We start from the raw sequence: 144179 nt of genomic DNA, 5'->3' as shown, positions 1-144179 counted from the left end.
GAAGTATATGTCCTGTCTTTTAATTGCAGAGCACCCTGTCCTATGGGCTACATAGGGTCTACCTTAGGGTTGACATATATATAATGAAATGAGAGCTTAAAGCTTGGCAAGGGGTTTTAAATCCCAAGTTGACATGGCAGTGGAAAATTATATTCAGGCTGCAATGGCAGGCCTGCCATATGTTTTAAAGTGCTACTTAAGTGGTTGGCACAAGCAGTGTTGCAGGCCCACTAGTAGCATTTGATTTACAGGTTCTAGCACATGTAGTGCACTTTACTAAGGACTTATGAATAAATTAAATATGCCAGTTAGGTATATAACAATTAGACCATGTTTTAGGAAGAGAGCACATGCACTTTAACACTGGTTGCCAGTCCTAAAGCCAATACAACCAAATTCAGCAAAAAGTGGAGGAAAAAGTCAAAACGTTTGGGAGTGACCCTATAGAGTGGGCTACTTCCAACTATATCTATATATTTTTTGACAAAGAAGTCACACCACACACGTGAACGTAACATTTCCTTTATTCTACTGAATGTGCAAAATAACCAATGCGTTTCGACCAGAGCTGTCTTTGTCATGGTGAGCCCTTTTGCTCTGTGGCCCTTTATACTAAAAAGTCACAACATCCATTAAAAGGGGTTATGGGACATGTAGTATGTTCAAAGGCAATATGAATTAAAAGACAAAATATATGAAAAGAATATATATAATCCAAATATCTTTTTAGATTGGTTAAAGACATCATTATGTCAACTAAATACAACTCAAGATCGTGTATTTCTACCATCCTATCAATCCAATACCTTCTATAATAGTCAATATTTCTTAGTTTATCTATTCTAAGTAAATCATCATTTTCTAGGCTTAGTGTCCATCATAAATATCCTAATAAAGGTATAGTACCCATATTTATAACAACTCCCTCCTATCTCCTGAATTAACAAATCCATTATAGCACGACCATGAATTGAATATTATACATTATTTCAGAAAAAAAGGCTAAATTTAAATTTAAATCCAATTTATAAATATACATAAAGCTCCTCGTCATTATTCAAACATAGGGGGGCCTTAGTTCTTAAATGAATAATATATCCAGACTCTGTCGCAATTTTTTAATTCTATCCCCAACTCTCTCATGCTCTGGAATATGATCTATCCCATAATATCTCAATATTCTCCAACTATTCATCTCATGTGTTCTCAGATGTTTAGCCACTGCATAAGTCAAATCATTGTGCCTTATTGCTCTTATATGCTCCAAATTTCTCTTTTTAAGCATGCAAATAGTACTACCAATGTATTTTAAACCACATTGGCATTCAATCACATATACTGTGTACTTGGTATCACACGTTACCCTATGCTTAATGTGCATTTCAGTATTATTAAGCGTAAAAAATGTATTATGGGATAGATCATATTCCAGAGCATGAGAGAGGTGGGGATTGTTATGTTCACGGAGTGCGGTGCGACTTCTTTGTCGAAAATTGTTAACTCAAGGGATCAGTCTACTCTCCAGCACATGCACCAGCTGATGAGCGCATCATCTTGAACGACAGCATTGGAATTTATTTATATATATATATATATATATATATATATATATATAAACACACACACACACATGGGGTTCTGTAACCCCTGAATAAAAGCAGTTCCCAAATTTCTTTACAATAGGTGACTTGTGACGCACCCAGCCGCCTATTATTTAGGGGATAAAGTACCCCCGCTATACATTAGAAGGATATTGCAAGTCACAGAGGAGTTCCATAACCATGTATACCTTTGTAAAGTAATGTTACTCCAAGGTGACTTGAAATATCCCTAGCATGTACACAAGGAAGTACTTTATCCCATATTATACAAGGTCACAACTTTCCCACAAACCGCCCAAAACATTGTTGCATAGCTCTTTCAGATGAAACAGCAAGCATGTTTGGAAACATGAAGAATCAAAATAACGCCACTAGTGCAAAATTAAAAACATCAAAAACCTGTTAGATATTTGTTGCACACTAATATTAAAGACAGTTCAATGCAAGTCAGTTTTTTTAAAACAATAAAAAGCTATAGTAGCTCGAAATGTGTATAAACATGCAGACAGATTCTAGCTTTTCTCTAAGATGTGCAAAAAATAATTGTAAGTCATAGCAGCTAGAAAAATAGGGCAGAAGAAAGAAAAGCAACATTCGATTTGTGTTGCTTTAAACAGCTGCTTCAACTATGCTCCATGACCTGATCTGCCTTTCTCCTCAGCTGCTGGATCCGGCATTATCCTGTGTGCTACAACATCTTCTGTTACTTCACGTGCCACTGGTAATGGCCACACACACTCAAGGACGGGCTTCTGCGCTAGTTAATGGGAATATGATAAAGTCTCTTAATTTTATTTTTTTAAAAGTGTATTTCTTTAACAAAATATCTTTGACCCTAATAGGTACAGTATATCACTGCATTCTTAAAAAGTAGTCTGACAATAGTAGGAGCTTCCATTAACTTTTGCTTCAAGTTTACCAAAAACCGCAGTCATAATACTGCACCAAAACTCACAACTGGAAAGAAGGCCAATCAAGGCTCATGCCACTGATCTAGTTAACAACAGTTAGTTTTAAAGGTCTAGTAACTCACAGGGGTATAGGGTCACAAAGCGGCATGTGCGTGTGCAAGGTTATAGTGATGTACTTAACTCTATATATGTATGTTTATATCTAATGCTGCATGTGCAACGAGTATGGTGGGCCTTTCGTAGGACATCAGGGCAAGGAACACAAATATTTTCTTTTAACTCGCCCCCCCCCCAAAAAAAGTAGAGCCTGGAGAAAAGATAGCCTAAACTTTGTTATGAACATCATGAGCTCCTAAGGCCGTAGTGGCGGAATTACTTTGTTGAAGCAGAATCCTGGCAACTTTGGTGTATAAACAGAAAGCAGTTTTAAACAGATTCTAGACCTGGAATAATGATCCATGAATAATAGATAAAATAAATAACGACAGTAAAGTAATATTGCAAATGAATGAAGACGATTTTCTTTGCAGTCCTATTAAGTATGGGTCATGGAACCAGTAGAGTCCAGAACTATTCAGCACTGCTGGACTGCCCCATACGAAGTAAAGGAGCTTAAGAGGGAGGCCACTTATTTAGTGGATCTCCAGACCCCCTAGAAACCATCTAAGGGTGCTCCATGTAAACAGACTAAAGGTTCATTTTGAGAGGTCTGAAGTCAGCATGATCCTTGAAGATGAGGGTGTGGAGGACAGTGAGTCAGTGTGGGATGTCAACCTCTTGGACTCCCTGACCCTAGACCAGTGAGGTGACTTACCAGTTATGGGGACAGTTTTTCTCCCATTTTTGCCTCACTCCTGAACTCCCACATCTGTGTGTCCATGACGTTGATACAGGAGACAGTCCAGCTGTAAAGAATTTTTTTTTACAGGTTGTCAGACAGGGTGAAGACCAGCATCAAGGAGGAAGTTGCCAAGATGCTAGCTTCAGGGGTGATTGAAACCTCTAACAGTCCCTGGTCCAGCCCAGTGGTATAGGTACTGAAGGCACTGTCAAATCTATCAGTACCTTTGATTTGACATCTGGGTAATGGCAGATCGCCTTGACTTAGGGGGGAAAAGAGAAGTCAGCATTCTCAACCCCTGAGGGACTTTACTTGACCCTAGGTTGGTGGATCAGTGGCAGGGTAGAGCCCCTGAAATGATCGGAAATGGAGTGGAGACAGGTTGCTTTGCACCAGGCTACCGCCCCCCACTCATTATGGTTTCAGAGACCAGAGGCTCCTAGATGGCCTGGGGCCTGGTTCTGGCCATTGGCAGCTAGAAAATCCCCGTGGGTTGGTCTAGGCTGCCTGGGACGCATTGACAGAGAGATCCCAGTGGAGTCAGGAAGGCGTAGAACTGGAACATGCCCCTGCTGTTGTGGGCCTGGGTCCTTGTTCTATCGCCCCAATCAGGGAAGTACATCAAGGTATTGATTGTTCTCCCCTGGCTTTTGGCTGGTAGGGGGTTGTGTTGGACTTTTGGCCATACGCATGGTCATCCCTAGTCTTTTTGCCTCCTTCCTCCTGGTTTTTCTGACCTCTCGCTGTTGGCTCTAGGACTCTGAGCACTTTATCACTGCTGACCAGTGCTAAAGTGCAGGTGCTCTCCCATCTAAAGTTGGTATGATTGGCTTATACCTAATCGGCATATTTAATTTACCTATAAGTCCCTTGTACAGTGGTATCTCTATACCCAGGGCCTGTAAATTAAATACTACTAGTGGGCCTGCAGCGCTGCTTGCGCCACCCACTGAAGTAGACTTTCAAACCTGTCTCAGGCCTGCTAGCGCAGGGGCTGTGTGCGCAGTTTTCTGCCACAGGGACCTGGCATCTAAATTTACTTGCCAGGCCCAGAACTCCCCTTTTACTACATGTAAGTCACCCCTAAAGTACGCCCTAGCTAGCCCTATGGGCAGGGTGCCATGTATGTAGAAAGGCAGGACATGTGCCATATTGCATGGCCTGTCCTGGTAGTGACAAACAGCCTAACTTGGTGTCTCACTGCTGTGAGTGCTGCCTTCTCATAGGATTGCATTAGAAATGCCCTGCCTTATGTGTAAGGGGTATTGTCTGATTTATGAGGGGTAGCGTAGGCGTGTTTGGTATGGTTGTGATGGTGATAATAAATACTGCTTACTGGTGTGGGTGTATTTTTTATTACTATCACAGAAATGCCACTTCTAGAAAGTGCGCATTTATCTGTGCTTATGACTCTGGTGTTTTGCAGCTTGACTCCAATCCACGTCTGGGCAGAGTGACAGTTAGGGCTTTGTGCATACTTTTCAGACAGCCTGTACACAGGGAGGGTGGAGGTGTCACCGAGATGCATCTACATACTGAATAGTCTTCCTGGGCTGAGAGAAGGGAGAGGCGGGGCACACCTACATTTGTAAAGGCTGTGCCCTGGCCTCACACAATAGGGTCGTTAACCCCCCACTGATGTTTGGAGCCTGTGCTGAAAGGAGAGAGGGGGCACTCCCAGAACCAGTTGTAACTGGCTGGAACCTCCTCTCCCTATCACTGTAAAACACTGTAAAAACAGGACTATAAGTACAGGGGAATTTTCCCCACAATTTGAACATTCTTGGAACTTGAAACTGGACACAGAACGCTGATGAATGGACTCACCAGGAAACCGCCATGGACTGCTGCTGCTGTGCTGACCTGTGACCTGCCTGGTCACTAGGAGGAACTGCCCCCATCTGCACCCCTTGTGCTGGCCTGTAGTTGGGCCCACCAGCCCTGTGCTACTTCTTGTGTAGTTGTTCCCAGGGGCAGGGTGCTGTGGCCCCTGACCCCTGCAACGATCTTTTAGATCTTTGCCCAGGATGCTTGAAGAGAAAAAGGCATTCTTTTAATGGTTGAAGCTGCTGAAGGGCTAGCGCGCTTTGAAAGTGCTTTTCTTGGACTGAAGGAAATCACCGCCACAGCCCGGGCTTTAAATTGTGCCCTCGCGCTTCCTGGAGCGAGTCTCTGCTGAAAGGAAATCACCGCCGCAGCCCGGGTTCTAAATTGTGCCCTCGCGCTTCCTGGTGCGCGTCTCTACTAAAAAGAAATCACCGCCGCAACCCTGGCAGAGCATTCATCTGAGCGCGAGGTTCGCGCTCAGCACTGTGCCCCCAGGGCACGAAGGAAAACTCTTTTTGGATCTTAAGGAGCAAGCGTGCTCCTGTGGGTGCCCCCGGGGCGAGGTCTGCTCTTGTGAGTCCCCCCGGGGCACCGGAAGGCCCTGCCTGGAGCCAGAACGAAGTTCGAGGACGGCCAGGAAAGGAGGAAGCCTTTCCCTGCCCGGCTGAGCCCAGAGGGGCTCCCTGTGAGCCACGGGCGGACCGAGACCTCGCCGGAGGCTCGCCCGCACCGCCGGTCTCTAGTTTGGACCGTGTGTGGCCCAACACTGATTTCTCTGGGCTCCCCCCCTATCGAGGAGAGCCCGACAAGGCCCGGGCGGGGCCCATAAAGGTTGCAGGTCCCAGGAGGGGCCCGCACTGGAATCGGAGGGGGTGCGTGGCGCCCCCCTTCTTCCCTCAAGTCTTGGGTGACCTTGGCCCCCCACAGGAGGGCCGGTGGAGGCCTGGGGGGGCCCCCAGTGATCACGGGTCCCAGAAGGGGCCCGTCAAGGAGTCAGAGAGGGTGCGTGCCGCCCCTCTCTATCTGCCATGTTTGGGGAGGCCCCCGTTTTTGCGCAAAGGAGCGCCGGGGGGCCCATTATTCGTTTTAGGCACTGGAAGTGCCTCCTCATCAACCAGGTACTTTTAAATGGACCAATAGGGTTATAATTGGAGTTCTTTCTACAGACTTTACTAATTATAATATATTGCCTACCTGTTCTATGATGCTTTTACATATGTGTGCACATGTTCCTTTTATGGGCATGACTTGCTAACATGGTTCCCTAACTTGCCATAGGTTTTCTAATGTTCCTACTATGGGCGTTTTATGATATGCTTATGACAAGTGTTCTAATGTGATAACGTGTTTTCCTGACTACTGCTTATGTTGCAGAATACTGAGTAACCTGTGTGTTATGTGTGACTACTGCTAGTTTGCAGAGTAACTAATGTGTAAAGTTCTGAAAACTGCTAAGGTAGCAGGATAGTACTGTTATGTGATGTTGGTCTGATAATTACGTTGTGTACAATACAGTATATTTTCATATAATCTGGTGTTGGGTTTCCTTTGTGGTGGGGATATTGTGTCACATGTGTGTGTGTGTGTGTGTTGTGCAAACGCTTTACACACTGCCTCCGGGTTAAGCCTGACTGCTCGTGCCAAGCTACCTGAGCAGGGGTTATCTTGGACTTGTAACCACCCTTGCCCTGACTAGAGTGGGTAAGTTCTGCCTGGCTGAGGTGCATACCCTAGCCAACCAGAAACCCCATTTCTAACACCGGGGAAGTAGGTTTTTGTGAGTTGCCTTGGTTACGCTCATTGTTTCTGATTATATCCTCGACTGAACAGATATGGGGAAACGTAAGGCTGTGGATGTACCCGCACACCCCAGTGGAACAAAAAAAAAAACTAAAAAACGGTCTAATAGTAAAACGAGCTGCCTGTCTAACAAAGGAAGTAACCCTTTAAAAGACATTGATATATTATTTGAAGAGGTGGAAGCCATTTTGAGAAGTAATTACAAAATACCATCCACAAAACATAATACTTTTGATACTACTGCTAAAAAGATTCCTGATATATTTAAGAAAAAGCCACAACTGTCCAAATCCCCCCATAGAGGATGAACTAAACATGGCACCTCAAGCTTTGAGACCTAATTCTCCACCCGTGTCAAGCATTCCCTCGTGCAGTGATCTGACCACCATGGGTGGCTCTCCTATGGGGGAAAAGGCTCCCCGCCCTCCATTAAGTCCTGAGGTCTTGGTGACTTCCAATATCCCATGTTTCAATCATTATGGGCCTCTGTTAGAGATTGGCGGGTCTTATGACTGTGACCTACACTTACATTCTGGAGCTTGTACTGATGACAGCACTGTAACTAGTTTTCCTTTGGACCTGGACAGAATGTCACGGCCTTGTGGGAAACCTGATCTGGCCTCCATCCTTCAGAAATTAGACGAACTAAAGAGCTTGGTGGTGTTGATGATGGATAAATTTACAGAACCGGCACAGAGGTGTGCGTGCAAATGTTTGAGGGTAAACGGGGGTTGGATCTTGGCTGCTCCAGGGGGCTTTCCCACTGCTCCCTTTGTGTCTGAATCCAGCACTCGATTGGACAAGCTTCCCCTTGGGACGGCTATTATCTCCCCTCCTAAAAGTTTGCCTGCACCCCGTATAGAGGGTCTCCCGGTTGTGCCAGCAACTGTAAGCCGGAAGTATAATTCTGGTTTTAAGGACAGGAACATATGTGGGCCAGAGAGGTTGTATAAAGCCCAGTCTGCCGATTATGTTAAGGGCCTTTGGGGGGCTACTGGCACCCAGGTGCAGGCTGGAACAACTATCTCCTCTACTGATTTTGTTAATCTATCTGGTGATGCTTTATATGGGTTGGAACGAGTCGACCTGTTGTTAAGAACCAGAGTCGAAGTTTGTGGAGCAAAGGAGGCACTATTTATATGATTGGGGTACCAAAGCTGCCCATTGGCTCTCTTGAAACCCAGGATTCCCTCATAAATAAGGTCATCTATTGGTTACGAGTCCAGCAAAACTGCCTCTCTGTTATCAGTGCAGATATTCTTGAGGTGGGTAGACACAGTCAGCTTGGTTCAAACTTTGATTTCATCTCTATTCATTTTGTAGACAGGCTGCTAGTGGATAGCCTCATTGATTTTGAACTGGGCACCTGTTATCTCAGGAATCCCAGAGGGGTTGGTATTAGATTTAAACTCTACTCGTCCTCTAGTAGGTCACCAATTTTATGTGATTGCCCAGTAGGCGGGAAATTTGATCCTGGTCAAAAGTGTGCTTTGATCCTGCTAGCATACACTATCAGAAGTAGACTGACTACTTACTGATCCTCACCTAATGTCCCCAACTGTGATTCCTGGGACTAGTTTTGGAGAGGGGTCTGGAAATCATAGGGAAGCACAGTGGTCTAGGCCTTGCGCTTTGATAATCAGTTCAGAACTTTCTATCATGTCTTGGAATCTGGCTCTGTTAGGCAGAAAGTTGGGAGACCCTGAGTGGGTCAATTATTTAAATAAGCAGGACATATGCTTATTCCAGGAAACCTGGGCCGAGGACCCTGTTTACCTGGATGGATTTCTGTCATATTTTTCTGCGGCCCAGCCAGCAGCGGGGGGCTTTGGCCGTGCTAAGGGGGGTCTCATGATACTGTTAAATAAGAAATTACAGTGTGTTAATTTTGCATTAAATATAGACTCCCCCGACTTATTGGGTGTCCAGCTTGTATTTGACCACAATTTCAAGATGACTATAATTAATGTATATGCCAGGTCTATCTACCGGGGATTAGAGTCTCAGACACTGGCTCAGCTGTCCGAATATATGGACACCCTGCATTCTTCAACCAAATTAGTGGTCATAGGGAATATGAATTGTACTTTTGAACCTCTCGGTTTAAATAGTGATCTGACGGCCGAAGAGGATGAATTCGGGGGCATTGCACAATTGATGAACAAGCCACAGTGTACTCGCTCACATGCTGCCTTACAATTGACTTCCATATGCTTTAAATATGGACTTAGGGCCTGTAATGGACGCACCTGTTCTGATTTGAATATTGCACCTACTTTTAAGCGAGGTTTGTTCTCCAGCGTTATTTTTTTAGTGGATGTTAGGCTTTGGTCATTATTGATAGACATGAAGGTGGATTTTCGTCACAAGAGTGACCATAATCCCCTGCCTCTTACCCTACATAGTAACATATTTAGGAAATCGCAGAACATCCATCTCACTGTGGTTCCAGGGCCTCTTTTGAACAATCGTCATACTTGTGTCAGCTGGCCAAAAGTAATGTCTAATCGTTATTTGACCAAGAAAATGTATCAATTGTTTATTGATGTCATGGCGGATTATGAGGAGCGTGAGGTCAGTGACATTCCAATCCTCAGCATTCATGAAGAAATGATGAGGAATCTAAACAATATTTTCTACAGGAATACTACTATTAAGCAATCTCCTGATAATTACAAAACTAGGGAGTGGTTTAATAAGGATTGTTCTAATGCCAAATCAGCTTTAAAATCAGCCATTTTGATTCGCTCACACGGGGCGATTAGAATAGCTATATTTGCCAATAATAAAACCCTAATACAGGCAAAGAAAAGCTGGGAAGACATAACTTGGCAGAAATTACTTGATGCAATTAAATACAAGGATGACATTCTGGAAGCTACTGTTCAATAGACATAGAGAGGGCAAAGGAATAATCCGCACTTATATCCAACCCGAAGGCTGGGTGGAATATTTTTCCAAACTTTATGACCCCACCTAGTACTTTTGTGGTGCAGGAATCTCCACCCCCACCCCCCAAAACCAGCTAAAACCTGCTATCTGCCCGACGATCAAGGAATGGACATTTCTACTTATGGCTTCATTGTTTTTACTCTGGCGGAAACCACAGCTGCTATTAGCTCTTTAAAATCTGCCAAATCACCAGGCCCTGACAAGATACCGGGAGATCTTTTTAAATCTGAACCAGTAATTTGGTCTTGGTACATAAACATGATCTCAAATGCCATAGCTTCAGGAGGCCCAATTCCTAACACCTGGAAAGGGGCTGAAATAATCCCCATTTACAAAAAGGGCGATGAGAGCTCCCCTTGCCAACTACAGAATAATCAGCCTTATTGACAACATTCAGAAAATCTTTGCCAAACAGCTTTTGGAAAGGCAATTGGACTGGGCACAAGACCATCAGGTGCTATCCCCACTTCAGACGGGCTTTCGCCCGAAAACCAGGTCGGTGGACCAGGTTTTTAGGCTGACCCTCCTATATTGGAAATATGTAGTCCTGGCGAAGCAAAATTATGTTGTTTTTGTGGATCTTCGGTCTGCCTTCGACATGGTCCCCAGAGAAAAGCTATGGGATGTTCTGCACAAAATAGGGTACCCCTGCCAACATAATTTATTTACTACAATGGTTGCATGAGCACACATATGCCCAGGTGAGATGGGGTAGTCTGGGAGAATTAACCGATCATATAGCCATTCAGCAGGGGGTTCATCAAGGATGTGTTCTTTCACTATCTCTATTTACTTTATTTATAAATGAGGTGGTGCATTCAGTGTCCTCTTGTCAAAATGACACCCCTCCCTTAATGCACAGAAAATTCACATATTACTTTTTGCAGATGACTCTCTCCTCATCTCTAAAACCCCTATGGGTCTTAAGATTCTTGTAGACAGGTTCAATGCTTTATGTGTAGACTATGGCCTGGAACTCAATGCTAGTAAAGCCAAATTGATGGTACTTAGTTCAGGACCAGTTAGGAGATGTACCATTCCTTTTGATGGGGACCCCTTAAGTAAGGTTTGCTCAATAGATTATTTGGTAGTAAGAATTACAAACAACTTACATTGGGAGGATCAGATCAGTAAAAATGTACCACTTCTTCAGCATAGGTCAGGCGCCATTCTGCGCTTTTATTAAACCACTGCCACGGAAGCTGTTTCTCCAGCTATCAAGAGCTACCTGGCAAAAGCGCAGAGTGCTTCGGCCTATGGTGCTGAGGCATGGGGCTTCTCTAATACTAACAAATTGCGGGCGAAAACAACTTCGCCAGAGCTCTACTTGCGTGTCCACGTAGTACACCCTTGAGTCCGGTCTTTCTGGATCTTGGGCTTAATAGCATCTCTGATGCGATAGCTCTGAGACCCTTACTCCTCTAGGTGTGGATCTGGACCACACCAGAGCTCACCGTTTACAGGGACTCCATCCTTGACATTCTAAATAGACCTAATGCAGCTTTCATCCCATGGCCAAGGCATGTGTCAAAATGGTTTCGCACCTTGGTACTTGGGAACTATTGTGAGAACCCTCAGAATCGAGGAAAGGCCCAGAAACAACTTCTGAAATCTGCCTATTGGTCCTTTGTCAATAACTATCTTCTTTGTACATCATATGGACGACTGACTACTCAATTCCTTGATTTTAAGTGGTATCCCCAGTTTGAATCCTATTTAGATTTTATGTATGGCCCCAAGTTCCTTGTGGCCACATGGCACACACATACTTGTCTTTTAAAAATATAGTAATCTGTAAATATGTATACTGCAGGATATGGAATGAGAGTTGTATCTAATTATAACTGTTGATTGATGTTTTTTAACTTTCTTATAAAAAAAAATTATCAAGTATGTAATTTTTGGATTGCTGTGGTTTTATGCTTTGATGGTTATTTATGACCGAATAAAGCTTGTGTTGATGATTGTGTCACCCACATAAGTAGCCCCTTAACCATGTCTCACGCCTTCCTTTGGACAGCCTGTGTGTACAGTTTTACTGCCACTTCGACTTGGCATTTAAAAATAAAACTTAAAACTTTTACACATTAAATTCCCCTTTTTTTTTTTTTTTTAAACATATAAGTCACCCCTAAGGTAGGATATAGGTAACCCATAGGGCAGGGTGCTATCTAGGTAAAAGACAGGACAGGGACGTATGTATTTTACATGTCCTGGTAGTAAAAAACTCATAAATTCATTTTCCACTACAGTGAGTCCTGCTCTTCTCAAACTAGCATTAGAGCTACTGTCATATACTTTTAAGGGGTAGATTCTGATCTGGGAGAAGTAGCCCTGTCACTTTTAGTATGACCAGAAAGGTAATAGAAAATCCTGCTTACTGGTGAAATTGGATTTAATATTACTATTTTATTAATATTCATCTGCATACTGAATCAGCCTCCCTGGGCAGGAAGGGTGGAGGGGCACTGTCTTGCACTTCAAAGACCAGTGGCCTGCCCTCACACTAAGGATTGATAACCCCCACAGGGATCATGTCAGACAGGACTGGGTTGAAAGGGGAACTTGTGCACTTCAAATCCACTCTTTGAAGTTTCTCCCACTTCAAATGCTTTCTTTGGGTACCTAAGCTGGGTCTCTGACCCCACCAAATCAGACACTTCTGAATATACACCTGAACTCTGTCAGAGGAACTGCCTGGCTGCCCAAAGAACTCATCTGGACTGCTTTGTTGAGAAGGACTGCTGTCTTTCTTGTTGCCCTTCTGCCTGCTGGCCTCTGACTTTGCTGGAAGGACACTGCCTTCCCCAAAATTGCTCTCCAAGGGATTGGATTGAGCTTGCCTCCTGTTCTGAAGTCTCAGGGCCAACAAAGACTTCACCTACTAGCTTCTAGCTAGTTCACAGACTTCAGTGACAGCAGTACCAACTTCAGCAACTCCAGCACCGCTGCGGCTGCCTAACGCCACACCGCTGCATGCAACGACAATGTCTGCAGTGCAAGTCTGACGTTGCTGCGATGCCGCTGACGTCCTGCAGTGTGATCAAGACACTCTGAAGTCAATGTCACATCTTGACCGACTGGATCCATCAATCCTGCAGTTTCACAAGCAACCGACGCATCGCCACCGATGCTGCACCAGCTCCCCCTGCAATCGGACAGAACTGACGCCTCGCCTCCGCTGCCTCGTAGTGTGGAACCGATGCCTTACTTCCCCGGATGACGCAAGGGACTGACGTGCACCGGCTACAGCGACGCATCACCTCCACCACTCTATGCAACATCTTTGTTTCTTCGCTTTCAAGGGTATTATGCCTGGGGGTCCGTGCGCCTCCGTGACCAGTGCCTGAGTTGTCAGATTATTGGGAACAACTTCGTTAATGACACCATGATAGCCCCGGTTGGAGCTATTGTGTTTCTAAGTGCTTTAGTGGAATTTCATTTTTTTTAATTCAAAACTTTGTGTACATTGGATTTTCGTTGTTTTTACCTTATTTTATTAAGATCCATTTTTCAAAACCTGTGTGGTGTATTGTTGTGGTGTCTTCACTGTGTTATTGTATGCTTTATTGCAAAAATACTTTACACAATGCCTTCTAACCTAAGCCTGCCTGCTCTGTGCCAAACTACTAGAGGGTGAGGATAGGATAATTTGGGTTGTGTTGTGACTTACCATGACTAGGATTGTGGTCCCTGCTTGGACAAGGGTGAATACCTCTCCCAAATAGAGAACCAATTTCCAACAGACACCTACCCACATTTACTAAGCACTTGTTAACAAATTACTTTGGCCTATTGCCTGGAATACAGATTTAGGATCTACCTCCTTTACCACAACAGGTCTCGAAAAACCCACTGGACCACTCGCATTACTGAGTCTTATTTGATCAGGTCCAGCTATTTTTAATACGTATTCTTCTGGCGAGTTGACACTGAACAGATGTTCGGTTCAGTTCAAAAGTGGATGGCCAATAATAGATGCCTTTGAATCCAGTGCTTATGTCCCATTTGCTCTGTGTTCAAAGACAGGTCAAAAGTCATTTTTTCTTACAATTAATTTTCCTTCTGAGTACAGAGTTCCAGAACTTTGTAAGGTGAACTGTGTGACCTACTGCTTAGAGTGTAAAATAAAAGGATACAGGGTGTGAGGTCTTTCCTAACACACAACATTCAACTGCACAAACATTTCAAAATATATTTCAGTAGTTGTGAAAGCCCTTTTTAAAAAAAAAATATTTCTGTGTGATGAAAAAATATTTTATTAGGATGAAAACAAATCAGAATAGTTTGCATGTTGATGTGCAAAAGATATGTTTTCTGAAACCCAATTTTCAAAGATTGTTAATAAACTATATAGTTTTATCAGTAAAGCTGCAAGTTAGTGGAGAGGTTTTTGGGAATTTCTTGGAAAGTTACTGTGTGTAGATGACAATATATTACCACCTCATGGTTTAGACATATATTTCTTAAAATTGAGTGTTTAAACAAACTGAGAAACACTCTTGTCCTGATGGCAATGTTGTTAGTAAACTGAAAGAAGTTCTAGGTTATGTGGGCTAGACCTCATGGGTATGTGGGCTAGATTCTTGTAATGCATGCAGCAAACTTTAGTCTACTTAATCAAACAAAAGAGGTTTTTTTGTACTGCAGAAATGCTGAGTTCACATATCTGAAAGTGCAATCATATGTGAGAATTATGAAAAAGGCGACTAAACTATTTGCCTAGGATCACACAATTTAAGACCCGCTTACAGGCCAAGTACATTACAGTTAGGTCGAGTGGATTATTTAAGTTACTTGACCTGCAGGTCTAGTAACATTTTTATGATTTTTCGAGCCCTGCACAAGTGTGAAGCCAGTTCTCTAGGACCTGTGAGACTCAAAGGGAGTTAACAATCGTTGTAACAAAGGAGCTGGTTCCCTTTATACCCCAATTTACAATTCTTGGTATCGCGGGTGAGGTGGATCTGCCCTGGAGGATCCTCTTCTTTGGCTCTGTGTGGTTTCTACTGGCAAAAACGGATAATGCAAAGAGATGGGGGAGCTCCCTGATGCCCACCTAGCACAAGTGGATTAAAGGTATGGTCCAAAGTATGGAGGCAGAACGTGTAGTGTATGCAGACAGGAAAGTTTCATGCGTTTTGAAGATGTATTTCTTATCTTGGAATTAACGGCCAAGAAGGAGAGGCCACAAGATCCCTCCCGCCACTCCCCATGGGGCACCTCAGAATTCTGATGACTTAGCTAATAGGGGTAGTCAATGCACATTCGCTCAGCCGACGGACCGAGTAGCTTTCCCTTATACTCAACGCTAAGCCACTTTTAAGCACTGGATCATCTGGTTAACCTGCTGTATGTCGGATAGACAACTGTACTGTAAACATTCTGTTCTTGTCGGCAGTGGGCCTGAAGGAATGTTTCAAGTAGAAAATGCAATAAAAATAGTATTAAGAAAAAAGGTTGTAACAAGTATTGTCACTACCAATCAGGACAGGAAACAAGTATGTCTGAAAGTTCACTGAAATGGCAAGAACCAGCTTTTTAAGCCTGGACTTTCAGGTAGTCAAGTCAGGTGATCAAGGCTTACTCCTGCAGGTGGAGTGGTACAGAACGACTAGTTAAGAGTACTTTTGCATCACACTAGCAATAAATGTACCACCCAAGCAATTATTCTTTAATTTAAAGCTGTAAAATGTGATCAGAGAAGACAGCAACACCAATGAGCACACAACAGCATCAGCAGGCAACAAAATCATGCTATAGCAAGCAAAAGCAGCTACAAATAAACAAAGGAGGCTGTAAACAAGACTGTCCAGATTGAAAAAAACTGAAGTCCTGCAAAATAACCAAACAATAACAAGGACATACACATACATGGCATCCACAAGAGTTCAGATAAGCTTAAACATACATTACCCTCAACTTCCATCCTTCTGCCTATCTGTTTTCTCTAAGAAGGCCACTGCAATTCATCCAATACACTTGCCAAGTCGAGTTTACAGTTAAAACTGCACACACAGACACTGCAATGGCAGGTCTAAGACATGATTACAGAGCTACCTATGTGGGTAGTACAACCAGTGCTGCAGGCCCACTAGTAGCATTTGATTTCCAGGCCCTGGCACCTCTAGTGCACTTTACTAGGGATTTACTAGTAAATCAAATATGCCAATCATGGATAAACCAATTACATACAATCTTACACAGAGAGCATATGCACGTTAGCACTGGTTAGCAGTGGTAAAGTGCTCAGAGTTCAAAAGCCAACAGCAACAGGTCAGAACAAAAATAGGAGGCAGGAGGCAAAAAGATTGGGGATGACCCTGCATAAGCAAAAAAGTCCAACACATACAAAGACCCATCACGTCTCAATTCTTGGGTATATTTAACTTGTCATGAAAGATGGGCTAGGCAGGCAAGAGTAGAAAGGAACTAATCAGATGACCTTCAACATTGGTGCTGGTCAGAGGATCAGAAGAGGTCTTTTCTCCTTAAATGCCCCAAGTTCTCCTCTAGAGAAAAGCTTCACATTTCCCAATAGTTTTCTGGTCACAATCACCCTAACAGATTCTCCACTTAATTACCCTAGTTAATGTGCCAAATTTCATGAACTCTCCCCACCACTCACTTTTCTGACCACCTCTCCCCCCTCACATGCACAGGGAAAGCAGTCGACCCTACCCATCACTACAAAAAGGAGTCTCCACAAAGTACTTATAACTTGTGCAGACCTGGAGTGATCTACGGCTTTTGTGAGGAATCATGTGCAGCAGGACACACATAGGGGATAGTAATGGGGACATGATCTGCCAGGAGAGGAAGGAACAAATGGCTAGTGATGATAGGCTATGGATGCTGAAAGGAGATATGCATGATGTTTATTGACAAAAATACAAAAAAAAATCCATCTACCAGCATGTGAACCTCAGGACATTGAGGAGGTAATCACTGTGTAATCACCTGAGCACAGAGCACTTGTTGTGCAATGTACTGCCTATCCGCACAATATTTTATACTGAATGCATGGATCCAGCCTTCTCTTTTACGTTCTCCTGGCATTAATGTATATGACTTGTTCCAGTACTGATCACTTCTAAAAATGTGTTGTTAATTGTTCCGCTTGCAACCCCTGTTTTTGATTGTTTATATGCCCATTATCAGACGGTATATGGCTCCCCCTGTTCTTAATAGCTTCAGAATATATGAGGACCCAACTGTTGCACAGGTGTCGGTTCCGGATACAATGTCCGCATCCTACTAAGGCGTGTGGAAAGGAACTGAAAAATGATCGACAGCAAAACCCATAACCCGTTCACCTAAATTGATATTCCACAAAACATTAAATCTTTTAGGGAGGAGGAAGAAAGGAGAGCAGTGAGGAACCTGCAGTAAGAATATGGATCCGCCAACATTGTTACAGAAGGTTACCAACATTTTCGTCTGATGGATACATTTTTCTGCAAATGACCTTAAAAGCTCCTTGAAAGGACATTCTCAATAAAACCATGGGCCATATTTATACTTTTTGACGCAAAACTGCGCTAACGCAATTTTGCGTCAAAAAAATTTGCGCCGTCTAACGCCATTTGGATGCGCCATGCGGGCGTCAAATTTATACTTTGACGTACGGCGGCGCAACCAACAGGTGGGAGTCATTATTTCGTGACGCAGACAGCGTCCGTCTGTCGTAAAGGAAACCAACGTAAATGCGACGCACATCACTGTGGGTCGATTTACGACAGCGCAATCGTGAAAACGCCGTTTTTTTCACGCAATTGCGTCACATTTTTGCGCGAAAACTGCCCTTTCAGGAGAGGAGACCCAAAATGGATCCTAGATGCCCCAACAGACCCCAGGAGGATGAGAGCAGACCAGGAACCAGCCAGGAGGAAGCATACAGGAACCAGGACATTTTTTTAAAAAAAAGAAAGTGTCGCTTCAGTGCAGAGGAGCAGGAAATCCTGGTGAAAGAGGTGACGGAACACCAGCACCAACTTTTCATCACCTCTAAATTGCCACTCAGTAGGAGAGAGGCCATCTGGAAACAAATTGTGGACAAGATTAACAGTGTGGCTGAAGAACGCCGGACAGTCACCGAGTGTAAGAAACGCTGGCATGACTGCAAACGTAGGACCAAAGAGAAAATGGCCAGGAACAGGAAGGCAGCAATGCAGACTGGAGGGGGGAGTCCAGCACAACAGGAGGCCCTGGACCACATGGAGGAGATGGTCGCAGCCGTCATCCCGGAGGAGATCGTCACAGGGATTCAAGGACTGGACAGCGCAGACTACCACGACACTACGCACATGCAGGGTAAGTCGCATGGGGAATCATAATACAATAATGGGGACTGTAAGCAAGGGGGGGGGATACCTACTACACAATGCATGTAAGTCAGCACATATATGAAGTGGCATGGGGAAAGGGGCACGGCAGGGGGGCATGCCCAGTACTGACCGAAGCTGGGGCACGACAAAATACAGCAACAACAACAGTCCCACGGGGACATCCTGTAATTACAACAAGAGAGCCAAGGGAAAGCAGTGACAGGTGGGAAGGACACTACCTCAAATTCACATCCAGGCACTTGTATTGCAAAATCTATTCCCCATCAACTAGGTCCCTACCTGTAATGCTGTAGCAAATACAACAACTGTAACTTAACTGCCACCACAGTTGACAATAACACCTCTCATCTCTGTGCAGCTATAGCACCAAATGGCAGGAACCCCACCCTGGAACATACATACCTAAATTAGGGGGTGAGGATGACATCTGCAATTACTCCTAGAAATAAGACAAAGGTACCAGTACACTCAAATGCCGAATGTCCATAACTGACACATACATAAGCCTAAGTAAACAGCAATAGGAGCCACACAGCACTAACGATACACAAATGCTGCATACGTCAGGGTCCCTCACGTGCCTGCCTAACAAGGCTACATCACTAATGTCATACTGCTCAGACAACAACACTGAGGAGGGGACACAGGCAAATGGTCACTGAAACACACCTGCAAAGTCGGACAAACAAATAGGACATTCATACGATAAACAGGCCAATCCAATTCAATACACATCACCCAACATCATCTCAAAACATCAAGAATGTTTACATCCATACCACATCCTAACATTGACATGCATAGGTAATGCCACGTGACAAGTACAGATCATGCAATGTGAATAAAAAGTGTATGGGGCAGGGCCTGAGAGGCAAGTGTGCTGCCAGGGCAGTCACAACACCCACAGTCAGTCAAAGTGTAGTGTGGCAAGTGAAACGTATACTTTGCGCAATCGCCTCAGGCTGGTGGCCTTTGTGCATCTTACCCTGATTGTACTTATACTCATTTTCTCACATCTAAGTGCCTCAGAGCAATTTGCACTAAATGATTCTCATTGCCCTTCCTATCAGTTAATGTAGCAAATAGTCAGTCCTAAGGTATTGTCAATTAGCCAAATCACACTGTTTTGCCTACTTCTGCACTGGAGTTTGCCAGAACATATTCACTCTGTGCCCCAGTCAAGGATACCGTCTGGTACGTTGCTGATAGATGTGGTAGGGGTTAAGGTTTGGCATTCCTGCGTAGGGAAACTTTGTCATCACCATGACATATGTCTTTTACATTCACTTCCTTGTCCCAAGACACGCATGGGGGAGTTTCCAAACAGAAAATAATAACTAGATGCTGCCTGCCTTGCTGCTGATGCACAACCAGATCCTAGCCCATTCCTCTGATATGAGGGATGATGTCTCCCCTGTGATTCTGACAGGCAACCTCCAAACTTAACATGCTGTGCTATACATTGAACATGCAGAGGGAGAGTAGAAAATGTTGGGCACCATGAAAGCTGTGTACTAATGTATTACTCTCCTGCGGACTATTTCAATTCTAACAGTGTGTATTGTTTGTGTAATTGGGGCTCACACCTAAATTCCTACAAGTCAGTTGTACAATGAAACTACATATCAAACTAATACTGTCTTTGTCATTTGTGTATGGGAACATACCGGAAAAGATAGAAATGTGTAGGACCTGAGTGACCACCACTTCCCTGAGAAGTTCCAAAGATGTCATGCGCTCGGATGTGTAAACATTCCTTTGATGTGGGAGACCAGAGGCACTGCTAGTTAGTCTTAGCTAAATTGAATATCTGGGTGACAGAGTTATTTACAAGTGGGTCAAACTTAGTCCCCCACACCATTAGCTATCCTGCTGCCTAGAAAGCCAAGAATAACATGTTGGATAATGAGAGCCCACCCTACAAAATGTCCCTCCATGACAATAGTGAAACACCGAGTGAGGAGTAGGAGAAAAAAACGCCTATTCCTAAATAATTACAAAGCAACAGCTAGAGGCGACCTGGCAGACATGTCTGAAAGATCCATATCAAACATGTGACACACAGGTGGGCCATAGGCCTACAACAATGCCCTATGACGGACAGCAGATACCTAGACAAACACAGAGTACAATGTTAAGGCATCTAAAGGCTTGTATCTTACTGCAAAATTGTCACAACACAGACACACTAATTGTACCCTGTTTCATTGCAGAGGAACACGGATCTCCTGCTGATCTGCCTGTCCATGAGTTCCCTGATGACATGGATGACGACACCATCAACCTCCCACAAGAGACCATTGACATGGTCCTTGAAAGCCTCCAAACCCCACCTTCAGTCACAAGGAGGAGCACAGAAGAAGCAGCCACCACAGTAGAACCACCCGCCACCCCAATTGTAAGACCCGCCAGCTCCAACACAGCTGAGGACTCTGACGACACTGGCACCAGCTTCGAAAGAACTGTCGTTGGGGTCCAGCGGGAGCTGGCCAAGGAGGTGCGGGTGGGGATGCAAACTATGGCAGCCAGCCTTGAGGGGGTGCTTTCGTGCATGTTGTCAACTGCTGATCAGGCAGCTGCAATGCAAGCCAGAAATTTGCTCTTGGAGGACATTTCAAAAACACTGAAGGAAATTGGCACAGCTGTCATCCAGTTGACACAACAACTCAAACTGCAAGCCACTCAACGTGTGCACGAATGCAACATAGAACCCCTCAGGGCCGACCTGGCTGCCTACCATCGGGATGTGGCTGCCATTCTGAAAAACCAGCAGGCCCTCCTTGCTGCAGTACTGCCCTTCCTTACTCAACAGGGATCAGCCCCCTGGATGTCTGCCTCCATGTCTTCTAACACTGAGGTGTGTGTTGCCCCTTCACAACCAACAACAACAAGGACACACCAGGCAACACACACATCAGAAGAAGAAGAAGACATGGAACAGATAACATTCACACGCAAGAGTACCCGGAAGCCCTAGTCCCTGCACCATGCCCTACTCTGACCAAGGTCCTACGTTTTGACACATGCCAGTCGCACTACAACTAACCTCAATGACTGTTCGGCAATCCACTGTATGACTTGTCCACCTTGCCAGTGAATGTTTCTCTCCTACCATTTGGCATTTCATGTTCCTCTGCACTGTCTGTGACATCACCCCAGCATGTCAGGAGCATCATCCACACCCCTTCTGTAGGATCACCATGTAATAATGCACCAGAAAGGAGTCAGCAAACATGGTGAATGGACATTTTGCACAACACCACCTATAAATAAATATCACTTGCACACCTATTGTGTCTCTGTGTCATTTCAAAATTCAACTGTGCAGTAGATAACTCCAAAGTGGCTGTGTGGCAACCATGTCGATTCTCTATACTACTGTCCTGATTTCATGTATACTGAAACATCTGTGCAGTGGCCAGGATTGCATCATAGCTTTACTATACTGAGGAAAATAACTGATGAAGGGAATAAGCACACACAATCATGCTGTGTTGGACAGAATGATGCACTATCTATAGCTATTCTACACAACTAATGGTGGCTGAGAAATGCAGGCACCATGCAATACTAAAATTTGAAATTATGCTGTAGAATGAAAGGAATGATAAACAAATTACACAGCATCAATCACCCTTACGGCGTATACTTCCATGAAGGAAATTAATGCTGAATCAGTACACACATGATGTAGATCAGCAATGACAGCAACAAGACAAGAGTGTGAACAAATCATCATCTATAAAGCTCTCCCTGAACTTCACAATGCTGTCCGACCTATCTATTTACCTACAATAACAAGTCTGGAAGCACTCTTTGTGAAGTAGGATACATACCAACCCCAAACCTTGATGATCAATGCACACTACCAATGGTGGCTCTCCAACATGGTGGATACTTACCAAGTTAGCACACGGGTAGCTGGCATGTTAAACCTCATAAGCCTAGGGATAGCGAGCATGGAACACAAATGTCATACTTAAACTTTCTGCTACACTGATGTCAAGGCCATGAAAAGGTAGCACCTAACGCATCAGGTAAAGGGTTAACAAATTTTTTATTTAAGAGTAGTAATAAAAGAGGCAACTAAGGGAAAGGTAAACCTACACTAATCTAACCAGACTACTACTAACCCACAACTGTCCCTAACTAACCTAAGCTAAACTTACTCTACACATGCAACGAAACGATCTAAACATCAACCCCCCACCCACCATTGAGAGACAAGACACATGCAGGACAACACTTACTAACCTACACACATACTATACTATCCTAAACAAACATATTTTTTTGGTTTTGTTTATTTTTATATATATTTTTTTTTTTTTTATTAAACAGGAATCCCAACATTGCCCCCCACCCACCCACCAACACAAAAATATTAGATAGAAAGAATAAGGACCCCCCACCCTCTTACCTAACACTAACTAAGCTAATTACCTATACTTATCCTATAACTAACCCCCCAAACCCAACTAACAGTATGAAAAGAGGAAAGAGGTGAGAGGGGAGGGGTAAAAGTTCAGGAGGGCAAAATGACTAAAGATTTGCCCTCCGAAGTGTGCGCCGGATGGAGTACACCTTCTCCTTAACCTCAGCCATGTCCTCCGTCAGGTTGTCCACCTTGCGAATTAACCTGTCCAGTTTTCTAGACAATGCCTGGAAGGCTGCAGGGTCAATTGGAGGGTCACTGCTGGTCTGCGTGCCGGTGGAGGTGGAGGTTGTTGCTGGAGTGGAGTGGCCACGGGACAGCCCTGCTCCCAACACACGGCTGGGTCCAGGTCTTGAGGAAGATGCCTGGTCCGTCGCTGGGTCCCCTTGGGCAGACCTGGTGGTTGTAGTGGCGGTGGTTGTAGGTGGCACCGTTGGTGGAGCCTGTGGTGTGGCATACCACGCCCCGGAGGCCCGATCGGAATTGTATCTGCGGGCCATCCTCCGATACCCACACTGCACCTGCAGGATGTGCCTGTACCTCATTGCCCTGCGCTCAAAATGGTTGCGCTCTGCAGCACTCAGGTTTGCAGCTGTGAAGAGAAAAGGGAAATATTGAGCATTGAATTTACAGTGGGTTGAATCCCACAATGGCTCATTTGTCCATTACTATAAATATATTGTATGCAGCAATTGTTACAACATAGTTCACGGAAATGCTCAGAGGAAGTACATGTGAATCATGCATACCTAAGGTCATATCACACCTAGCATATCCATGTCTCTACATGATGGATGACATCACCCTAAACTACTCATCCAAATCATACCTAAGGCATTTGACATTATGGCACCAGCTCTTCCGCATACTGACTTCAGCACATATGTCATTCTATGTGATAACAATCACACTCCTCACTCAATAGCATTTTTAATTAGTTGTGCGCTAAGATTGCACCCCTGGCCCAGAATCATATGTCCACACTAGGTGTCAGATGTAGGAATTTAGGAATATCAACTAGCAATTTGCAAAGCAGAACGGTGTCTCTGACACCGTCTGCGAGTTGCTATGGGGTCCCTAAAACCCACCTCATGAACATCACTGATGTGGGTTCCAAGTTGCCCCACCTTAGCAACATGGGCACTCACGGGGATGGAGGCCTGCTGGGACCAGCAGAACTCCATAGACGTGACTGTTTTTAAATTAAGCAAGTTATTTTTCCCCAAGTGTAGGCCGTTTACCGGAAAGGAAAATGATCTGCAATTATTTTTAAATCTCAACAATTGTACTTGGAAAATTTCACAGTAATTATTGGTCCCTTAGACCACTGGCTGTTTTGCGCAGGATTATTTTAGTCCACTCACAAAGGTGAAGCTTTACAATGAGGACCCCTTCCAGTCAGCAAGGTGGTTACCATCCACTTCAAGTGGATGATAACAGCTACTCACTTTGCAACCACGTACTCGGTTGCAAATGGGATTGCCTACCACTGTGATTTGCAAGTAGGTCTGGTAAAACCCTTTATTATATCCATTTTGAAAAGCATTTTCCTCATATGTACATGACCATCAAATACATTTTGGAATAGGAAACAGACGTTTGCAAATCCCACACATATATTTATGCCATTTGCAACGTGTAGACATTTTTCTCACTCTGGCCCAAGGTACTAACTCAAGTCACAAAAGGTGTTAAGTACGTGTAACATACTGGTTGCTACAGTCCTAGGTACCCGGTTTCACAGTAACATCCCAGTCTTTGTGGGTGGTGTGGGAAGAACAACCAACAATCCCATGTTCAATGCACACCCAGGAGTGTACAGAAAGTTCAACAATTATGTGCCTTCACACACAACACCTATGAAGGGTTAGCAACACGTTGGAGTCAGCCCAACCTTGTCACATTCCAGGTCCACACATGTCAAAATGTTATGACTTAGCCCAACATAACATACTATTAGTGAGGCATGTTTAACAACACACACAGGGGAGGTAGTACACCCATTCACATGATTCAACTGAACACCTAGGGCATTGCACTCAAGTCACACACACTTCGAGTTCACCTTGTGGAAGTACATGCCCACGGAAGATCCAACCTACAGTGTACACAGTCCATCCTCAACTAGGAAGAAGCACTTGTCATCAAAGCCATGTGCCTAAGCTATCTGGGAGACTGTCAGTCTGATATGCAGACTCAGTTCATGGCAAGTCCCTGACCAAGTCTAACATTGACCAGTGTATTCCAAATGAGTCATACCATTCCCAATTTCCGCCCTAATTGAATGGGCTACAGCCCCTCAATCTGAGAGATGACTATGTATTGCTTTGCAGAAACATTATTCAAATTTGATATCACACTAAAAGAACAAAGCCAATGAACGGCCAGCACATCAAATCATGAATTCTCTTGAACACACAGTAATCCATCATGCGTCATTACCAAACAATGTAAATAGCACTCAGGCGACACTCACTGTAGGTATCGGGGTCGTCAAAATGGGCCACCTCTCCCACGGTGTACGGGGCTGGTCCACCTGTAAAGCATGAAACAAAGATTATACTCAGACTGTGTGAACGGACAAATGATTTCTGTTACAATGACACTGTGTGAATATGACATGGTAATGATAGACTTTCACACATGCTCATCCTGCATGGATCACTTTGTATTCAACATTATCATTGGATGAGTCTCCTGCTCCAGTGACACACCCTACTACACTCATGCAGTGGTCAGGACAGTCATGTGTCGTCCAAGTTAATCCTCCATTAGTATGCCCCAACAATAATGTTATCCATACATCTCAGCATGTGCATCCCCGAGAGACATTCCAAAACTGGTTCCATGAGGACTACATGACCACTCACAATTAAACAGGCTATTAGGACAGGGTCAACAGACAGCAACCAGACACACATGTGACATATGTGTGAACAACATGACTAACTTCATGTGACGTGACGGCAACACACATGTATAGCATCATCATGTGTTTCCAATTTTCTGTCTAGCTATGGCGTCTGCATATGTAGGTATGTTGTTTCTACATGACGTACTCACTGGCCATTATGACCAGTGGAGTACAAATAGAGCCGTTCACATGTTGCTTTTCTGACACAAATGCAACACTACATTACATGCAGCTACAGGCATCTGGTATGTTTTGCAAAACTGAGCCATCGGACTGGTAGCATAGGTCTTCATACACATTCTGCAACAAATACACATTAGGACACATATGTATACCTTTGTAGCGCAGCATTTGAAACATTTTGTGACGCAGAGAGGGGGCGACTTAGCATAATACAAATAGATGTTGAATTTATAAAGCTGTCATTGCGTGTACATGTGTTGCAAAAATGGTGATTAATGTGTATAACCATGGGCCTAGGTTTCCCTGGCATTACACACAGTCAGCTACTTATTTTGCAGATTGGCTAACAATCATCACATGTTCACACACCGATTTCTGTCATTCCCATTTAATTGTTTTTTACTCACCAACATGGCCACCAATCCGGAGTCCCAGGTGGTCCAGCAGGTCCTGTTCCCTGGTGATCAGATCTGCCCAGCGGTGCTCGAGTTGGTGTACATTCCTGAGACTCCCATAGACCCGGACCAGGTGATGGCGCACCTTCTCCCACCGGATTTTCCTCGCCTCCGTGTGATACCCCTGTATCACACGGCCCCCAGCTTCCAGCATTAGTGGGAGGAAATGGCTTACGAGCCATATGAACCCCCCCCAATTCGTCTTCCCCCATCCTGGACAGGCGAGGCCTACCTGACATATTGAGAGGACTAAGAATGTACCAAAAAAATATGAAATAAAAAGGGGGAAATGGGGAAAGGTAGAGGTGTGAAAGAAAAAGAAGAAGGAGAAAAATAGCCCAACTAACCCCCCAAACTATGCTACCCACAACAGACTCCCACAGACAATACAAACTATCACAGGTATAGACAAAATAACACTAAACAGACTGAGACAATGTTATACAACAATAATAGATTGACACTAAGACAAAATACAAGGCACACAGGACACAAAAGCAGTAAAACACAGGACAACACCTTTCACACAACCACACAGTCTAGATAAATCTGAGACTGCAAAGTGAAAGTGAAAGTTAACTCCCAGTACAGATTTTGTAAACAGGATATCCTATTACATCACTTCCTGCATAAAATGGCCGCCGTTTTTATTTTCCCGTTATGCGTCATATTTTCACGCATACACAGTTGTGCGTCTTTTTTTTTTTTACGCATTACAGTGCACATGATGCGGAGTGAAAAAATAGGATATGAATATTAATAATTAATAATGTACATGAAATGACCAACATATTGTCCATGTAGCGTCAATTTTACCACGCATACATCATGGGCGTCGTTTTTTTTACACGTACAGTGGTGCACATGATGCGGAGTGAAAAAATATGATATGAATATTAATAATTAATAATGTACATGAAATGACCAACATATTGTCCATGTAGCGTCAATTTTACCACGCATACATCATGGGCGTCGTTTTTTTTACACGTACAGTGGTGCACATGATGCGGAGTGAAAAAATATGAAATGAATATTAATAATTAATAATGTACATGAAATGACCAACATATTGTCCATGTAGCGTCAATTTTACCACGCATACATCATGGGCGTCGTTTTTTTTACACGTACAGTGGTGCACATGATGCGGAGTGAAAAAATATGAAATGAATATTAATAATTAATAATGTACATGAAATGACCAACATATTGTCCATGTAGCGTCAATTTTACCACGCATACATCATGGGCGTCGTTTTTTTTACACGTACAGTAGTGCACATGATGCAGAGTCAAAAATATTGTGGATGTTAATTATATTTTGAAGGCAAAATATCAAGACACTTTTGGATACATTTGTATCTGACTCAGCATTGTGTGCACTCATGTACGTGAACAAATTATGACGGCCATGCTGTATGCGTAGAATATGGAGCACATTTATCCTAATGTCTTCATGTGTTTAGCTTTGGAAAGGTGATTTGTCATGGTCAAATGGTGCGATGTGAGACACATTTGTGTTTGTATATGACACATGTCCGTACTTTTATGTATAGACGGCCTTCACACTGTAATGTTTGGGATACTTTAACTAATGTATTGACCATATTTGACAACATATTTGGTGTAATTGCTGATGGCTATTTTGAAATGATGCCTGGGATACCATTATGTATTCCGTCTCCAAAATGTGCCCACCTTTATGATGGGGATGCTTTTATCTGTACTCCTAACAGGGAATGGGAGAGTCACTTTCAGTTTTTATGGGGCTGACCATGTCCCATTATGTTTTGTGTTTCATATTTGTGTAGGACTTGTGACATGGAGGCCACACATGTGCCTTATGCATGTGTTTAGTTCACAAGTACATGATTCTTGTATGTTTTGGGGGCGGTAGAGGTGGACTTAGGCCCCCAGCACCCTAGGATTTGACCATCCAGAATAGCTACTGTATCCATGGAGTATTTTTATTATATCATGGCAAACCTGCAGCAGCGTGCTAATGTAAGGCCATATGGTATGAATGACTGTTGACCATTCATTCATCTCATTAGCCCATTTGACGTTTGCAGTAATGATGATTTGGAGCTAAGTTGCATACCATTTTCATATGACTAAGTTTGCAAGCCTCTCAGCGTTCACGATGTGATAATGCGAAGAATTCTTTGGTTGTCTGTGTCCCTTTCTGCATCAACTGGTTTAGTTTCATGTTAAAATCTTCCTGCTAGGTTCAAACTGGGACACAACTGTGATGGTCTACTTTCAAATATTAGGTTGGTTGTATGACATATGTGTACATGTGTGTGGGAATGTGGATCCACTATGACCTGTCTGTGTGTATGTTGTCACTGTAACTTCAAGGTCTCCTCCTGAGTTAGTGGCAGCTGATGTTGTTGCAATTGTGTATTGCTCACATCATACACTTGAGAGAAGCCATTGATGACATGTTCACGTACACATGGATGGTCCCACCCTGTCTCTGAACACGTGTGATGTGACTTTCAAATGATCTCCAATTTTGGGCTGGATGAGAGACTGTTTCAGTTGTTTGGATCCGGCATGTGTAATTGTCACACTTGTACTCTTGTTGGGCTCTGTGTATGGTAATGTAACACGTCACATCCTACCCTCTGTGCATATAGTTGTGATGTTTATTTTTGGTGTGATGAATTTTAATGGCATTCTTGATCAATGAGACGACATTCATCTTCAACAATTTCAAACTAAAGGTGGTCAGAAATGAATAGGCCAAAGCATGATGTGGTGTTTGTTATCTGTGTTTATTTACAAGTGTGGAATACAAGTGATTATAATAACTTAAGTAAAAAAATTGTTCACAAGCTGTTGGTGCCTACGCACTCCTGCTGCGGTGTTAGGTTGTTCCCCCTCCTGTTGCAGGCCAGCATCCTCCTCATCATCATCCTCAGGCATGTCTGGGTCCGGTTCAAGGAGGGGAATGTTCCTTTTTACACAAATATTGTGTAATATGGCACAAGTGCATATGATCTTGCAGACCATCTCTGGGGAGTATAATAGGCTTCCACCTGTGATATCAAGGCAGCGGAACCTTGACTTTAGGATCCCAAAGGTCCGCTCCACAATGCTGCGTGTCCTCTTGTGGGCGTCATTGTATGCCCGCTCAGCAGCAGTATTTGGGTTCCCATATGGTGTCATTAGCCAAGGCTGGATGCCATACCCCTGATCAGCTGAAAGAGAAACACAGAATGGTATCAATTAGATGTAGGAGGCACTGTTGTACGTATCTTTGATGGAAGTAGTTGTGTTGTGTTGTCTGTGACTATTTTGTGTACTAATGTGACAACCTATGGTTGTTGGTGGAAACTTTGGCATTGTTTTTTTTCCTTGGCTGAGCAGGTGTTTGTTGGCTAACTGTTTGTCAGCAGGATGTATCGGTTTCTCAAGTACAGTGTGCCCTCCCTTGCATTGTGACTTGTGACACAGGTGTCCGTGTGTCCTCACTGGGGGTGTGATGATAGTTCCATGCAGAGTTGAAACATGAAAGGGTATTAGAAACGTTCAATTGAACATACCCAGGCCATCCCATCCCTTAAAAGTTATGCATTGTATTAGTGTACAGGTTATTGTGAGACTTCCAATTTGCAAGGTGACATTTAGGCAACCACAGTCATGAAGTCACACTAAGCTGTGGAGTAAATTCCAAGGTGTGAGAAGTTCAATGGTGACTTGTGAAACATGGCTAGTGATGCGAGTACCTCAGTGTGTTCCTGTCTAGGTGTTGCTATTGTGGTGTATGGGTTGTTTATCCTAGAGGGTTTCTGTGCAGTGAGTATATAAGTAGATTTTTGTCCTTACCAACAAGTAGTCCATTACCATACCGTCCATCCTGGAAGTGTTGGTTGATGGTGCAGTGACGGAAGATGAATGTGTCATGTACACTCCCAGGATATTTAGCCACAATGTTGCTGATCAGTCCTTGGTGATCGACTATGGCCTGCACGTTGATGGAATGTGTGTGCTTCCTGTTGCGGTAGAGGTGTTCACTCGCAGCAGGTGGCACAAGGCGTATGTGTGTGCAGTCGATTGCACCAAGGACGTGCGGAAAGCCACTGATGGCGTAGAACCCATGTTTTGTTTCCTGCTGCTTCTGCAGTGTGTTAGGGAAGCAGATGTGGCGGGGTGTCAGTCCAATGATGGCATCCAGTACTTTAGGCAGGAATGCGGAGAAAGATGGTTGTGAGATACCACCAACCAGGGCACCAGTTGTCTGAAAGGAGCCACTTGCCAGCATGTGAAGTACGGCAAGCAGCTTTGTTTCGGTTGGGATAGTGCGTGGAGTCACTAAAGTGGGGGCCAATTGCTGTTCAATATTTGTCAGCAGCTGCTGAATGGCCTGCCAGTTTTTGACGCACATTCGGCGCAAACGGAGTATAAATATGCCCCCATGTCTCCAATTCACCTAATTAGCATTCATTCTTATGGCATTCTCCCATGGACAGATCATTCTTCAATACACGTTTTGATTCTCTTAGATGGGAATAAACCGCATATCAGCACCTAGAGAGCAGGGTAGTTGTATGCTTGGAAGTGATGTCATTTGGAGGGATTTGTGAGAAGCTTGAAAGACTCCTTGAAAATTGTACAAGTATAGATGCCAGGCAACTTTTTAAGGAAACATGTTTCTTTATTGTCGATTATGAATTACAAGTAAAATCTGTAATTCCAGGATCTGTCTCTGTAAGCTCCTCCACCTGCCAGGCATGTTGCGATTGCCATATTTCAAAAATTGATTAGGGTGTGTGAAATACTCCTGCTAAAGGAAGGAAAAAAAAGCATAATGACTGTTCTAGAATGTCCCTCGCTTTACAAATTCCATGGGTGTTCTGCAGCACAAATCCCCGCAAATTTTTTTTTATTCACTGAGCCATAGGCCCTCCCATAAGGGCATTTCACTAGTGATTTTGCATGCCCAGCCAGCACACTAGGTGGCTTTATTCCATGCCACTAGAGCCACCTGCGTTACCAGTAGCAACTGTTGGGGGGAGAGAGAGTGTGTGTGTGTGTGTGTGTGTGTGGGGGGGGGGGGGGGTGGGGGTGTGTGTGTGTGTGTGTGTGTGTGTGTGTGTGTGTGTGTGTGTGTGTGTGTGTGAGAGAGAGAGACCCAGTAATAAGCATACATATCGAGGAGCGCGATCCCCCTCATTATAGGGGGTTACACTGCAATGTTTTCCTTGAAATACTTGGGTTTTTCCCCATTCCAGACAGGGACCTCATTTCTCCCTTCAGTTTGGTACATACTTCCTGTGGCACAGGGTAGCATGTTTTCTGAAGAAGGTAGAGCAGTTTGAGGAGCGTGATCATTTTGAAAATGGCCGTCCGCCCCAGAAGGATGAGGGGCAGAACTCTCCCCTTCTCAGCATCTTCCTGAAAATTCAGTACCACCAAGCTTCGTAGAGGCAGAGCTCTCTCTGTGACATAATAAAGATCCTTAGGTACTTGAAGCCCTCTGTAGCCACTGCTGCTCTCTGCAGTGGCAGGGACAAGTCCATTTGCCCCCTGGGTTGATATAACACTGACTTATCCCAATTGATCCTGTAACCAGACTGTGCGCCATACTCGTCAACAATCTGAAAAACCACATAAACTGTCATAGCGGGGTCAGTAATATGGAGGAGGATGCCATCCGCATATAGCAAAATCTTTTCTTCCTCTTCAGCATCTAATAGTTTGAACTCCTTCACTTAGGACTGTCTTGCACTATACACACCAGGGACTCTATGGTACGCTCAAATAAAAGGAGGGTCAGGGGGTGTGCCTTCCTGGTACCACATGTGATCAGAAAGCCCGATGGCATCACTCCGTTAACTCTCACCACTCCAATCGGGGCCTGGTGTAACACCGCCCCCTATAGTAATTGCTTGTCATTTAACGAAATCAAGAAGATTTATGATGATATTAAGATAAAGACAGAAGTGTTAAATACTGAAATTTTTGCATATCCAGTCATTGCCCCAATAATAAATTGGGCATCTTTTGAGCCAGTAAAGGAAGAAGATATTTTATCTTTAAGAAAAATCAAACAAGATTCCCTGGGTGATGCCTCTCAAATCTCTTTTTTTTGCAGATGGTGTATTCAGTTTTTGCGCCTCATATAACCAATTTGTTAAACAACGGGTTTACGTTTGAATGACTGCAAGAGAGGAGTTACTGAACCACAAAAGTAACTTGGAAATGAGCAACGTAATTAACTATAGACCCCTTACCCTCCTCTCGACAATGGATAAACTCGTGTTAAGGATTGTGCCAAAAAACTACCTTGATGTTTGTCAGATTGGCTTTCGGCCTAAAAAGGAAGCGAGTCTGCATTCGCCTTGATGTCAGAAAAAGTACACCTGAATATGTGCTAGACTTGTCCACAGTGTTTTAGACAGTTAATCATCACATTTTTGTCAGGTTTCCTGTAGACTTCGAGCTGGTGAACAAAATGCTAGCACGGTTGACTTATTTTCTAACAAACTGGTCACAATGAGTGATCTCCTTACTGTTCGCTCCACCGTGCGGGTGATTCTGTCACTGTTGCTTTTAACATCTTTATGCAGCCTTTAACCCGTTACGGACAGGTGTCTGGCAATTGCAATTGACACCCGCACTCCCTCCCCAGTGCAGGTATTAGCCGACATTCGGGAGGGCTAGCACCGGAGGATTTTTTTTTTCTTTTTTAGGGCAGGTGAGATGCAGAATAGCTTCGGTGTCAGCACCCACCGCCCCCACCCATCTGTAAGGTCAGTTCTCTGAGAGACACGCTAATATCAGATTTCACACCGGAGCAGCTACAAGCAAGAAGCAGTTAAGGGATCTCTACTGCTCCGGTGGGGAAAATGCCTGGATTAAAAATCACACCACATCCACAGCCTGGAAACCATACGAGGCCACTAGGAAGGAAAGGTGGCAGCGAGGGGGAATGGTGGTGTTGGACGGCCCTCATGGTGAATGGACCCCATAGGAGGGTAATATTTTCTTTAAAAAAAAAAATAAAAAAAAATTGTTTTCCCCTCTGAGTGAGACCCCAAGGTAAGTTTAAAAAAAAAAAAAAAAGTGGGGGGGGAGTTTTTTTCAGAATGTGTTTTTCCCTCAGTAATCGTCCCCTCCCCCCCCACCCTCCCTCCCAATCCCCTCCACTCCAGGAAAACACACATTTATTCCCTTCCTCCCCCCCCAAAAAATAAAGAAATGTAGGTGGGGGGTCATCCCTGAAGACATGGGTCGACCCCCTTGCGGGCTAATTTTTGCTTACAAATGTGTTTCCCCCCTCGTGGTGAAATTGCGACACCCACATCAGCCCCTGGTGAAAACACAAACATATAATAAAAAAATAAATAAATAAAAAAAAGTAGTCACACAATATGTGGCAATATTTTAGAACAGGAAGATAGGAGATTAGAAAAATACATACCTAAAATTTGTAAAGATGTGGTGATGCATTTGCACGCAGCGGAAGGCTCTGCACAAAAGTTGACTGGTTATTCTCAGTTGCTTATTCTTGTATTTGATTGCTATATTGCTGATAATGAGGTGAAATCTTTGCAGTATTATTATGAATTAAGATCATAAAATTATTTAATACCATCAGGTGTTGGGTGCTGTCCAGTCACGATTCCAGTGACCCTGGTGATAGCACTGCGTTTTCACAAGGAGCACGCCTGCACACAAAGCTGCATGGACTACTATGTGAATGTGTGCTTCTTGTGATCAAAAGTTGATTTGAGGCTTCCGGAAATTAGTTTTATAGTGGTAAATGTCCAGCAGCTCCCCTAACAAAGTTTTGCATAAGCCATGACAAAAGTGTGTTGTGATATTGGGCATGTGAAAAGGTGAAGTAATACTGTGCCTTTTTGTCTTTTTAGTGCCTTTGGAGAACCTGATGATTGTGTTGATTACTGTTGCACACATCTGACAGACGCACACACCCACCAACTGATTTAGAACAATACTTTGCTACTTTGAAAGAATACACAATAGGGGTAGGTGCTGTATTTGGGGACATGCTTTAGTGCCACCCATGCAAACCTACAAACCACAGGAGCAGCTTAAACCAAGGTCAATGGGAGGACAGGGGACTCCTAGGGATCTTGCTTTGATCCTTTGCTGTCACTTGCCCAGCCACACAAGTGGGACAGCATTTTTTATCAGCACAAGTGTGGTAAAACTGGTTGGTAGGAATTTTGTAGATTCCTGCAAATTTCAGAAGTCTTGATCACAGAAATGGAAGAAAAATGTGCTCTTTCAGGTAAAGTTTGAGGTTGAGCATTGTAGGTAAGCAAACCTTGTGGGATCCACATAAAGCACACCACCCTCTACTCCCTTGCATGTCTAGTTTTCATAAATGTTTGGGTTTGCCAAGGTACTGACCGAGCCATGGTCCAAACTCTACAGCTACTCACATTGAGGAAAAAACGGTTTTGTTTTCAATTGAAAACTTGATGTGCCCATGTTGCACTTTGGGACATTTACTGTTGCGGGCACTAGGTCTATCCACACAGGTGAGGTACCATGTTTATTGGGAGACTTGAGGGGACTGCCGGGTGGAAGGAAGTTTGTGGCTCCCCACAGACTCCAGAGCTTTCCATCACAGAAATGTGAGGAAAATGTGTTATTTTATTCAAAGTTTAAGGCACTAGGCCTACCCACACCAGTGCAATACCATTTTTAAATCGCAAGACTTGTGGAAGCATAGAATAGTAGAACATTTATTATTGCCAATTGAGTTTCACTGCATTTGTGCCTTTCAAGTGTAAGCCAGTGTATAAGAAATAAGACATTTTGAAATCTACCATCTAAACCACAGGCTAGTACAGGTACCCACAAATTCAGAGATGAAACCACTTCTCCTAAACACCATATCTTGTACCCATTTCAGAAATGCAGAGGTTTCCTCAATACCTATTTTTCATTCTACATATTTCACCATAGGAATTGGACTATACTCGGTAGTCAATGAAAACCATTGTATGGTGCAGCTCAGTTGTTGGCAACCAGTATCTTGGGTTCTCAGAGAAACCCTATATTGACCCGCAAGCATAAGAGTCAAGCGGACGTAATGGTCTATTGCACTTATAAATGGGCCATTGTCACAAAAAGTTACAGATGAAAATGCGGTCACAAATGACCATTTTCTCCTACACATTTTCAATATTTCTTTATTTCAACAGTTATTTTCCATGGGAAAACCTTGAGTGATCTACACATATGACCTCTTGCTGAATTAAGAATTTGCCTACTTTTGGGAAATATATAGCTTTCCTGGATCACCCACGAGCTTTACAATGGTTTCCACCACAGGTGATTGGGGGGGATGCAGGTGGAATCCCAGCAGTTAAGGGGTTAATAGCTCAGATTAGATATTTTGGATGCACTGTCCTGTCACACGCTGACAACACACTGTTTATAAGTGGAGCCAGGGGCAGCACAACATTTTACATACTGTTTCAAAGCAGTACAATCTTGGATGTCTTTTAAACTGCTTCAACTTAATGTTGATAATACAGAGTTAAGGATGATGGATAACTATGTGACCATTTGGCCCGACTCTCTAGGTATGACTCTCTCCCCTTTCTCAAAAGTCAAGTCGATGGGGTTCTATCTGGATGAACAGCTCTACGATACACCACATTAAAACAGTTTCTTTACCATTTCTTTTCTTATATTTAAAACTATTAAGTTCTGCTGTTTCTCTCCACACCTCTGCATGCACATGTAATCTCAACAATTGTTTTGTCTAAACTAGGCTATTGTAACCTGTATTAAAGTTTTACACAAACCTCACTAAATAGTTCACAGAGGATTCAGAACTTTGTAGTCAGCATATTACGTGGACTGAAAAAGTATGATCAGGTTTCACAGGCTAGAAACAACCTATCTGACAACTAAGGAGAGCTTGTCTTTAAAGCCCTGTGCATAATGTAGACTACCTTGTATGGTCTGGAGAAATCTCCACTTGCTGCCCAGTGCCAGCACTGTAACTCATCTAGACCCCTGTGCATAATGTAGACTACCTTGTATGGTCTGGAGAAATCTCCACTTGCTGTCCAGTGCCAGCACTGTAACTCATCTAGACATCTTTGTTTTCATTTCCAGTTATTGTTTTCAGTATTAGACGTAAAGATGTCTAGATTAGGAAACGGAATGCCGTTTTTTATCGGACCTATACTATGGAATAAACTTCCTTCAGGAATCCCACCTATCAGCCCTTATCTATATTGTAGACAAAAATAAAACTTCTCTTTTCTGCTAATTGTTTTGCTGGTTATATATTCTTCATGGTCGGATTCATAAGCTTCTTCCGTTTGTCTTTTTAGTGCGAAGATGCCCGTTGGGTGAATATGCACTCTAAATTGCGTCGGGGGGGGGGGGGGGGGAGGGGACGACACAATCAGGAAAAGATGTTTGCATGTCACCACTGCAAATATTAAAAGTCAACTGGAGAGAACATGACTCCAAAGGGGGTGGTGCATAGAGAGTAAGAGCTGGAGGTCTTGGAAGATGCCGTGTGAGTCACCAATAGGAAGTAATACCTTTTTAGATGGGCGAAAGTCAAGCATTGAGCTGGTAATTCTAAACAGCTGCCGCACCATGTTGGGGTGGTCAACAACCTTGAAGCTTGGAGGGCCTTCACAAAAGATCAGGATAAAGCAGATCAGATTATACAGGGCAAAGGTGATGAAATTCAGGTTTTCAAGGGTGCTATTAGTGAAGCAAAGCACGCAAAACGTAGACTGAACCTGGATCTCAAAGCCTTGAAGTTTGAAATCTCTGAACATTATGGCAGACTCGATGGTGACTGACTTCAGGCTGACTCCTTTTACACAAACTCTTACAACAAGCTTTACAGTACATTTAAAATCTTAAGATGAATGACAAATAACACATAAGTATTTGACAAATACTTTATTTTAAGACAGCTCCTGTGCGTAACTGCAGCAGCATATTAACAAACTTTCTGCAATATTAAATATATAAAGTCTATCATATTCTTCAAAACTTATAACATTTCATAAAAATAAGTATTTAAATTTCGAAATTCAGACGTGTTAAAAACATTTGTAAAATAACAGCAACATCTCTTATTCGGTTATAAAAATAGTGTGCGTTTTGCAGAGATAAAAGCAGCAATATACTTTGTGTTTCCCAAAACTGAAAATTAACCAACAACATTTGGTAGGAAAAATAAACCATATAAACCACAAAGCTATTGATAGATGAGAAAACTTCAATGTGTCTCCTATGGGAAATCATGACCCAGGAGACCTGCATATTTTGATTAAGAAACAAAATTCACTAGCACACCGAAAGGGTCCCAATTCCGAAGAATTTGGAGTGATAAATAATATACTCCATTTACTGTTGTCTGTCCAACTTATATGCAAAGTTCTCGTATTGATGCACATGTCCGATTTTAAATTTCTCATGACATTTTGCTGGTGCAGTTGAACATTCCTGTAAGCTGATTTTAGGAAGTATAAGAAAACAAGGCGAAGGGATATATAAAACGTTAACTTGGGAGGAAAATAGGATGCAAAGCTATCAATGTGTTTTTCTACATTAACCACCAAAGCCAAAAAGAGAACAGCTTGCACAGAGCACTAGAACCACAAAATAGTATTATATAGATCAATAATACACAGTCCACAATTGTGTGGGTTTTAGTATTTCAAAGTTTAACAGTCAGTCACAAAAAAATGGATTGCACAACCTGGGAACTATGGACCATGGACCCATTGGTAAACGGGTAGGAACAGAGAGTGATGAACTATGCATATATTAAAACAGGCACATTGTGAATTACAGGCTTAATGTGCCATCAAAGAGTTTTAGTAAATTAATAGTCCAGAGACATAAAGCAAACCGATTTTCTAATATCAAAGTTGTAGATGGCACAAACAGCTTGCACTTTATAGCAACTCAAAATTCATTTTTTATTACAAAGGGAAGGCACAGAAGTATTGGTTTCCTGTATTAAAAAGAACATTTATTCAAATCCTTCATTAGAACACGTGTATGTTTTTGATAATCTGCAGTAAATCTGGGTAAAGAGGAATGAAAAATAGTTATTTCATGTTTAAACTTGTGAACTGGGCCTGTAGGTGGGAAGGTAACTGTTCAGGTTTCTTTCTTTCAGTTTGTATTGAGGGCTAATTATGCTTGAAGAACGTATTTGTGCTAGCAGTTTTAACCTACTAGAAGGTAATCCTGATGTCAGATAATAAGGGTACGTAAATGTCTGCTAAGGAGTGAAGCTGTTAGTCAATTTTTCATTAACGGGCTGTGCTGACATCACCAACGAATCACAGGACAATTAGCTACTGCTCTCTGGTAGATGAAAACCAAACCACACAAAACATAAATATGTTCTTGATGTTACAAAGTTGCTCGAAGGCAGTTTAAGAAATCCCCGCTATTCTAAATCCAATTATGCTTAAACTACTCAGTACAGCTCCGCATTCTTTAAATATAAACTGTTGCAATGCACCTTGGGTGTTCACTGATAAACACTGCAATGACAAATTCTAACACAATCAGGCCTCTTGCTTACAGTGAAGGAAGGTGAAAAATCTGGGATCAAGTTTCTTACAGAGATGGATGGCCAAAAACCTGGATTCGTTTGCAGATTCTGCAAAATCCAATTTATGTTGGCTTATCCATGATTAAATGAACTATGAATGCGCTTAAATCTATCAATAATATTCATATGATTGTTTGAAGGTTCTGTTGGTCTTGAAAAATACACAATGGTTGCCCATGGGAAATACAATTGAATACATAGTCACCTATCTGATTAAAGAAATGCAAAGAACATATTTTCCATAGTTATTGCAGTAAACCATTTTGAAAGCTGAGCCATCCATGAATCGAAATGTTTTGGGGAAAAAAATGAACACCACCAGCTTTTTTGAGAATTGTGAAGATGGGTAATTGCGAAAGGTAAGGCAGTTCATTTATTGTATAAGAGTAATGTGATAGTTCCTGCCTCTAAAACATTTACTCACAAATTTCTCAAACAGTGTGGCTCCACCCAATAGCAAGTGCTTCAAAAATATTGCAGTACAAAATAAACATGGATATACAGTTAAAGGTTAATGAAGAAAATATATCAACCATAACCTTAACTCTAGTGTGGGCTGAAGAGAGGCAGATGTCTTTCGGAGTGTTTTTACAGAGAGGCATCCTAAAAATAACAGAAACAACTTCCCAATACCAATACCGACTGTGAAACTGACAATATTAAAGCTTAGATCATAATATCACAAATCCTTTAAAGTTCAGGAGCATCAAAAGCCTCAAAAAAAGCTCCTATAATACAAAAACATAGAATTCAGACACTCTTGTAAAAAAACTAGTAATTTTAATGGCTCCAATTAAATTGAGCTTAAGTATTAAATCGCTCCCATTTAAAAAAGCATAAACATTCAAATTATTCCTATACAGCCAAAGTAATCCTCTGCATTCAGCATCTACACCCCCTCCCCACACAAACACACTGCCCAAGAGAGGAAACACAAGCACAATATGGAATTGGAAGGTTTGGTGAATACATATAAATGATATGCCAAAGACAAGACGAGAAGGTCAGGTGGCATAACTAGTGTAATGCAGTTTGAGTAATATAACTACTGACAAAATAGTTTTAACTGGTTTGTTGAAATCCTCCTTGTGCCTCATTTAATAAACTATCTGGTGACAGGAAAGAAATGTAAATCTTGAAATACTATAGTTTACAGGAAGTAAGGCAAGCAGTGCCTTAAGCATAACCTGGTACATGAGAAAAATAGAACTAGATGAAGATACATATGCTAAACATAATTCAATTTGAAAAAATGTTCGAAAGTTTATGGCTCTGACCACAAGATGGCAGCAATTTACAGTTAGCTGGGAACGTAGCCAAAAGGGAACAAATATAAAAGTAATTCTAAAGTTTAAGGAAAAGCTCATGGCTCAGGTCAACATTTCGATGGACACTAAAAAGATTCAATTAAAGACTAAAACTAGCACGATAATAAGCCCAGAAATTGTACACAGCCTCTTAGTGATATGTCGAGAAGGTTTAAAAAAAAAAAAAAAAAAATAAGATAAATGCAAGCTATCCCACTACCAGTGTACTAGGCTACTACTAAACTGAAAGTTTAATGTAGGGAAGATAGGACTAAATGTAATTGTCTCAGCAAGTTATTGTATTAATGAATACTACAACTTGAAAACTAAGATACAATAGGAAAGCAGTGTTAGCTGTATGGGCCCCAAATGGCCTGGAACTAGGCCTTCACAAATGCAGGCAAGCTATGTGCTCCTGTGCACCACTCTAACCTCAAGAGGGATTAGTTGAATTCTCCTACACTGGGAAATCACGACTTACAACTCCACTGAAGACAATAAAGAATAGACACTGAGACACTTGCATCCTAAATCTCCATTACAGGTTGACGTCTTGTTTAAATGTTAGCTTAGCTTATCGTGCACGGGCTAAACTGAATTATGTCAATACTTTAGAACTGTGATAAAAACTGCTAGGAAAATTCAACACATACTCCCTGAAGGTGCATGTAAATATGAGAGCATATCTTCTTTCAGTGCTGATATGACAAACAGTGTAGCTATCACTGCAGGTTAAAGACTGAAAAAAACCGGAGATGCACTTAAGACCATCAACATTTTGACAAGGGAAACGTGCTCTGTGATATGAGCCACTGAAAAACATAACAATGAATTCTTACTCAAAGGAAGCGCACATTAGCCACTAAAAGTATGATTCATGTATATGTAAAATCTAGTGTTGGCTGCAGCATATTCACAGTACCAGCAATATAACAACAACTGCGTTTAAAATATACATTTCACATTGACCACTGGCTGATGATGCAAGGCTCCAAAGTGTCTTATCCCTCCAACAAACATGCACAACCTCCATGGCTATAAATTTATGAGGTGCAGATTCTTGAACACAATTATTTTGAAATGACAATAGCACCCTAACTTCCTCAGCTATCCTAACTTAGCAAACATACTGAAGAAGCAGAACGTTCAGTCAATACATTTAATGAAAATTTTGTTTTGCAGTAAGCCCTTCATCCCCACTTCTTAAATAAATTTAATCAAGAAAACCCTATCAGTCATCTGCAAATACTTGTATCTCACTAGCTCTAAAACATCCTTGATCAACAAGAAAAGGTGTCTCGACTACTGTGAAGTAAACACAAAATTAAACAGAAAATGTGGCCAGTACAACATTCACATTACATAGATATGCCTTAACAAAAGGACTCCAAAAGTAAACGAGTTGAATATTTCCTCAAACATAAGAAAGCTTGAAATTCAAGAAATACCAAGCGCACCAAAAGGCTCAAAGGTGGTTTGCTTTAATATTTAGGTAAAGTTCAGGTAGGTGGTCATGGTGGGATGAAGAACCAATTGTCAACAATAATCTTCTTTCATCTGTTAACTCCAAATGTTATTATCTAAAAATCCATGTGGTCAATTAGGTATGTTAAACAGGACCTACAATATGTAACCTTAAAACAGATTACCATTTTTGACATTTCCTTATATGCACTTCATCATAAAACACAGTTTGTACCCCATTTAAAGGACACATCATCTAATCACTTCGAGAACAGGAGTAGCAACTAATGTATTCACAGAAGCAAAACCAAAATCAAACAACAGCTCATATTTCCACACACAGAGTTACATCATCTAACTTGTCTAGCTATGCACTTTGAAACATCTACTGAAAAAAATATTTGCTCAATATACAACTCTTAGAGATGGCACTGCTATCTCCTTTGTAAAAATAAAAATAAAAAAGCATAAGTGAGATTTATAGGCCAGTACATTTCAAAAAGATGCTCTGGTCAGATCAAAAACAAGCGAAACAGTACACAGTGGCCTACTTCACAAAAAAGCTGAAATAACTCCTACAAGTCATTAAGCCATGAAACTTGGGTGCCCGGAAACTGGTTACAAGTATAACATTTTAACTTTCAAAACATCAGAGCAAACCTGTCCCTTAGACACAAAGGCTTAACGTCATTGTTCCAACTCCATCCATCAAGTATTCTATTCTTATATTATGTATTCTACAGCCCTCAATAACTGTACTCCTCTCAATTCCATGTTTTATGCCAAAGCAAAAATGCTAAAACACACTCATGAAATTATATTTTTCAATGCATCTACTCTCTTTACAAACAAAAATCATAGATTACGTCACAGTCATTAACTAGGTGTGCAGCTATACAATATCTCCAGCAAATTTTAAGTGATGACTATGAAATATCTAAAAGCTTCTTCAGAAGTTAGATAAAATGTATACACGTACTGGTTTATCTAGGAATGCCTATTTTCCCTCTGTGTATAGATGTTAGTATGGCACAAAATATAAGCTGTAGTCTCAAGTAGTTATCCCAAAGTTAGAAGCACACAAAACATGCTTTTTGAAAAACGTAGGCAACAACATTCAAGATTAAGATAGTATCTAGCATTAGACCTTGCACAGGGTGGAAAAGTATTATATAGAAAAAAAAAGAAAAAAAAAAAAAGGGAGGTTGCAGTTTAATGGACATTTTAAAAGACTATTTTTAACAAGCTTCCCCACATATCAATGTGTTTTAGGTCATTAAGAACTTTTGTATAAAGCACTTGCTTCTGGCTCATTTATATAAAATTACTAAGTGAGTGTAGAACTGTCAAAAAGTGTTGACAACTGAACAGAATAAAATAATGTTTCTAACTATCAAAATATTGTAACAGAATTATTTTATCCTAATCATCAAATAACAATATTTTGAATCTGAGCTTTGCCGAACTACACAACTTTAATACAGGCAGAACCAAGGTTGTGAGGTAAAATGAAACTGGTAAACATGTATTGACATTCCCATGCTAAACAAGTATTTATGTGCTACCTTCCATGTGATTTGTAAGAGGAACAAATTTATATTTGCATACAATGGAACTCATTTTTTTTCCCACAAAATATATATATATTTTTTTTATAGTGAATAAATTCCCTCTCTCCAACTCCTACCAACTCTCCCCAACATCCCCTGTACTCAATTCTTCATTAGAAATGGGTCTCATTACGACTTTGGTGGCCCGCCAAAGCCGTACAGGCGAGGCCGCCGCCAGGTTGCAGGCCTCTCCTCCCCCCTATTAGGATGTTCCTGCTGTACTGGCACTGGGAACATCCTCAGATGCATTAGTCTCGGCTTCTCATGGAGTCGAGGCCACTGCCGCCATACACGGGGGCTGTGCAGCATCCACAGAATGCAGACTGTCTGTTCACGCAGACAGTGCACATATTGTGGGTCCTGCATGGGGGGCCCCCTACACTGTCCACAACTGTCATGGAAGTGCAGGCCCCCCCTCCCCCTCCAAGTGGCATCTTTTTGCTTTTCCGCCAGCCTTTCCATAGCGGGAAACCAGTCATGGAAAAGCTGGCGGAAAAACAACTTGTAATCAGCACGGCGGTGCTGAATTCAGCATCGCTGCAGCTGACTGGGAAAATAGTCTGCCGCCAGCCTGTCAGGACCTCTGGTCCTGGTGGTGGCAGCAGACCACTGGTGGACAGACTATCAGCATCCTAATCTGACTGTGGGACCGTCAGCCCGTTTGCGGTCCGGCCGTGACTGTACTGCCACGAGTGTAATCAGGCCCTAACTCATTTAACACAGGCATTCCCTTTAAATATTTTTGTCCAGAGTCTTTCACCCACCACATTCCACCAACAGCACAAATAAACTACACAGCAATGTGGATTCTCCTGTCTAAACTTTAAATTCCCCTCCCTTGCTCCTCCAACCAGATCTATCTGAATTACATTCCTCCTCTGCAAGTTCCTCTAGTTAGATTTGCTGCTACCCTGGGACGCCACCAGAGCCTGTGGTAGTCTAGTAACAATATGCTGCTGCAATCAGCAACAAGCAGTAAAGGAAAGCCTACTCTTAATAACAGGAAATTGATTTTAATGGCTTTGAATTACTGGTGTATACCTTAGTACGTATTCCAGAATTATCCTGAGTATTTCATTAAAGTTAAATTTATTCAAAACTCTCGGTCACTTACTTATTTAAGATGTCTACAAAATGCATTTCTAATAATTGTTTTTCACAGTAAATGTTTCACTCCAAACACTACCTGCGTGTTCTTCATTTAGTTGGGCAAGAAGCACAGAAATAGGCTACATCATTTCATCATTCTGAAGATAAGCAAAGGAAAATCCTGAAACAAGGTCTCAACTGAAAGTAAAACAAAAATGTTGTTTGAATTTCTCAGTTTGAGTCCAGTCTGTTCTTATGACTGGACATCCTGCAGTCAACACGGATTATGGGAAGTGAGCAAAGGTTTGTTGGATCATGAAAGCAGATGACTACTAATTGCATATGTTCCTGTAAAGATGCAAGAATCTGTCTGTTACATGGTGTTTGTTGCCAGACTTATGCATGTGAAATGTTTTGAGTAACAGTGCTACTAAAAATAGACTATAGTACTTGACAAAGTATGGCCTCATGTGGACGAGTTTGCACCAAAAGTATTCACAACTCCATGGTTCATGGAATATTAGGGAAGTGATTTCCCGGGCACTAACTGATGTACAAATTTATTGTAATGCAACTTAACCTAATAGCAGGGTGTGATCATCCTAGAAGTTCCACACAAGTCGCAGAGAAGCTACTTAGCCTGAGTTGCGCACAAACCTAAGCTATTTCTTATGCAATCTTAAAGAAGGGTAGAATGTCCAATGCAACTTGATATTCATTTTTGACTGCGGAAGGTACTTGCCAGCTACATTCTGTCAAAAACATGAACTAAAAGTAGAAATGTATAAGAAGGATCGAGCAAGGCACCAGTGTACAGGGAGTCAGGGAAAAGGTGTGCGAGGGGAGAGACCTTGCTTCACAAGTCTCCCCACAGTCAGGGTTCATCTAGAACTATACTATCTCAAACAGTAACCACAATAAAAAATTTAAAAAAAACACTGAGACTTTAAAAAAGACTAGAGGGTGGATTTGTCAGCGAATGAGAAAGGGAATAGAACAATGCTGCTTCAGACAGCTTGGATCTCCGCAAACTGGCTGTACTAGACATCCTCACTTGAACATGCATTGCTCCACAAGGAAGCATAGAAATCGTTGCGCCTGTAGAATGTGTATAAGTAGCCCATTATGCCCCTCATCCTACATTTTGTGACAGACATACCTGTAGATTGTCAATGGTGAAGCATTACACCTGGAGAAATATGCGTGGATAGCAGATGAAGTTTGGGTTCCATGCATGATGCAGCAGAGCATGATCATGGGATCAACTATCATGCAATTGCTCCTTAGCTGTTGTTGAGCTGGCATCACTGCCACCAAAAGTCACAAATAGTTGAACAATGTAACACGCAATTGTGCCAAGATCCGAGCACAGGGCAAACAAAGTCCAAGGTATTCAGTGTCTCCGCAGCTAATAAGGAATGAAGACAAGGGGGGGGGGGGGCGGAAGGGGGGAATGGCAAGACAATTATCGGATTCAGATGGAAATCCTGCAGAAATTTGGCGAGTACTCAAAACCATCTTGTTCTTCAGTATATTCTGAGACATTTAGGGTATGCAACTCACTTGTGCACCTGGATAAAGTTGTAGTCACCCAGAAATAAGTTTTCCAAGTAAGTAGCTGTAAGTCATAAAAGGCTAAGGACTCAAAAGAATTATGCATCATCCACGCCAGGTCAAAGTTCAAGATCCAAGAGACAGTGGAGCACAAGACTTGGCGCATCAGATGTCTTTTGACCACATTCATAATGAAAAGGTCTACACTAGTCTAGGCCTGCTCCAGTAAATTCCATTAGCTGCAAGAAAAGCCTTGCGTGTGTCCAACAATATCAGAGCCAGGTGACACAAGCAAGACAAATTTATATAGCGCCACTGAAAAGGTTGAGGCCCTTTGACAGTGTCCAGAGGCAGAATCCCAGCCATTTGCTCTTCTAGTGAATTTTGGTGGAAGGCTTCCTAGCAGCAGGAATAACTGGATTCATATAATACAGGTTGTCCAGTACTAAAGGAAATGGCCTTGCCTATAGCAACTTTCAAATTCCCTGGGTTTATCACAACACTTGAAAAGGACTGGTGAGAAGACAGGGTTGTGGAGGCAGATCATGCTCCTTTACTGATACAAACGCCATGATATAGCATCCGAAGGCAAAACTTAGAGTCATATACAGATAAAAAGTGCACAAATCCCACTGGAGAGATTTGATTTTCATTATTATCTGCATACAACCGAAGGATTTTCAGAGAGTGCCCTATACCAGTAGCCACACACAGAAGTCAGGCATACAACAGAAAGCTCGCTTAGAACGGCACAGAGGTTATGCAGCATAGCCAGTGCAAATGGTTACAGGTTTATATGGCATGAACCCTTTTTTCTGTGGAATTAGACATCTGATCTAGAGAAAGAAAACGATGGCGGGATTAAAAAAAAATAATGGCTAAAGACGATCAAAAGATCACAGGGGTACTTGGGGCAAGACCTCACATTTGTAATTTGGTGGGCACAAGAGAAGAACATTTAGATCTGCAAAGATATGGAGAAAAAGGCAGAGCGGGCATGCCTGCAGGAAATGGGGCAATCTGCATACAAAGGGTAAACAGTAAATGATGCAGTACAGGTGAACAAAATAAATATGTACCGACAGTAAGAGGCAGTCCCAATCAGGCCAATAGGTGGTAAGGTAACCACATGCTGAGAATGAGAGTCAATTATTAGGGTACATGGGGTTTCCTAAAAATTCAAGCAGACGGATGTTTGAGCTTGGGTTTTGGCAAGAAATCCAGCTTCATAAAGAAAAGCACTTACAAGGATTTGAGTTAAACAATTTCTGGTACAGAGAAACCAGAAGCGAAAGCATATCCTAATGAAGAAAATACTGATCACTTAAAAAAATATGCACATTGGATTCCTCGTGCAGGTTTATGAAACACTATAATGAAGCCTGAAAACAATAACTTCATTTAGAGATTTCAACTCTATCCCTTTCTCACTAGGATCAGTATTTTTCTTGTTTCTCTGTTATGAGTGATTGCTAGCAAAATGAAAAAAAACAGGTTAAAAAATGAATTCAAGTTTGTCATGAATTATCTCAATGTAAGTTAAAAAGTGTCAAACTGAAGTGCCATAAACTAGGGACAACTTCTCCGTTTTTTTTTTTCTTTTTAATCACCAAGGACTTCACCAGATCCGTCAACCAATTAGAGTCCCAAATACACCTTGGAAAGGATCTGTGTTTAATATGCACAAGTAACGGAACACATACAGACCATATCTGTGGAAACCAAGGCCTCTTAGGATTTGTGGCATCTTCGCCAAGAAGCTGAAACTTTGTACCGATGTAAGGGGGTGCAAGCACTCACAGGGCGGCCTCAAAAAATGCCTAGAAAAATGTTTGGGAATGTGTGGCAAATCGTATCACCCATAAGAATATATAGAGAAGAAGAAAGTGAAACTGCACGACTTAACTCCCACCCAGAAAAGAAAGACAATACAATCACTATCACTTGCATTGACTTTGACACACAGAGGAATAAACTATTCAGGAGTCAGGCACGTTTTCTTTTTTATGAGATAAAAAGGACTAGGATGTCTTCGACACAGGAAAACATATTTTAAAGACACATAGTAAGCAAATAGATTTTACTAAAAGACTAAGCTCAAAAAGACAGTCATATTTAATACACACATGTTAAGAACCCATCTTCTCCCCAAACGTACCTCACTCTTCATACACCCCTGTGCAGGATCCGTCCACCCTCACACCAGACTCAACTAAACCATCAGTTTACTATTAAATGGTATTTAACAGGCTAGCGCTCTTTTGATGGGTCAGAAGTCACTGAGAAGCGACTGGTGTGAAACACTCTTCCATTAAGAAGACGCCGGACTACTAGGTTAAAGGTTTCTGATCATTAGCACCATGAGGGGAAACTGGGATAATTTGTTTACCAAATTATTGTACTGATCATATAAGTCAAAATTGTAACTTCCAACAAAAAGAGATAAAGAAAAGGTAGATCAGAGAAAGAGAAATAAAAACACAGGTTATGAATACAATGTTTAAAGACTCCACAATCATATATTAATCTTATCAAGTGCCATGGATTTTTATCCTGTTTTTAATGTAGAGTGAGAGGTCTGAACATATAATTTTTCTAGGGTTTAAAATTAGTTTATTGTCCTATTTATTCCTGTTGTATCAATTTACTTAAAATGTACCAGAAATTAATAGTCTTTTGAAAAGGGGGAGGCCTAAAAAGAATAAATAAATAAATGACTACAATCACTCTAGGATAAAAGCACTTGTCAAAAATAAAAATCCAGAGATGTAACTTTTTGGGTTTTCCCTAAAAATAAACTGGTCCCAAGATTTGTTTTCATAAATATTCATGATTACATCCATTAGGGCACTATCATTACTTGCGTGCATTTCATTACAACAATTCATACCTTTTCTACAGCTTTCATTTTAAGGTACAGCCAAAAATGAACCTCAGTAAAGAAAAAACTACATAAAAATAAAGGATAAATATTATCCATCTATTATTATAATTATCAATATATAAAAAGTAGTATTTTGTTCACTAATTTGCATTTTAAAGGTCTAAATCCAACACTCAATTCCAGCAGATATGCATCTCTCACAGCCTCTAAACAAAGTTCATCAATAACCACAGCCAATGGGAATGTTCAGAGAAGTCTCTTCTTGATCCTTTTGCTATTAGTGAAAAGTTACTTTTAGCAAATGCAGCCAGATGAAACATAGGACAAATATAGCTGCTCCAATTAAAATAGGAATAAGTCATAATTTGTATTCAATGACAAATCAAAACATTGTGGTCCTTGCCCATAGCAGTACAACCTCATAGCTGCAAATGCAGCGTTACAAGCCAGGTTAATGGCAAAAGGACCATACACATGCTGCGCTCTGTATCTCTGTGCATTAGGTCACCTTAACCACTTTGAGGCAGAGTCCTGACTTGCAGGGTAGCGTAGTCGCTGGAATGCAGATGTTAACATGGTCACTGAGGAAGTAAAATTATATGCATAAATCACATCAAAGAAACTTGTGACAAGACCATGACAGGTCTACAGTCAGCCCTTCAATATGAAGCCTTTTTTCTCCAGTTTGTGCTTTGTAAGAAAGTACTTGAAGAACTCATACACAGACCATGCAATAGCAGTCGATGGCATCTGGTAAATAACCCTAGCTTGAAGACCTTTAAAATATCCTGGAATGCCACCAAGAGTGTAAACTGTTCGAAAGGCATTTACCATTCCAGAAAGATGCCCGCTGATGTTCACTGAACTTAAAGCCATATTTTCCTGAGTGTTCAACAGCGTTTTACAGACGTCAAGAGGCGTAGTGGCTGCAGCAGACACAGCCCCAGCTATGGCACCAGACAGGATGTGAGACCGTGGGTTGTACTGCCGATCTGGATTGATTTGCTCCTGCATAAATTCATAAGTAATGAAGTGTATGGCCTGGAAGGGGATATTCATGGTCAGTTGGGTAGTATAACTTCGATAAAAAGCGCCCAATCCTTCTGTCCTGCTTATAGTCCGAATGCAGTTCAAAACATTCTTGTAGGGAGAATTGAACATCTGCATTCTCTGCTTTACAACTGGATTCCGGATTTGCGTATGGAGTGATAATTCCAGGTTGGAGAAGATTGAATCCATCATGTGACAGAAACAGATAAGTAGACAGAGGGAATAAAAAAAATGAATTAGAAAGTTTCTTGCATTAAAAAAATAAATTAAAAAAAATAAAAAAAACACAACTATTAGACCTGTTACTCTTTACTAAACAATTTTACTAGCACAGAGTACCTTTTATTGAATTTATACCATTGAGATTTCCATGCAAACTAATACATTCTAAATGCCGACATTTGTTACTCTTTTTTTGTATTTGTAGTATGGATCATACAGGTTGACCTTTCAAACACAAAAAGATTATCAGGAACGCTGTACTTTGATCAGGTGCAAATGAAACTTTCCTTCAGTTTGTTACTGGTTAAGGTAATCCATTTTTCTCCCATTTTAACATTTCAGATATCAAATTGCATAGGACTTTAAATTCAAGGTCTACCTATCATGTGTATTGGATACAAACACAGGCATGAAGTGGAACGATTCTGTTGCATTAAGGACATCACAAAGTGTATTTTAGAACTTGGAGGAAACTGAAAACCATCCAATTTCTGGAAGAAACCAAGTGCACAGTGGAATCCACTGTCAAATTTCCTCTACTACCTTGTGATGGAGGAAAATCAGCTGGTGGATTCTACGCCATATTTAGAGTTTCCTCCAGAAACTAGAGCATTTTTTGAAAGGAGGATCTAAAGTTTTAAATCTAATGAAAATGTCAGAAAAGCTACATTGCATTTGTAAAGAAATAAACTAGGTCATGCGGTAATTTCATGTGCTGTTTAACATATAACAAAGTAGTTACTTGGCCGACACTATGCAGAACATAAGTAGCAGAGAAAAATCAGACAATAAAATTGGAAATATTAAAAATATCACAAGTTACAACTTATGGCATAAAAAGTTACTATTAGCAAAAATCTATATATGAATCATCTTTTTAGGGGCGAGCGCAAAGCGCTCCGTCCCCGATGTAATCTCTTTGGGCTTCTAACCACACCCATGTCACGTCAGTACCTTACATTGGCTTGTGGGCTTGCCTTTTAAAATCCACTTGCTTTCATCAGTGAAAGGCTTGAATAAGTCATGCCTGTTCCGGTGTTTAGCCCTCTTCGAGTGCACCGGCCAACTAGTGGAAAACTACAAGGCTCCAGGTTTTCTGTACTGCCTCTACATTTCGCACTATTTCCACAATAGGTGCCCCTGTAGTAGCCCCTTGTGGAAGTCGGTTGGACAAGATGGCTTTGGAAAGATGTGACTTCAGGGGACATCATCTTAAAACCTCTGCGATATGCAGAGAGGTGAAAGGATCCTCATGAGGAAGGAGTCTGAAAGGCATCCATGGCTTTGGCCGTATCCATATCTTGTTTGATTTTCTCCAGCATTCCATCAAGCTGAGACCCACATTTTCACCATCAAACAGCAGTTTCTTAAAGCCAGAGACAGACAGGCCTGCGAAGGAGGAGACCAGAGTTAATCTGGGCGCACACCTGATGGTTCTGTTGGAAATCAGTTTGTCTTCTGACCAACTCACGTCCTCTTTCAGAGTGCTCCTCCAAGAGGTGATGGAGGAGCTCTTCCATTTTATCCCAGTGGGCCCGATGATATCTAGAGAGCAAACCCATGGAATTGGAGATAGAGAGGTGATTATCAGATTGAGCCACAACTAATTTACCAGCTGCATCTATCCTTTATTTCTATTTGTCCAATAGTGGAGTGTTCCCGGTGTTCTGAGCAATCACGCTCTTATAAACATTACAAACCACTAGGGAATTTGGTGGGAGTTGGCCTCTAATATAGATATGGTCTGAAGGGAAGGCTTTCTATTTTTTGTCAGCCAATGGGGTAAGAATCCAGGCTTTGAGCGGCTCCTTGAAAATATTACAACCTGGGTTGAGCAAACCCTTCAGCAAAGGCAGATAATGCATGAAGACATGAGGCAAAGAAAGTCTTAAAGAGGTAGCCCTCCACAATGGGCTCTTTACCCTCTCCAAGTTTAGGTAAGCAACAGCGCTACCTATAGCCTCATGGTAAGAGGAGGTGTCTTCTGGCGCGAAAGGTCAGGCAGGGAAGTGATCAGGATCATTATATGCAGGAAGACCTACATCTTATGAATTCCAAGGGTCTCCATGTGGGGGTAGGTCTTAAGTGACCCGCTGATCGTGTCCACAAGGGTCAGAATGTGGCGACAGCTGACGAGTATGAGATCGTGGGGTCAAGTAAAGAGGGTAGGAAAGGTGATGGTGTGGATTTGGGTGGAAGCAGTCCTGTATCAGGAACTGGTCTGGTAGCTTTATCTGCTTCTTTCGCTGCTCTGGATGAGAAGGGGCTCAGGAGCTTCTTCAAGCTGAGCTGTCTGTTAAGAGGCCAAGGATCCGGAGTAGGAGCTTGTGTTACTATGCTGTCCGTTTGGGGGTGTATGGTAATCTGTTTCTTTCAGGCATCAAACTACTCAAACTTCTTGAGAACCAATTCAAATGGGTTTTGGGCTGTTTTTCTGGTTGGAACAGTGTTTCTGCACCAGACCAAGCTAGGAGCGGGCAGCACCGAGGGCCTCACTTTCAGGATTTTCTCTGGTGTTGAGCTAAGCGGGCCATGGCAATTTGGCCTGCAGCTATATGGAGGTTGACTCACTTCGAAAATGTGTGTTTAGGGGTGGGGGTGTCTCTATTTATATAGAACGACAGGAGGTATTTTCTAGTCCTTCTATAGTGTTCATGTTCATTGCTTGTATATGTGGGTTGATGTGCACAGCCACCCTGAGCGTGAAGAACAAGGCTGTTTAGCCGAAAAACGTCACTGGGGCTGGTGACTGTACCACAATTAAAACTTTGTTGAAACATCCCTTGGTCGAAACGTGTCTAGACAGGGCGATAAACTTTTCATTTTTGCTACAGGACACGTTACCTTGCCTTCACAAGCTTTCTCCCTTTCGCAGCTTCCCCACCACCATACGCACCACCCCCAACGGGCTCCACATTAGGAGGAATCTGGGACAATTTGATAGCTATAGAGTAATTGAGATTTTATATATATATATATATATATATATATATATATATATATATATATATATATATATATATATATATATATATATATATATATATATATATGGAAAATGTCACTTACCCAGTGTACATCTGTTCGTGGCATTAGTCGCTGCAGATTCACATGCTGTGCACAGTCCGCCATGTGGTGTTGGGCTCGGAGTGTTACAAGTTGTTTTTCTTCGAAGAAGTCTTTTCGAGTCACGAGACCGAGGGACTCCTCCCATTTCGACTCCATTGCGCATGGGCGTCGACTCCATCTTAGATTGTTTTCCCCGCAGAGGGTGAGGTAGGAGTTGTGTATGCTAGTAATAGTGCCCATGCAATGGAGCGAATACGTATGTACATAATGAAGCTTAAAGTAATATTTACAAATGTACAAATGTTCAAGATCTACTTCGAAACGGCTACAGGCCGCCAGGGAGGCTGGTGGGCGCATGTGAATCTGCAGCGACTAATGCCACGAACAGATGTACACTGGGTAAGTGACATTTTCCGTTCGATGGCATGTGTAGCTGCAGATACACATGCTGTGCATAGACTAGTAAGCAGTTATCTCCCCAAAAGCGGTGGTTCAGCCTGTAGGAGTTGAAGTAGTTTGAAATAATGTTCTTAGTACAGCTTGACCTACTGTGGCCTGTTGTGCAGTTAACACATCCACACAGTAGTGCTTGGTAAATGTATGAGGCGTAGACCATGTTGCTGCCTTACATATTTCGTTCATTGGAATATTTCCTAGAAAGGCCATGGTAGCACCTTTCTTTCTGGTCGAGTGTGCCTTTGGTGTAATAGGCAGCTCTCTCTTTGCTTTAATATAGCAGGTTTGAATGCATTTAACTATCCATCTAGCAATGCCTTGTTTAGAAATTGGATTTTCTGTATGAGGTTTTTGAAAAGCAATAAATAGTTGTTTTGTTTTCCGAATTAGTTTTGTTCTGTCAATGTTGTACATTAGAGCTCTTTTGATGTCTAATGTATGTAGTGCTCTTTCAGCTACAGAATCTGGATGTGGGAAGAACACTGGTAATTCTACCGTTTGATTCAAATGGAACGGTGAAATTACCTTTGGTAAAAAATTTTGATTTGTTCGTAGGACTATTTTATTTTTGGGTATTTGAATAAATGGTTCTTGTATGGTAAAAGCTTGAATTTCACTCACTCTTCTTAGAGATGTGATGGCAATTAAAAACTCAACTTTCCAGGTTAAGTATTGCATTTCAAAAGAATGCATGGGTTCAAATGGTGGACCCATGAGTCGTGTTAAGAGAATGTTGAGGTTCCATGAAGGAACAGGTGGTGTTCTTGGTGGTATAATTCTCTTTAGGCCTTCCATAAAAGCTTTTATGACTGGTATTCTAAATAATGAAGTTGAATGAGTAATTTGCAGGTAAGCTGATATTGCGGTAAGATGTATCTTTAAGGAAGAGAAGGCTAGATTTGACTTTTGTAAATGTAGTAAATATCCTACTATATCTTTTGGAGATGCGTGTAACGGCTGGATTTGATTACTATGGCAGTAATAGACAAATCTTTTCCACTTATTTGCATAGCAGTGTCTAGTGGTAGGTTTCCTAGCTTGTCTTATGACCTCCATACATTCTTGTGTGAGGTCCAAGTGTCCAAATTCTAGGATTTCAGGAGCCAAATTGCTAGATTCAGAGATGCTGGATTTGGATGTCTGATCTGTTGTTTGTGTTGTGTTAACAGATCTGGTCTGTTTGGTAGTTTGACATGAGGTACTACTGAAAGGTCTAGTAGTGTTGTGTACCAGGGTTGCCTCGCCCATGTTGGTGCTATTAGTATGAGTTTGTTTTGACTCAACCTGTTTACTAGATATGGAAGGAGCGGGAGAGGGGGGAAAAGTGTACGCAAATATCCCTGACCAGTTCATCCATAGAGCATTGCCTTGGGATTGATCTTGTGGGTACCTGGATGCGAAGTTTTGGCATTTTGAGTTTTCCTTTGTTGCAAATAGATCTATTTGTGGTGTTCCCCAAAGTTGGAAGTAAGTGTTCAGTATTTGGGGGTGAATCTCCCATTTGTGGATCTGTTGGTGATCCCGAGAGAGATTGTCTGCTAACTGATTCTGAATTCCTGGAATAAATTGTGCTATTAGGCGAATGTGGTTGTGAATCGCCCAATGCCATATTTTCTGTGTCAGGAGACACAACTGTGTCGAGTGCGTCCCTCCCTGTTTGTTTAGGTAATACATTGTTGTCATGTTGTCTGTTTTGACAAGAATGTATTTGTGGGTTATTATGGGTTGAAATGCTTTTAGCGCTAGAAATACCGCTAACAGTTCTAAGTGATTTATGTGAAACTGTCTTTGCTGTATGTCCCATTGTCCTTGGATGCTGTGTTGATTGAGGTGTGCTCCCCACCCTGTCATGGAAGCATCTGTCGTTATCACGTATTGTGGCACTGGGTCTTGGAAAGGCCGCCCTTGGTTTAAATTTATACTGTTCCACCATAGAAGCGAGATGTATGTTTGGCGGTCTATCAACACCAGATCTTGGAGCTGACCCTGTGCTTGTGACCATTGTGATGCTAGGCACTGTTGTAAGGGCTGCATGTGCAACCTTGCGTTTGGGACAATGGCTATGCATGAAGACATCATTCCTAGCAGTTTCATTATCATTTTGACTTGTATCCTTTGTTTTGGATACATGGCCTGTATTACATTGTGAAATGTTTGAACCCTTTGTGGACTTGGAGTGGCAATCTCTTTTGCTGTGTTGATTGTCGCTCCTAAGTATTGCTGTGTTTGACACAGCATAAGGTGTGACTTTGTGTAGTTGATCGAGAAACCTAGTTTGTGGAGGATTTGTATGACATATTTTGTGTGCTGTGAACACTGTCTTAGCGTGTTGGTTTTGATTAACCAGTCGTCTAAGTACGGGAACACATGTATTTGCTGCCTTCTGATATGTGCAGCTACTACTGCCAGGCATTTTGTAAAAACTCTTGGCGCAGTTGTTATTCCGAATGGCAACACTTTGAATTGGTAATGTATTCCTTGGAATACGAACCTTAGGTATTTTCTGTGTGAAGGATGTATTGGTATATGGAAATACGCATCCTTTAGGTCTAGTGTTGTCATGTAGTCCTGTTTGAGCAGTGGGATTACGTCTTGTAATGTAACCATGTGAAAGTGGTCTGATTTGATGTAGGTATTTAGTGTTCTGAGATCTAGTATTGGTCTCAGACTGCCGTCCTTTTTGGGTATTAGAAAGTACAGTGAGTAAACTCCTGTGTTTATTTGTTGTTTTGGTACTAATTCTATTGCTTCTTTTTGTAGCAATGCTTGAACTTCTAGTCCTAGAAGGTCTATATGTTGTTTTGACATACGGTGTGTTTTCGGTGGGATGTTTGGAGGGAATTTGAGGAATTCTATGCAATAACCATGCTGGATAATTGCTAAGACCCAATTGTCTGTTGTTATTTCCTCCCAATGTTTGTAAAATTGGCTTAGTCTCCCCCCCACAGGTGTTATGTGATGGGGCTGTGTGACTTGTAAGTCACTGTTTATTTTGAGGAGTTTTGGGGCTTTGGAACTTTCCCCTATTCTTCTGGAATTGGCCCCCTCTATATTGCCCCCGAAAACCTCCCCACTGATATTGGCTCTGGTAAGTGGGCCTTGCTTGTGATGTTATGGTTTCTGTTGGTTGACCTCGAAACCCTCCCCTAAAAGGTGTTTTGTGAAAAGTGCCTCTGCTCTGCGGGGAGTAGAGCGCGCCCATGGCTTTGGCTGTATCAGTGCCTTTCTTGAGTTTCTCAATAGCAGTGTCGACTTCCGGCCCAAACAACTGCTGTTCATTAAAGGGCATATTTAGCACGGCTTGTTGAATTTCCGGCTTGAACCCCGAAGTACGCAGCCATGCGTGCCTTCTTATTGTAATTGCAGTGTTTACTGTCCTTGCAGCCGTATCTGCTGCATCCATTGAAGAACGTATCTGATTATTTGAGATACTTTGTCCTTCTTCCACCACCTGTTGCGCCCTTTTCTGGAACTCTTTGGGTAAGTGTTCTATGAAATGCTGCATCTTATCCCAATGAGCTCTATCATATCTTGCCAAAAGTGCTTGTGAATTGGCAATGCGCCATTGGTTTGCTGCTTGTGCTGCCACCCTTTTGCCCGCAGCATCAAATTTACGACTCTCCTTGTCTGGAGGTGGCGCGTCCCCTGAGGTATGAGAGTTCGCTCTCTTACGAGCTGCCCCGACAACTACTGAGTCCGGTGTCAATTGCGTTGTAATATAAACGGGATCTGTTGGCGGTGGCTTGTATTTTTTCTCCACCCTTGGGGTTATGGCTCTGCCTTTAACAGGATCTTGAAAGATTTGTTTGGCATGTTTTAGCATTCCTGGGAGCATAGGTAGGCTTTGGTACTGGCTATGGGTGGATGATAGGGTGTTAAACAAAAAGTCATCCTCAATTGGTTCGGAATGCAAGGTGACGTTGTGAAAAGCAGCCGCCCTTGCGACCACCTGTGTGTAAGATGTACTGTCCTCAGGTGGCGACGGCCTTGCAGGGTAAGAGTCTGGGCTGTTGTCTGATACTGGGGCGTCGTAAAGGTCCCATGCATCGGGATCATCTTGACTCGTAGTATGAGCTGGGGAGTGCATCAGTGGTGGAGTTGTTACTGGTGATGCATGTATTGATGGTGGTGGAGACGGTGGTGGAGTTGTTTTCCTTGCCACTTTTGCCTGTGGCTGCTTGTCCTTTTGTTGAAAGGCAAGTTTTCTTTTAATTTTAATTGGGGGAAGAGTGGTTATCTTCCCGGTGTCCTCATGAATGTGGAGCCTTCTTTGTGTGTAATCTGGCTCTACAGTTTCAAGTTCCACTCCAAATCTATGCTTTTGCATTTGGGAGGTTAATCCTTGTTCCTCTGTGTAGGAACTTGTTTTCGGCTCCGAGGCTGGATGTTTCGGAACCGAAACTTTTTCGGATGTCTTTTTAGGCTCCGAAGAAACTTTTTTATTTTCGGCGTGGTTCTCGGTGCGAATGTCTTCGGTGCCGCTGTCTCGGGTCCGAGGTTGCTGTGTGGCGGTATCTCAACCTGAGTCGGATGACTTCGCCACAAGCGTGCCCTTTTTCGGTGCCGATGGTCGGTCACCTATTTTTCGGGTTAAGCCATGGCCTGTTGGTGGTGGCTTCCCCTGGGCTTTTGTTGACTTCTCGTGAGTCTTATGTTTCGACGTCTTACTCACGGTTTTTGGCGTTTCTTCGGCCTCGAGCTCTTCAGAGTCTGACTAGTGGATGGAGAAAGCTTCTTCTTCCTCCTCGAAACGCTCTTGTCCTGTCGGCGTCGACGCCATTTGCAGTCTTCTGGCTCTTCGGTCTCAATGTCTTTCTCGACCGAAACGCTCGACAGGCTTCACAAGTATCTTCCTTGTGCTCGGGAGACGAGCACAAGTTACAGACCAGATGCTGATCTGTATACGGATACTTGTTATGGCGTTTTGGGCAGAAGCGGAATGGGGTCCGTTCCATCAGCCTTGTAGTCACGTGTGGCCGGGCCGACCAGGCCCCGACGGGGGATCGAAAAAACCCCGAAGGGCCACCGGAGCTCTTCTGAATTTGGTGTCGATTTGTTCCAACTAACCAGATACCAAACGCAAACAATACCAACTTTTTTTTTTTCCCCGAGATTCTAACTAACTTTCCGACCCGAAACACGGAGTGAAAAGGAACACGTCCGAACCCGATGGCGGAAAAAAAACCAATCTAAGATGGAGTCGACGCCCATGCGCAATGGAGTCGAAATGGGAGGAGTCCCTCGGTCTCGTGACTCGAAAAGACTTCTTCGAAGAAAAACAACTTGTAACACTCCGAGCCCAACACCAGATGGCGGACTGTGCACAGCATGTGTATCTGCAGCTACACATGCCATCGAATATATATATATATACACACACATACACACACACACACACACACACTTACGGGGGGAATCTATGGTAACATTAACATAGTTAGGTGACTACATGAACATTTTGAACTCAAACAAAAGTCAACCAGGTTTAATTAGCAGAGCTAACTACAACCTATCCCTCGCCATGCACCGCTTATGACCTCAATTATTACATAACTCATGACATGTAATATGACATCACTGATGACATCGCCCAATGAGTTTAGATAATCGCAGGTAACTACCATATTACTTTTTTACCTAATTTTGTACAGCCTGTGTCCAAATAATAGATGTGTTTACAAAATACCTGAGCTCCTAAAGCAGGTGCGTAGAGGTACTGAATACGTTATAAATCTTTATACTGAATGGTAACTATGTGCAGGTGACAGTTGACCATTTGTGTTCAGCATGTTCCACACAAGTTTTTTTGGATCTTCAGAAATTTTTTCCAACAGGGCAACATATTGTACGCAGCCTTGAGTTATTAGAATCATTTCAGCCCAACAATTTCTACATAACAGAAGACTGTGTGCACCAGGTACTAATCTATATACATATGCTTGTTAAGCTTTAAAAAGACAGGCTACCTGTAAAGGTTTCACCAGAGTATGAAAGCTGCTGATTTTATGACCTTTAGCACCTCCAGGCTTTTTTTTTGTTTGTTTTTTTAAACAAATAGTACCTCGTTTTGCATGGAGTGAACACGGTTCATAGAAGATACTTTTTGATAGCTGCATATTTCTCATGAGAGTTCCACTGTCTCACACACGGGAGGGTGGCGTCTGGCCCCCTTCCCGAGGGCTTATTAGGCAAGAAGGATGCCATCTTTCAGGGTCAAATATAAATTTAAGCAAAAAAAATTAAAAAAGAAAAGGGAGTCGACAGAAAGGTAGGGAGATAATGTTTAGAGCTCCAGCCTACTGGGATCAGATTTTGTGTTTGCATCCGTTTGGCAGGAGATTTGAAAATGCTCCTGTTAGACGGGAGCAAACACTGCCTGTACTATTTCAGGCAAGGAAACTACTATGTCCCAGGGGGGTTGGCTCCCAGGGACAAAGCAAATGAGCTTGGCCCCGGTAGGATTGTGTCCCCAGGGCCATTAGAAGTTCATGGAGAGGGGTTGTGTGGCTCTCCTTTCCCTTTAAACTTTTGTTACACCCTGGGTTGATGCCTGCCCAGTGCATTTTCTAAGGCTAGAGGAGGAGGGGCAACAGTATCCCCTACACTTAAACACATTGGCCCTGGAGATCCCATTCTCAGGGGCCAAATATGGCTTGGGGGAGGGGGCCATGTGCCACCCTCCCATAAATAATTAGACTGTGCCCCGAGGGATGGGGTCCCATGGCCAAAAATGGCTCGTGGGTGTGTGTGTGTGTGTTTGGGGGAGGGGACTCTGCAAGATATCTCACTATTTTTGACTTTTCTGAGCCTGTCAAGTCCTTCTTTTGACCCATTTTGCCAAAGGAAAGGAAGTTGCCTAATAATTATGCACACCTGATATAGGGTGTTGATGTCATTAGACCACACCCCTTCTCATTACAGAGATGCACATCACCTAATATGCTTAATTGGTAGTAGGCTTTCGAGCCTATACAGCTTGGAGTAAGACAACATGCATAAAGAGGATGATGTGGTCAAAATACTCATTTGCCTAATAATTCTGCACTCCCTGTATATACACATACACACACATATACGTATTTCTCTATCCAAAAAAAAAATGAGTTGGCCTTAAGCCAGTGCATTTGTATATTGAGCAGAGGGGTACGTGGTGGACCCCACCCCTCAGCAGCGCTCTCTGAGCCCTTGGGGGCCTCATCTGAGCCCCTCAGGACCATGTTCTTAGAGGTTGATTGAAAACTAAGGGGGTGGGGTGCACCCCCCTCCCTCTGGTACAGAAACCTCAAAAGACTAAGTAGCAGTGCCAGCACCCTCACATTTAAAAGGTGTTACTCTAATGAACAATAAATATCCTGAAACACATGTCCAAAGAGGCACAGTAATGGCTGTACCAACAATGGTGAGTACAAAATACTTTGAACCAAAGTGAGTGCTATGCACTGTGTTGGACCTGTAGTCCAACACACTGCATTTAACAAAATGCATATGGGAGAATTGTTTACTAGTATGCCAGTATCTTATTTATTTAAAAATTCTGGCTTCACCATTGAATTGGATTTTAGTACCTACTGAAAATAGCTGTTTAAATATTTTTCTAGCTGGTCCCATTCCCAAGATACAGCATTCACATTTTAATCTGGTTTTCTACATAGGACAGCTAGGAAGGCCACAGTGAAAATAGCTTTTTGGTGCTATCCCTGCAAGGACATGTTACCATTACATTTCTACAAGTCCTACTATTTAAATACCATGCACCCTGCCTTATGGGCTACAGCCCCTACATAGGGATGATTTATTAAAAGTGAGGACTGCGTTAGTAAAAGGGGGTTATTTTGACAGGTTGAACGGTAGTTTGTACACTTCTACAATCAGGTTACAATGGTAGGCCAGAGCCATATTTGTACTGCCACAGTTGTGGGTGGCACAACAGGTGCTGCAGTCCACTGGTGGCATTTAACTTCCAGGCCCTGGGTACATTTTGTACCATATACTACAGCCTACAAGCAAGGCATGTTACCTCTAGTTAGCGGGGTTAAATGGCACAAAGTTCTAAAGCTATCAGAAATACAGGGTCAGGCAAACAAATCCAGAGTAGTCATGCAGAAAAAGCATATCTTATATAGACAGCACGTGTTAGCGGTGGAAAAACATCAGTTAGCAGCAACACTATCCAAGCTGAGGCTATGTAACTTCAAATTGTTATAAACCGTATCACAAATAACATTACAGACATTTCACCTGTTATCAATGAGAGGTGAGTAACGGTTACGTGGCTGCTAACTTTGACCATCAATTTAAAAAGTGCATAAACAAATCAGAACATTATCTGGGAAAGCATAGTAGATATTAGTGCATCACAATGAATGTGGTAACTGTGAAATTTATCAAGTGATTATATACATATACTGAAGAATCATTCATTGCAATTAAACACTTAACAAATGATGACTAACATGAGAGCTACCATCACCTCACCTTCGGCAGGATTCATAACAGCATCATGGAGTAATGTGGCCATACTTCCAGCAACCCCTGAAAGAACAAAACAGTTAGGAAAAAGTTGCTCCAACTAATACCATAATCTGACTCATTCACACAAAATATATATTTCAGTTGCAGACAGTTTCTAAAAGGGTTTGAAAGCGGGATAATAACAAAACTAATATAATATCAAATTCCTGCCTTTTTGTGTATTGCTTAGTGCAAAAACAATTTTAAAATGTAAGATCCGGCTGGACTATGGGGCACGTTTTGCCAAACCTCATTACATGTCCAGCATAGTTAACAGCTTTTGAAATACGGAAATGGAATGGTAACAGAGTTTTTACCCAAATAAAAGTATCTCACAGGTGCCAACAAGTGAAAAAATACGGATGCCCTTTCTTGGACACTAGTAACAGACAGCTGCATACAGAACAGTAAGGTATCAGTAAGCCAATCCATGAAACTGTTACAAAGTTACTAAAGACATGGCAGGAAAAGAACTCGTAGTAGTTTCTTTGCTCTTGGTTTTGGCCTTCGTAGAACGCGGCTACTTCGCTGTGTCAAAAATCTTAGTATTATTCCAGGGGAAACTATTATTATCATAAGAATTGACAAAGTCATGTGCACAATACTTAGCATCCATCCGTCTACTGTGATATTTTTCTACTTTTACAGGTGACAGCTAATGCCCCTGCCCCCTCGCACCAGGGAGATGAAAGTCAGAGGGAGCAAGGCATGAGTCACTGTTTGCCAGAGGGGTTTTTCCATTCAAATCACATATGACTAAGGTATGACATCTGGAAGAGATTTTTACAGAGCACTGTAAAGCTTTTTTTTAAAAAAAAAAACACAGGCTGTATCAAGTTTATTGTGTGAAACAGCATGATGATGAGGTCAGAATTGGCTTTTGGTGTAGATGAAATGGTAAGAAATGTAAGGTATGATAGAAGGAACCATTACTGGAAAGCACCTTCTAGAAGTGTATGCACGCCTTCCTGATAATTGCAAGTAACAGTTTGGTAATCATTGGAGGACCGACCCCTTCTAAAAAGGCAGTCAATGGCTTAAAACGCTAGAGTAAAATCAAGAACCTTAGAGTCAAGCCACCCACGTCTCTAATGCGAGCATGCACATCAAGTAAGCCATCAAATGGAAATGTTCACAGTTGAATTCTTCAATGAGAAAGTACGGTCCTGCTTATAGACTCTACCAGAATTGTTGACCCAGGCAAAATCGGGACTGAAACCTGCGATCAATAGTTTTCACATCTAGACTGGGGGTGTGAAGGCAACACTTAAAGGCATACAGAAATGTTTCTTGGACAGTCCAACCTCAGCACATCCCTTAGAGATTGCCTAAACGTCTGCCAACCATGACGCAAACCTGGGCATTTGAGAACTGTTCTGTGGCAGAAAGGTCTAGCCCAGGTTTCCCCTGGCTTGACAGAGACTACATTTCAAATGTGGAGAGGGTGGGGGGGTGGTTGGCGGCGATGATGCATCAATTGCTCTGAAATAATACCTGCTCAGCAGCACATTTTTCATATTTCGTTATGAATGTTATTTAGACAACTACAGTCAGCATAGCACATTCATTCTCCATTAGACTTTCTATATGAATGTTGTTGTCCCAGTAATTAAGCACTACTGATGAAATACTAAAGTACAACATTCATTAAATGTATGAAGTCAGGACAGATTAAAATCGGTCTCCTTCAATTTATTCAAATAGCACATTACAATAGAGTTGTCTGTGAAGTCCTGATAAAGCTGCCATTTTTTCACTCAAGGCTTTGAAAACAGCCTTAAGTTCCAGATGGTTGCTGTGATACAACTAGTCTAAAATAATATGGTTTCTGTTTATCTTAAATTTAAAAACAGCACATTTCTCAGCCATACTTCAACCAATCTGTCAAATTTGATACTTTAACACACTATAATCTTCTCCACTTTGACATCTGCCTATGCACTGCCTTGCTCACTGGCCTTAAAGGGAGTGCATAGGCAAACGAACTCTGATTAGTCAATCATAAAGGGAGTGGAAAGGCAGAACAGTATGAACAGAAACAGATTGAAGAGCGACTTAGACAAAAATGCTTTGGATCATGGTACAATCCTTATGCACCCAGATTCATCTTCAAAGAAAAGATATCTTCTACACTATAAGGAAAATGTACTCCTACAATAAAAGTAGTGCACAATATGGGGATATACATCATAATAAACTTGCTACCTTGGGTACATGAGACTAAAAACAAAACGTCATCTCAAAGACTGAATCCACCATTCTAAAAATTCTGGCTCTCAAGTATTAACGGACTTTGACCTAGATTCTGAAAACTGTCCATAGAACAGTGACAGAGGGCAGATATTTTTTAATTTTCAATTTGGCCAACAGAACCATATATATATATATATATATATATATATATATATATATATACAGGAGCCCAAGAATGCTATCAAAATCCAGGTTGACATACCATTCCTTTAGTGAAAAGATAGAGTTGAGGGCCAAGGTTCTTTCTGAGGAAGAAAAGGTAGGACTAAGGCACTGTCGTTAGATTACTCTATTAGCTGGATCATTTGACATGGTATTATATTTTGCAACTTGATGGCAATATTGCAGGCTGAAAGCCTTTTGCCCAACAGCTGAAATGTTTTTAATGTTTAAGATCCCACACAGACAAATTAGGTCGGACGTTTCAGAAAATTTAAATAGGGGTTCTGGTGACTAAGATGTACAACCCCAACAGGCATCAAGCACATAAAAGCTGTCAGAAAATAATGTCTGCTGTCTGAAGTAAGCATTTGAATGGAGAGAGCTGGCCTTTTCTTTAAAATCTCAAATGTAACCTGCTTTTCACTGAAGAGCGAGTGGAAGTAAGCATTCTGAGGCAACACAACTGTAAACGCATCCTCAATCCAGCAGGAGCCACCATTTGGCACGATGATTGTTTCAGGTATTATAATGCAAGTATTTGAGATACCAATGTTTTCAATGGAGTGCTAGGATTAAATACCCTCTATTACCAGATCTGTAAACTCATTACAAAAAGTTATTGTGAATCTCTTGTAGGTACTTTTATGAACAGTATGTATGTGAGGGTGTGAGACTGTGGGAAAGTGTGTGATTTCATGAGAGGAAGAAAGAGAGAGAGAGAGAGAGAGAGAGACTGTGAGAAAGTGTTTTTTTTTCCTTTCTCTACAACAGACAAGCAACACAAGAAGTGCACTTTCATTAGTAATGACAACAAGCATTGGCAAAAACAAACCAGTGGCACTTCTGGGGCCTAATGGCCTTGCCAATGCTTTATACCGATCTCTACAGCATCCCCGATGCTATGCAGCACAGATATAGAGGCGAGGAATAAAAGCATATTAAACAAACTGTCCCATCACTATGTAGGTGTAGGTAATACCAAGCATGTGCAGCCTACAAAATGACATTGGTAAATAAAAAGAAGGAAAAAAATCCTAGCTGAATTAGATCGGTAAATGAAAAAAAATAAAGAAGCGCCAAAGCATTTTTCAATGTTATAAAGTGGGTGGGGAAAGCAGGAAGAAGAACACAACACGGGTGATAAAGCAATATGGTGCTCGGGGGTGGCTTGGAGTGGTGGAGAGAAAAACAGAAACCAGGCTATAAAGCCAACGCAATAGATCGTTTTAGCAGTTTGCATTTTCTAGTATACAACACCTAAAAAGAGACCAGCTAGTGAATTATGTGACGGCCGGTTTCACAACCCTTGCAAACATCCAACAAAGGGACATCCAAAGCCCTAATTGCGGATGATTGTTGCTGGTGTTAAGACTGGGTAAAAGGACACGCTTTTTTCTTTTCACTGGTTGGCTTCATTAATGCTTAGTTTTAACACGGTCCCTTGGACAACACAAACCTATATTCTACGAGCATTTACTTGATTTTAGTTTATTTCGTTCTTAATTTGTATTTAAAGTGTCACACATTAAAATTAAACACTGCGTTCAAGATTTCAATAGTCAAAACAAATACAACAAAGTGGTTTTATGATTTTTCCATCACTTCACAGCTAAAAAGCAACAGAACTAAAAAGCAGTACCGTTTGCTATATGGCTGTTTCCACCATGGTGAATGACGTTGCTTAACGTCCGTTTCATATTTTCGTAGCAGGCAAAATACAAGGCGTGGGCAGGGCCTGCACCAAGCATGGTAATGTTGATCCCTCGTAAAGGTCGCCACATGCCTTCAGTGCAGACAATTCTTTTAAGCGCTTCATACACGCCCCTGTATTGAGCTTTGGGATCCGGCTGCAAACTCTGCATACGAGTCTGTATGAAGATGGAAATAGTGAAAAATAAATCCACGTCAATCAAATGTAATGTCCAATAAAATGCACAAAAAACAAAACGTTAGCCCGTGAAGAAGTCAAATCAAATTGTTCAGTGTCTGAGTAGACTAGTAACTAGTCATTAATAGAAGCGGACTTCGCCTCCACAGAAAGGCAATTTCTTGACACGTTAACATACACAGACGAAAGCTTCAGGGTAAGTGATGAAAACACACAGTAGAGACCATAGGCAACTTTTTTTTTTTTTTTTAAACAAAGTGGCTGCTTTATAAATCAACTAGTATGTGCTGTGTGCATTTTTTGGTATAGCCTGACAGATTTTCAGGTCTGCCAGCCTCTTATAATAAAACACGCGTTGGCGAAGTCCTGTGTTTTTTTGTTAAACAAAGAAAAGCAAACAAGACTTAGGCTATCTAAACACTGTATACTGAATTCGATGTTATTAATAATTGCGAATGGCATGGTTTATTTTCAAATACTTTACACTGAATCTGAACATAATTCAAAAAGAAAAAAAGTGTAAAAATTAAGGGGAAATCTTACAAACGCCTAATTTACGCCCCCAGGAGTCGATCATTTTTTGTCCTCTGTAGTAGTAATCATGAGAGAAATTCATAGTCTCAAGACACTGCCTCAGACCCCAGCTAAGTCCAGCAGATGACACACCCAGCACCATAAAAGCCTTTGAGCGACAAAGCTTGTGCTTTCATGCGATATATGGAATGAAGAAAAAAAAAAAAAAAAAAGGAAGAAGGTCTTACGTCCGTTTTTCAGCCACGCACCAGTAAAATATCAAAGAAAAGGTCAGGACACTTCCAGTCAGTTGCAGAAGAATTTTACTTTCACACAGAAAGTTCCTCCTAAGGTGTTTCAGCCGTACACTTGTTCACGGATAGGGGAAAGTGAGCACATTAACCCATGAAATACCTAAATTCCAATTTACTACTATTAAGGTATTTCATGGGTCAAGCACAAACTTGTACTTCATTTACCATAATGAAACTGGGCAAACTGCATGCTGGAGTGTGAGTCAGTGTGCTCCCAACTATTTCCGTTTAAAAAAAAAAAAAAAAAAAAAAAAAAGTCCTTCGTCAATGTTCTTTATGATTAATATGAGGACTTTAGTTGATAACTTAATTAAACCCCTTCATCAGGTGCCAGGCTAGATGTGGAACTACTAACTTTTAACGGTTTCAGGTAGCAAAGAATGAGGCATCTCACAGTAGCTTCAGGAAGAGAAGAGTAGACCACCATATAGGACACTGCATGCATCAGTGAGGTCAGTTGTGTTCATTTTCCATTCCCCTATATTATTATATATAATATATAAGCCACAGAGAGAGAAATCAAAATAAAGAGCTTATACACATTAGCATAATATCACAGACCTCAAACGTTGAGTATGGAAGAGAGTTAGTTATTTGTGCAAGTCAAAGTATCCATCAGAAAAAATAAAGTTACCAAAAATAAAAATAAAACTTGTTCTTTCAATAGATATTCATTCCTGCAGTTAACTTTCCTAAATGCATCAAGAACTTCCCATGAAAGGAGAAGGTGTGGATAGCAATCTTGATTAGACCAGAAAAGACTGTCCCATGAAACCGAGTATGCTACCCATCAATAAAAAAACAGCACTTTTAGAAGAGTGAAGATAAGACCAATTTGCATCATTTCAATTCGACTGAAGTGGAACACCCCTCAAGAGAGCTAAAGTTGTTGTTAGATTGCTTGTGGTATGTGCCATAAAGCACCAGGGTGAAGACTTCCGAAACAACTCAAACATGAGTAATTTTTAAAGACATCCATCATGAAATTGTCTGCTTTTTTAAACTACAGAAGCTAACTCAAAACACACTGTGGGCAAAAAGGAGAACCACAGCTGAACGGCTACCCAGTCGTCCTGAAAAATAGTATAAGTAGGTGGTGCTGATAAAGTTTGCAGCTTGCTTTTCTATTTGAAATGACCACTGTAAAAAAAAAAAAAAAAAAAAAAAAAAAAGCTACCTTCCAAGTTAGGATCCATAGATTGCAAGACTGGAATGGTTCAAACGGTCATCAGAAAAGCCAAGTCAGGACAAGAGTAGGTTCGGGGGGAAACTTATTATGCAAACTCTTACGGAACTAACCAACAACTGAAAACGTACATGTAGGGCAATGCTCAATTAAAAATAAAGAAGCTGATATAGTGGCCAAATAATCTGACTGTAGTACTATTAAGCCCGTTTCTGCAACAGAGACAGCAAAATATGAACATTTGGCCCTGAAAAGGATCCGCCAAACATTCAGCACAAGAGGCTGCACAAGTTGACTATCTACTACAAAACATAGCCCAGGTTAATGGACTAAGCCATGCCAAGAGGACGTCCAATATTTTCTTTAAAGAAAAAAATAAATAATAATAAATAAATAAAAAAAAAAAAAAAAAAAAAAAAATCACACAGTGCTAAAATCTAAGTAGGACTGCAAGTGCCTCTGAGGAGAGGGAAAGGCTGTGTGAAATGCAGGAGCGGAAATGCAGACAAAGTGCAACAAGGTCAATCAAGATCAAGCAAAACGACAAGTTAGATTTGTGAATGACCACCTGCATCAAAAGAAGACAAGATGATGCACAAAGAAGAACATAGGTGCATTCCAGACAAAAGTATCTCCCACTCAGGGATAGTCGGCTACAGCCGGCTCAAAAAGTCTGCAGTGTGGTTCTTCTCCAAAAGGCAAGTCTCAGACAGATAAATCTGCCTTTCATTAGCCCACTGGAAGGAATTAGAGGTTCAGAGCAAAGTGAATGAGAATTCACCTCTCCCAGTTGAGCAATCCCGTGTTCCAGTGATGTTGCCCATCAAGACTTGAAATATCTCCATCGCCTACTGCAAAGCAGAAAGGTTCGAGATCAGTCCGACTGTGGTCACTTCCAAAACACTTTTAAAAGACTTCTTCCTGGCCTTATTGATTTGCATCCAACCACAGAAGGTACATGTCAGTCTAAGTTACATCCAGCCAGGGTGAAAACATTCGGTCTGAAGGAGCTCCACACACACTTCCACCAGTGCAACTCTAAGAGGCAAATGTTGTCTTCATGCACCCATGAAACAGGTTCCCCTAAAACTAATACTATAGGTCCTTCAGACCCACGACACCTAGCACCAACTTCGCTACAGCTGAATGGGACTGTTCTTAAACAAAAGAGCCACCTCGGGAATAGATTACATTTTTTCTGCTGGCAGAGATGCATTTATCAGACGAGTGTCCAAAATGGACCCCCATTTAATGACTCCTTTGAAATGGGGTCAGAGAGGATTTCTTTCAGTATACTGACAAACCAAACTCTAGCAAAAGGATGGCTGTAATAGACTACTCGGCATCAAGAAGGCAGAGGTGGCCTTGATCAGTCAAGGGTGGGTAGCCCCAAAACCCTTGAGCTACCACAAACCACATGACCTTTGTCAGCACACTCAAAGGTGATGGCTCAAAGGTAGAATCTCGAACTGGAAATGAAGATTCTCCAACCAGGGGATCTCAGAAATCGTGTGTGCAGCTGTACAAAAGAAAGAGGGAAGTAGGCATCCTGGAGACCCATGCAATGTTTTGGACAGAAAGATCGGAGTTCATTTTTTTCCCCATTAAATGATCTTGTGACTTTAGTTTGCACAACTTTGTCTCTAAGAGGAGTTACTGCGCAATTGTTATGCTAAGTCAGAATTAACATCACTGGCTCACTCTAGGTGAGGAACCTAAAGTGGAAATCACTACTGACTACAAACCAAATCCAAACCGGACAAAAATGAGCAGACTGAAGTGGAATACATACTGTTCTTGACAATAATGTTTTTATACATAATGGGTCCTGGTACCATCAAGTACAAGGAGTAGCTATTCCCCCATCCAATTTATAAATTTTTTTTTTTTTTTTACATCTTTGGCAAAACTGTCCTGCAGAACTTATTCAATATGTTCTATATTGGGGTAGATAAAATGGTCTGGAGATATGTTCTCCTTTGGTCAATTCATTCAACACCTAAATACCAATGCTTTCAACATCAAGTTCCAAGAGCACATAGTGATAGCAGTATTGATTTTTTGGATGTCACCCTATATATTGAACATGACACTATATTCTCTAGAATGTTTACGAAAACCACATCCTGTAATTCTATATTACATGCTACCAGTGCACATCCTAAATCACAAATTCAGGCCATCCCCTATGGGGAAGCAATTAGGATTAGGCGCAATTGTAGACTGGATGATATTTTTCTTGTGTGAATTACAAGGAATGGAACGCCGTTTAGCCACTTGAGGTTATTGTAAAACCCTTATGAGAAAAACAAGGAGTAGAATCTCTAAGATTGAGCGACATACTCTTCTTACGGCTTCCACAACAAAGAAATGTAAACAACACAATAATCTATCCCCTATCATTCCATACAGTATTCTCAGTCCACAAATCTACAAAATCTTTAACCGAAACTGGTCTCTTATTGGCTGACAATACCCTGAAAAGAGGGATCACCAATAAACCTAAAGTTATTCACAGTAGGGGACGCACATTACACAACTGTCTATGTCACAGTTATATGCCCCCTGAAAATAAAGAAATGTGGTTACCTAGACCTCCTAGTGGCTTCTACAAATGTGGACGTTGCAATGTTTGTTGTTATGTACAGGACAAAACATTGACCTTCCAGTACAATACGAACAAATCATATAAGATTTCCAAATTCATGAATTGTAACACCAAGTATATTGTTTGCTGTATGATTTGTATTTGTAAACTCATCCATGTCAGCAGCACTATTATGCCATTCAAAGAAAGAATTCAAGAGCACATCAGGTCCGTAAGAAATAATAATACTGATTATCCTTTCGCGGCTCACATGGTCACAGAGATTTTGGGAAACCTGGTGCATGGGACTGATATACTGGAAACCTGTCCACGTGGAGGTAATAAGATGTTGATGCTAAGTTCGTAGGGAAAGCAAATGGATCTTGAAATTGAGAGCAGTGGAAGAAGGGCTCAATACTGCAAAAGATTTACATGTCTTTTTGTAATAAGTGATTATTGTGCAATTGAAACTGAATTCATGTTTAAGTTTCTTCATCTATGTCATCCTTTAGACTACCATTTTTTGAATAGTACGTTTTTTATTAAGAATGTATATATTTGTCACTAAAGTGCTTTTCAGTCTGAATCATAATATACTATATTTTGCTTGATAGGATTTATATATACACACACAGGATGTTTACTGTTTTACTTGTTTATTCATATATACCTATGCTTGTTTTTACGATTCTGATATTTATTTGATTCTTTGCTTTCACAAAGGTTGTTTTCTCTGACCACTTCTGCGATTTGGCTCTCTTTCTTTGTTGTGTTTGCGCTTTGATGCTTTTGAGCTTTATAATACCTTCAATACACAGCTTTTTGTGTAGGTATATCTATTTCTATAATCTCTCTTGTTGTCTACATATGTGCATGCAGTCCTCTCTTTAAGCAAAATTTCCTTGCAAGGTATTCGTGTTAACATGGTGGCACAGTGTCAGTATTTCTCCAAATTCTTTCAGTAACGTTCTCAAGTCTTTAGTCCTTTTATTTTTCGCCAGCCAATGCATGTCTAGTCCTCTTTTTATGTCTATTTGTGTGCCTATTTATGCGCATCTAAATGGCAGCACCCTTTTAGTTGTATCCTTGCCATGGAAACGGTACTCTCCATGCTGGCTGGTAAGACGAACGCTATTGTGTCTGTGTCGGTATGCTTTTTATCAGGTTTATACATTTCAGCTTGGGTAAGGGCACACATTTAGTATCTGCCTGAGTCTGCCTGATATTTCTTAACTTCTTTATGACAGCGTTTCGACTGACATGCTGGGGTGATTATCCGATTTCTCATTTATCTCCATAGTGTAGACACAATTAATTTAATCGCCTGTGGAGGCCCTCCCTTGTTCAGAATAGGACGGTTCAGACTGTCATGCAGTGGTGGCATCACCGCCAGCATAGCGGTCTGAACCGCCATGTTCGTAATGAGGGCCGAAGTCTGGATAGAAATCCAGTAACAGAGGACCCAAGGGGAATCAAGACAGCCAAACCCTCTCACCCATGGCAAGGAAAAAACCGTAAGCTGAGATCAAAATGCTGAAAGCCATTAACAAATGACCACATCATATTTTGTTTAATGACCACAAAAACCTCACTGGTGTACCCAAAAGGGGGCAATGAGTCTCAGGATGCCGTTTGATGCAAAAGGCTTCCCTGGTTGAAACAGCAGGTGGGGTTTACATACCAACGTTTGGACCAAGGACCAAAAATTCCAACTAGGATAAATACTTCTTAACAGGATAAGGACACTGACTGAGTTGTGTTAGGTTGTGCAATCAGTAACTTGCTAGACATTTAAAAGAAGCTGGCTCTTAATGTCCTGTTCTTCCTCAATGAAGACAGTAGTATGAAAAGGGGCCCTACAAATCTGCTACCTTAAGTTTTAGCTTTCCCATTTCGATAGAGCTTAACATACCTTACTTTCTTTTCTAATGTTCATTATCCTACTTATATATTGGATTAACTTCCATAATTTTATATTTAATATGATGCCCATGTGTTTTTATAATACTGATGTAAAATAAACTAGCAGAAGCAGATTCTGACATTACTTTGTCTGAAAATGTTCAAAAACTTTCATAAGGGTCATGAGATCAACCAGATGAATGACCTTCATGAAAATTCTAACGAAAATATAAACTAAAAACGAAAAAGGGTCCAGATTTTCCTAATTCCAATGCCCACAAACAACTTTTTTCCCCCGAGGCAACGCACAACCCTGAATCCCCTTGTTTTTTCAATTCTACTGCCTCCTCATTCTCCCACTTCTTCTCCCACCCCACTGGGTCTTTCTTTCTGCAAGGTCCTCAGTCTGTACAATTCCTACTTTCTCTGTAATCCCCCTTATCCTGTCTTCTTTCCTGTTCACAAACCTGCAACAATAAACCAGGAATGCAAAGGACAAATTTTATGGAAGAGGCCATAGGCAGCATTTCAGCACAGATAACCTACCATGCACTTTAAGCAATGCTGGTTTTTAAGTGGCCAGTAGCTGAATGGTAAGGCAGCGCCTCCCACAGCAGGAAACAGAAGAACATGGTTGACCCCCAATGCTTGCTATGAGTTGGTCAACATTCCCTAACAGCCTGCACTAAAGTTTTCTGTTTACTTCCCCCCCCCGACACACATACTTACCTTTATTCCAACCATTAACATTTAAGAAGGGGAATTATTTAATTTATAAAGGAATGTTTGAGATCAATAATGAAGTAACTTAACATACTGCTCATTTCTGGAACACACATGCACTTTCCAGCAATCACCAGGGCCGTCTCAGTGAATAATTTTTCCCTTTCACAACAAGACTCATGGCCTTAAGCAGGCAATTGTGGGATAACACGGTACAGACAGTAGCGTTTCAGTTTTCAGATGACCCATCCCCAAAGTTTCTCAATACCAATAAATAGTTAAATGCACGTTTATGTTAGTCTTCCCTCCTCTCCTCGAGGAAAGAGTTTTGTAGTTGGCATAAGACATGACTTGCTGATTGTTTGCTGGGATATATCTATCCTTGTCTGGTTCCGTTTCTCTTTACTTTGAAGAAAAGAAAAAAAAAAAAAAAAAACATAAAAGTTTCACTTTTCCTTACATACAACTGTACATTTAAGCCTGCCCCTTTCAAAATAACAAGTTGGCTCTAATTTTGAGTACTAACTAATTAAACAAGCATTTGCAATGCAATGGGTCTCACATTTGCTCGAGTTAGAGCTATTAGCGTTGTAAGCTTCTACCCAGACTTTTCTTGCCACGTAAATTGAAAATGAAAAGTGAAACAGTTGACATAAGTGAGCTGATTCAAAGCGCCACATTAAGCAGGAGCGCAAACGAGACACACAAAAAGAAAAAGAAGTTCCCTCGCAGTGAAAAAAACCACACAATAAAATATGAACCGTGGAGCTGAAGCACAGTAAATAGGTAGCAGCAAGGAAGAAGAGGAACACGCAAGACAGACCAGATCGAAGGAAACCTGCCTTCCATGGAATCAGTAAACTAAAGAAAGTGAAGTGAGCGTCACCTAATCTGATCTCATCTAATCAAAAAACAAGACCAAATGCTCCTTATTAGACTAAACAAGAACAGGGAGAAAGGCCATAGGATCAAGAGTAAATGGCTGACCCAAATAGTACGTGGTATGCACTGGAACAACAGGCCAACTAACAGATAGCTGAAGATGTATAAAGTATTTGTGCAATAACTCATACAGTAACAGTGAAAAGACCATGAAAAGTACTCCACACCAGTTTAGGAAAATAGATGTTTATCTGCATAAAGTAAGACCAAAATGACAAAAATCCAATATGCACTAGTCAAGATATCACTTTTTAAAGGTTTGAAGCAGTCTCAATCCTTAAGAATCAGTGGTTGTATCCTTTTAACACACAGTACCTCGGATGCATAAAAAATAACAACGCTTAGGGGCAGCAGTGGTGGAGATGTGCCAAAAGCAAAGCTATGCGTCAATTTTTTCCAGTGTTGGAAAAGCGATGCGTATATTCATTCCAAACAGCAAGGCGATGTCAGTTTTCCGGGAGTGCAGCCTTGGGATATTTTGACGCTCCGGGCCAATGCATGGAAAACCCAGAACACGTTGAGCAGAGGCAAAAAGGTGCTGCACCAATCCAGCAGATGATGCAGTGATTTTTCAGCCACGGGCAGGCGCTGCATCGATCCGGCAGGCATTGTGCTGAGTTCTCCAGGCACTGCGTCAATTTTCCCACAAATTGGATTTTCTGTTCATTGGTGAAGTCTTTGATAGCCCTGAGACCTCCGAACAGGAGGCAGGCTCAATCCAAGCCCTTGGGGAGTACTTGGGGAAGAAGGCAGAGTCCTTCCAGCAGAGTCAAGGGTCAGCAGGCAACAAGCAGGCCAGAAGCTCCTCCAGCAAAGCAGTCCAGATGAGTCCTTTGGGCAGCCAGGCAGTCCCTCTGACAGAATCCAGATGTAGATTCACAAGTGTCTGATTTGGTTGGTTCCAGTATATATCTCCAAAATGCCTTAGAAGTGGAGGAAACTTCATGGTGGTTTTGAAGTGTACATGTTCCCCTTTCAACCTAGCCCTGTCTGCCAGGAGCCCTGTGGTGGGTTATCGGTCCTTTATGTGAGGGCAGACCATTGAACTCTGAAGTGCAAGTGAGAGCCCCTCCACTCTTCCTGTCCAGGAAAGCCCATCTGTATACAGATGAATGCAGCTGAGTGTCCTGTGTTTATGGCTGTCTGGGTGGAATGCGCAAGGGGAGCGGTCAACCAGCAGAGACCAGACCAAACGTGAATTGGAGAGAGGCTGTAAGGCACAGATGTCTGCTCTCTAAAAGTGGCTTTCCGAAGTAGTAATGTAGAATCAAACTTCACCAGTAAGTAGGATTTTTTTCGTTATCATTCCAACCATACCAAATAGGACAAGTGTAATCCTCTTAGATCAGAAATTACCACTTAAAAGCATACAAGAGAATCCCTAATGCTGGCTTATGAAAGGGGCAGGCTTCACAGTACTGAAAAATGACTGGACGTTTTCCACTACCAGGACATGTAAAACGTAAAAGCACGTCCTGTCTTTTACTAATATAGCACTCTGCCCCATGGGTTGCCTAGGGTCTACCTAAGGGGTAACTTATATGGGAAAAAAAGGGGAATTTAAGACTTGGCAAGTAGTTTTCAGTGTCAAGTCGAAGTTGCAGTGAAACTCCACAACAAACCTAGCAAATAAAGACCTGAGACATGGTTAAGGGGCTACTAATGTAGGTGGCACAATCCGTGCTGCAGGCCCAGTAGACTCATTTAATTTACGGCCCTGGGCACACCTGGTGAGCTTTTCTAGAGACTTACAGGTAACTAAATATGCCAACTGGGTATGAGCCAATGTTACCATGTGTAGGGAAGAGTACAAGCATTTTAGCACTGGTCAGCAAAAAAAAAGAGATCAGAAAAATGGGAGGCAGGCAAAAAGCTGGGGGAAGACCATTCTAACGATGTCAAGTGTAACAGAGACTTTCCACTCGAGCACTGCTGAGCCACGAATAATGCTGTTGCACTGCTCTGCATTGCTAAAAGCAAGATCAGCAGGGTAACCTTATACAGAAATCAGTCTGCAGAAAGGTGAGGATGGGATGGTCCGTAAGGAATCTGTAGCTAGTCTCTCTACCGGATAAGGTGATCCTAAAGGTAACTACGTTTGTCATCTGATAGACTTCTAGCTGCAGATTCCGTAACTTACAATCAATACCTCCCCAGAGGGGTGTCTGCGTACAGATTAAACAAAAAAGTCCTGTAGGACAGAATGGGCAAAATGCCTATTACAATGAACCTGATTGTCCAGGCAGTAATGTTTGGATAATGTGTTCAGTGATGCCCATGTTCCTGACTAACTCCCTGAGCTCACACACTAGTCAAAGCCATTGTAACAAACCCTCTGTATATTGTTTCTTGGGCAAGGTGTAGCAGATTTTATGCAGAGCACTATCCATAATGAGATGATACATTTCTGCATAGCCTTTCCCTACTTCGCCCAACATACCCAAACAAATAGCTGATTGCCAACCCGCACCTCTAAAACAAACAAGGTAGAACGACAATTAGTTTTCTGGATCCAGACGGTGGATTCTCTCCTCTTTTTTTTTTTTTTGAAGGGTGAGGCAGAGCAAAGAAAATAGACAATGTGAATTCTGGCCTACATGAAAAATTGCACAACTTTCATAAGGTAGGAAACATGGATCTCCAGAATAGGGAGAGAAAATTGTGTACAGAGTGTGTACAGAGAATGCTTGCCGTTTGCTGAACCTCCTCGTCAAAGTCATGGCCACCAGAAACGCAGTTTTAATGGCAAGAAGATGAAATGGGTAGTTGTGCAGAGGCTCGAAGGGCAGCCACATGAGAAATATTAAGACTAGACTGAGGTCCCTTTATGGAATGATGAAAGGTCTTGGATGGTGTTAGCCTTAGGGTGGTCTCCCCCCCAACGTTTTCCCAGCTTGCCTCACATTTGTGCTGATTCCATCTGTTGGCCTTAGGACTGAGCACTTACTACTAACCAGTAATAAAGTGCATGTGCTTCTCCCCTAACCATGGTAACACTGATGTACGCCCAATTGGCATATTTAGTTTACGTACAAGTCCCTTGTAAATTACATGTTGCTAATGAGCCTGCAGCATTGGTTGTGCCACACACACACGTAACCCTTCAAACTTGTCTTGGGACTGCCATTACAGGACCTGTGTGTGCAGTTTATTGCTCCTTTGACCTGGCATTTAAAACTACATGTCAAGCCTTAAGTCCCCCCCCTGTTTATTACACATAAATCACCTTTTAAGTAGGCCGTGGGTAACCCAAAGGACATGGTGCTTTGTAAGCAAAAGGTATTGCATGTACTTTCAAGCTATAAGCATCCTGGTTGGGAGTTTTTCACAAAGTAATGATTTTCACTACTGAGGCCTACTCCTCTCAAAGGCTAGCATTGAGAATTCCTTAATACACTTTTAAGGGGCAATGCCCAATTAGAAAGGAGTAGAAGAGTCATGTTTCATATCTTTGGAATGGTAATGATAAATCCTTTTTAACTGTAAACATTCAGATTTTTAAAATTGCACTTAAAAAGTGGATATTTGTCTGCTCTTACCTCTCTGTGTGTCTTGCCGCCCAGCTCCAATACATGTCTGGGGTGGGTAACCACTACACTTTGTGCATTCCCTTTAGATAGCCACAGACATAGGAAGGGTGGGTGTGCCAGAGCTCCAGTCTACATTTATCTTCATTTTGATGGCTCTTCCTGGGCAGTAAGAAGGAGGGGAGCTGACACACCTGAATAGGGCGTGCATGTCCCCACAAACAGCTAGACAACCCCTACTAACATTCCTCTGCCAGGGCTGAGGAAGAAAGGAAACTTGGGCACTTCAAAGACCATTCTTTGCTCTCTGCTGCTTAAATGACTCATCTGCTGGACCTGGAAGGTCTGCTTTTTTCTTGAGTTGCCCTCCTGCCTGCTGGACTCTGACCTCTGCCTTCTACCTAAAGTGTGCTCCAAGGGCTTGCTGACTTACCTACTGCTTGAGTCTCAGGTATATCAAGGTCTGTACCGTTGCTCCTGTGCCTGGTTCACTTCAAGTGGACCCAGATACTGACTAATTTCATGTCTGGGTGTAGGAGAACCATGGCCTCCACCTGGTTGTGGGAGTAGAATCACTGCACCACTCTCTGAACCTAATGTGCCTTGAAAGCCGGATGCATCAGACCTGCGCTTCACCAGAATTTTTGTGGTAGTTTTTTGTGTGTGTGTGTGTGTGTGTGCGTGCGTGCGTGCATGTGTGTGCATGTCTGTTGCACAAATACTTCACACACTTTAGATAAGCCAGCCTGCTCTGTGCCAAGCTACCAGAGGGTGAGCACAGGTTATCTTGTACAGGGTACAGTCTATGACAACCAGAAATTCATTTTTTAACAGAAGGAAAAGATGTTGAAGTCTCTTAAGAAACAGTCACAACAGGTGACTTTAAGAAGGTTGGTCCGGCAGCTGCAAGAAAGCCAATTTGGCAACAAAAAAACCTTTGCCAGTGCCCAGAGCAGAGCCCTGCTGGGCTAGAGAAAGCACAAACAGTAAAACTTGAGAAAAGGTTGCAGAAAGAGACTCAATGCCCTTGGATGTACTCCATGTAACAAATCTGTCTCAAAGGCAGGCATATACGGTCTAGGTGGTGGGTCGCCTGGCTGTCACAACACTATCAGAGGCCTCAGGAGAAAGATCAAAAGCTGTCAACTGTTGCCACCCCACCTATCAAGGTGGAGGGAGGGCAGGTTCAGGTGAAAGATCCATGCTGAACTAGTAGGGAACTGCTCGGATGTCCTTTCCAGAGAAGCAGACCAAAGGTCCATGAACCCACTCTGTCCTGTCTGTTTCAATACCACATGGCGGTGGTGTTGTCGGTGAACACCTGCACCAGCCTATCCTTGATCTAAGGAAGAATGGCTTTTGAATGTCTGAATGGTTGACTCAATGCACTTTATTCTTCGCAAACACCAGTGTTTTCCAAACCTTTTGACATCTGTGGACCCCCACTTTATCATTACTGGAACCCAGGCCCCCCCCACTGAGTCATTTCTGGAAATCTGGAGACCCAGGCCAAAGCATTGTTGATGATGTGAACCGCAAAACAATACACAAAAAAATACAGAAACAAGCTTTCAGCCAAAAACATAAAATGATAACACATCCTATTTAATTTGCAAAAACAAATAATAATAATAATAATGTTGGAGCTGTTTTAAATTCAATTGAAGCCACACATTGTCCATACTGCTCCCACGAATCTGAGAATACTTATTTAATTTTTTGCCTCCAATTTCAAATTCCTTGTCATTTACACCAAATGTTAACATTTTCAATTGTACATTTAGTCACTTTATTTATATACACTTTAACTAATATTAACAGATTAACAATTTTCTAAGCAGTCAAGGACCCCCTCAGGAGGCTCCGCGGACCACAGTTAGGGAATCACTGGCATACCCTTTGCAGATGCTCAAGGCAGCCGCTGCACTTTGAAACTGCTTGCTTATGCCAACTGTTTTACTTTTCATTTTTAATTTATGTGGCAAGAAAAGTCCAGTTAGGAATTTACAAAGCTAACAGCTCCAACTCTAGCAAACACAAGACACATTGCATTACAAATGCTTGTTAACATGCTTAAAAAAAACATACACTAGGACCAGATCAAAACAAAAGATTTTTTTAAATAAACGTTAGACATGGAATTTTAGGCCAGCAATCAAGAGCCCAGCTGTTAATGAGCCCTTAGGATCCTCACAACAGAGAGGGGCTCAACTTTTTATGGTCATTAAGATAGCCAAGGGAAAACTAAGAAATCGCCTTAGAAGATCATTTTCTAACACCTGCAAATTAGAATGTTAAACTCTGGATTCTGGCACCATAAAGGGAGTGAAGGTTGCATTTGACTTTATATAGGGTTAACTTCTGAACAAAGGGACAATGGCACTGCCTTTCAGCATGAATGAAATTGTCCTTCAAGTCTGTTGGTGCTGATGCTTCCTGTTAATGAGATTTCACCCTGGCAGATTAGAATCAAAGTACACCCCTAGGCACTGAAATGTCATGACTTTATTAAGCTTGATGTTATCAAGTATGTCCCACCTAAGAATGGTAATACTAAAACCATTGACTGATTTTGTTAGCCTGTATAACAAGTCTAATTAAGACAAACAATTCATATAGTTTTAAAGTAGAACATGCAGTATCTTTATTGTTCAACAGCTTTGTTTGTGTAAAGAACTAGAATATATTTTCTATCCAACATTAATAAAGTGTGCAGCTCCGAGGAAGCTCACCCCACCCAAAATACAGTGCAGCTCCGAGGAAGCTCACCCCACCCAAAATACATTGTAATTTTTAGACACTTTGTTTCACTGCATGATCATAATAGGCAACATGGTTACGGAGTACACGCCCTCACCCACAAAATGATGGCATGTTTCATCACTGGGCTGTGCTCCTCACTGGGCTGGCGCTGTCGTGCCCCCTGGGCCCTGCATGGTAGCTCTTTGCCAGATAACTTTTTCAAAAGGTCACAATGACCAGGTCTGTCGGCCCTAGCGTTATAGAGAAGACTGGCCAACAAGGATGAAAATAAAGTGAAGAAGTTTCAAAAATTAACTAAAAATTCTGGATTTTTTTTAAAATATATAAAGTATTCATTAAGGTTAAAAAACAAAAATCATATTTAAGTGATATCAATGTCCGAAGGCCTGAAATAGTTCAACATGTTTCTTGCCTCCAGCAGTCCCCTAAAGGATCAATGAGGACTTATCAGGACCAGATAGTATGCCTAATCCACATGGAGGGTCTCTACAGTCAAAACGTAAAGAAAAAATAGGAAAGTGGTATATTGGGATTACAAATTATGTAAGATACCAGTTGGTTGCATCCCCAGTTCAGGAGAGTACGTATAGTGCCATTTAAAAACACAAATCATTTAGAGAAAAGGGACCCTTGGTAACACATGGATGTTCTGACCTTAATGTTGCTTGCATGTAGTGTGGCAAGTCCTGGCATATTAGCCTACCAATACATAGCTTCTTCCAATATACATTTGGGAGGCTGTGTGCCAGATCAGCAACCCTTTTGATGCCTCAAAAATTCTACTTGGCCACTCGCTATGGCAGGTCATATTTTATCAGGTCGAGCTATATTTATGACCTACTCAAAACCCTTCTGGCGAATTGACAAAGTACAGGTCTTCTGTTCAGTCAAAGTGAAGGGAGCCTTTAAATCTTATTCTTGTCACATCTGCTCTGTGTACAAAGACAGATTTCAAAAGTCTGTTGGGCTTACAATTAATTTTCCTTCTGAATGCAGAGTTCCAGGATTGTCATTTCTTTCCTAACAAACAAAATTTAAATAGCTAAGTCAACTGTACAAACATTTCAAAATATATTTCAGTAGTTGTGAAAGCCCTTTGTTTGTACTTGTTTGTGATATAAAAATTATTTTAATAGGATGAAAACAAATCAGAACACTTTACTTGGTGATGTGAAAGAATACATGTTTTCTGAAACCAGATTTGTTAATACATTATAATGTTTTATCAGTAAGCTTAGTGGGAAGGTTTTTCAACATTTCATGGAAATATTCTTTCTGTAAATGACAGTGTGAACCACATCATGCTTTAGCAATATATTTATTAAAAATGAGTGTTTAAACATAAACCTAGAAACACTCCTGCCCTGGTAGCAATACTATTAGTAAACTAAGATTATTTTTATACATGGAGCTAATGGGTAGTCCATTTAAAATCAAACAGACACTTTTTTGTACAACAGAAATGCTGAACTCGCATTTGAAGGTGCACTCATGTGAGAAAGAAGAAAAAAAAGAAAAGTGATTAAAGAAATATATTTGCCTACGGTCACACAATTGAGACCCACTTACGGGTCAAGTACATTACAGTTATGGTTGAGTAGATTATTCAAGTTACTCGACCTGGAGGTCTAGTAAAAAAAATTATGATTGTTCGAGGCCTGCTTTATCATCAACACGCTTTAGGGATGGACATATTTTTTATCTAACCTTGATGTGCCTTTGGCAGACTCTTGTAAAATGCACTCTACATGGTTTATGTAAATGGTTAACAAGGAAGGGGCCGGATCACAACCTTGTGAGACACCTAGTAGAGGAAAATGTATACACATTCCCTGCAGTGCCATAGTTCACATAGCTTTCCAAATTTCACTATAAACGTTGAATAACATTTAAAATGTGGCCTGTAATACCCATGGCATCCAATATTGACCAAGGCTTACATCAGTTAATATAATCAAAAACTGTGGTTAAGTCCATGAAGGCAAGACGGAACGCGCAACCCATTACTATGACATATTTTGTGACTAACAGTTACATATTAAGGCATTGGTCCACAGTGCCTACCCCTGGTTTAAAACCACACTGGGATTCAACTCTGGCATCCCCGTCAGCTGAGGTCTGGAGTTGACGCACTGAAGTATACAAAAAAAAAAAAATGATGGCTGAAGTGCATGAATTAATCCCAGCGACTGGTAAATTCCGAGGTGGTATAGAGTGCAAAACAACAATAGACTAGGATTCGGCCTGAGTAATTACCAGTGGCTGAGTGTGTCACCCTACGTGGGACATGTATGCCATTGCGCGAGTCCTGTTCACACAGTCACTGGAACCAAGCTGTAACTGGTTGATGAGATTTAACTAGGGTGAAACAAGACCTGGGTTGCTTGTGTGCCATTTCAGGGAGGACCGAGCCTGACAGTTGATGCTGGACTGTACCCATTGGAGCAGGATCAAGAGTGATTAGCATATGCTGTGTCAAACTGAGGTGGCATGGTGAAAAATAACTGGGATGCAGCCCTAAGCAATTACATGTTGTAGCAGACATTTATTTAAGAATTACATCATTTTTGTATTCTTAAGGAGGTCTGCAGTCTAGTTATTGACACACTGTCAAGGACTTGACAGAGGAATCAATCAAGGATAGTGGGTGATCGCAGTATGTATTGGATCCGTTATTGCTCTCTGCTAAAATTATCTGGTGGTGTATGTTGAGAAAAAAAAAGAACCCACATGCTCAGAATAAACTTCAATAGTAACTCCTTCCAGATGTTTTATTACAGGGATTAACCTATAAGGATAAGTTACTTACCTTCGTTAATGCTTTTTCTGGTGGACACATTAACTACCTGTGGATTCCTCACCTAAAGAATTCTCCCCCACGCGCCAGCTTCGAGGGAAATTTTCTTTTAGCTGTGCACGTCGACGAAGTCACAATTGCCCGACTCCACGCAACACCGTATGACGTCATCCAGGCAATAAGAAGCCCTCGTTGACGTGCAGACGTCAATTATCACCATTTATTTTAGGTGCCTTTGAGGCGAACAGGTGAACATTGACCTTGAAGAGAACATAATCACGTCAAGTGAAGTGAAAACGCAACATTTATTACAATAAAAATAAAAAGAAACTAACAGCAGTAATTCTTCCATATGGAAACAAATAGATCAGTCAAGTTCAATCATGTTTCCTTGAATTATATAAATCAGAGAAGGAAATACATGTATACATGCCATAACTATATACATGATCCAAGTATATACAAATATAAAAGACAACGGTGCTCGCCCACAGATTTCGTGGTAGGACCAGCCAGGCAACGCGGAGGCGGGTGGGACCGCAAGTAATCCACAGGTAGTTAATGTATCTATCAGAAAAAGCGTTACCGAAGGTAAGTAACTTATTCTTCTGATGGATACACCTACCTGTGGATTTCTCACATAAAGAATAGAGTCCCAAAGCAGTACTACCTCCGGAGGAGGGTGCCTGAATGGTCAAACCAAGAAATCCTGCCGCACTAAGCGGGCAAAATGGCCATCCCTCCTGACCTCAGAATCCACCTGGACAGCGTTCTCTTTTGGACTGCTCTGCCTTTCCTCTTCCCCACGTATCCAACGAAGAGCTGATAGTCTTGTCTGAACTCCCTTGTCCTGTCAACAAAGAAGCTCAATGCTCTTCATGGATCCAGTAGGTGGAGCCTCTCTTACTCCTTGGATGGATGAGGCGGAGGGTAAAAGGAAGAGAGAGTAATAGGCTGCCCCAAGTGAAAGGGTGTAACAACCTTCGGGAGGAAAGCCACCTTGGTCCTTAACACCACTTTGTCTCTAAAAAAGGAAAGATATGGAGACTCTACACTAAGAGCCTGAAGCTCACTCACTCTTCTGGCCGATGTTATGGCTACCAGAAATACAGTGTTTAAGACCAGCAAACGCAAAGAACAAGAGTGCATTAGCTCAAATGACGATCCCATTAGAAATGTCAATACCAAGTTAAGATCCCACTGCGGCATAACAAACGGAGTGGGTGGAAACCTATTAGTGAGACCCTTAATGAACCTCAAAACAAGTGGAGATTTAAACAAGGACGGTTGATCTGGGAGGCACAGAAAAGCCAACAGTGCTGATAAATAGCCCTTAACTGTGGCAACTGCACAACCCTTCTGTGCCAAGGAAAGAGCAAATAATAATATGTCAGACAAGTGAGCCTTTAAGGGATTAATTTGGTTCTCTCCACACCAACCTACAAATCTAGCTCACCTACTTGCATAGATCGATTTGGTGGAGTGTCGCCTGGCCGATAAAATAACATCCACCACTTCCGGCAGGAGAAGAAAAGCACTCAGATTGCCCCGTTCAATCTCCAGGCATGAAGGTGCAGACTCTGGAGGTGGGGGTGTAGAATCTGCGACTGCGAAAGGAGGTCTACCCTGTAAGGGAGACTGAGCGGAGGGCACAGAGAGAGTTGGAGAAGGTCCGAATACCACACCCTTCTCGGCCAACGGGGCTATCAAGATGACCTGGCCCAGTCTTGGCGGATCTTCCTCAGAACTCAAGGAATTAGGGGTATGGGAAGAAACGCGTAAAGCAACTGACCCTTCCAGAACATCTGAAACGCGTCCCCTAAAGCTCCTTGCACCGGATACTGGAGGCTGCAAAACAACGGGCACTGCGCGTTCTCCTGAGTAGCAAACAGATCTATCCTCGGACAACCCCACATCTGGAAGATGTAAAGAACCAGATCCGGATGAAGACTTCACTCGTGGTCGACTGAGATGTGTCGACTGAACATCTGCACATACATTCAGAACCCCGGCCAAATGACTTGCTACCAAGCAAATCTGGTGGTCCTGAAGCCAGGACCAGAGTCAAAGAGATTCTCTGCAGAGAAGATACAACCCCACTCCTCCCTGCTTCTTTATATACCACATCACGGTAGTGTTGCCCGTCAGGACCTGGACTGACTGACCGCGAAGGGAAGGGAGAAAGGCCTTGAGTGCCAGACGTCGAGCCCGCAATTCCAACAGATTGATGTGAAACCTCTGTTCCACTGGAGACCCAAGGCCTTTGATCTTCAGGTTCCCCCAGATGTGGAAGCATCCGTTACAACCGTGGCCACTGGCAGAGGCAGCGAGAACGGCCTTCCTTGCGACAGGTTGCGACCGCAGCCCACCACTGAAGATCCACAGCAGTGTCTCTGGAGATCCTGATCAAATCCTCGAGAGCTCCTTTGTGCTGAAACCACTGCCTGCAGACGCACCACTGAAGAGCCCTCATGTGCCAGCATGCATGAGTGACCAGCAATATGCAAGAAGCAAAAAGACCGAGCATACATAGGACCTTGAGGACTGGAACTACCGCTCCATTTCTAAACATTGGAATCAACGCCTGAATGTCCTGAACCCGCTGGGGCAGAGGAAAGACCCGGTTCAATGTTGTGTACAGTACTGCCCATATGAACAGGAGGCGTTGCGAGGGCTCCAGGTGAGATTTGGGCACACTGATCGAAAAACCCAAGGTCGAACAACAACTGAGTTGTCGACTGCAGGTGACGCCGCACGAGCCCTGGAGTTTTGGCTTTGATCAACCAATCATCCAGATAGGGAAACACCGCTATTCCTCTTCTTCTGAGCTCTGCCGCAAACAACGCCATCACCTTTGTGAAGACTCAAGGTGCTGAAGTAAGACCAAACGGGAGGACCGCAAATTGATAATGCTGCGACCCCACCACAAACACAGAGATACTTCTTGTGCGATTTGAGGATCAGAATATGGAAGTACGCATCCTGCAAATCGACAGACACCATCCAATCTCCTTCGTTCAACGCCAAAAGAACTTGTGATAGGGTCAGCATCTTGAACTTTTCCTGCCTGAGGAACCAATTCAAAATCCTCAGGTCCAGAATTGGTCTCAACCGACCATCCTTTTTGGGGATCAGGAAGTATCTTGAATAACAGCCCTGACCCCTCTCCTGCTCCGGAACAAACTCCACTGCGCCCTTTGACAATAGGGATAACACCTCCTGTTGTAGTAACAGAAGATGGTCATCCGAACAGAAGGATGGGCGGCGAGGGAAGGGAGGAGGGAACTCCCGAAAGGGAAGAGCATACCCCTTCTTCACGATGTCGATGACCCAGGTGTCTGATGTTATAAACTCCCACATGGGAAGAAATCAGGCAAGTCTCCCCCCTACCGGAGACATGTGAGCAGGGAGTGGTGGAGGACTAAGGCTGCTTTCCCTGCTGCACCCCTCCTTAGGAAGAGGAAGAGGAAGAGGCAGAGTGCTGCTGGGTGGCCCCTCTTGTACATGCTCTACCCCTGCCTCTGAAGGATCGGTAAGGCAGGGATCCTGCAGATTGCTGTAGCGCCTGGAACCTGCCACGACCAAAACCTCTAAACTTTCTATAGGATCTGAAGGTAGAGGAAGTGGCTGCTTGAAGTCCCAACGACCTCGCTGTGGCCCTGCTCTCTTTGAAACGTTCAAGGGCAGAATCTGCTTTTGTCCCAAAGAGTTTTTCTCTGTCAAAAGGCAGGTCCAGGAGAGTAGCCTGCACATCCGAGGAGAAACCTGATGAACGCAGCCAAGCCTGAAGCCTCCTCACTATGGATGTACCCATAGCTCTTGCCACTGAGGCCGAGGTGTCCAACCCAGACTGAATCACCTGGGTCGCCGCCACCTGAGCGTCCGTTAATAGATGCAACACCTCCTGTGGCAATTCAGGATGACCCTTTGCTTCCTCCATAAGGGCATAAATATAACGCCCCAAAATGCAAGTTGCATTGGTCGACTTCAAGGCCATGCTGCACGAAGAAAAGACCTTCTTTGCTGTCTGGTCCATCTTCTTAGACTCCCTCTCTGCAGGGGTCCCAGGGAACGAACCAGGAGCTGATCGAGAGGAGCACGATGCCTGAACAACCAAACTCTCTGGAGTTGGATGTTTGGACAGAATGTCCGGGTCACCTGGAGCCACACGATGGCTTTTCGCTACCGCCCTGTTGACGGCTGTTGAAGTCACTGGCTTCCTCCAGATATCTTTAATGGGGGTCCAAGAGAGCCTCATTGAAGGGCAAGAGAGGCTCCGCCACTACCGAAGCCGGATGCAGCACTTCAGTCAGAAGGTTTCTTTTCATCTCTGCAGCAGGAAGAGGAAGGTCCAAAAAGTCTGCAGCCTTCCTTATAACTGCATGAAATGATGCAGCTTCCTCAGTATACTCCCCTGGGGAAGCCAAATCCCATTCAGGGGGAAGTGTCAATGCCACTTGCTGTATCCAAGCCTTGGAAATCACCTGAAGGCTCCAAGATCTCGCCTTCCTCCAAAGCTGCCTGCTGTATTCCTCTTCCTCCAGGAGGCGTAATGCTAATCTCGTGGATCGGAGCCTGGTTCTAGTCCCGGCGTCGATAAGGCGTCGGCCGACGCTGAAGATCTTCACCTGCGCCGCTCTTCGGATCCATCCGACGCCGGACCCTCCGGCACCACAGGCAACTTAACTGTAGACTGGATCCATGGAGAATCACCGGGGTAGCAGACATTGTAGGTGTCACAGTCCTCTCGGGCGACGCCAAGGGCATCGGCGCCGAAGCGGCTACAGAAGGAAGAAATGGCATAAAGGGAGTCGGCTTGTAAGGAGCCGGAGCACCCAAGTTAAAAGCCAAAGGGCCTGACAGACCTGCATGTCCTCCACCAGGTGCCAGGGTGGAAAAGATATTGAACATTGCATTTAAAAATGCAGCGGGATCCGTACCTGGCGCCGTGAAAGCCGGATAAGCCTGCGGAACCGGCGACAGCATAGAGGCCGATGATGGACCAGGCATCTCCTGCTCCGGAGAAGCCGCCGGCTCCTGATGAGGCTCGACTTCAAACACCGACAAGGATGAAAGCGGAGAAGCCGGAGTGGTTGGAGGCGGAGGAGTGATGGTCGGGCTAACCTCCCACGTCGGACGGCACCGAGCTGACAGAGATCTGGACCAGCCCCTGCTCGATCAGCACAGAGACTTGTGACGATGCCGAGAGTCCCCGTGGCGCCGATGAGTCTGAAGATTTCGAAGAAGATTTTCTACGATGACGCATTTCCTTCCTTTTCTTGGAACGGTCCAGGAATAATTTCGCCTCTCTCTCCCCTTAAGCGCCTTAGGGTTCATGCATTGACACGAACCGCATGACTCGACCTCATGGTCGGAACTAAGGCATCAAACAACTTTCATGGGGGGTCAGTGACCGACATCCGACCCCCACACTGGTTACAAGGCTTAAAGTCAGATTTTCTTGGCTGCGACATATTAACACCGAAGTGCAACTGTAGCTCCCTGTTAGCCTCGAAGAAAAAACGTTACTCGAAGGCAAGGAAAAAAGGGAACTGACATCTGCACGTCGACGAGGGCTTCTTATTGCCTGGATGATGTCATACTGCGTCGCGTGGAGTCGGGCAATTGTGACGTCAACGTGCAGAGCTAGAAGAAAATTTCTGTCTAAGCTAGCGCGTGGGGGAGAATTCTTTAGGTGAGGAATCCACAGGTAGGTGTATCCATCAGAACACGGTAATTACCCCCTCAACTGAAAATGCTCCATAGGCACTGATGTATAGCAAGAGGTACTTTTTCAGTATAATGAGGAAAAACATTAAAAAATCCTTGGCTATTTCTCTATACAGTATCTTTCTTAAGTTATCCCTTCAACATGTTTTTGGTTAAGAGCCACAAGCATGGTTTTACTAATTTCCCTACATCTAAAAAAGCCCTTGTTACACAGAGGCTAACCTAATCTCCAAACTGGTTCTATCCATAAGGTTTAATGTTTTTAAGCAGAAAAGAATTACCAGACAATCAGCCTCCTCATTTAGAGGTCATGCAATGCCTTCCATTAATACAGACACCAACTGTTTAGTGGTTGCCATAGGGTCAATCTTATCCCATTTTAAACACCACTTTTTTGTGGCTTCACTAGGGTCAATCATATTCCATTTTAACAGAAGTCCTTAGGACACCATCTTCTATTTTTGGGGCCCAACTAAAAAGACCAGGCTCCTTCCCTTCATATAAATAACCAAGACATTGTCTACAATTTAGCTCTCCGTCAATTCACCACAATTTAGATTACTGAAATAGTCTATTTTAGCAAAATCACCAGCAAGTCAAATATTACGAACAGGGTCAGGGCAATAAGAGACCTTGTCCATACACTTACTCAAGTGAGATGGCAAAAAGCATGGAAGTTGCTATAATAATCTGTAATGAATCCATTATTGACACTTAGTAAATAATTCAACTGTCTGTGTATAACAGAGCCAGTGTGCCTAACCAATGTAACCCAAGTTTAATATTACCCAGATGATCACTCTTTAACACGACCACATCGACATATAGTGTGTGTGTGTGTGTGTATATATATATATATATATATATATATATATATATATATATATATATATATATGTCCCCGAATGCAGACTTTCCTCTCTGCAAGTCTCCTGAAGTAACAAAATATCAAACTGTTTACTATTTCAGCCCTGTAACATTCCAAGATAGTACTTTAAATACATTTTCCAAACTGTTCACAGGGGGAGGGTGTGAAATTGGGGGAGATATACTAACAAATTATCAACATTTCTAGATAGTGTCTTCTTCCAAAAAGGCCATGATCATAGACAAAGACTATGTATCAGCAATCTCAGAGGGTTGAACGTGGATATTAGGCCCAGAAAAAACATTAAAAAGAGGAATGCCTCTTTTTAAGACTGACTTATCTAAACACTATCTTGACTGTACAATGTTTCTACCAAAATGCAGGTTCAGCTTAAGGTGAGGGCTGATGTTTACAGAATCTATGCATCAATTTCCTAAAGGGGTTTTAAGAATTCATATCTGTTTGTTGTAAAAATAGATTGCAAGGCAGTGGATGGCCTTTTAACATACCTTTGTCAAAGTTGTCTCTTTGCTTGAAGTTGAGGTTTGTTAGGTTTATAAAAGTAGGCCAAGGAAACCATTTTGATCTTAGTTCCAAAAGTTGTGAACAAGTTTGAAAACATAAGGAAAGGTGTCACAACTGATGGCTTTTTAAATAAGATAACATAGGAGCCTATCATGAACATAGCTGAATTACGACTTGCATGTCTTCAACATAAGGAGGTCTGAAAATCTGATCCTATCTTACTGCCCCAACCCCACTTACGTGTGTGCAATTAAAAACAAGCATTTGCAATGTAATAGGTCTCACATTTGCTTGAGTTACCGAGCTATTGGCATTGTAAATTCATAACTGGACTTTTCTTGACACATAAATTGGGCAACCCTTCCTCATAATTTCGGCTTTTCCTGCAACATAATTCCAGTGTCTCTGCATATAATTAAAGCACTTCCGTTTACCTTCTTTCTCTATCTGCAGCAAAAACTGAGAAGTGCGGCAAAGACCATATACACACACACACAAACAGACTTCAGTCTTGCTGACCATCAGTCACCAATAAATCATCTTGCAGAAGAGGGGAATGTCTTAAGGGCCCAGCCTGCAAGCTTCAACTCATTTTTATGTTTACAAAATACTTGCATAATTCAGTTAAATGTAATTTCCATATTTATGACTGGTATGGTTGATGTTTTCTGTATGTGTTTAACACATTGACCAAATAAATGTAAAAAACTGATTTAAGGCACCATAAGCAGAGGCAATGACAATAGAAATGGGGTGCCCAGAGGGAGCAAGAACAAGAGAAATCCTGGAAAGTGACAAAGAAAGGATGGGCGGGGGGGTCAAATGGAAATGAAGGAAACAAGGTGTGAAATAGTGAACAAAGCCGTGGAGAAATACAAGGTACCATGAAACGAGAAACTTGAGAAAAAAAGGAATTGATAGTATCAGACATGAGAAGCAGCGGGGTGTAGAGTTACCACAGGCAGGTGGCCAGGGGGATGAATGGGCCACAGTGGGGTTCCGAGAGACAAAAGATTAGTGCCTGGCAGTTTTGCATACCACCAAATTTGCCCATGGTCAAAAGACTGTTTCATAACTGCCACAGAATGCATTACACGAGAAAATAATGTTCATTGTCTATGAGGTCATGCAATAAAAAAAGGTTCCTCCTGCAGTTTCACATCTGAAACAAACATTGGCAAAGTCAATAGGTCAAGAAGTAAACAGAAGCCAGAGCTGTCAAACCCCAGACTTCAAAATGAAGTAATTTTAAGGGGAATTATAGAGTACACTTCCATGTTCAGCTTTCAAATGTATCTATTTTGCTAAGCAACAAATTACAATACGTCTTTTTCTCGCACTACTTAAAATCTATAAATTGCACACGGATTTTCTGGACTATAAAATGTCCTGATGAGCAGACTTCTGGGGTTCCTAGTGCGCTTGAAAAATAAAGCACAATTAGAAATATAACAAATTCAAGTGGAATGGTATTCTATTTTAAATCTAAATTAAACATATATTGCATAAAGATTCTAAAACCCTGAATAAACTCATGAAAGACACTGTGCGGAAAATCTTGAGTCAGGGGATAAGCCTCATCCCGCTGTTGAGCTTTGGCTGTTCTTCAACAGATCACAAAAAGTGGCAATGGAGGGAACTTTTCTTGTGTTTAAGATTTTTTTTTACACCGCATGGAGAATCTTTTCCATCAAGGAATCAGCATTGGGAGAACAACATCAAATGCCTCCAGAGGAACTATTTAGAAAAGCACAAAGTTTACATATTTGCCCTCAGAGATGACTGAATTTGGTTTTTCACTGAACTATTTTGTTTGTAAATAGGGTGACCCACATTCCAAGTGTTTTATATACACTATGTGTATATGTTTCCTCACAGAGAGATGGTTTTGTTCAAAGGGTGACCTTGTTTGATCAAGTTTTACATTTCAGTAGAAATATATGTTTTTTCCACACTAAAAATGATGCCTAAGTTTCCGCAAAGATGTGTAAGTAAGAACATAGACACCACGTGGATAGACAAATATACTGTACAGGTAGACAAACAGGTACACAAATAAATATACACCGCACACTTATACACAGGGAACAAGTCCTAAAAAAATTATAATAATTAAAATAAATAGGAGGTAGGGGGCACTAACCAAGTTAGACAGTATACAAGTGATGTCACCGGACTTGACATCACAACCCATTAACCTCACAGGAAGACACGTCAGAAGAAGTGACATCTGATCTTAAGATCTCACACTTGTTTAGCAGAACTATAATGAGAACATTGGAGTTAATTACCAAAATTAACTAAAGAGATTTTGCTCTGGAGTTGTGCCAAAAAGATGACAACCCCGATACAAAATCTAGGTTTCAATGTAGAAATGTATTTTTTGACATGTCTGCCACAAACAAATTGACACAAGAAGAAACTTGCCAATACATCTGTTCTGCTTAATTGGTTGCAAAGACTGCATTTTTTTTTTTTAATATGGGGTCAAGGCACCTGCTGCAGAGAGCTTGGTATGCCCCTTAAATCTCAGGGAATAATAATAATGGTAAGATAACTGGTGGTTAACACATTCGCTTGAGAGATGTGCCCTGTGTCTAGTCACAGTTTTGAATCCAAGTGGCACAGAGGGTTAACGTGTCTCCTGCAAAGCACATCATTTTATATGGATGACAGTTTATAACTTTATGTTACTAGGGAAGTGGGCTACTGCTTTTAACACAAAACATCCTTTTGTTACTTGCAGTTCAGAAATTGTAATCCTTCTGATATAGCACAGTAAGCTATAAATGACATGTGACTCCTACACCGTGTGACCCGCACTAGCCTATGTAACATCCTGTACATAGATTGTACATTGACAACAAAATCATATGTGTCAATGTGTACATGTGAAGTAACGCAATCTGACAGCCTGCTTTGGGATATGTATTGCCATAAAATACATTTTTAAAAGTGATATTTAAATTGCTATTTGTGTAAATACTGCGACAGAACAACACTTATGACATTCTTTCAGTGTAACCATATTTCTTAGATACAAGGACTGAACAAAGTCAGAACCATGCCTCTCGGACGTATCTGTGAGTAGACAACAAGCTGGGTGCCTTTGTTTCACCTCCATTACATTTGCAGGTAGGTGTGAGGTGCCATACAGCTCCAGAGAGAAAAAAAGGAGGCCTGATGACCACTTAACTTTGGCTTTTGTTTTGACGGCAGCTCAAAGCCCCCTCGCAGCAACCGCCTGCACGCTGCTGCTTAACAGCAAAGCAGACAAAGTGTGAGCTCCTGAATGTGTCCCAGTGTTTAAACATCACACCAGGGCGAGTTCAGCATACTACAGTGCAGCACAGCCACTTGACAGGGTGGACAACGTCCACCCTGTGAAAATAGTGGGTGAACGCTGTGTACACCCGACTTGAGCCCTACTTGTTCATGCGTGCATAAAGATTAATGCGCAAATATGGGAATCACGAGCACATGGAGACAAACTAAAGAGAAACCTATCTACAAACACACACACCAGGGTTCACACTGTAAAGAATAGAGCAATGAAATAAAAACATGTACAAAGAATACTCTGCTTCAATCTATAAACAGCAAATACATATATGTAAATATTCATGCACAATGCAAAGCAAATAAAAAGAATAAAAAATGAATCACCATGGGGCACAGTTGAATTTGTTTCATCTCTTCTGCCAGCAACACATCGTTGAACCTGGTTGACCATGAGGAAAGAGAAAAACTACCCTCACGGGAATTTGTGACGGACAAAGGCACCCCTGTTCCCCCAGAGCTCAATCCACTTCCTAGTTAATTTGGTCTTGGTCTTTTATACACCTTAAACAAGCCAGAGAGGAGAATTCTAGAAAATCCCTCCCATCGTGTGAATTGTTGTTCAAAACTGCTAGCTACTTCAAGTCAGTTTTGAAAGGAATACGTTGGAACTGGCCAAGATCCCAAGGTGCTTATCCAAAACCAAACCGTTCCCTGCTGTACCATAATCATCATCCTAGTGCATCCTTATCTCTCTGACTCCCCCATGTTATGTCCAAGCGCTTAACGAGAAAGAACACGCAGACACGTAGAGTAAAAACATGAGCTAAAAACATAGCGCATAACATGTTGTGCACTGAAAAATACCTACATGTTTAAAGCTAAGCTACGGGCAAAATGGAGTCTGCAATCAAATGGAGCTGGTGGTCACCCACATGACTGTGTGCAGCTAGGCTAAGCACAAAGTGGAGTCAGTGGTCAAATACAAATATCATTACACCTAGTCCTCTGATGCACACGTCTTGCTCGAGTGTTCTGGAACTTAAGTTTAGTGAAAAGAAGGGGTGTGCAAGCTGTGAACTCCCAAAGCAGCAAATGAAAGAACACCTCTTCTCCTTAGATTTGACGCATGCGCGCACTCAAAATACTTGGTTTTAGCACCATCTGAAGTCTGGTCGTAGGGCACACAGACACACATTTGCCATGGTAACCATACCTTAGTTAGCAATTATGCCTGTAGTAAATTGCTCAAGGGGCAACAAAAATAGATTAGTAAGCTCGCTCATGGAGCTCACCTCACACCAGAAGCGAACACAGAACAAGAATTAACTGTTTTAAAAAAATAAAAAATAAAAAAATAAAAATAAACATACTTTGGAACATGAAGCATGTCGCCAAGCCCTGTGGAGAAAGGATCACAGCTCAAATTAAAGGCAAAACTGAAACCAGATGGGAGGAGGAAAAAGGGCCCATCACACGCTGTAACAGGAGGAAGTGTGACGTAGTGCAATTGCCAACAAAAATGTTCTTAGTGAATGCTCCCTGAGTGGGAACTTAGCAGGCAAAGGAGGGACATTTAGCAAACTGCGCCAATAAAAGTGAAGTATTTACCACAAGCACAACAAAGAACGAATGGCAAGAGTGGGTGGGGTTAAAAGTCCATAGTCAATACAACACATCTTGTAGACAAGCGGTGCCAAGCTCAACCTAAAAAATGTGTTAAAAATCTTAAAATTGTCCTACGCGTTTTGGTGAAATGGGGGTGGGAAAACATGTTTCAACATCAATATAACTGGGGTCTTGAACCAGGAAATTCAGATAACGCCACACAACATTAATTACATTGGGGGAAAATGGCACAGGTCTAACATTTAGGTGCATAACGCTGTCCAAGAAGACGGCAAAAAAATAAATAGAGCCTTCATGCCTACTGGAATTAGATGGCGGGTTTAGTAACTGACTCACTTTATAAAAGGTGGATAATGGGTGGCGCATTTAAGTCCATGGTCTGCATTTCTAAACCCTTGCAAATTGTCTCTTTGTAGAGTATTTTCAACATTTGCTTAAAAAGTGCTAGTTTGTCACTCTAAACTCTCAACTCAAATCCACTGTTCAATTTATTATCTAAGACTCTCATTAACGAAGATTAGTTCCTAAAGGCATCTGGGTTGAACATTTAGAGGGCAATTTGGTTTGCGTGCTGCTAGTGTGTTAAAAGGTATGGCGATCCTGGACATAGTATGAGGAGAAGTTAGAGCAATGCTGTCACCATTTGTGTGTACCTGCGCCACCGCAGGTTGAGAGTCTTTGGCACCCCCCCCCCCACCCCCCAAAAAGGTCAGATCCTCATAAGTGCAATCATTGGCATCAGTAGACATTTTACTACAGGTAGGCTCTGCATGTTACACCTCCATTACTTTTCTAAGCAAAAGTTATAAGAAATTTGACAATTGTTTTTTTCTTGGCTTTGGCTGCTAAGTATCTCAGGGAAGAGAGAGTCCTGTTGCCCATATTTCACACTCCTGTGTTCTGCTGCAAGATATCTATGTTCAAGCCAAATCGGGAGGACCTGATCTGCCTCTTTTAGTCACGGATAAACTAGGGATGGACTGGCCCTGAGCATGGGCTTTGCTTGGGACGTCATGTGCTGCAGGAGTCAAGTTCTGGTAAAATAACACCTCACTTGTGTGGGCATTGCTCAAGAAAGCCAGGGATTATTAGTGTGTATTTCCATTGCTGGTGATGTCCATTTGCTCTCCTGTAGAGACCCCAAAAAACAACAGAGCGCCCACTTTATCTAAATTTCAGCTGATGTTTAGGTAGGACGTGACAAAGGCATTGCATCCAACCAGATGCAAGACAAGGAATACAGACAAAGATGTAAGAGCTGAGCATTTGCGAGAGCTATGGGAAAGATATGCACATTCTACTACCCTGAAGCCCAGACAACCAAGTTTAAAGCAAGCTCTTTAGCTGATAACAATCCAGATTGAAGGCCCTAGTGGGACATATACCAGTGTCACAGAGAAAAAGAATAAAAGGCACCAATGTGGATGTGATTCTTTGCTAGGTTATGAAAACTTATAAAGAGCCCTTACAACCAAGGGTTTCTTGGCACTGTGATAACAAGGAGGGAAGGGAGAGAGGACTCAAACTAATCAAATGCTGCTTAACCAGTCAGGTCTTCAAAAGCTTACTGAACCTCAGGAGTTAAGTTTCAGCCTGACCTAGGAAGAGAGTGAGTTCCAAAAGATGGGGCCAGGACAGAGAAGCTCCTGCTCCCTGTTCTCTATTACTTGAGCAGTGAGCTCTCTCGCTAAGCAGTTGAGGATCCATGTGCAGGTCTATGCAGTTTACAGACTATCTTTACTGCTTTATGTTTAATGATTTGTAGTCTGTGCAAAGAACGTACAGGGAAACCCAAACACAGTGAATTTGCATAGTTCAAGCGGGACACAATTATTGCTGAAATAGCAGCTTTCAAAGCGTCAAGCAAGTGAGAGAAGAGGAGCAGCCTTCCTTATGGATTTCAATTGGACAAAGCACTTCACCATGACTGACTCCCTTGGTCTGAAAGTTCATGGACAGTTGACACCCAAGCTCTTGGCAAAGGCCGCTTGGTCAGGAGGGGCACTAAGCTCAGAGAGCCAGTAGTTGTTGGCCCACAGATCCATTCTGTGATTGAGAATAATCAGCTCAGTTTCAACTGCACTTAGGTTGTTGCTGACTACCCAACTGAATAAATTAATCAGATATATTACATAGATAGCGCCCTACAACTCAAACAGAGAATTCTGGTGATGTGACAGATAATAGGTTCCACTAGAAAGAACCCCGAACACCATCTTAGTCGGTTAGGCCAATTCGACCCCATTCTTTTTCAGACAGTGCATAAAGCCAAATTCTAACAGCTTCCTGGAATCTGTATCCTTTTACACCAGTCTCATTGAGCGGGAGGGCCAGTTCCAAGCTTTGGAGCTCAGAACAGTAAATAATTTCCCATCTCCCAATTTTAGCCGGATGCTAGGTATGCGGAAAAGATTAGTACTAGACAATCTCAATAATCTTTGCACGCTGTAATGCACAAAACCATCTTCGAGATATTTTGGGCCGATTGAATGGAAAGCTCTAAAACCTATACTCAGGGTTCCGCAGCCCCTGAGATACCTGCACGTTTGTGGGGAAGCTTAAGAACTAGTCTAACTGCTGTGTTCTGGACAATTTGAAGCTTACGCAACAAGTCCTTTGCAGTGCCTTGGTATAGGCTGTTACAGTAGTCTAGCCTGGCTGTAATGAGTAAATGGGGTACAGTTTTTCCTTGGAGTTAGAGGAAGAAATTTAAAAAACGTTATGCAGGATTTATTCAGACCAAAAAAAAAATAAGACTGACACTGCACTGAATTTGAGGTTGAAAAGACAGAACCCCATAAAACTTGATTCCTAAGTTCCTGGTTACCTCCACTGGGGGAGGTCGAGAGAATCCAGAGACCTTCCGGCCACCAGTCATGCCGATCAAACATACTCTTCTTCCCAAATAAAGTGATTTCAGTCTTATCTGTGTCAAATTTGAGAGGGCTGCTTTCCATCCAAAAGGCAATGTGGGTAATACAGTTCTTGAAATTTTGTTCAAAGCCCCCAGAGTTCTCACGAAGCGAGAGGAAACTGAGTGCGCACCTGCATCTGTGGACGAAATGCCAAAGGATTTAATCAGAGCTAAGGGATGATCTGTGCTGGGCACCACACTATGGCAATACTATAAGAAAGAGTGGTTTTTCACTTACAAACAAACAAAAAAAAAAAAAAAAGGAAGAAGAGTTTCTCCAAAGAGATGGAACCCTTTTATCCCCACAGTAACTGCAATGCAGCTTTCCACATTTTAAACAGGCTAGGACTGCCTCTAATGACGTGTGTCTCTAAACTGATATGCTACTATAAAGAGTAAATTAACTTTATTACTTTTAAGGCACATGATACAATCTTAATTGCCTTTACTTATAGTGAAGTGGAGAAGTACAATTGTTTTTCAGTCTTCCAGAAGTACTCTTGTACGTTTTACCCAGGGCCTAGAATTGAGATGCTTGAAGTATCAAGGCAGACATCGAGAATAGAACAGATTTAAAAGCTATCTTACTGCCATTTCCTGAGTTTCCAACATTAAGCATCCTATCACTATCAATTACACAAAAACTAGTTTTGGCAAACCTACTTGGTCTGTCCTTTCTTTAAATTCGATTAAAAATACCCATGTGACCTTCATCTTCAATGTTTTCACAGAAGAAAACAGAACGCACAGTCAAATAGCCAAATAAATATTTCTGGAGAACCAAGAGGAATAATCCTTTACTTAAAAAAATATATATGTTATCATTAGGGAGAAATTGCAACTGTGGTCGGTGATTCTACTACACCTCCTTTTAAAAAGTGCTGAGATGACCACTACAACCACACAAGAGTTAAAAAAAAAAAAGGATAGAGGACTAGGCTGCAAATGTCAATACAGGGAAGTAACTACTTACACCACCTGAAAGAACAAATAGCTACTGGCAAACAACCAGTAAAAAGGGTGGAAAGGCCTTTGCGAAACCTGTTTAACAGCTACCTTAATCATACATGAGTCCTCCCAGAGAAAAAAAAACGAAGTGCCGCTGGCAGAGCTGCATTTACACTTCACACCACTGCAGTACCCCAAAAGCTGTATTGATAGTAAAAAGGTACAATAGTTTATCCAACTTGCACTTCTAATTATGTGTCCACATAAGGAACTGAATGGTATGTTCATATTTTCAAACCATAACACCTATCTCGCAGACTGCTAAAAGGATTTAAAAAGAAATGCCCCCCCTTTCACGTAAGACTAAGTGCATGGTCTTACTTCATCAAGTTCTAAATTGTGTTTCACCTCTGAAGATTGCAGGTTTACCAAATTGTGTGAATAGAAAAAAAGATTTAGTGTACCTAGAATCACACTCATTTCGTGGAGCCAACTCTCGACCTCCTTTCAAGGTGTCCAAGAATAAACAGTTCAAATATCAGTTAAATGAATATTAGTACAATTTTCCCACTTCCGAATAGCATTCGTAGATGTTTCAGGATGATATTAAAAACACCCCCTACCCCAAATTAAAACAGGGCAGTCTGTATTGCCATCCCATATCTGTCAAACGGGCATCCCCAGCAATCTTAACATTTAGTGTACAATAAGAGGCAGATGCATGTTGGGTGTGACATGAGGTGATGTATATAATGATTTCTTAAGTAACATATTGAACAGGTGCAGGAGAATCCCGGATGAGGGTGTTGCACTCAGTTTTATGGCACAGGAAGGAGAGGCATTCTAGCGTAACTACTACCACACCCTCTACCCCCTTCAAATAATTCTTTGAATAGGAATACCCAAGTGTGGAAACCTGGATAAATGTGTGCATAAAACACCTAGAACACAACGGTAAGAGACACAGGAAAAAGGCAAATGTTGAATAACTGCCCCAAATCAAGGCTTGCAAGAGTCTGGAAAATAAAATCAAACCACTCACCCTGGTATCATAAGAGGGGGAAAATCACCAGATAACAAGAATAAATCCGTACATTAACTAAAAAGATATGCATTTCCATGGGTTCGAGAGGAGTACAACACTCTTGTTAACCCTTTCCTCCTTGTCTTCGAGTAGTCAGTAGTTACTGGACAATATCTGTAGTTGGTACAGTTAGTTATTTGCTCCAGGTACACTAAGGCTTTGGTTGCTATTACAATCTGTTGGGGTGGCCAAGTACACCATTTGCTCGTTTGACTGCCTAACAAGAGCTTAGTTGATCAGTCAAGACTTACCCCAGGGAGTGGAACTAATTTTAAAATGAGAACAGAAGGTCCAGTCAAAACCATCTCTGAAAAACTGGATGGTTACCAACTGAAGGCTGTTAGCACAGTTAAATTAAGACAATACAAGACAATATGATCTTGTCTTCTAACGAAAGATTAGATAAGGATACACATTAATTTGAGACTTGAGCAAGAAGGCATTCCATTCACTTTGTAATAAAGGCATATAATCAATACTATCCTATGCAAAGGGATTGAGATTTTTAAACCCTGTGTGTGTGTGTCACAGGTCTCAGTTGTCATGTTGTAATCAAGAATGTGAAGGTGAAAAACTCAAGGTGAACATATCAGAATAGTTATTATGAGACTGCCCTTTCCACAGAAGTCTCAGAGATCTCATGAAGATAACTTCGGAATATCTGAGCCAATTTCAAGGATCCTGTGCCAAATTCAAAGCCTGACAAGCTAAAAAAAAAAAATGTACTGAGGCAACTAACCACTAAAATAGGTAGGCAAATGGAAGAAAGTCTTGACATTCAAGAGGTGCCAATATAGGAGTTCTGACCATGGCAGCAAAACTACCTACATAGAAAGAAAGTTTATCTCATCAATTGCTTAGTGAGTATCTTTACTTTAACGCTAGTCATATGCTGAAAGGATAATATTGTATTCCTAATTCAGAAACACTGATAACATGGTATTATGCCATTTCAGTCAATATATTTTTCAACACTCTGGAAACTAGCAGTTGGTTTACCACTAGGATGAATACCAAAAAGATGCACAAAGTACAAAAATAATCATGAGAACATGTTACTGACTGCAGACTGTTAGCATCTTGGGTACAAGACAAGTAAAAGGCTGCCCAACAGGTTATATATGTGGTGTCTGCCTAAGTTCTAAATACACGAGATAAAGGAAAATACAATTTCAAACAGCTGGGTTGCAAAGCAGTTATTAAACTTTAGGGGCTTGTGCTGTAGCAGCATTTGGCTATAGTCAATATTTTCAGTGATGGGAATCGGAAAGGTTTTGTTGGACTACCCAATGGATGAGCCACATTTATGTTTGCGGATGGGTGAGACAAAAACTAAGGAACATGAAATTGTAGAAAAAATGAAAGGAAAAAAAAAGCAATTCTAAGTTTAGTGGATTTGGGCCTACAAAATTACCATAAATCCAGGGATGGACAATAAGGAGAAACTGTGGCTTATCTGGTTCTTCAAATTAGGTGATAAAGTAACACCACACAGTCAAAAAGTTGTTGCAGCAACTTATGACCACACTTCCTTTCAACTACTTGTATTAGATAGGAGGTGCACACTACTGGACTTTAAGAAAGATGCAAATATGAGTAGTTTAAGTTTCATCGGCAGGCAAAGTCTCTCTGCACAACCAAACTCCTCTCAGGAAGCAAGTGTTCTTAAGCCTTAGGCTAACACTCGGCCAGGTAGGCTGCATATCCTCGTGGCTCTTCAACAGGCACTCAGTTTTCCGTCACACAAGTCAAGGCATCCTTGTTCCACTCCAATGACACCAGATGTGTCATTGGTGTATTCCAATTAGGAACAGCTGTTTAAGGTTTCTATTCTACGTTTAGTCACAAACACCAGGAAGCCGCAATGTATTTCTTACTTCTAATACAGAGTCTTAGATATTGCTGCACCTCAAACTCCAAACAGACAAGGTACTGGTTTCAGATGCCCAGATCTAATGGAAAGAGGGAGAAACAGGAAATGTCAGACTAACTACAAGGTGTACCACCTTCAAATGTAATCTCTCCAGCTTTATACACAAAAACAAAAAGTCTTCCCTGGCTAGTTGTAGTGAAGAGGTGGGTGGCCCTATGTGTTTAGATGGACAAGAAATGCAGCACCTGGCCGTAATACATTGCATTCATAATACTGCCAAACAGTACATATACACAGGGAGCACTTATGTGCCACTGCTGAGTGACATTTAATGTACTTTTAGAAGAGTGTTGGTCCATGGCTTCCCAACGTGCATAGGGCTTGATTGCCCTCCACTACATGTGGCAATGCACTTAAAATGCACCCCCATTCCAGTAGTAGCTCGTACTTTGCAGTTGAGGCAAACAAAAAACACGTGCAGCAACAAGAAGATATGAAAATGTTGATGCCACTAGGGCAAAAAAAAAAAAATGGACAGCCGTAGCCAGAAAATAAGGAAAGTTATAAAACGGCAGAGGAGTAAGTAAAGTGTGAGGGCTTTCCTCCCTACAATCACAAGCAATACCACTTTTGAACTTGCTGCCCTGGGCTAGACATCAAAGCAAGCACAGTGGAGATGATCTACTCAAAACTTCAGTAACGTTTTTAACACTGCCTCACTGAAGAATTATTAACACGCTGACAGACATGAGAGGCAAATGTGATCAATAAATGGCTGACTACCAGGTGACTGTTCTAATAGCTTTCACAAGTACCAGATGACAAACAGCATGACAGGGACTGGTTCACAATTTGGTACTGTTCAATGCATGCATAGTGAAATTGTAGAAGCACTAGTATGCAAACTATGCTTAACTTCAGAGGCTACAAATAGTAAAAGGTTAAACGCACCACCACAAAGATCAGAAAAAAATGGAGATGAGCTTTGGAAAAGCTAGGTGGATAATTTCAAAGCTTCTGAATAACGTGGTAATGTGTTCGGTAAATAAGAGGGAAGCTGGAATACACAAGAAAATGTGTAAATATAAAGCAGGGGAGCAATTATGTTACTATCCATACCATACACTAAGGTTAAAGACAAGCCAGCCAAAGGGTGCATTGTTCACATTCCAATTCCTATATTAGGGGGTTTCTGAGTGTTGGAAAGAAGATTTCTGAGGGGCCTACTGACTATCATGGGAGACCAGTTTACTGATGAAGAAGGGGACGAGTTGTTCAGGGAGGCACCCGTTGATAAAAAAAAAGGCAACTTTAGTTACACTAAATTTACACGGACTGTAAAACATGGAGCCAAGTACAAAGGTGACTTAGGAAAATCCCAAACCTGAAATTCTATCCATTTTGCCCATGGACACATTTCTGAGGTTCCTTCCCTCCTAGAACGTGTTGCTTGTGTTTAGATCTTCAGCTTTTGCCTCTGTATTTGTGGATGTATTCCAAGCCATCCTGATGAATTTGCAACTATGTAATCAACTGGGAACAGAAGTGTGTATCTGTTAAATGAGGGGGTTGGGGATAAAGACCAATAATACTTCTAAATCCACAAAAGAAGTGCTTCTGGTTTCGCTGTATTTTTACATTTTCGCAATAAAGATGTTTTGAAATAAAAAAGGGATACTCTGGAGAAAGCTACCTAAACATGACAGCGGTTTGTATTAACATATAAAGAGCACACTGTCGCAAAACAAGAGAAAATAAATTTGTAAACAGATTATTCATAAAGCACAGGAGTTAAGCAAGGTGTGGTCGGAGTATCTTGGGCGTAAATTAGCAACAATTTCTAAAGAATGTCAAGAGATGGATACTTATTACGGCAACTGATGGAAAACACAGCCAGATATTTGCACAAAAAAGGAATTAAAACACACTGCACCGTTCAGTATTGAAGATGAAGGACACAAGTAGAAAGGAAGCAGTTAAATAATTTAAAAAGTTGCTTAAGTAAAGTGCCTCATTTAACCAACCATTCCAGGGACAAAAGACACTGGATTTTTGCTTTTCTTTGGATTTTCATTTGAAAGACTATTATGAGTAAAGGCGTAAAGAACCATTGTGCGCAACAAGCTAACAAGGAAGCATAAATCTATTGTCAGAACGGTGTATTCTTTAGAGAAAAAACAAACAAAATGAAAAATAAAGAGATTCAAATGCTCTAGGCCCATGCCTGGCAAATAGAAGATGATGGTGAAATGCACCTCGACGTTGTGTAGAGCAGAGCCCAGACTGCATATCATTAGCTGTAACTTAGGGGAGAAAAGCAAGAACCACTACTGCTCCTCAACTATGTAAAGAGACACACCAACAACTTGTTGGACACGAGGGTGTGGGGGGGGAGGGGGGTGTCACACCTTCGTGGTCAACAACTCTGATCACCACTCAGGTGAGCCACTCGCTTGCCATCTGAATAGCTTTAGGCACTAACTGTGAGGATTAAGAGTAGTCAAAGAGGTAATCTGTTGTGCAGTATCTACCAGGGGAAATTCTCAAGTACATGGAATGTTGTAGATAGCCTTCTGAAAAAGGATCACCCATTCAGTGTAAGTATGCAAAGATAGTTATCTAGTTGGCAGTCTGGAGAAGAGAGTATTCTTGTAACACTCAGGTGCTGCAAAAAGCAAGAAGAATGACGCAGCATTATAACAGTCAAATGCAGAATAAAGGCAGAGCAGATGGACTTGAGCTACTTCTTACTGCCTAAAGAGCAAAATAAACCAAAACATAAAATCCTGCACTAGCAATGCACTGGACAGATGGGTGGGAGTGATCCAGCATCTCCTCCTTAGGGTAAGAAAAAGGTGCTGCTCTCAGCATTTAATCTGAGGCGACTTGGGAAAACATAGTTTTACATAAGTGATACATTGTCTAAGGGGAAATGTCTTTATTTGTACAGGTAATAAAAAAAAAAATTACAGGCTTAATAAAAAATAAAAAAAAATAAAAAAATAAAAATAAAACATTTAAAATTACCTTAGCTTTGTTTTCAGGCGTGTTCTCAGAAACGCAAGGCAGCTAATTACGAGTCCCTTAGAAACTACACGAAAAATGGTGACAGCTGCAGACAAGACAAAACTTTCTACCACTACCGCAAGATTAGTTATATAAATTGAGCAAATGATCCGGTATAAAAACTGAACATCATCTGATAAACAGGTTAAAACATATGTATTAAAAAATGGGTATCAAAAGATACAAATTAGTGCATTCTTCTATGAACCTATGCCTCACTGAATGGGTAAGAGGACCCCCAAAGTGTATGAGGTGATTTAAGTGCTGTCTGTGTTACTACAGCTTCGGTCAGGACTGCAAAACAAATATATAATCCTGTAACTCTCACCATTTAAAGATAAAATCAACCCTCAATTCAATTAAAGTAGACATGTTAATGATATTGGCTCCTTGGGCCAACTAAGACCTACATGTCCAGACACGGGCCTCAGGACTTCTAAGTGTTGATGCCCACAAATGTGCATAAAGTGAAGTCTTGACTAAGTTCATTGACTAGTTCATTCTCGAGCCTTGCTAATAGGGTTTGAGGTTTCAACAATGGATTAAGAACTAAGCGGAGGGCCAAGGACATAATTCATAACGAGCTAAGTAAGGGGCTACCTAGACAGGTATATACTGAGAGTCACAGCCATGTTTCACAAACCTTACTAAAAAGATGTTGGAATTATCCCCTCCCCTCCGTGTTAACCTGTGCTCACATGCAGATGCTTGTTACCAGTTGCAGTCCCAGTTTGGTGAAATTACTTAGAACAAATCAGGCATGCAAGTGTGAAGCCAGTTTTTATCTGCTGCCATGATATCCTGTCTGCAACTTTGATAATCAACCTTTTGAAGTTGCCAAAGGAGGTGGGGAGGATGCTCACAGTGCAGCTGGCTGAAGATTATGGACATACTGTTCCAAATAGGCCTGGGTGCAGAGTCACTGCTAGTTTTGGATCTCTGTTCAGAGTTGGTTTTCTAATGTGTCAGACCTGGCTGTGCATAGCTTGAAACCTTCTCAAAAAGACATCTTGTCTTTCCAGAATTTGCATGTACAAGCCAAATTCTACCCAGATTTGAGCAGAAGAGGTGTGTTTCGGTAGGCGGGAAACCTTTTAATTTTATTAGTACTCACTACTAGCCTGTCCAGCAGGAGGAAGCCCCTTCCGTATGCGACTTCTGAAACATAAGCTACTGTGGGTAGTAACTTAGTGCGGATGACCTTTATTAGAGGATAGTGTGAGGGACCGTGAACCTTCTTGGCAAGCTTAAGAAAGTTGTCTTTGTACAAAGAAACGTTTAGTTGAGAACAGTTATTCTTCATAGTGACCTTACGGTACTCAGAGGGACAGGACTTAAAAAATAATCCTTTTCCTGACATCCACTTAAAAATCTTTGAATTTACTGGATCACTCAGCGCTCGATCACCCAAGAGCACACACTTCTATTACCTATTTAAAAGGTTTGAGAAAAACCCATCCCTTCTTTAATTTATTAAAACCCTTCCCACACAATTTATGGTGCTAATCATTTATTAGGTCCTTGATTTAAAGTTTAGTGTGCACATGAAACGTGGAAGTCCAACTCCTAATAGAGACCAAAGATAGGAGCACATCTTCCCTATCCATAACGCATTTACTGTAATTGATGTCCATACAACACAGCACAATGTAAAATACCTCTGTGTAGCCTATGACGCAATCCATCTCCATTTATTCTTTTTTCAGTCCTTGTCTTCTTGGTGTGCTTCCTCTATATTTTATAACGTACGTTTCAGTCTTAAAGACTTAGCATATTTTATAGATAACTGCCTGCGCTACAGAAGAAAGGGATCAAGGAAAATTGGGAAGACATTTTTAGAGTACACTGCCACCCATGAAAACTATTTTTTTCCTGTGACGTCTATTAGTCTATTATATATTACTCCTCTATCTAGTCGAACAGAAATGAAATGTTGTCTCTAACAAAGTAGTGACTTGTCCTTTCACACGCTGAATACATCCCCAAGAACCAGACTTCAGAAAAGACTGCAACACGATATCAGCCACACTACACATGTGATGATGAAGTTCATCGCACGCTGGACCGCAGTGACTTCTGTCTCCTAATCATTCTGGATACGTCAACAGCGTGTGATAGCAGAAAGAATGGGAATGGATGGTGCTCTTCTAAACTAAAGCATAGAGAAATCACATAGGGTAGTAAGGGTGAAGAGCACCGCACATCTGAGAAGTACAACAGTTGTATATGTGCAAGTGTATAGAATGAGAGCAGGGTCTGGTGCAACCTGGCCCAGTGCCTTACTACCCAGTAGGCACAAAGATGGGTAACCGAGTACCCAAAAGGCAAAACTTGAAAAAGATGGCCACAGCACACAGAATGTACAGTCCAACCTTTCGCTTCACCAATATACTATCAGGGTTGTTTCTCCCTGTCACACAATTGGACTGTACATTCTGTGTGCTGTGGCCATCTTTTTCAAGTTTTTTCTCTTCTAAACTAATCCTCTTTAATCCTTGAAAATAAAGATCAAAAATAAACTCTACAGCTTGCTATTTAACACCTCACAGTTCAGGTAGAAAGTACTCCAAGGCTTCAATCTTTGACTAACACTCTTAAACTTAAGTATGTAACACTTGGCTGTTCTACTCAAGAACACAAAGTTCATGCCATTTCATCACTGACAACACCAAGCTCTACATGTAAGGCTCATCCCCGAACATTGAATCCTTGAGGACAATATGGAGGTATAAAAAAAAACAGGTTACATCCCTGCAGCAGAAAAGCTATCAGCAGAAAGGAGGGAACCAACAACACAGCCAATGGGCGAGACGGTGAATAAACCAGGCCAAGTAAGAGTAAAAGGACGCTTTTAATAGGACAGGTAAGCAGTTGACACTTTCAATAAAACATATTATAATTGAAATTCATTCTTCCAGCTTTCAATCTTCACCATCCCCTTTCTTTCACCCGCCAACATTCCTCCTCTGACCCAACCATGGCTCCCCCTCTGGCCCTCTGCCAAAGTTAATTCTGCAGTGACCCCAACTCTCCCGGCCTGTCGTGAGCTTACATCCTGCCACAGGTCGAAAGCAACAACCTAAAGCCCCAAAACTGCATCCATTCCCAAAAAGCAGAGTCCAAACATTTATTTCACAGGAAGGGTGGGTGGGCGGGGCAAGGGGAAACAACTACTTGGCACCCTCCTCTGTAGGCCCACAGTCATAATGGCGAAAATGCCCCCATGAGTGTCTAACGGCTCCTGAAACCACTCCTCAACTAAAATTCTACCAATCCTAAACTCCCACATGCCAGGAACCCACCACTCGCCCAAAGACGCCCGGGGTGGACATGGTTCGGATGCCATCCCCAGGACCCACATTTGCAGAATATTGATTCAGACTTGGGCTTACTCCACGTAACAGACTTATGGGCAGAAGCAACTGAAAACTGGGGGGGGTGATATATCCTTCGGATGCCACCCCCAGGACCCACATTTGCAGAACACTGAGTCGGATTTGGACTGACTCCACGTAACAGACTATGGGCTTGAGCAATTTAACACTGGCGGGCAGGAGCTTCTATGGAGTTGGGCTAATCCTCGTGCCTTATGATGAAGAGAGAGAGCAGAAATAAGCACAGGTATTTGGAAAAAGAACGATTTGTGATCGGCCAAACACGTGCTGCATGTCAAACAGCAGCTCAAATGCAGGATTAGAGGGGTACTGATCTTCAGTATGTAGCTCACGTGCTGGACCGCTCCGGACGGGAATGGTTCAGAGCTGGAGTCATAGTGACAGCTGGGGGACAGTGACACCCAAGTTGCAACAATAAATAACTAGGCAAAAGGCGGGGTACTCAAACTAAAAGCACAGGTGGACGTTGGTTAGGCGCACCTCCAGCCTGCAACCCAGATGACATTGGGACAGATTGCAACAGCATGAACACCGGCGGTGTTAGTGATTTCTGACATAGGTGGTCTCTGGCAAGCGCAAACCTGCTGACTTTGGGCCATCACTTAATTCGCGCTCTGACCCCAAGCTCACCTTGACAGAGTCCACAGGATACATTACGGTGTGCTCCAGCACCCCTGCCACGGCTCCAGCTGTCATGTGCGTGCCTAAGGAGGCGCTGGCTGGCAAGCTTTCGTATTCGTCTCCGGGACCCGCAGCAAGGGATCCTCCAGGAGCAGCGGCAGCTGCCGGTTCCCGTGCCCCTTCTTGCTGCTCCATCCCTAGCCCTGCTCCGCTACTACGGAGCCTCTCCATCCGCCCTGGAGAGAAGCAGCAGCCAGGGTAGTGCACCGCACAGAAGGGGCGGAGCACAACCCTCCCGCGTGCGCCACGACGTCACCGCATACAACTTCACGAGCACCAGCAGTCTTCCTGAAAGACTTGTGCGCCAAGCCAACTACATGGGGCGGCGCATCTCTGGACTGATACGATTGGATGAAAATCTTTATCCACAGCAACCAACCGCCTCATTGATGATGTCACAGATGGCCAGCCTCTTGTTCGCGGAAAAAAAAAAAACGGTTCGGCATGGAAACAAAAGAAGGACTGGAATGACGCTTTAAAAGTAGACTTTTCGCTAATTTTCGTGCAATTCGTTGCCATCTTTAAAGTCACAATCTAGTGTTCGGTGTGAAAGTAACCCGAATTCTATGTCAGGACCGGAGGCTTCGGATTAGGCTTCTCTTTCTTTACTGGTCAAAATTCAGCAGCCAAAGAGTTAACAACAATAACTTCAAAAAACTACAAATCCCATGAACATTAGTAGTCCAAGCTGCCCAATCCCAGGCCAGCCCCAGCTAAAAGAGTCTCTATGATAACTGCTCTTCCTCTTTCTTTGCTGCTGCCCTCTGAATAAGGTATTTATATATGTGTAGTACCTGTATGTTTTTTCTAATATTGGGCCGTGGAGCGGGAGCAGGGCTAGCGGCACTCATGATTGGAAGACCGGGCTCGTGTCTTCCTCTCGATTCATTATAGAAGGTTACGCGTCGAGAATCTCCCAATCGCGTCCCTTGACGGAAGTACTGCTCGCCCGCGACGCAGCTATTTTAATTGTCTGCGTTCGCGGGACGAGGAAATCTTCATTTCTCGGTCGCCGAGGGAGACCGAGTGAGTGCTGCGCTAGGAGAGCAGTCTGCTCTCTATATCTGTGCTTTTTTGCGGTCCGCGCATGCGCAGAGCCGGAGATTCCGATTTTCATCTGAAACTCCGTCTCGGTAGCGCGTGTAGCGCAAAGTAGAAGTTTTCAGCCCGATTGAACGCCCGACGGGGCCCATAAACGGTGAGGCCTCGCCTAGGAGGCTTTTTGCAGGTGCTCCCTCCACTGGACTTGGGCCCTAATAAATAAATAAGAGTTGCATTGGGCAATCGTTGGTTCTTCAAATCAATTTACCTGCTGGGGTTGCCTCCCCCCTTGAACTCCATTTGTTCCTGCCATGGCTTATTTTGCCGGGGAGGATGAATATTACCAAGAGGAAGTGGAAACTCCCTTCCCAGAGCAAATAGAGGAAAGATTGGTGCAAGCCCTTGGGCACTATGTTCAAGATTCAGTTAATCAAGCTTTAATAAAAGCACTTAAACCATTTACCAGACCTCTGGTCAGATATGGACAAAGAGAATTGATGGGACCCCACCTTCTGGGTCACGAAGCTTGGACTCTCACCCCAGAGACCCTGGGTTTAGCAATATGGGACCGACTGGCCCATTATTCTCAGGAGAGATCCTTTCCCAAATGGCCTCGGCCGTGTTAAATGACCACGAATATAGTTCGGACCTTCTTCCTCCCTCTGATAACCTTCCTACTCCCTAAGACTCACAGAAGGATCAGTCTCAATCGTCCGACTCTCACTCGGATTCAGATATATCAGAACCCAAACTCTCAGGCAAACGGAAACGAAAGTCTAAACGTTATGCTGGTGATGAAGGATCCCCTCAGGGAAACCTACTGTTTGACCCAGAGAATATTGTGCACCCTAGGTCAACGGAATGGGTCCCTTGCACTGAAGTAGCTCTTTATGTGCAAGATAGACTTCGTAAGGGCTTTGATAAAGATGTTCGGAGTGTTCTTCGGTCAGAATGTCCCCGCCCCTCTTTGATGGGTAAGGTAGCTGACACGCCAGAACTTGACCCCAATGTGGCGACATTTCTCAAAACGTTTTCTAAAGACCCTAAGAAAGGCCTGGACCGAGCCTGGAAAGGATGCCAGGATAAATTACTGGACCTGTCTGGTCCTATTACAAAGATTCTGGACCTCGCAGTACAAGCTACAGAGACCAATTCCATCCTAGACCCGCAAAGTGTGCTAGAATGGGCCCAAAGAGCCATCTGTCTTTTAGGGAATGTGAATTGCGCCATGTCTTCCGAACGCAGAAAATCCTTTCTCATGCGCATAGACCCTAAACTAGCGGAGTTAGCACCCACTGAACCGGGTTCCCCTAGCCAATGGTCTCCTTTTTGGAGAGAAATTTGTGAAAGACTTGGGCAAGTACGTCTCCACGTTTACGGCCCTCGACAAGGCTCAATCCTCCATGAAACAAATGTTCACAGGTGGCCTTTTTAACAGGGCCGGACGCTACAGAGGTTGAGCGTCAGGCCGTGGTTTCCAGCAGACCTCTCCCAATTATACCCCTAGAGGTCAGGGATACTACCAGCCTTCAGGCTTCTATCCCTCCAGAGGTCGACGAGGCCGAGGTCGTGGCTTCAGAAATCGCGGTTCAGAGTGAACCCAGGATACCAATACAGGTGAGAATTATTCATTTTTCAGATGTGATTCTTGGGGGGAGATTGGAGAAACACGCCCAATCTTGGGAGCGCATTTCTCAAGATCCTTGGGTCTTGCAGACAGTCCGAGGTTACAGACTAGAATTTTACGACACCCCTCAACATAGCTGTCCTCCGTTCCCTCTCCTTTTTTCCCTAACAGAAAGCAATTTTATAGACGCAGAGATCCAAAGTCTTTTGTGCAAGCAGGCGATAATACTTGCAAATCCGCATCCAAAAGGGTTTGTCAGTACCATCTTTTTGGTACAAAAGAAAGGAGGAGGTTTTCGCTTGGTGTTAAATCTAAAGGACTTCAACCACTGGATAGTCTCTCATCATTTCAAGATGGAGGGTATCCATAGGTTGAGAGATCTCCTTCAAGAGAAAGATTGGTTAGTGCGACTAGATCTCAAAGACGCCTATCTTTCGGTCCCCATTTTTCCTCCGCACGGGCGGTTCCTTCAGTTTCAGTGGGAAAACCTATGGTACGAATTCAGGGTACTTCCCTTTGGTCTTTCCTCTGCCCCATGGTGCTTCACGAAACTCCTCTGTCCAGTGGCCCAATTCCTTCGAGAAAGGAGTGCGCCTCATCATTTATCTCGACGATATTTTGATCATGGCACAGTCCAGAGAGTTGGTCCTCCTTCACCTCTCCTGGGCAATTCAAATTCTTCAAGACCTTGGGTTCTTGATCAACAACAAGAAGTCAGTAATGCTTCCCTCGTAAAATATAGAATTCTTAGGTTTCCAAGTAGATTCTATTCAGGCTCAACTCAAATTACCTCTAGCGAAACGGGTCTCAATCAAGAAAGAATTACGGAAAGCCCTTGTCTCTCCGACTATATCATTACGGATTTTAGCCCGATTGGTAGGGCTTATGGCTTCTTCCATTCAGGCGATCTTTCCAGGTCCCCTCCACTACAGGGCTCTCCAACGCCTAAAGATATTGCACCTGCGCAAAGGCCTATCCTACACGGATCAAGTTCCATTATCAGAGGAAGCCAAGCCAGAGATCATTTGGTGGCTTCGTCCCATGGAAGCCTGGAATGGCAGGGCCATTTTTGCATCCTCCCTGGAAATGATTATAGAATCAGATGCCAGCTGTTGGGGCTGGGGAGCTCGCAGTGGCTCAGTGGAGACGGGGGGCCGTTGGTCCTCGGACGAGCTGAATCTCCACATCAACTGCTTAGAACTGCTGGCGTGAGCTTTTGCGATTCGTTCACTCTCTCCCAACAAAGCCAGCTGCTGCATTCTTTTGAGAATGGACAATGTATCAGCAGTGAGATATGTCAATCGCCTGGGAGGTACAAGATCTCACATGCTGGCGGAGATTGCCAGGGACATTTGGCATTACTGCCTACAGAATCAGATTCATGTAATAGCGGAGTACATTCCAGGTCGCACCAATGTGGTGGCAGACTGGAATTCTCGTTTTTTGAGGGACAGCAGCGATTGGATGCTGCATCATTCAGTGTTCCAGAATATAGCGAAGAGATGGGGTCCCTGTGTAACAGACCTGTTTGCGTCTCAACTCAATACCCAGCTCCCGAGATTTTTCAGTTGGAGACCGGACCCAGTAGCAGTTGGGACAGATGCCTTTCTCCAAAATTGGTCCCACGACATTCATTATGCTTTCCCCCGTTCTCTATGATTCAGAGTCCTGACGCAGGTAAAGAGACAAATGTCGGATATAGTGCTAGTGACACCGCTCTGGAAAGCTCAAGCGTGGTTTCTGGTGGCGATGGCATTATCATGTGCGTCCCCAGTACATCTGCTGTTATTCCAGGCCCTTCTTCTGGATCCCTCGGGCTCCCCCCATCCTCTAGTCATTCAGAAACAACTACATCTCATGGAATAGAGACTTTCAGGAGACGATGGCAAGTGCCGGGAGTTTCAGGAGACTCTTTGTTCTTTTTGTCTCAGTCCTGGGCCCCTTCCACCTGTAAACGATATGAAGCATCCTGGAGGAGATGGGTGGGTTGGTGCAGTGAACGGGATATTGATCCCGTGGGGGCCCAGATTTCCATGATAGCAAATTTTCTTTCAGATTTGGCTATACTGGGTCTGGCTTATAGAACGATTAATAATTTCAGATCTCCAATTTCTGCAGGACACCCACATGTAGATGGCAAACCTGTGGGTGAGCATCCATTGATTTCTAAAATTCTTCGAGGTATTCGAATGGTAAAACCTCCTCAAACACGCTACTCAGTGTTGTGGGACGTGGATATTGTCCTTCGGTTCATAAGAAACTGGCCTTGCAATGATGATTTGTCACGCAAACAACTGTCGGCAAAACTGACTGTGCTCTTATGCCTTATTTCATGTAGACGCGTCTCAGATGTAAGGGCCCTGGACCTGACAGGTAGAGTATTTACTCCTACAGGAGTTTCTTTTAATATTTCTAGAAGGACTAAGACCGCTTCAAGATGTATTTCATATCCAGCTTTTCCTCATAATCAAAAATTGTGTGTTGTTCAATGCTTGAAGGTTTATGAGAGTGTTACCCGAGATTCTCGAAGAGATGCAGGAGGACAATTGTTGATATCCCTTCAGAAGCCGTTTGGTCCGGTCTCGTCAGCCACGTTGGCTAGATGGGTCAAGTGGCTTTTGGGAGAAGCTGGTATTGATACCTCGACGTTCAGAGCTCACTCCATTAGGGGAGCTATGGCGTCCAAATCCTTTGGAGCGGGTTCCAGATTAGAGGATATCATGGCAGCGGCAGATTGGTCTTCAGATAATACATTTAAAGTATTTTATCATAAACCCATTGTGGATATTGCATCTAATGTGGTGGATCAGCTTTAAACTAGCATAATCCGAAGCCTCCGGTCCTGACATAGAATAAAAAGAATTCTAGCTATCACGTCAAGAATTTTCAATTCTATTAAGGACACGGAAGCGAGGATTATCCTACCCGTATTTTATTAACAAGCTACAATGTATGTTATTGGAATTCACATACTAAATGTGTTAATGAAATGTTTTACAGATTCATGTTTTTCCCCGCCCCCTTGAGATTATTTCATTTCCAAAAAATTATTATAGTGCATTTCTTTCCATTTAGGTACTGTCACCAAAGGAGACTGAAATTCGGTATGAGATTGATCTTATCTGTTGTGGTTTTCGTGTTCGCCTACGTGTTCAAGGGCAAGTGAGAAGAAGTGGAATGTGATTCGTCTATCGCAAAGAAAGAGGAAGAGCAGTTATCATAGAGACTCTTAAAGCTGGGGCTGGCCTGGGATTGGGCAGCTTGGATTACTAATGTTCATGGGATTTGTAGTTTTTTGAAGTTATTGTTGTTAACTCTTTGGCTGCTGAATTTTGACCAGTAAAGAAAGAGAAGCATAATCCTCGCCTCCGTGTCCTTAATAGAATTGAAAATTCTTGATGCGATAGCTAGAATTTTTTTTAGTGTCTGTTTGGTTTGACTAGCACATTTCAACCAATAAAACTTTATGTGCTGCGACTTAGTCCGACATAACAATCAAGGAGAAAAGTAAAAGTGCAGGTGTCGCATTGCAAATTAATTTGGTTTAGGACCAAACTATGTTACATAGGATGCAGCCTTTTGAAAGGTGTAATGATGCATTTTTTAATGCGAGATGAGTCTTATTTTTCTGTTGATTGCTGCGTACAGTCTAAATAAAAATATATTTCGTATTTTATATATTTTATATGTTGAAAGATATATTACAATTTTACATTATACCATTTGTATAAGTATACAAATGCAATGTACTATGAATATTAATAATTTAATGATGTGCATACAACATAATGTATTTTATATATGCTATATTTTATATGTTATATATTTAATGTAAAATAAAAACCAAAATATAAAAGACACTTGTTATGTGATTGATGATATTCCTGATTCCAAGTAAGTTTTAAAAATCACGGAGGCTCCTACATAGGTGCTATTGTTTAAAAAGAGCTAAGATGGAGATGTAAATATAAACAAGGACTGCAAAAGCCAATAGAGCCCACCTCTGTAATGCAAGTGCAATGTTATTGGCTTTGACAATGTTTTTCTGTTACGTTTTGTTTAAAAAAAAGTAAAAGAAAACATTTCAAAATAATGGAGAAGTAAATATATCTTTTACGCTATCTCAAAAACTTTTCACTCAGAAAACTCTGAACTGAATTTAAAAAGTATAAGGAAGTGTCAGAATGTAAAAAGGAAACACTTTCCAAGACTTAAGTTACTTTTGCAGTCGTGAGCAGATGTCACTTTACTCAGTGCCATGAAAGCCTTTTTGTGTCAAAGCTTGTGTTTTAATGCAATATGTGGAACGCAGGAGATGAAATAATACAACTGTTAAAGTCTGCTTTTCAGCCATATTCCAGTAAAAATATCCCTGTTGGTCTGGTTTTACTGACAAGCTTGGAGGTAGGGGGAGCAACACAGCATGGCAGGGGTGAAGGCACTAGAGGGATGACGCAGTACTAGCAAGTACTTGCGCTCTCATAGGGTGCTGAATGAAAATTAAAAAAGTAGCTCCTCCAAAGTGAGCAGTGGAAGGAACTGTTAACGCGTCCCTTTATGATATTTTATTACACATCAGGACTCGTTTTAGACCAATGAATCTTTTGACCCAGTTGAGACACCTTAGGGCGAGATAGCTGATCAATATGTCAATCAATATGTCAATAATCTCATCAATATTTATCACAACAATACATTTCACTTTAGTCAAAGTCATTAATCAATTCAAGATTCTAGCATGACCTTTCAGCCATGAATAACCACACCGGTTTAGTAGAATTTTATGAGTATTATTCCCTATTGTTTACAAATCTAATAGCAAATGATTCAATCTCAAAACCAAGAAACATAACAGCATAGTCACAATATGGCAACTTTGGTAAGATTTCATTAAGGCGAGAATCACAAATATCAGAACGTAACACGGCGTGAACATAGATCAATTAACAAGAGTGTCAATAATGCATCAGTTCAACAAAGCATAGTCACAGTCGTTTGTCTATTTGCATCAGTCTAGTGAACACCTGTCCTAACCACTGATTAGCATTAGCATGTTGGGCTTCATGCAAAACGATTTTGAACATCAATTTGGAAAAAATCTAACTATGGTCTCTGTCAAAAGTAAGCAGTTGGTACCTAGGAAGGAAAAGCAAACAGACAAATTACAAATGCATTGTCATAATTACCCTCCAAGGATTAAGTCAGCGCACAGGATCAGTCTTCGTCTTCAGGACATCAGTCAGATCGCCATCGGTCAGAACTCAGCTCTGGGGCAAAAGGGCACTTCCCTCATAAGGAGGTAAAGTGTATATGGGCAATTATAAGGGCGAGGATGGTTTAGGTAAACCACCAAATCACCAAACAGAGTGACAGAGTTTCTGGATAAAACCAATAGCATTCCCTACCTAAGTCTAAATGACTTCCAGTGACATGGCTTTTTATCCCTTTTTCGATGGACATTCACCCAAAATTCTATTGGACATTTGCTATACCCCACTATCTTTAACCTATCATAAAACACATTAGATAATCTAACTCTTCACCCCATATTATTTTACAAGTTTTTGATTGGTCTTTGTAATTGACGTCTTCAGAGGTGGTACGTCCGGTATGATTTCATCCTTCTGTAATTCTTTGCACATCTTTTGGTCAGCAGTTCCATTGTCTTCACCGGTTTGAATGACCTTGTACATTACATTAATCTACATTGTTTCAATTCACTTTTAACATTTATTTTGCAAACAAGAAGAAGCGGTGAGAAACGGATCTACATGGTTACATTCATCTTCAAAGTCAAAGAAAAAGAATAAACAGGGTCATGTACCCTTGTGAGTCAGCACAATGAAAAATAGAAAAATGCATTCAATATGAGAGCCAAGCAGCTAAGCTCCGTCTCATGCTAACTTAAGGCCTATGAGGTTTTCAGTACAGATTTAATAACACAAATGTTAGTGTAAACTTATTTAAACATAATTTAAACACTTTGGTCACTATTATTAGTCTATGTATACATTGGTGGCCACTCATCGTGGTCACTATTCAAGCGCACATCTAAGCAAAATTACTATTATTATAGTTTATATGCGGCATCATCGCACACTGATTCATAAACATTTCATGTTAATATAGATTATATAAGCTACGCTCTCTCAGATACATGTCAGCCAAACAAGAGAATCGTATAAGTAGTACTCTCTAAGGGAGAAGGAAAAACACAAGAAGAGGAAGGCAAGCCATTGAATAAGAAGCAAGCAAATGAGAGTGACAATAAAGCCAACCAATAGTAAGCAGCTGTTGGGGTGTAAACCTACTGTAAACTTATAATAGATCTTTCTCAACCAGACAGCTTGCACTGTCTGGTAGGCTCAACTTTAAAATGTTGCTAATATAGTTTTTTCATTAAGTTGTAATGCAGTGACTACATTTTAAATGCAAGAAGTCTAATATTATCATTGTTGTTAAAACTGTCGGGTCTCCCACATACATTTAGAGTGCTGACTTGTATCAACAGACCATTATGTATTCTATTGTATTGTCATTATGTACAACTTCATACCACCAATGATGCTCGAAGGCTCATGTGCATATAGGTAGCATGGTACTACAAGGGAGTGCTTGGGTGGAAGAGTGTTGAAACTGCAGTGAGAAAGGGTTTGGTGTTATTCATTAGTGACCAGGGTCATTCCTTTCAGCCTTGAATTTGTGAGTTGAAAGCTTATTCTGCACTTACGCATTTTGAATCTATCCAAGTTATGCAAGTAGTAATATATCACTTTAGACATAGTTCGCACCTAACATTTCATATGCTCTTGATTGAGGCAATATTCAGGTTTTCTAAATGTTGAATCGGCATAGAATTTGACTTAATATAGAAAATAATGCACAACTTGGAAAAACTACCTACTTGAGTGGCCGTCAGTAATCACAAAGTGTCCTTATTAATTGCTTATTAAAATGGATTGAAGTGCTTGTGTTTAGAGTAATATAGTAGTGTTTTATAATAATAATTACATACTATGTATTTGCTTTATTAACTGTAGGCCTTAAGTTAGGAAGGTCTTGGGCCTAGTTGCACAGCCTCATGTTAAGTTACATTGTTTAAATAATTCACATAAAATGGGTGTTTAGAAAAATGAATACTTGTTTCACTGAGTTGACCAAACCCTAGCAGATGTTTAACGTTCTCATGAGAAACTGCTTGTTAGAAAATCTTGTACTAGTAGAAGCTACAATGTAAAGTGTAGTGTGTGAGAAAGCAATGTACCCAGGAGCTCACAATGGATGCACTGACTGAAGGACAGAGAGATACAAAAGTATTACCTGAAGAGTCTGACGATGGGAACAGGAGAAGAGGTCCCACTCATCCACATATGAAAGACAGTTTAGTTATATCTTAGATTTGAAATTCTACTTTCATTGGACTAAATATAAACACATGTGAAGTGATGTAGATGATTTTAACTTAGCCCGACTGCACAGAAAGAAATATGCCATTCCGATTATTCTCACCTTCATCCTCAATTTCTGTTTTCCACTGAAGAGGCTTGCTCATTCCTATTAGATTCTGCTACTTAGAGAAGTCTATCTTTAACTGTATTGCTTAGACGTTTGATGCTGAATGCTGATCCTTAGACTATGCTTTACGAATGGTTCGGATAGCTTAGAGTCCCCTGACTCTGAACCATTCCCTTTCATGGTCCGTTGCTGATGCTGACCGAACTGATGTTCAATTGATGAAGACAGTAGCAGCTTGCTGATCCATACTGAGGAGAGGTATTAATCAATTGTTATTGTTTAGTGTAATTTGTCTTTTGTTTCTAGGTACCAACCGCTCATTTTGATAGAGTCATAGTTAGATGCTTTTCCAAATTTGTGTTGACTAAAATTGTTTGCATGCTATTCTAATCAGAAGGTTACGGAGGGATGACCTTAAATGCTAGTAGATTGCTATTGATGACTAATTGATGTTACTCGGTTGCTGAATCTAAATGTATGCTATTTCTATTGCACAATTGTTCCTAGTATTGATTTGTACAGTAACTCTAGAATGCGTATTGATCTATGCTTTGGTTAAATTGAGATACTTTAGAAGACATGGTCAACCAGTGTTGTTTCTGTATGTATATCACTTGATTTTGAGATTCAGTTACGTGATATTAGCATTGTTAATATAGGGAAATAAGCATCCTAACATTTACAAGAAAGGTGTGGTTATTCATGGCCGAAGGGGTCATGGTGCGTGGAATTACTGACTCAAAAGATTATTGATACTGTTGATTGATACTGTTATTGGTTTGAAGAGAAACTGTGTCCTATTGTGGGACTTAATCTAAGTGCAGTCAAAAGGTCCATCGAACCTCTAACACGTCCCCTTATGAATTAAAGAAAAGAACCCAAATAAGGTCAGACGCGCTCATAGGTACTACAAGGGGATGCTTGGGTGGAAGGGTGTTGAAACTGCAGTGAGAAAGGGTTTGGTGTTTTTCATTAGTGACCGGGGTCATATGCTTTCAGCCTTGAATTTGTGAGTTGAAAGCTTATTCTGCACATATACGTTTTTAATCTATCCTAGTTATGCAAGTAGTAATATAGCACTTTATCCACAGGTTGCACCTAACATTTCATATGCTCTTGTTTGAGTCAATATTGTGTTACCATGCTTTTTGTGTTTTTTTGTATGATCGTTCTGAATATTTTTAATTGAAGAAATTATACCTATATATTGTCTCTAAATTACTCATGCTTTTATATTTAGAATCAACATAATACCCCACATGCACAGTGATTCACAGCTCTAACCTCTTTTGTTCCCTGCACATCAAGGCTGTTATTTTATATACTCTCACTCTTTGTTCATGTCAGTAATTCTTTTTCAGCCCTCCCTATTTTAATTTCTAGGGTCAATAACTCAGTGATGTGACTGTTATGTTGTAGAGGCACATAGCTCATGACATGGACACAGGCAACAGCACCGCCCTTGGATACGATTCATATTTTCCCATAGAATCTGATAAACACTCTGTTTATGCATGATGCAGAAGAGGAAATGAGATTGCACTCTGGGGTGTGATGCAAATCCTTGCAAATGCAACAAACGTTTCTCAAAGACCCGTCTAAATAACTACTTGTCATGCTGATACTAGACTGAGCGGGGTTATCGTAAAACATGATGTCTCAGATCAATGCCATCTTTACAACCCCAAAGAAGGGGTTCCAGAATAAGACAATGAGAAATCACACATGAGAAGGTACTCCAAGATGGACTTTGAAAAGGTACAATATCAGTTTAGCGAGGAAACACATGAGAACACCCTAATATACACAAACACTAGGGCCAATGTAATTAACCTTGCACAGTGCAAGCAGCACAAACCTATGTTGCGGGCCAGATGTACCAAGACCTGCATGTTTACACATGGAAGCCTGAAGTCAGTCCTGCTGAGAGGATGCTTGGAGACCACCACACAGCTTGGCAATCTCCAGATGAATGGCTTCAAGTGCTTCAGTATGTTCAAAGTGTAAACCATGTGACATTAGAAGCCTAGTCTGAGCATATAATTTACTCTTTCATCGTTTGGGGCACCACAGGGCAAGGTAATTCAGGTATATATCTACATCACTGTCAAACCTATAGCTAAAAAGCACAGAAGGGTGTGTTTCTATCACCTACAATAATCACAGACAGAAACAGAGTCGGACAGAGTTATAGATGCAGTCTATTGGCAAATGCCAAGAGTGTCCACAATGCCTGATCATAACCCAAATTGTGGTCACCCACAAGTGCCTAACACCTGGGCCAAGTGAGGATATGAGTAGACGTGTGTCCCCAATAAGGCCTTCACGTGGAAGAGCCATATCTGCAGCAAGATTGAAGAGATACCAGCAGACATCAATGGGGCTTCATGGTTCTTCAAAGTGGACTTAAGTACAGGTTACTTCCAGCTGGAACTTTACTGTGACTCAAGGTGCATTAGCTCATTTTTTAGATACCTGGACTTCAAGAGATATATGCTCTGAACTAGGGAATTTTCTCAGAGTTAACAGTAGTCCAAAACACCATCCAGAAAGTACTGAAATGGATCCTGAGTGTTATGAACATCAGTGATGAAATTTAGTTTTATGCTGGTAGTTACAATTGAAATCAACCCGGCAAATCATCATTAAAAAGGCCTTAAACCCAAGAAAGAAAAATGCAAGTTTTCCATTGACTTACTCAGTATTTTCAGTATGCTTTCTCAGAGGAGGAAGTGATGGTGGCTCACACATAGTAGCAAACATCAAAACTGCCAAACCAGCCCAAAACGCATACAGAATTTCCAATGAATAGCATCTATTATTACCGGTTTTAACCTTAGTCTCTCAATGATCGTCAAACCACTCAGTAATCTATTCATGAAAGATCCTGAATGGAAATGGGCTACTCCGAAAGTGGAGTCTTAAAAGAAGATCAGAGCAGGATTCCAGCATCAGACATTGAGTCATTTTGTTGGATGATCAGCCCTAGGCTTCTGCACCCATGCTAATTTAAACCGATTGCACAGACAAGCAAAAAGGCAGGGTGCCAGGTTCACCTGCAACCAGGATCCAAGGGCATGGGTACATGCCCTTTTACTATGCATGCAGAGGACAAGCCCATCCCAACACGAGGATGTGCTAGTTTTCAGTCAAGCAAGGAGCATACATTGTGCGGTTTCTAGACGCTGCACTTTTTCTTTGAGTTGAAAAAGTTTTTTGTACCTTAAGAACAAACATTACAGATAATACTGTGCACAAAATTACATAAACATAGTGCTAATAATAATCCTATCCTAGGGGCAATTTAATAAGTCATAATAGGTACAAAATATACAAAATGTATAACATATGGACTCTCAGATTCCATGTATCTGAATTGAAATAGATTTGCACCACAAACCCTTCTTTTTAAAGCTCAAGTTACATGCATCCACAATTCTTTATACACTTTGTAATCAGAAAATAGGCATGGGCCTGGATCAGGGGCCCTGAGATATTAGTTTGAGAATATGCCCCTTTTAGAATGGTGACCCACATTTTCTTCTAAATTTTATTGCTGGCCTTAACACTATGCACACTGGGGTGCAGATGTCCAATGCCTAGTGTATGTGCTCTGAACCTTAAAACATGTGTATATCAGCCAAGCACTGACAGGCTTATTTAATTCTCCTGTATGAACATGGTATATGCTGTACAAACTATACGGTGGCATGGAAAGCTAAATGCCACCTCTGGACTGCAGCACTTATTGAGCCATCCCCTAGTGTTACAAGGAAAATATGCATTAAGACATTGTAGTCTGATTGCTGCAGTTTAAATCTGCATTGTAACATTTACAAAATCCAGTTTGACAGTTTGACAGGGGAAACACCTCCCTTTTAAATATTAATATTTCACCCTTATGTAGGCCTTGACACCCACAAGGTAGTGGCCATGGAATTTAAAAGTGTGACACAGAAAATTAACATTACCTTGGCTGTGCAGTATCAGGCCACTTAAATCTATTTTCACTGTGAATGGCTCTGGCTGGCTTATGATGAAAACTAGATCACATATTAATATTTTAGTTCTGCCGACTTGGGTTTAGGATAAGATAGGAAAACAGTACAAACACTATTTTTAATATTTATTAAAATCCAATTCAAAGGTGAAGTTGTACTTTTACTAAATATTTAAGAAAAGTACTTTTAGAAAGTTATGTTTTCCGTTCCTGATGCTCCTGAAGGCTAATTTGGCTTATCCTGCCAACAGCTGCCTTGCCAGTGCTAGACCTTAATGAGGTGTGAAAACTGCTCCCACAGCAGCATAATGGCCTAGGCCTGGTGAAAGGGTGGCCTTTCTTAGGAGGGTAGGACTGCTCATTTTCATAAACACACCCCTCGCTGGCACACAATCTCTTTCCAAGGGCAAAAGGCCTGCATCATCTTGGATTTTCTTTAGTGTTGTGCTCTCTTGGAAAGTTTGCAGTAAGGCAAACAGGAAGTGCTGTTGATTAGGGAGTGTTCAGAAGTCACCCCCACACACTGGCTAGTGAAGTCTACAAAACTGACACCTCACTCATAGCTCCTTAGAATACTTTCTGGACCTATTGAAGCACAGAAAAATACTACACCCACTGTTTCAGACCTATGAGGAAACTGGAAGGAATGGACCTGCTCCCACTTGTACCTAGAACAAAGTTGCGGACTCTAAGGGTCAGTTGGCTGACCTCCTGTGTGACCACAGGGACATCAGAAGATAAAAGAAGTACTTTCCTGGAGTGACCAGTGACTGCAGCTGGAAAAGGACTGGACCCTCCTGCTGGTTTCTCCTTCTAGAGTGACCCCTGGCCCTAAGTGTTTTACCTGAGGTCCTGGAAGCCTTAGTAGTGCTCATAAGGACTTATTCTTAAATTTATGAAACATTTGGACTTAGAAAACATTTCAGCTTCCAGACCTACTGAGGACTGTGACCAACCATCCATATCATTCTGCACAAGGCTCAAACTTGCTGGGTAAGAAAATCAGGTTAGTCTAGCTTGGAACTTTTTGCCATCTGAAAATCAAGTTCAGCAGACCCTTGTGGAAACCCTATTCGACTTTGGAGTGACTTTCCAAGGTACAGCCTGCGGGTAATCTAAGATCCAAAAAAAGATTATGTCCGTAGGCAGAAATGTTGGCTGGGCAAATGCGCCAAAAGTATCCAGCCTATGAAAGGACTTCTCTGGGTGCAAAATGTGACTTATTCCCCTTCGAGTTTTTCCCATCAAAACTAACATCATCAGCTGGGCCTCGCTCAATGCCAATCTGATTAAAAAGACACTTTGCTCAATACAGTCTGCAACCTTTCCACACTGGAGGATGTTGACTTCTGTTTTGGAGAGTAAATCAGAAGGCAAACTCTCTGACCAAGACAAACCTGCTTGTCTTATCTCACCTATGCTCCTTCTCTGTCGGTCTGAAGTCGCACCTAGGTCCTGGTCACACACGGACAGTACTTTCTATTGGGGCTTACTTTTTCTTTGAGCTTTGTGAGGAGGGGGTAGAATAGCCATGGACAATGTACCTTATACGAGCAGTGAGAGTCCCGCAATGCTGCCACTCACACAACACCTAAGAAGAAGAAATAAACACACAGTTGGGAAGGGGGTTTGGGGACGACAGACAGAAAAGTGGAAAATGAGAACGTACACAGGAATATGACAGGAAGAAGGGCAGAGACAGAAGGGGGAAGGGAAAGTAACAAAGGCCTCCTTCTTACAGGAGAGGGACAGAGTAAAGAAATGGAAATGAGGAAAGAACGCTTAAGGAGAAAGACCGGTGAGGGCAGAAGGAGAGAAACAAGGATACCATGGTGAGGATGAGTCCCTAGGTGAGACACCAGTAAAGCCACAGCATCAAAACAGGAGGGCCCGCGAAGAAACAGGCAAACCAGGAAGTCAGGGCAGCCAGACCCCGACAAGCCAGAAGTTGAGAAAGACGCCATAAGTACCGGGACAGAAGAAAATGGATGGTTTGAGGACTGGTGGTGCCACCGGCAGTCGCAAGGACAACCACTTCAATTCAGGAGACTTGTGGCACACCTGGGGAAGTGGACAGGAGCCTGGTGTTGGGAGACAAATAAGAGAATGTGTTTAACTTTCTTTTCCTTTTAGTTTGTTTCCCTTTCGGCTTTACATTTAACTTAGTTTTCCCTTTTTTATTTTCATCCTGTGGAGGACTATATATAAACATATCTTGTGACAGGGTTACATGGAACCATAACCTATTGAGCACAACTATCGTTCTCTTGGATTTCTTCCTACCAACTGAAGTGTGATAAAAATGGGAGGAAAAGAAGAAACCTGGTACCTAAGTAAGAGAGATTACTAAGGATGCCCTATGGTGAGACAGAGTGGCAATAGTCCAAACCTTTTTTTGTTTAGCTTAGGAATTCCTACACACCTGTACGAAACATGTGCACTGAATGGTGAAGGGTTATAAGTAAGTAGAAGCAGAGAGATATAAGGTCTTGATGAAGGAAAGAAAAGGAGAAGTACAGAACCTATTTCCCATAAAAATACTGACCTGGGTCTTCTGGTTTACTCAAGAAGGTGTTGGTAGCATCAACCCGACAAGCCTACGAAACAGAATAAATAAGTTGACACCTATCGAAACAGTGGACTTTCTCCTGAGACAACATCAAAGTGATACCAGGGAACACTCTCCTATTTAAAAAAAAAAAAATGTGAACGTCCCTGGTCCCTTGTGTTATAGCCCCATTAAAAATAATTAATTCAGAAATCCAACAAGCCTCCGAATCCTTTTTTCTGTCCATTTCTCCACACACTTTTTCTCTTAAACATTTACAAATTCATAACTTTGGTACCCCTATTTTGGATTTTTGTTGTTTTGGTTTCATTTTCTCTATATTTTCCTAAATTGAAGTGCGATTTTTAATGTGTTGTATTTTTGACCATTTAATTGTTTTTGTGTTCCTAAATGCTTTGCACATTTCACTAAATTAAGTCTATCTGCTCTTTGCCTTAGCTACCAGGGATTGAGCTCAAGTTTAAATTATTGAAACTTTGCCTGGACTTAACAGGCTAGTGACCCCATTACTTTTGCTGGGCTACCACCCACCCATTTTATAATTCACCTTGTAACAATTAGCACCATGTGTTCTGTATAATCATTTTTTAATCATCAATCAAATGATCAATCGAAAATCGATTCCCATTTTGAAGATGGGATAGTTGTTGGTTATTTTTATATAGTGGTATCAGCAACACAAAGTGGAAATCAGGCACCACAGCAATCTAAAGAGACTAGCAGGTGTCATGATGCTCCCTTGACCAAAACGTAGCTTCTTGGTACCACTGTCTGCAGTACACTTTATCCGGTATATGATTTGATTCTGCTTAGCTTAAACAGAATGAAGGTCCCTGTGTAATTCTCCTGTTTCCACGAGTATGTGATAAACGGGCTGAGCTCATTCTGTAAAATCCAAACAGCTTTTCTGGTCAATGCTCTACTTAGGTTTCACTTGTCTCCACTATGGACTGGGAACGCTTCCAAGCAGGATGGTTTAGCGAGCTAATAATGAACACTGAGATTAGCCAGTCTGAGTTGGTTAGTAAAGACCTTTGTCTCTACAAAATTGCACACACCCACTCCACTGTTTATAAGGGCCTCAGCAGCTGTAGAATGCGTTGTTAATACTTCATACAACACTGTGTGTGGCAAAGAAGGTAAGAATGTTTGGGTTGCACAACCAGTACTTAGCATATTGCGCATCCTGGTGAACTCGCCAATGGCTAAGCAGGAAGTAATAAGGACAGAGTCTTAATGTTGAAAGACACCGCCCCTGGCTGGCATGCCTGTGCAGCCACCTCTCTGACACTTGTGGTTGTTTGCACTGCACCTACGCTATATCTGGCTACAGTGTGCCTCTGTACACTGGGCATTGCTTTACCCACTGCTCAGGCTGCACTCCCCGCAACACACCAATACACATAGCTGTCTCCTTGTGTACCATGATGTGACACTCAGTGGCGTAGCAAATGTGCCAAGGGCCCTGGTGAAAGCAAGGAAAAAAGCCCGACCACTAGTACGGTGTTAATACACAGCAATAATAAGGGTTCAGTGTCCCCTCATGCCTCTGGACCCTAGTGCAACTGCACCTGCCGCACTACAACAGTTACATCCCTGGATAGCACCCGGACAAATCTACCTTCTAAATATTCATGTGCACAGAACCTCTCCAGGTGCCCAAGACCCTCCTCTTCAGCAAGCATTCTGTTAGTATGGGTGGGCTACTTGTTTTGGTCCCTGGTTCGGCAAGATCGTAGTTGAGGACTAGGGCACCCAGAGAAGCAGCAACGATTGTTTCACCTAGGCCACAAGTTCACAATTTATTGTGTACTGTATTATTGCTGCAATGTGGCTAGGTTGGTCATGAGGATTTCTCAAGATTCCTTTCAAGTTGCAACGGGGATATCTATTTATATCTCACTGCACACTGGCACATAGTATTGCATTGTCTCAGTAAAGGAGGAGGGGGAGTGACTTGGCTGGCTGACAGAATTTTGAAGTGACAACCCAGTAGGGCTGCAACTGATGAAAAAGCAGGATCCACCAATGAAATCAAGTAGGCCTGTCAAGTAGGGCAATGTGTAAGCATGGAATTGGAGTTGTAAGCATATATAAAACATGGATATTTTATCCTCAGCCCATGCACAGTTGTGATGTGCTGGGAGCGAAGGTACGCCCCAAGAGGGAGCTGAGGCGGTAACTCTGATATTCTAAAATCATGCTTCCAAACTTAGGTCAGAGGTGCACGAGCCACTGAAAGCTCGAGCAAGATCGTAACCTGAAGCCTAGCTCTGGCTCAGCTTGAGGTCCTGTTGGAACCTCAGCCTATGACGGGCCAAGCTTTCAAATGGCTTTTGCCTGCCATCTTCCCTCTACCCAGGATGTCTTGAGGACCATCAAGTATTCTTCTATTTTAACTTGTTTATAATTATATGGTATTTGATTGACTTTATTGCTGTAGTATTTATTGTAACAAATTTTCTACTCGTCTCGTTGGCTTAACTTCCTGAGATTCTGGACACATCCCTTCCTCTCCCTGTGCCTATAAAATGAATTTTACCTTGTGTAATGTAACTGGTGCTCGCATACTGCACTCCAATACATTTGGGTCCAGTTCGTGATATATAAAAACATGGATGTCATTTAGGGGTCGACAGGAGTCGCAGCTGTGACCCCTGGCTTGCCCCTTGGAACCTCTGGCACTGCCTTTGCGACCACTAGCTTCAGAGGTAACAAGATCTGTGCCTGGAACTCAGGTGCAGCTCCTACTAATGGGTGTTGGTTGTAGTTACACTTTACTGGCTTCCTGTCAATTATTTATTACACAAATGGTGAACAGCATTATTCACTATTAGTGTAATAAAAATGGAATACAATTATCTGGAATATATCACCCTATCAGTCAGCTAAGGCAAGTAAAAATTATTTTAAATGTACGTTGTATACATGCTTGCTGGTCAGTGTGTGTTTATGTGAGTGACAGTGTGTATGTGTAAGCATTTGTGTGTGCCTGAGTAAAAATTACAAGCGCATGATGTCACTTCCAATAACCCTGGCATTTTGGTTAATTGACGCTCATGTATAAAAACTGCACAAAATAGTCAAAACAAAGTGGTAACATTAAAAAAAGGAAATACATAACGATGACACACATATGCAGGAATGGACTGCCTGTAAAGAAACATGCAGGTGGTTCAGAAAGGCTAATCGGCTGGGCGAAGTCTGTCGAATGGCAGGAAACAAAAGAAGCACTCTTTTTTTCACAAAACATGAATGGAAAGCCGTCTTGATCTAGTATCAGAATAGGGTCCAGTAGATCGCAAAACATTTACCTACATTTACCTAATGCAAAGGAGAGCATGGTACACATGTGATCGGGCTTCCAACTTGGATACTTTTTCTGTAGAGAATATGTATGTCTTTTTGTGATCCAATAACTCAGCACTACTGTGAGTGGGAGAACAAAATTGACTTCACAGCATCGTATTTATAAGTTAGTGAGTGAATAAGGGCTTGATTTAGATCGCGGCAGGCGGATTACTCTGTCACAACGGTGACGGATATCCCATCCGCCGAAATATAAATCCCATAGAATATAATGGGGGCCACTGAGATCTAAATCAGCCGATAGTGAGCTAACAGACATTTTGGCACTGATCTTTGGCACTTGCAGTGCTGGTTTGTTCAAAGTGAAAACAGAAAACATGCATAGATCACTGCTTTTAACTTAACTTGTGTGATCTTAGGCAAATCATTTATTTCACCAAAATGTATTTTTCTTTATTATCCCGATTGAAAGCACTCTCAAATATGTGATTTCAGAATACCAAATGCACAAAAAACCTACTGTGTTTGCTTCAACAAAATATAAGGTTACTCTATATACTAATCTGGGCCACGTACAGGGTTTACATGACAACTGTTTGCCTTTTAGTTCACTCATGGTTTGTGTTTGTAAACTTTCACTTTTAATAAGCATTTCTCAGTGCAGAGCAATAATGTGATGTATTAATGGCAAAGCTTTCACATGTTAAAGGACTACACTTGTTTACGTTTAAGGGGACTTTATCGTATTTTATGTGATATTTGATGTGTGATTTACGTAGCAAATATTTTCAGTGCTCGGCTCGTGCAGGGGTCTTAGAACTGGCCAGACCCTTAGATTGGCTCTCCGGGTTAATTTGTTGGCTCGCCCACCTCTACTTTAGGGCCAAATGTTCTAAACCTTTTAGCGGCTATAAATCATGATTCACAAAATCAGAGGGTATGAAGCAGCTAAAATGTTATTTGCTCTGTACTAAACCCATGTTAGCAGTTGGTAAAGCTTTACTGATTCCTAAAATAGATTTAGATATGGATACTGATTATAATTTGTAAGGGGCATGCTGGGGCATTCCTTTCAAATTGTGATTTAGTACCATATATATCGATAGTTAGCAACTGGCATTTTGGTCACAAATCATTGATCAGTTGCCAACTCCCACTTTGGAACTGATTCACAAAGTGGAAGGAGTCTCTTTTAGACCCCTTCCTCTTTGAGATTTGAGGTCGCAGTTTCAGAGGGAGTAGGCAGTATCCAGAGGACCACTGGTAGCTCACACTGAAGTTTTTCAAAATCATTTTTTAAAGTAGTTATGTGGTCGGTTCTGTGGGTTCCAAATTGTGACCTGCCTAATAAATAGTCATCAGCTGGGACGGCCTGGTACAAAGTATGATTTCTTATTTTGCAAACCAACATATTAACACATTAATTTACTATGATTTTGCTTTGGGGTTCTGTAACATTTGTGGCATGGCCTCGACGCAAAATCATTTTTAGCATTTACTGAGCCATGCAAAGTCACTTTGAATGGCTTTGCGTGGCTTAGTAAATGAAAAGTAATGCAACGAATAGCACTGATTTGCATTCTTTTGCTTCAGGTAGTCATAGGAATTCCTTTGTGTCCACCAATGTATTTTGACGCAAACCCAGAGTTACAAAGACTTTTAAACCTGGATCTGTGCCAAAATTGTGTGCCTTTCCGACAGAGGCATAATAAGGAGAAATATCTTTATTTTTCATTGTTGCTTCCTCTTTTATTGTGTACTGCATTAAGACCACACAGATGGAAAGAGGAAAATTCCTCTGAGGGTTGTTTAACAAGCCTGCCTGTACCACAGGCACCCATGCACTATTGTGCCTGCGTTGGTTGTAGGCATCACACAGTGCACTAGCGCAAGGATATGCATCATTTCTGCTCTCTCCATTTCACTCCAAGCAGCAAGTTCCTTTGCTGCACTGCGCTGCCAGCAATAGTAGTAAGTGCACCTTTGCATTCACAAACCATTGGTTACAAGGAGGACAAAGGACTGGGAGTTAGAGTAAGCTACACTAAGCTAATGTTAATTGCCAACTAAAGTCTTTAATGTTAGCCTAGACAAATAGAAAAGGGGCAGACTACTTGGAATTTTTAACTTTGTTTCTACCAGTGTATCGCTGCATTTATTGACTGAGTTTCAAATTTTCAAAAAGTGTAAACAGGGCACACAAGATACATCCAAACACTTTTCAGCCGTATTAAAGTAATAAAAAATAACTACATTTCATAGACAAATGTTTTATACTATACCATGACAAGGCCAACATAACTCACTTTAAGCATAAGCAAAAGCATTGTTTTTCTTTATTTTTTTCTATAACAAAGGGGTATTTCTTGGTTCTCTACTATTGTGTATGTGATGCCTATTTCTTAAAACAAGAATGTCAGCGGCAAGTTTGATAAGCTAGCTCACAGTCTGAGAAATGTAGATGGTTTTGGGAGCTTGGTGAAGACAGGTCCCTCTCACTGTCTTTTCTGTATGTGAATGGCTTACTAATGGATGGACGACTTAAGTCAAGTGTCGGATGGAAGACTGCTTGGGAGACTGTATGCAGTGTCCCACATGGGTGTTGAACATGATTTGTGCGTGTGTGGCTCACATCCGCGTTCGGAATCACTTTGAGAATGGCACTAGGAAGGGCCATGAAAGGATGCCTGCAAAATGAATGAAGGCACAATGGTGGCAATACTCTACACCTCGTATCACTAGATATACAGTGTAAACTAGAAAGCTTAAACCAAGCACTCTTTATTCTTTAACCTTAGGAGGAAAATGGTTTGGATAAACAAGCAAGCAATAACTATTTACATTGTCACAGTAGAGCCAAATAAGCAAAGTACTACACAGGAGTGGCTTGAACAGAGTTTGGGCCCTTTGCTGGGGAGGTGGTGTCTTGAGACTCTGCATAAGGTGAGTGCTGGTGATGACACAACAGCCTAGGCTGCAGCCACTGGTAGAGATGCAGCAGGGATGGCTGATAGGCCACAGATGGACGGGTGAGCAGGCTATTAGCCATGGGCAGAGGCAAGGCGGTCGCTGGATGCAGGTAGGGGTGTTACAGCAGGGCAGAATGAAGCAAATCTATTTAACTAGTAGCAACCAGTCTGCCAATGCTCTTTTTAAATGCAAAGGTTTGACTGTATATGATGTCTAGGGATTCTCCAAGGGTAAATGGCCCATCCACCAGACGTCAGAAGGTAGAAGCTTCCCTAGGGACCCTCTTTGGAAAAACAGAACGCTTGGCCTGTATCTACCACATTACACATTCACTCACTTTCCACTTTGTGCGCTATTTGGGGAGAACCACCTCAGGCAGGGGCATAGCTACCAATGGTGCAGCCGGTGCAATCCACCGGAGCCTAGAGGTGGAAGTGGGCCCTACCACAACTGTGCTTTAAGCACTGAGAGGCAGTAGAGGCTGGTGGATTTTTTATACCAAAGAATAATGAGCGAGCAAAGCAAGCAAGCCTGAACTGCAAAGGGGTGGAGTCTCTCGCAAGAAAAAAATAGATTAAAATAATAGATTCTGCAGAACAGGTTTACTGCACATTTTTGAAAAAATCGCAAAAAGCAGGCTGTCAGAAAAGACCATCTACTTATGATTTAGAAGTGATTAAAATTGTGTTACTGCCCACTCACAAGTCCAAAACTCCCCTGCCACACCAGAGCATGGAGGCCTTCTTCATGTCTAAGTGTCACCGACATACACAGGCCGAACCTTGCACAAGTGGTGTGAAAACATATGGGGTCATGCATTCACAGTCAATGGAACCTTCTGTAGGAAGTTGACCCGGTGTGTGGTGGACACCTATGGAGTTATCACCTTATACCAGGTCCATGTATCCCCTATTAGTGAAGTGTAGGCAGTGTCTAGGAAGCCAGGGCTCTCTAGAGGTAGCTGTGGATGAGCAGCCAAGACTTATCTAGGAGACATGCAAAGCTTATGCAATACCACTATAGTCACACGGCAACTTAGCACACATAAAAGAGTCACAGAGTGTTACAAAAATAGAGGTACTTTATTATAGTAACACACACTAGAATACTTATAGGCAGTTCCCCCCAACTGAAGGTAAGTACACACTAATTATATACAGAATAGCAATCAGCAAATAGCATAAAGGCAACAAGCATCAGCAATACTTAGTGAAAACAGAAAGGGCCCTAGGGGAGGGCCAAACCATATACTTAGAAGTGGAATGCGAAATACAGCCCCCGCCCAGGGATGTTTAATTGTTAGAGGGTAGCTGGAGGAACTAGGAACCCCAAGAGGTGAGTACCAGACTGACACCAAGCGACCAGGAGAGCAAAGGTAAGTATCTGGTTTTCCCAAGGGCTAACAGGTGGACTTAGAAAAAGGATTGTATGAGAACAGGACCAAACAGGAAGAAACCAAAGGTGGATTCCAGTAGGAGAGGACCTACAAGAGAAGGAGACAGAGTCCAGTCCACAATGGAGTATCCAATAGGGGCAGGAGTCATTACCCTCCCATCTGTGAATGCAGAACCAGGTCGACAAGGGGAGAAGAAGACCAGCTGTGGAGACCATTCGTTAAAGAGAAATCCTTGGAGTGGTGCAGATGGTGTCTCATGTCGGTTGTCGGGTCACAGATGGTCAGTGGTGCAGGACAACCATCAATAAGCCTTGGAAAATGCAAGAGAAGCAGAAAAGAGTTGCAAGACCGGGGGGACTCGACCCACAGAGGAGAGTCAGAGGTGACCCTCAGTAGTCAAGAGAGTCAACAAAAGCAGTTGCAGCCCCAACTGGCAGCAGGCACAGTAAGTCGCAGTGAGGCCCAGTCAGCACACCTGAAGAGAAGTCCCACATCACTGGAGCAGCAGAGAGGAGAATGTGCTTGGCAGGATGAAGTGCTGGGGGCAGGGGCTACACAAAGCCTGAAGATCCCTTGTAGCAGGAGCAAACAAGCCTTGTCACAGTACACAGGGGTACTGTCCTGCAAGGACAGGCAAGGGCTTACCATCTCCCAAGTTGGACAGCTAACAGAGAGAAATAAGGGAACTACTCCAGACCACCACCTATGATGCAGGATCCATGCAGATCCAGAGGAGAGCAGATCCAGCAGCCAGACATCATTGCAGTTGGTGCCTGCCAAGGGAGATTCCTTCTTGCTTCTTGGTGCAGGATGACGTCTCGCCGACCTCAGATGATGCCCAGCCAGGAAAATGTTGCAGTTTCTGGAAGGACCCAGAGAACCAATGTTGCAAAGTTGAGTCGTCGCTGGAGTTGCAGATTGTCTGTTCCTGAAGAGTCCAGTTGAAACTCCAGTGGCCAGGAGATGAAGTAAACAATGCAGAGGAGTCCTGGTGGAATCTTGCATGTCGAATCTGAGGACCCACCCTCAAGGGAGTCCCTAAATAGCCCTAAAAGAGGGATTTGTCACCTAATAAGGTGACCAACTATCAGGAGGGGTCTGTGATGTCACCTGCATGACCTGGCCACTCAGATGTTCACAGGGGTCCCTGCACATTTGGCTTCAAGATGGTAGAATCAAATGGCCAGCTGGAGGAGCTTTGGGCACCACCCCTGGGGTGGTGATGGGCAGGGAAGTGGTCACTCCCCTTTCCTTTGTCCAGTTTCACCTCAGAGCAGGGACCAGGGGTTCCTGGACTGGTGCAAACCAGTTTATGCAAGGAGGGCACCAAATGTGCCCTTCAATGCAAACCGTGGCTTGGGGAGGCTACCCCTCTGAAGCCCTGTAACACCTATTTTCAAAGGAAAGGGAGTTTACCCCTTTCCCACAGGAAACCCTTTGTTCTGCCTTCATCTGCCTGAGCTGGTCATGCAGCAGGAGAGCAGAACCCTGTCTGAGTGGTGGAAGCAGCGCAGGCTGTCCGGAAAACCCCAGAAGACTAGTAGGAGTAATAACGGGGGTGCTCTAAGGAGCCTCCAGAGTGCATGGAATCATACAACCAACACTGGCAACAGTACTGGGGTATGATTCTGACATGTTTGATACCACACATGTCTATGTTCAGAGTTACCATTACGTGGCTGGACACAGGTGTCCAGTACACAGGCAAAATGGCTTCCCCGCACTTACGCAGTCCAGTGTAATGGAACTGGAGTTCGTAGGGGCACTTCTGCTCATGCAGGGGTGCCCTCACACCCAGGGGCCTGCTCCCTGCCCTCTGGGCTAGGAGGGCATACTACAGGGGTGATTTACAGTGACCTGGTGCAGTGACCTGTGGTGAAAGGGTGCATGCACCTTTCCACACAGGCTGCAATGGCAGGCCTGCAGACACATTTTGCATAGGCTCCCATGGGTGGCACAATACATGCTGCAGCCCAGGAAGAACCCCTGGTGTCCTAATTCCCAGGGTACCCAAGTACCATATACTAGGGACTTATAAGATGGCACCAGTATGCCAATTGTGGGGTGTGCAAAGTCCTAGGCAACCAAATTTAGAGGGAGAGAACACAGTCACTGAGGTCCTGGTTAGCAGGATCCCATGGAAAACAGTCTAAGTATACGGATAGCAGGCAAAAAGTGGGGTAACTATGCCAAAAAGATTGACCTTCCTACATCTTGTCCTGCTGAGCTTGAATAGCTGCTGGGGTGGGGGGTGTTAATATGAGTGCTCAGGGTCACCAATGCAGTGCTACCCGCAGTTCAGGGTAGTCTGGTTTGTGCAGTGTGAGCCATCCGTCAATGACATTGCATTTGTAAGACATTCCACTCAAGCACAATCTGCTAGCCCCAGACCTAACCATCCCTTTCTAAACTCACCCAGCACATAGTAACCCACACATCAACAACTTTCACCCCTCCTCTATCTCTCCCCTTCCCTTTCCCCTAGCAAATGGGTACTTACACAAGGGTACTTACACCCATTCCATGGCAACATTTAACTATGTCACACACATGACAGTGCCCCTCCAAGATAAAACATCAGCTACACATCCCCCACCCCAGATCAGCACAACATCATGTGTTTCAAAATGCTTATCATGACCAAATGAACATGTGAACTACTTCTACTCGACATAGGCTTTTTTGACATCAGGTTTAAATGTTGTTTCTTACATGGAGATAACATCCCGCCTGTAGTCAAAGAACATTAAAAACCCAATCTTTTCCTTCACATTCTAACCAACTTTCCTCGAAACAGTGCCTAGTTTTAACAAGCAGAAACCACAGGAAGAAGCTATCCAAAGGAACCCTTTGTTTGCCAACCTTAGAATAATGAACGATTGTGGGAAAAATATGCGTTTCTAAAGCAATGCTTTGAAGTTTGTATGTAGCTATGTGATGGTAGCTCATGGCTCACTATGCTATATTAGGAATGTAACGTATCAGCTGCAAATAACAAAAGGATCTGTGTGACCAAACCAGTAACCCACTGAGCTATTTAAATAAAATACAACTCTGTGCTCTGCATCTTACACGTGGTCCTTTGCAGGGGGCTCGTTAACAGTCTTCGCTACTTTAGGGTGAGTAAAAACTAAACCAACAAAAGTCAGATCTCTTTCCAGCAGGTACGTTAATCCTCACAATTAACTCGACATTTGTAATATCGGTTGAGAACTGCTGGGAACATAAGGAGCTCTACAACAGATGCCTTTAACCCGGTGATGTTTCAAACTACACCACCTTCCCCCAGCCGACCCCATCTTCCCTCCCCACCGAGTTTGGCATCTGCGCTGTATCTTAAAGCAGTGGAGTACTGCAAAATAATGCCCTCCCCCCTTCCCACCGCAGAATGGGAAGAGGGCCCCGCCAAGTCTCCCATATTTCCATTAGCCTTGGGACAGGAGGGACCCCTGTGAAGAATTAAGGATTTTGGGGGTCTCTAAATGGTTGTGGCCCCCTTGCGCTGCAAAGGTTTGCGTTGCGCCCTGTCTAAAGCCAGCGCTGGTTGAAAAGTGGAGGCGCTGAGTGAACGAGTGAAACACATCAGGGACCCCGTTTTGGGAGCCCAATGACTCAAGTATTGCCGGAACAATAAATGCCTAGATAATGCCAGCAAGGCGTTCCAAACACTACGCCCTCCACTCCACCGCTCTTTCTCTTATTTTCCAATCCTGAGTCTGCTTTTCTGTTATGTTGCATAGCGCTGTTCAACGTCCCCAGTCCTAGCGTTTAACATACAGCAGGGGACATTCAGTGCCTTGTCTGAGTGTATATTGCCAATTATTCACATCATCTCTGTCAGCACTCACGGACAAGACACATTTCTGTGGGCTATTCATATAAGAAACACTAACAAAACATACGTAAAAGAAACACAGCTGAATTCTGAACGATGGAAGAAAAACAACACACAAGACTCACTTACTTATTCTCTCTGGCCCCCGGGCCCTGGAGATCGGACTACACTGGAATAAACACGTAGCTCAAGTCGAAGAAAGCTGCTGGACACCTCCCTCAAGACCCCAACTCACCTATCAGGAAGATAATCAACAGGATTTTGCTGGATGGCAGGCACTGATACATCCACTTCCGACATTGTCCCAACCGGCCTGCCTCGACCCTAGCCATTGGGATTAATCGAGGTTTCCCAAACCCTCCTTTGGAGTATGTAAATAATGCCCACAACGAAAATCTGTTCCCTGTAGTAACACACCACGCACCCCAGTGTGTGGTTACTGCCTTGCCTTAAGCTGCACGGGTGAGGAAAACCTCAACCAGCCAACACACAGGGGTAGAAGCCATACCTCCAGCCCCCGTCCCCTCCAACAAAACACAGATTTAACAACATTGTCACAAAGCAGCAAACACAATTTATTGTTAGCTGCGTAGTTTTCCTTCTCATACTTATTTCTCTCCCAGGGTGGTAAGGCGACACTCATTTCGCGCATACACACTAACAGTCTCTCACTCAGGGACCTAAACCTCCATGCTTGAGTTCCAAAGTGTACCGAGCATTAAAGATGACATTACATTTTCTTTTAGACTGACATATTTGCTGTGCATTCAAAGACAAAGGTCAAATGTCAGTCTAGTCCTCTGACATTTTTCTGGTTATTTTTTAAAACTGTTTACTTTCCTTTGGCTTACTGCTAGGTGCGAGTATTTTGGAAAGTGAACTATGTGAAAATCTTGTTGGGGTGAAAGAAAGGGTTGTAGATGTTGTTTTGACACATATAAAAACATAAAGATATCTTATAAATAAACCATACAAATATTTCAATACAAATAAACAGAAAATCACAAATGAAGCTTTTTTTCAAATTCAAAAGTGTGATAGAAACAAAGATTTTAAAAGAGTCAAAATCAAATGACAACACTTTACTTTGTGATGCGCAAATGACAACAGTGTATTTAACATTTTAAAAAACGTTTATTTCTTTGACAAGTGTGTAACCTTGGCATATCAGAATGTATCACTGAGGTGTTTATTAAAAGTGATAGCTTTTAACCACAAACTTAGAAAGATACACGCCTCCAAGCCCCACACTGGCGACAAGACCTTTAGAGAACTAAAAGGCAAATCAGTTATCATGTAGACCCTATATGTGCTCTATTTATCTTATTTTAAACTAAGCACTATTATAGTCCATAAAGGCTAACACAAGAGAATTTTGTACAGCACAGGTTCTTATGTAGTTTAAGGTTTTTTTCATACACAATACTGGAAAAAAAGGAGGCACAGTAAAATAAAATTAACTGCCTTTGATCACATAATTTAGTCAAGTGGCTAAGCTGGGACTGATCTCTGGTTTTCTGGTCTCAAACTGAAATTCATCCACTAGATTCAAATCCCTTTCTCGCTCTGGTTTGACATCAAAATGTAATACTGTGGGTCTCATTACAACCTTGGCGGAGGGGATTACTCTATCCCAAACGTGACAGATATACCGCCCGCTGTATTACAAGTTCCATTATAGCCTATGGAACTTATAGAATGGCAGAAGGGATATCCGTTGCTGTTGGGATGGAGAAATCCCCTCTGCCAAGATCGTAATGAGGCCCTTTTTTCTTTCTTGATGCATGAGTTTATAGCGAGGAAACGCAAAGAAGGCAGAAACCACAAGCAAGCTCAGATCATTCTGGTCTTGAGGGCTCAAGAGGACCTAAAGCTGAATCAGAGCCTACCATCTAGCACAACCCTTCAGTGGCTCACACACACCTATACTTTACTCTGGGTATTCTATGCCTGAAATAAGCTTAGATGCTGCTGCCAGTGGGATACCTGTTTTGTATGTGAGAAAACCTTAGCTTGCACTGGTGATGACCATCTTGTAAATGTGCTGCATGTAAGGGGAACTTTGCTGCCGCCAAATGCTGCACACTGTGAGCCTGAACCACAAAGGTGACTTTTGGGTAAGTTTATATTTTGAGTAAATGCACTTCTTCTTTTGTAGTAACTTAAACTTTTGTAGTAAATCCAATACTATACATGGTTAATTACTGGTTCTTCAACATCCTCAAATGGAAAGCAACGAAGGTAAGAACTTACTACAAAAGTGTGAGTTATTACAAAAGTACCATTTGTCAAAATATTGAAATGTAGTAAACTTACTCAAAAGTGTATGTCGGCACAAAAGAAGAGTTTGTGTCTAGCACTTTGTAGTAAGTTTTGTAGTACTGCTGAATTACCACAAAACATACCACAAAGTGCAGTTTGTGAATCAGGTTCATTGTGTGTTTGTTTACCGACAAGCTTGGACCGCTGTTGCAGATGCTGCCCATGTTCTGTGCAAGAAGAGGATGCTTATATTGGTTCTGGCCAGATCGGTGTATGCTCTATGGGTGTGAGGGAAGTGTGTACTTCTGTCTAGTGTTGTACCTATTTTGTCTGTACAAATCTTGCTATGCATGTGGATCAAGCTTTCACTCATAATCCCCAGTGTTGTTCCTTACACTTGTACCAAATCTGAAATACTGCTTGTTCATTGTATCTAACGGAGTCCTTAGATGTTGTTGTCCAAAGCCATGCTTGTTGCATGTCTTTGAAGGACACTTGCAGTGCCCCTGCAATACCACACTTGTTCCATATCTTTGAAGGAAGCTTTCACTGGCTGGTCCTGCAGTATCACACTTGTTCCATGACTTTGAAACAAGCTTGGACTGGCCCTGAGTACTACATTTCTTCCATGTCTTTGAATGAAGCTTTCACTAGCACTGAAGTACCACACTTTTCCATGTCTTTAAAGGAGACTTGCACTGGCCCTGCAGTACAACACTTGTTCCATGTCTTTCAAAAAAGTTTGTGATGCTCTTGACCAGTGCCGTGTGTCTTATGCTTGTGAGCCCAGGACCTCTTGCACTCCTGCTCGCTGTGCTCTATATATTTCTGTGTGTTTAGGTCTGACCAAAATACTGTTTTGCCTTTTGCACCACCCTCATTTTTTCTCAAAACTCCTGCTGAAAGAAAATGGTCTTTAGTTAAGCACACTCAATTATTCATCAGACAGAGTGTTATTCACATATTAGTTCAGCCCTTCAGAACAGCATAAGTACAATTAGGCAGAGATTAGCCCTCTTCAACCATAGGCTTTGTTGTCCATATGTAGTTCTGCCTACTAGACAACCACCGATCTTTAGGATGATAGGTAGTCTGAGTAGCAGTATTTTGCCTGCTCACTTTGCATCCAGAGAACTTTAACCTCAGGAGATAGCTCCTTTAGTTCATCCTCCAGTAGCTAGTCTGCAAATGTAGACTAGCACTAATTGAGAAATGAGAGTACCTGCAGATCTGCTGCCATTGATACTGAACCTTCTTTTAGTTTTGCAGAATGTCAAGCATCACTTCTGCAAGCTTCAAAACCATCCACCATCTTGAAACATTATTGTGCCACATTTTCTACTGATGGCAGACCAGTGCAATTTAGTTGCCACAGTGTTTCTTTTTTTTTCTTTGTCTTTCTTTAGGTGATAGGGTCTAACCACGGAGGACTCTGTTCTCCAGGGTTATAACATAAAGTCAGACCAGCCAGGCAAATGCTTTATAAGTGATATACTCTTCGTTCTGTTGTTTTCACAGAAACGGCTGCGTTCTGCCCAGTTTATCGTCTTTTTCTTGGTTTTACGCTTTCCCAATTTATGTGTCCTTCTTTCTCTCAGGTCTTCTGGTTCGCTCAGTCACTTCCAAACTGTGGGCTCCAGGAGTAAAGAAAAAAGACAAGAAGGACAGGGTCAGGTAAGTGTTCTTCTTTATCTATATAGTATAGTTGTGCATGCAAAGATGGAGGGGTGTAGATGGGTGAGGGGTTCTTTATGTGCTACCAGGCATGCTACAGTGTCAACAGATTTGTGATTATTACTGACGGTTTACTGTCTTCAATTCCGCCCCATGAACACCGCAGTGACAGGACTCCGTGTGCATTAGTATTCCCAAGGAGGTTTTTTTTACTGGACCTCCTTGCCTAATCTAGCATGTCCTTGTCCCTCCGCCTCTTTCCTCCTCTATCCCCCACCCTCCTTAACACTGGTGCCAGATGACCACGCAAGCGGTCACATACTTGGTCAAGCCACGTTCCTCCTGGGATGCAGTGGGCCCCTTCGCATCTGCTGGATCTCTCTGCGTCAGCCTGCTCCTCTTCGAACTCCTGGTCACATCTCCGTTGCCGTGCCTGCCTCAGGACTACGATTGTCACTCCCTCGGTCGCTCTCCTCCTCCTCTTCCGTGTTCCATCATTCCACTTCACTTTTCACCTCCACGTCCTCTCCGCTCCCTTCAACGTCAGCACGCTCCTTTATGTGCGCCGTTGTGTCTCTCTTGTTCGTCCGCCTGGGGCACTGAAGGGACGGCTCGGGGCTCTTCCCCCTGTTTCCGTTTCCGTCTCCATCTTGTGGTGGCTCCCTGCCACACTTTATTTACTTATTTTAGCATATGCTTGTACTACACAGAAAACCACTGCCTTGTTTTTAGAAGGCAAGTGGGAATTGTTTTGATGCCAAGATTCTTCTCAGCAAAAGTCTGCAAAAAACAGACTCACTTAGTCTACAGTGCTGGTCCAGGTGTGGCTTATGAGAGATTAGAGAACCTCAGTGATCATTCAGGATTCAGTGTAGCTTACTTCAAGAGCTTTGAATTACACGAGTGGACCGATGCACCAGATACTGAACTTGTGTCTCCTATGCCACCATCTGTCCAGACTCTGCTCCATCCTAGTGAATGATGTACCTGTGTGTGTGAGCAATGTGACTCTATGAGTGCATGATGGTCCCAATGATTTGTCGGTGCAATGTGGGGGATGTGACTGTGAATGCAGGGTTAACTCTGTCTTTTGTGAGTGCAGGGAAAATGGTCTGCAGTTTGACAGTTGTGCCTGTGTTAGTGCAGAGTGAGGCACATGCCTGTGTGAGTGCAGCATGAGGGATGTGCCTATGTGAGAAGTCCCGGCATGTTGTTGTTGTGAGTATATACTTTACAAGGGCCAAACCTATTGGCTTAGGAAATTAATTTTAGTGTTATGAGTTGTACTTTCAGAAATACAGTGCAGGAAGTAGACATACAGTAGTGTGTGTTTGAGAATGGTAGTGAGTTTTGATATGGAAGATGCAGACTCTTTTTAAGGAGGTTGAGGAGTGATGAGGGCAGCTGTGTAACAGCGATGTCAACCTAGTCAGAGGGCTCAATTACTTTCCTTGCACTAGGGCACATGATGACCTAGCAATGCCACTGAGCTCAGTAAGTCTAAAATGAATTTCCCCAAACCTTATACCCTTTGACTGCTCAGTGCTGTCTATTCCCTTCCAGTAATGACATTGGGCTTGCCTTTGGTTGGAAACAATTAAGAATTTTGAATGGTGCTCCAGAGTCCGTTCCTTGCATCAGCTGTGAGAGTTGCTGCCCAGGACTTTGGAATTAGTCACTCATAAGTCAGGTTCTGTTCTGAAAATAAGCAACCCCTTTTTTCAAAAGAAACCAGTCCGAAGAGCAACTCACACAAAAGAAGCCACCAGCCCACATTGGGATTAGAAATTGAAGGATGAACATAAAACACTACTTGGCCAAATCACCTTCCTCTCACCATTTTCTAACCTTCTGATATTAGTCTTTCAGGTCTGGAGTTAGCCAAGACATTTTGATTTTACGAAGCTTATGTATATAATATACTTACTTACAAGGGCATCCATTGGTCTGTTGTTGTGTCATTCAGATTTGTCTTTATCCCACAATGTGCACAGCATGGGGTAATGAGTCAGCGCACTTCCACCACTGGGTAATTCCACTGTGAGTGGTAGCATTCTGCCATATAAACAAGGAGCACATCCACACACAAAGTAATTCCCTTCAGTGCCAGTGACTAGTAACACAGCGTGTGCTTTTTGAGAGCACAAAAGTATTACTGCTTTTAGACATTTTTTATTTATTTTGGCGAGACCCCAGCAGCTCCCCAACAATAAAGTTTTATTAAAAACATGAAAAACAAGCATTGGCAACCTCAAAGGCCTGGAAGCCTCCATCAAACCCTTTGGCTTTTGCTTATACTTGTTTATTTAGCCACTTTGTTTTCCTCTTATGCCCTATTGTTTGTCCTT

The 144179-nt window shown here is 42.2% G+C and overlaps 1 protein-coding gene and 1 long non-coding RNA gene across 2 annotated transcripts; one reads left to right on the top strand and one right to left on the bottom strand.

Annotated features, from left to right (window-relative positions):
• Nucleotides 1–37176: 37176 nt before the first annotated feature.
• SLC25A37 (solute carrier family 25 member 37) lies at nucleotides 37177–110035 on the bottom strand. Its single transcript, XM_069214130.1, has 4 exons — nucleotides 109583–110035; nucleotides 66139–66367; nucleotides 62049–62105; nucleotides 37177–49957 (listed from the first exon to the last, which is right to left on the bottom strand). Exons 1-4 carry the CDS (start codon nucleotides 109802–109804, stop codon nucleotides 49428–49430), a joined length of 1038 nt encoding a protein of 345 aa, XP_069070231.1. The 5' UTR covers nucleotides 109805–110035; the 3' UTR covers nucleotides 37177–49427.
• A 394-nt stretch (nucleotides 110036–110429) lies between these two features.
• On the top strand, nucleotides 110430–115660 carry LOC138265933 (uncharacterized). Its single transcript, XR_011199441.1, has 2 exons — nucleotides 110430–110831; nucleotides 115377–115660. It is a non-coding gene; the product is annotated as an uncharacterized lncRNA (long non-coding RNA).
• Nucleotides 115661–144179: the final 28519 nt, after the last annotated feature.

Source organism: Pleurodeles waltl, chromosome 11, assembly GCF_031143425.1.
Source record: "Pleurodeles waltl isolate 20211129_DDA chromosome 11, aPleWal1.hap1.20221129, whole genome shotgun sequence".
NCBI classification, from domain to species: Eukaryota; Metazoa; Chordata; class Amphibia; order Caudata; family Salamandridae; genus Pleurodeles; species Pleurodeles waltl.
Note: the sequence above shows the minus strand (reverse complement) of the source record. Positions and strands in the feature narration are given on the sequence as shown.

What these genes read in the sequence shown, in the direction of transcription:
- SLC25A37 (XM_069214130.1), bottom strand. Translation starts at nt 109,804, where the DNA reads ATGGAGAGGCTCCGTAGTAGCGGAGCAGGGCTAGGGATGGAGCAGCAA. An exon ending in ATCCTGTGGACTCTGTCAAG is followed by an intron (nt 66,368 to 109,582) that starts GTGAGCTTGGGG and finishes ATCTTCATACAG; the next exon opens with ACTCGTATGCAGAGTTTGCA. An exon ending in TGTTATGAATCCTGCCGAAG is followed by an intron (nt 49,958 to 62,048) that starts GTGAGGTGATGG and finishes TCCGGAATCCAG; the next exon opens with TTGTAAAGCAGAGAATGCAG.